Source organism: Diceros bicornis, chromosome 16 (assembly GCF_020826845.1).
Source record: "Diceros bicornis minor isolate mBicDic1 chromosome 16, mDicBic1.mat.cur, whole genome shotgun sequence".
Classification (NCBI taxonomy): Eukaryota; Metazoa; Chordata; class Mammalia; order Perissodactyla; family Rhinocerotidae; genus Diceros; species Diceros bicornis.
Window position 1 is genome coordinate 58184865 of NC_080755.1, and position 144179 is coordinate 58329043.

Sequence of the window (144179 nt, forward strand, 5' to 3'; positions counted from 1 at the left end):
TCTTGAAAATCCAAATTTTATTTTCCTTGAAATTATTGACATTTTATTTTCTCCAAATATGAATATGTTAGGAAATTATTCTAGAATACATAACTGTGAGAAACTATTGAGAAATCAAACTCAGTCTTTTTATCACGCACAGTTTCTCTAAATGCCCCTCCCTTCTTGCTCTAATTGCAACTTGAATTTCCCCTGAGGATGCTGCTTTCCCAGCAGCTTTTTCAAGTTTTTATGTGTTTTTCTCCTACATCGTCATACACCTTGGCTTGAAAGTGAATAAGTGACTGCTTTGTTCTGTATTGCTTCTTCTAGAGCATTCTCCCTCTCTCCTTAAAATCCCTCAGCTTCGACTCTCATATCAGGAGACCACCTCTCCTTGTTGTAGTTAGCGCTGACCCAGGTTCACTCCCCCTTTTTGCTTGAAATCTTATCTCCTTGCCCACTCTATGTCTCTATAACACAACTTCTTTTTAATTCTTGATTATTTAAATATATATTCGTGTGATTTTTCCAAATCATGGCCTGTAAGTTATTTGGCCTCAGTTGTCCTTAACCAGTCACTTCCATAACTATACCTTACACTTTATTACCATTAACTTCAAAACAACTATAATCCCAACTACCAAAGTCTTCCTCAAACAGCCCTTACATAGAGAAATAGAAGGATTCAAGAATATTTCACAAGCTTTCAATGTCAAACATTACACCCCCAAAATTACACTATATTAGTACCCATATATTTGCTTCTTTCCTATTACTGTTAATAAATTGTGAGCACCCCGGTAAAAACTAACACCTCCACTATGTATTCTGATATTTTTCTCACCTTATCAAGGATAATTCTTAGCAATTATAATCCCTCTCTCCGTCTTTAGTATATTTTTCCCTTAAGCCAATGCACATCTTATGTCTCCCTATAAAAAATAATAATAGTAATAACAATAATAACCTCAATCTCCTCTTTCCCTTATGGCAACCACCGTACTCCTGTTCTCCTTTACAGAAAAATTTCTCAAAAATTATTTTTGTCCACTGTCTCAAAATTAACTCCTGTCCCTCCTAATCTCAATATCTTGAAAACCAATGGTCAACCTTCAATTATCATTTACTTGATCTTTCAGCAACTTGTGATACAGTCGATCACTTTTCTCTTTTGAATATTTTTTTATCCTGGTATCCAACAAACCACAATTACTGGGCAGCCTCCATTAATTTCTTTTTCTGATTCCTGCACACAAATGACTCTTAAATCTATATATCCTTCCTGGACCTATCTCTGATCTCCAGACTAGAATATTCAATTTCTACTTGGACAGCAAAAAGACATCTCAAACCTAACCTGGTCAATTTCTTGGAGAATCTCCACTGTTGGTATCTTAGGTCTTCAAATCTCCTACCTGGATGGTAAACATCCATATGGCTGCTGAAATTCAGGAAGTAATTTGGACCAAACGGTGGGGGTCTCAGGATTAAAAGATTATGGTTCCTTAATCTCACCACTTTGGGTTTGGCTCCTATACCTCCGCTTATGACTGACACCCCCCAGTCCAGAGACCTTCTCTTTTTTTTTTTTTAATTTTTTGTTTATTGCAGTAACATTGGTTTATAACATTGTATAAATTTCAGGTGTACATCATTATACTTCTATTTCTGCATAGATTACATCATGTTCACCACCCAAATACTAATTACAACTTATCACCACACACAGGTGCCGAATTATGCATTTTGCCCTCCTCCCTCCCCCCTTCCCCTCTGGTAACCACCAATCCAATCTCTGTCTCTATGGGTTTGTTTATTGTTGTTATTGTCTACTACTTAATGAGGGAAATCATATGGTATTTGACCTTCTCCCTCTGACTTATTTCACTTTGCATAATACCCTCAATGTCCATCCATGTTGTCACAAATGGCTGGATTTCATCGTTTCTTATGGCTGGGCAGTATTTCATTGTGTATATATACCATATCTTCTTTATCCATTCATCCCTCAATGGGCACTTAGGTTGCTTCCAAGTCTTGGCTATTGTGAATAACGCTGCAATGAACACAGGGGTGCGTGTATCTTTGCGCATTGGTATTTTCAAGTTCTTTGGATAAATACCCAAGAGTGGAATAGCTGGATCATATGGTAGTTCTATCCTTAATTTTTTGAGGAATCTCCATACTGTTTTCCATAGTGGCTGCACCAGTTTGCACTCCCACCAGCAGTGTATGAGAGTTCCCTTCTCTCCACTTCCTCTCCAACACATGTTGTTTCCTGTCTTGTTAATTATAGCCATTCTGACAGGCGTGAGGTGATATCTCATTGTAGTTTTGATTTGCATTGCCCTGATAGTTAATGATTTTGAACATCTTTTCATGTGCCTATTGGCCATCTGTATATCTTCTTTGGAGAAATGTCTGTTCAGGTCTTTTGCCCATTTTTTAATGGGGTTGTTAGTTTTTTTGTTGTTGAGATGCATGAGTTCTTTATATATTTTGGAGATTAACCCCTTATCAGATGTATGGTTTGCACAGCAAAGGAAACCATCAACAAAACAAAAAGAAAACCTAACAATTGGGAGAAGATATTTGCAAACCATACATCTGAGACCTTCTCTTTTATCCCCTCCAGAGAATAAATCTCCAAATTTCAAGAGTGAGGGTAGCAGGGCATCCCAAAAGTTTGGTATAAGGAAAGGCATGTGAGGATCTAACTGCTCTTTCCCCGTTCTTTTCTATTTGAGTCTTATCTCTTTCCCTCTCTTTTACAAAGGTAATAGTCACCCCCAGTTCTTGTGACTTTTGAGTTTTCTGCCATGTAAATATACTTGGTTCTCGGTTTTCCACATTTCTTCACTATGTGTTGGGATTCAGCTAAGTGAATTATCAGCTATCCAAATTTCACCCTGTTCCTAAAACTCTGTTGCTGTTGTCTCCTCTCTAGGTTTCCCTGCCTTGGTAAATTCATCTCTTAAAACAGTAACAACAGTAAAAACAAAAACAAAAATAACTTTTACTAGGGTTTCTGGAGAGAATAAAATTAGATGGAGGCATTCAATCCACACCTTAACCAGAATTGTAGTGGTCATTTCTACAGTCTGAAGGCTAAAAAAATGACAAAGCCACTTTTGTGTGTGCATGTGTGTGAGGAAGATTAGCACTGAGCTAACATCTGTTGCCAATCCTCCTCTTTTTGCTGAGGAAGATTGGCCCTGGGCTAACATCCATGCCCATCTTCCTCTACTTTATATGTGGGACTCCTGTGACAGCATAAAATGATGAAGCCACTTTTAAGACCTAAAAATCACCCTTCTCTATAATCTATTTGCTACAGTTCTCTTATTAATTCTTTCCTAATACCATGTAATTAAATATTAATATATTGATTTAAGGGATTCAAATAGTAGCTTTGCATGGTAAAGTGATTTACTTTATTCACTTAGGTTAATATAATTTCACAGTATTATTCAATGTTTCTTTAAAGACTGAATTAAAATATTGCTAAAACTGAAATTAGAAGGAACTATTTTGTGACACAGGTAAATTTTAAGTGACAATGTATTGTATATCCTAAAAGCTAGAGACAATTATTAGGCAAATTAAACATTTATTGCTTGGCATACAGAAAGAACTAGATAAATAGTTTTGCAAAATTAAAGAATAAAATTAAAATGTTCCTTTTGGTGAAGTTTTTGTTATTCATAATTAGAATTAGTATGATAAAATAAGTAATATTTATTAATTATGTAACAAATGTTTCATGTAATTTTCCTAATATTCATAATTTTGAAAAGTTCATAACATTAACCGTGCTTTATATATGAGAAAAGCAAGGCTTACAAAATTCAAATAACTTGCCTAATATAATTAAATGGAAAAGCTGGAATTCAAACTCAAACTTATCTAACTCCAAAGCCTGTTCATCACGTTGTGTCTTCTTTTGGCTTGAAAACATTGTGATTCTAAATGTAAAGTATATTTTGTAGTTAATTAAGGATACAGGTCTCCATTAAACAAGCCATTCCACAGTACTAGTATTGGACATTCAATGGATAAACAGATTGGCTGATCTAATTTATTTCATGATGACATATTCTCCATTATGAATGCAGGTGAGATGTTTACATTTAATTTCTATTGCATACTTAGCAGCAAAATAACTTTCAGTCAATCTATCAAGATATTTATTTAATGCCTACTGTGCACTGAGTACATACAAACACAGCATCTATTTTGTTAAATACTAAAGGTACGATACTAACCAAAACAGTAGTCAGTCTGCACTCACAGAGCTTATAACCTAAACTAGAAAGACAAGATGTTAAAGAAATAGTTAATTAAATAATATCAGAGTACAAAATAATAGCTATATGGTATGCTACAAGAAAATAGACCGAGAACTCACCTTTGTTGAAGGCTAGAGATGCTTCCCTGAAAAAGGTATGTTAAGCTGAGTCCAGAAAAAGAAGTTGAAGATTCATAAGGGATTAGTAGAAGGGTGAGGAGGAGAGAAGAGCATATGCAGAGGCCATGATGGAAAGACTGCAGGTAGATGAACTAGATAACCAGTGAAGGAATCCGGTATAGAGCCATCCAAAAATGTCCCCATTCTCCTGTTAATTCTTTGTTCCTTGCAGGGAGAAGTGGAGGGGGGCTGCAGTTTACTCTCATCAATGAGATTGGTCTCATGGTGATAAGATCTTCATTGAGTCAGCCCTCTATAGGTACAAAAAAAAATAGCTCGACTTCCAAATCACTGCCATAATAAAGCACTATCCCAAGCCTGTGACATATTTCCAGATAACTTTCTTTGACTTAGGAGGTTAAGTTATAATCAACATGTATTGTCAATTTAATCCATAAAAATTCCTTGTCTTGCTTTCTATTTTTCGTTAGAATATTTAGACTCAGGGGTAAAAAGCAAATTAATCTTAACAAAGGACTTCTAATAGATTAAAAACCAAAAATCCAGAGAAAAATATTTAGCACCATTGTGGTGGAAAGGTATTTCACTCCAACAAAGCGGGGATGTTGGATATCTGAATTTCCTTATGAAAACATGCTACAAGTCATTTGAATCGTGGATGCACTTATTTCATACACTAAAACAAATTTCCACATAATACACATTATAAATAAACTTGACCAGTGACATCCTGACAATGAACCCCAGGAGTGGGACTCTGCCACCTGTGTACTCACGAAGCTGTTGGTGATTGTGGGGCACAGTAAACGCTGGGATCCACTGCTTATTCTAAGTTGAAGAGGTAGCTTGGCTTTATTCCAAGGCCACAATTTTCATTCCTCTCTTCCTTCCTTCCTAACTGCTTACAAATATACCTTAAGAAATCTGTGGGTAACCATAAAAATATTTCTTGTATTAGAAGGTTTCTAAGCAGCAATTCTGAATCAACAAATACTCTTCAAATAGTGGTCATCTGCTCACACTCCTATATTCCATTTGTAATTCATTTGCCTAAACCAGGGATGTGTTTTCCTATGAAAGCAGTATGATAAAGAATGGTATGCTTCCCAAACTAGATCACCAGAATGTTCTTCACTATATTAAATGATACACATTTTTAATGAAATATAGTAGAAAACAATGTTACAATAAAAATGCAGATCATTTAATAATGTTAGGATTATGTTTTTTAGTATACTTCAAGTTATAGCCCAAAGAAGATCAAAATTATTTAGATTATAAAGAGGTAAATAAAAAAATAGACTGATTTTGAAGTAGAGTTCTGTGATCCATCAGGGACTTTACTGCCTCTTTATTAAATCTAACTTCACTTCAAAACATATACTTTTTTTGTCAATTCAGGTACATCTTGAGCACATTTCTTATACTTAGTCATAATTTGGTAAATTTTGGCCCATATATAGGACGAAAGGAGAGGGTGAAAAGGAAATAATTTTGTAAAGTAGGATAAATTTGTGAAGAAGGACGGAATTTGAATATGATTATGAGTGAAAGTTTGAGAAAATAAATTTAAGGTAAGATTGGAGGAAAAAGAAAATGAGGAAAGTGTCGAGTAAATACTAGTTGAGACCACTGTCGGCACTACCCAACTGTTGAACTCTTGCTGATTAACTTGCTAGAGTTAGTTATGTTTCCGTCATTCCACAGTGCCTACAAATAATAAACTTGCTAGTTGTAGAAGATGAGGTGAGAGGGAAGAAATGTGAAGAGTATCATCAGCCTGGTTGGACTGAGAAAGAGCGAAGGAGAGGCGAACGAGCTAATTTGTATGCGTGAGATATTTTTAATCTGAGTGTTCTTAACTCCGGCTGAACCTATATTTAGTAGACATATCAGAGGATAAGCATCTTTTTATGCTAAGAAGTTGTTTTCATTTATTTAAGATGATTATCTTCAGTTCAGCTGTAGATAAACTACGTTATACCTGCTTTTGGCAGTTGATAACCTGAAGAATTAGATGACTTCTAATGGTGAGAAAACTTTACCTAAGTGTAAATTATACACAAATTATCATTCTAAATTACCTCCTCTGCTTTTAGGATAAAAATTACTCTCTAGACAGCCAGTAGCAATTTTTTTTTTCTATCCTCGTATACTGACATTGCCTGTTATTGTTTATAATGACTTTTTAAAATTTTATAGTGCTATATGACAATTCTCAAATTATCAACTCCAAAGTGACTATATTTATAATAAATTGTTGAAATAACTTCAACCACATCCATCTACTAAGGGACTATCTGTACAATTACTGGGTAGCTTTCTCTCCACACAGCTGGTGTTTGATATTCAGACTCAATCAGGTTCTAAGACAGAGCCATGCTCTTCCTCACTGCACCTTTCTAAACTACATTATCTCTTGGTCAGGTTATTTCAAATTGAAATCCACCTCCATACTAAAATTAATTCATTCAATTTTTCAAATATTTATTAAGTACCTATGTTCTAGTCTGGTAATCAATGATAAATGAAACAAAATTCTAAATTCTAGCTTCTTGGATACTATATTCTCAATAATTTCCAAAATATGCTAATATCTAAAGAAAAGTAATACCTAGCTTTTAAGAGAATTACTATTTTTAAAGGATGAATTTAGATAAAAATATAATGAAATTAGAAATGTGTGTGTGTATATATATTAATTTAGAGAAATTAAGAATCATTTTAAGTTACTGATGGGGCAAGAATGCTCTATCTTTTTTTGTGGGTAGAGGAGGAATATCATATTTTGTAGAAATGCATTAGCAGTAGAGATTCCTAAAGAAGAAGCTTGCTCATTTGACATCTTAAACATTAAATAGAAGGCGGGGACCCATTAAGTGGTTTTAAGAAATTCTCGTTAATGGAGGCTTATTTTCTAAAGACTTTATCTAAAGTGGAGTTAAGCAAATGATCAAGGAGTCTGGCTCTTTTTATCCATAGCAGCAAACAGCTCCTCTGTGCTTAATAAGTAAGTATATGACAGCTGTGGCAAGAGCTCATTACGGCTACATTGCTTCTAGGAACTTCAATTATTACTGTCACTGTACTTTATATTCAAAAGGACATTTTGATTCATGTTGCTCTAAAAGTTTTTTTCCACTCTAGAAATGAGTCTAGTGGATAATTCTATTCAGTTTCCAATGAAAGGCATTAGCTTTGAAATGTACAGATAAATACTATGAAATGTCAATATGATTAACTATCTGGGGCATAAAAATTGCTTTTGTGAAATTATTTTTCTAGGAGTATATGTTTAATTCAACCCCTACCCCCACAAAAAAATATATTGAGTGGCCACTATATATAAGGCAAGTTTATTATTTGTAGATACTGTGGAAGGATGGAAGCATAACTATATATCATCCCTGTCTTAAAAGAGTCTATGTCCATAAAAGAGAGAGAAAACGTGTACCCAAATATTTATAGTATGAGGTAGAAACCGAAATTAAGATGTGTGTTGGATATAATACATAAAGTTATCGGTGATCTCACAACCCACCACTCCCTAAAGTGACGCCACAACCTGACCAGGACATGGCAGAATACAAGTAGAGCGAAACAGCAAGAACACGAACTTTAGTATCATTGGTTAAGCCTTAAGGACAAACACATTTCGAGTTTCTGACCCTGGTGAATATAATTGGGCCAGGTAAGACACGAAAGACTTCTGCTCATTTAACAAATGCCCCAAAATAGAAGAAAAGCTAATTCTTTCTAGAGCAGTAGCTCTCAAGCTTTAGTGTCCATTGCTATCACCGGGAGGGCTTATTAAAATACAGATTGCTGGCGCTGGGCATTTACATTTCCAATAATATCCCAGGCCTTTTCTTGATCTAGGGACCGGACTTAGAGAATCAGTTCTCTACAGGCTCATTGTGGAACTAGCCCTCTGAATCTTGCCATATCCAATTCAGTCAAAAGGAGAGAGAAAAGGAGAATATGTCCTTGTAAACTTCAACCCAGATACAGTCGCCAAACTACGTACTCTATATTCCTTTCCTATGCTTCAAAAATGTCAAACATACTATTTTTATGTGCTCTACCTGCATCAGAACATTTTTCCTTGAAATTAGAGTAAATATGCTTTGTGTCTGTCTTGGTTAGGGGTTTGGTGTTGGGAGTAAAGAGATTGGAATAGCCTTGAACTCTTCATAAAGTATAAAAAATATATCCACTGTCAAGGTGAAGGCAGCCTGATAACTATATGTGAAGTCAAACAGCTCAAAGTTTAAATTTGATCTGTTCTGCTTACTGGCTGGGTCACCTAGGGCATATGAGGCTTTTTTATAGTTATACTTACTTTTTATTTCTAGTCTACTGGATTGAATAGTGAGCCCAAAAATTTATGTCCACTAACAGCCTGTGAATGTGACATTTGGATATAGGGTCTTCGCTGCTGTAATCAAGTTAAGATGAGATCATACTGGATTAACATGGGGCCTAAATCCAATAAAACTGATATCCATATAAGAAGAGGAGAAGAGACACATTCACAGTGAAGATCTCCATGTGAGGTCGTCAAGAAAGATTGGAGTATGCAGTTGCAAGTCAAGGAATGTCAAGGATTGCAGGTACCCGCCAGAAGCTGGGAGGGCCAAGGGATTGATTCTCCTTCACAGCCTCCAGAAGGAACCAATCCTGTAGACACTTTGATTCCTGTGTAGGGTCATTTTTTTTTCCCCTCAGCTATCTGAAATGATTCTGTACAAACCAATTCTAGCAAAATTAGTTAATCCTTTCTCCTGCATAAAATGTTATTCTCTTGCAACTCACACCTGGTTGTTCAAGGCCCAAGTGAAATTGAATTTTAAAAAGAAAATGTTAGCAGGGTGAACACAATAAGCTATTTTGCCATATCTTTAATAAATTTCTTCTTACTCCATACTTCCATACTCTATACATTCTTACTCCATAGCTTAAATAAATTTCTTACTCCAACTTTACTTTGTGTTTCATTATTTCCGACAAGAGTGTTTGAGTGAGCAGGAGAGGCAGATCTTGTGTCTGAAGCCCCCAACAAATGCCCTCAGCTAATACTTGCTTATTTGTGTATATTATGTGTTTCTTGAAACTTCTCATCCTTCACCTAAAAATTTACCCTTTAAATATTTGCTTTCTAACTTCGCGTATGGGTAGTTGGCTCTAAAAGAAAAAAAAAAAGGATATTTTATTGGGAAAAAATCATTTGCACTTATGCAGACTAAAAAAGCTGTTTTAATGTGAATGAGGTTTTCATACGCTAAGTGAAAGTACCCTCAGGGTTACAGTACTACATTCCCCTAAAATTTTTTGGTTTCGTTCCTAAAGCCTAAAAAGTCTAAATAGAAAAGGTGTTCTTGTCGTGAAGAGTCACAAACATTTCAGGAAGGAGTCAATCCAGTGGATGCAAACTTTCACAAAAAAAACTGAACTCCAGAAACGTACAAAATACAGTGTCAGAGGAAACATGAGGATTATGGACAACCAAAATCAATCTTTTCAAGCCGAAAAAAGTCCTTCTAAAAGGACTTATATTCTGTGTGACCATAATTGTAGGCCTGAATAGAATGTTCTTTCAACTTTGGGGCTGCAATCATTCAGTGAAGCATGTATTGATTGAAAAAGCCTCCTGAGAATTCTGATTATCCTAACATTTTTCACTTGGAGTGAAAGGGGCAGCTTTTTTATTTCATTTTATGCAAAATTACAGTAATTGGTGTCTGACCTTTTTGATATGGACTGTTAAGCATTACACTGCTGGATCTTTTCACAGAATCAATTATTTTAATTATGGCTATCTGACAAGAAGAATCCAGGACATAAACAAGAAAAGAATATTTAAATAAAATAGAAAAGAGATTTTTTGGCACATAATACAAAATTGCTGTTAATTTTAAACTTGACCATTGTTAACCTTTTAGCACTTTTGTTTTAAATTCAATTTTTATTTCCAAATAATTACACTTCCATAGACAAAGACAATTTATATAAAGAATACGCTGAATAAAAACAAGTATTCTCTCAAAGAAGAGGCAAGGACTAGGGAAAAAATAAACAATAATGAAAATCTAAATATAAGACTTAAAAACACCCTAGAGATATCAATGTGTTTTAGAGTGACATTTTATTGGAAGACTCAGAAAAAGTTAATTAAACCTTTTAAAGAATATATCTTGCACACCCATGTAAACCCAGGTCTAGAAGACTAAAATTTCTCTGAAAAAAAAAAGAAATAGCAATAAAAACTCTAAAATAATAAGTATTATGTTAGGTAAGTTTTCATTCACAACTGATAGGAATGACTAGAAACTATTTCTATCATAGCCAGACCCTTAGCTCACAAAAAAACAGCATTCAGTCATCAATGTTAGGGTAACATAACCAACTCAGTATTCTTGATCTACCTCTCCCCACATTTATGTTTGAAACTGTCCTCTGCAAAACTCCACACTTGGACATCTATAGACAATTCAGATAGATTTCATTGTTTCTAGGGGGTGCAATTCGAGATAAACAATAAAATAATTTACCAAGATAACTGTGCTTATACATATATAAACACAAAACATTCAGAGACTTGGTGGAAAAAAGTGATTTTGTGTTCTCAAAGTGATATTTTACCTCTGAATCATTTTACCTCTGAAAGGATCCAACAAGAGAAGGTTGTGAACATTTTGCTTTCATATAACTAAAATATTTTTTTCTGAAAAGAACTGGGCCTTTTAATGTGAATGAGGTTTTCATATGCTAAGTGCAAGTACCCTCAAGGTTGCGGTACTACATTCCCCTAAAATTTTTAGGTTTCATTCCTAAAGCCCAAAAAGTCTAAAGGAAGTGATTTTGGTAGTGTGATAGGCGAGCATGTGCTAGTAACAGCATGAGTGGTGGAGGAGAGAAATGAGAAGTCAAACAAGTGGTTTCCCTCTTTGTGGAGAAGAAAAGCTACGTAATAATGAAGCACTGTGGGTTCTTTGGGAAAGGGCCTTGTAAAGGGGCATGAAGAGTCTCTGCAGGATGATAATAAATAATTTGACTGTGGTAGAAGTCACATGGTCCTTTACAAAGATTAAAATTCATCAAACAGTACTCCTCAAATAAGTGCATTTTGTAAATTTTGCATGTAAATTATACATGCAAAATTACTAATTATAAAGCTATTATACATGAAACCCAAATATATTTATTTAAAAAAATTGAACAAGGGGCTGGCCCAGTGATGTAGTGGTACACTTCGCTTCAGTGGTAGGTTCGGATCCTTGGCGTGGACCTACACACCGCTCATTAAGCCGTGCTGTGGCAGGGTCCCACGTACAAAATAGAGGAAGATGGGCACAGATGTTAGCTAAGGGACAATCTTCCTCAAGCAAAAAACAGGAAGATTGGCAACAGACTGGCTCAGGGCCAGTTTTCCTCATAAAAAAAAAAAAAGAAAAAAAAAACCTGAACAATTCATAGAAGAATTTATTTAAAAAATTAACAAAACCTCACTGACCTGTGGGACATTAGCAAGTGATCCAACCACTGTGTAAATGGAGTCACAAGAGAAGAAGGAGAAAAAGGGTATAAAAAATAATGCCCGAATCCTTCCAGTTTGGGGAGACAAAATTACTGATATGGGATGAACAATAAACCCTAACAAGGATATAAAAATGATAACCACACCTACACAAATCATAGTCAAGCTGTTGAAAACCAGACATACACCTTCCAGGTGGCAGCCTGGCCAAAAGAAGGCCTTGGAGATGCAAACCAATTTTGGTTATGTTTTATAAATATATCCCAGGTCCTTCTTGCACCTGATTTTCTGTTCAAAGGACCTGGCTGCCAGTTGGAAAGTAATAAAACAGAGGTAAAATTATTACCACTGGAATGCATCCCACTGATTTTGTGGTGGTGGAGAGAGAAGAACAACCCCAACATCTGTAAAGGGAGCACCTTCAACCCTGGGAAGTACAGGGGAGGGAGGGACGTTAATAATCTTTTCTCTTTCACAGCCTATCCGTGCAGCATTTATAAGGAATGAAAATACCCTGGTGCACCTCCCCCAAATGGTTGCAAACGCCTTAAATTTTACTGACTCCTTGATCTGCCAACCCCAGCCAACTCTCAGGCTCTGACCATTGTCAGACCATTGTTCACCATTGTTTCTAATTTTCCCAAGAGGTCTATTTATCTGAAACAGCCAAGGATGGCTCCAGTTCCTGGACATCCCATGCAAAACATCCTGCCCATACTTCCTGCTGTCTCCCCTATACTGCCTTAGCCTTTGTTCAGTCATTCATTGGGGTGGAGGAATGCCACCTGGCTGGTGGTGTGGACAGACAGGACAGATTGGATTAATTATCCTCGGGAAATGACTTAATTACTGAAACTGACCTAAGAACCCCAAGGCTTATTAGCCAGCTGAGAGGATGTGTTGGAGGCGTTGGCAATCTGTGCACTTACAGGAGCTCCCCAAAATTGTGAATTATACTTTCCATGGAATTTGGGACAATATTTTACGTGTAGAAGACAGGAATTAGCTTGCTTCCCTCCCCAAAGCACGGTGAATTGCATCTTATGCAAGGTCATAAGAGACATTTAAATGTTAATGAAACACCACTAGTGGATCACGTACCCCTCAGATGACTGCAGGAATCTCCCCAAATGAAACTCCTCTTGGTTACTGCATATCCAAAGGGATAACACACTCTGTCATTATCCCTACAATGAAAGGCATCAATTATAAAAGATGTTATGAATTTTGTCTCTGATTTTATCTGCCATGATCAACGAAACCATCTCTGAAAGGAAAACAGGCCAACCTCAACTCCCTGGCCAGCGTCTTTACAGACAGTAGAATTGCCGTAGAGACTTCCTCCTTATGGACCAAAGAAGAGCTCTGAAATCACTAATACTTCCTGCTGTATCTGGTTAATTCCTCAGATCAAGTAGAAAGGTCAATTCAGAAAGCTAAGAAAGCCATCTGACCTTCTAAGATAGACCAGAGTGGTTAATGGGAATTGTCCAGTTGGCCGGATCCAGGACCCTCGGCGTCATGGTTGAAATCAATACCATCGGTTTGCCTCATCTTGCTGCTTCGTGTTGTGTTGACAGGAGGCTTAATTAAGTTTTGTATGACACAACGTACAGATCTGGCTTTGGCCTCTTTCAGATTTATCAGAGTGGCTGGCAGAGTGGTGATCTTGTGGGAAAATTCACCAGAATCCAAAACAATGTAAAATCTATGGGTAGATATTGTGGGGAGACAATTGCCCTTGTCTCTCTTGCATTTCTGCATGTCTTATAAACACGGGCACTGACGGTCTCTGTTTCAGACGATCTTTTCTAGGATATTGGTGTAGCAAAATACACAACAAAGTGCAAGTTTGCTGAGAGCCATGGAAGATAGAGACAGCGCCTTCCTCTGGAGCAAAGGGCATGCTGACCATCCATCATAATAGATTAGGTTCCTTAAGCTCAAGATTCTTTTCCTGTAATGCCCTCCACTGTGTGTGCAGATTTCAACGTGTCCTCTTCTTATCACACCGTGGTAATTGGAGCTCAGAAAACCAGCCTAAGAAAACGCTGATACTCTATTATTCCTGTGAGTAATGAAGTCCTTTGTCTCTGATCAAGAGTCTCATGTCTCCTGTCAGCATCCATGAAATTGTGACAGGCTAACTTCTTAGTTTGCAACTAAGGTTAAATTTCATATTCACAATAGTTCTTGACAAGCACTTTTTCTTTAACCTGATCCAAACATAACTTATGCTACCTATTTAAATTTCTTTCCATGTTTATAAGAAATATGACATTAATGCTGTCCATTTATGCATTATCTTTCAAATATAATTTAAATCAATAGAGTAATTCAATACTTTCTTTGTCTTTATCATCTGTTTTTTCCTACAAAGAATAGTATACTTCATGGAAATGTACAGTTAAGTGACCTGAAACTGCAGAGTCTGCTACGCAAAATACTTTTTAGAAACATAAAGAATGCAGCATAAATAACACAGAAAACCCGTTAGAAGAACTATACACAACTGTGAGTCTTCCTACTGCTACATATTAAAATATTTTGTGGTATGCTAAACTACTTCAGTTTATTCAAACAGGAAAAATCTACCTGTCTTTGGGAAGAAAAATTGGATATGTTCATTCATCTATCACATATTCATCACTTAGCTAAGGTATACAAAGCAAGATCCTTGTTTAAAGGTAACTTTTACTCGATACACAGAATTATACCCATTAAATTATTTGAAAACAGATGGAACTAACCTATAGTGCTAGAAGCAAGGACAGCAACTGGCTTTGGGTGGAGTTGTGACTAGAAGGTGGCATGAAGGAGGCTTCTACGGTGAGGATAATGTCCTGTTTCTCATCCTTAGTGCTGATTATATGGGTTAATGTTATCAAGCCATGCACTTAATTGTACTTGCCTTTCTCTGTATGCATGTTATCTTTCAATAAGAAGGATGATTTAAAATGTGGTATTATGAGGGCACAGAAGAGGGATACCTAGCCAAGACTCAGTGGTCAGAAAAGCTTCCTGGAGAAAGCAATTCCTGAAATGAGTCTTAGAGTGGAGTTAACTGGATAGAGTTGGAATGTGAGGAAGTGCATTCGAGTAGAGAGGACCACATGAAGATGGGGAGAGAACAACAAGCAGCAGTGGTGTTGGAAATATCTTGCAAGAAACAGCTTGAAGAGACAACATTGGAGAGGATTCAGGGGCCACTTACAGAGGACGTTGCTATGCTATGTCAAGGAACTTAGGTTTTATAAGCCAGTAAGGAGTTGAGAAAAATCTTAATAGCTTGAATTTCAGATGCATTCCTGTGGAACCCTGTCGAGGATGGATTGGAGTGGGGGCCGGGAGGGAGATGCCAAAAACTCAGGGCTTTTCCAGTATTTTTGTTGAAAACTTTTAATTTACCTAAGAAAAGATGCTAGTAAAATATGTCCAGTGGGGAACTTGGCAATGGCAGTGTTATTATGTACAATTTCACCTGTGTCTTCAACTTTCTCTTAATGAGCAGATGAAGATACTCTCTATTTCTAGTTCAATTCACTCACAGGGATCCTGGCATTTTATTTTTACAATTGGTATCCAAAGTTTTTGTTAATTATATGGTTCAAATTCTTTTTATACTGCACATTTTCATTTTGCTAAGGTTATGATAACAAAACAATACCCTTGAAGGTTGAAAATATATTCCATTCAGCCCACTTGATTTTTGCATACTGATTACTTCATATCCCGGCAGTTAATCGTCAAGCTTAGTGTCATTTCGGATTTCTTAATTTATACTTACCTCAGACCCCAGACACAGAAAATATATGAACGGAAAAATAAATGTGAAAGCTGACAATGATTTTAATTTCCAGGACTGTCTTCTCTCTTTATTACAATCATCACAATTGTGAAAGTGCTTTTTGACATTGAGCTCTTCCAATTAATGTTTTTCTAATGACTATGCTAAAATCAAAGGGAAAATCCTTTTTTATTAGAGAGCTCATAATATATATGACACGAAATATCATATAATATATAATACAAAGTAACACAATTAGGCATTATAATATTGTGTGTATGTATACATGTATACATATATATGTATATATACATACACACACATCTATCTAGCTATTTATGTACACATATACACACATATATATTTACACAATAAACCCACAAATATATTTACACACACACACGGAATGGGGGGGGGGAGGGATCCTGCCTGGAGGTTCACAAAGTGAGATTTTCATATGTATAAGTCCATTAAAAATCATACTATTTGGCCTTTAATGATGTGTTTTTTTATGAGAAAATATAAACATATCTACTTTGCTACAGATTATATACCATATATTCATCTCAACGGGCTGTGTCTTATAACAACAAGTAATAGATGTAGCTTAATTTTGAATATAACTCACTTTTGAAATTGCCTTTAAATGTCAATTTTCCTTTTCTTTCTCTGATTATCTGTCAACGTTCTTTTTCTCAAAAAATTAGCAAGCATTGATTGAATTTATATTATGCTTAGTATGAGAGTTATTTTTCTAAAATATCCAGAGAGGCCAAAAAAAAAAAAAAGATAAAATTCTGATATTTAAAAATGTTGCTAAAAGACACAGTATTGTAAAAGACATAAAATATATACACAAATTAATCTTTATGTCCAGAGAAGGAAATATTACTCCTTGAAAAAATAAGAAAGATTCCTGAATGTGGTGACTAGTAAGAGAATTTTGAAATAAAAAATACAAATAAAACTAGTTGATCAATTATTGGTAGTCGTCATTCTGAGAATCAGAAAAAACAAAGTTACAGAGGCAGGAAAATAAGCAGTAGATTGAAGAACATTGAGTAACCTAACGGAATGGAGAGTTGAGAAAAAGTAGGAGAGAAAAGAGAGACGGAATTAGAGTGGTCTGTCATAACATAATAAGATCGACACAATTCTCAGTCCTAACTACCTATTCTAATCAAAGATAAATTCCAAAATCTTCGGATTCATAGACTTCATAAGTTCCAATTCAGTATGTCTGTGATAGCCATTTAAAAGCCACTGGGGGTATTTGAATATTGAAATCAGTTTGTGATGTATCTGCAAAGAAACTTACTTTCATTTTGGGTTGGAGTGAAACAGTATCGATGGAGAAAAACACAAAAGGAAAACAATAGACTTATCAAATCTCACAGTTGGAAGATACATTAGTGATCATATAATGCCACTCTCAAGATCCAAAAACCCTTCTGAAACATTCACAATCATCTATCCACAATCTATGTTTAACTACTTTCAAAAACGATGTGTGATAACAATCTAATTTTATCCACAGTGATTTCATGGTCTCTTCTAGAAATATTTTTTTGTATTTTGGCAGAGTAGACATTGATAATTGCTTTTCCAATTTCTATCCTTTCCTTCTTGCTTATTATCTGATCCATAATTTTATTCAATGTAGCAGTATACATAGCTAAAACAAATTAACTTTACAGACACTGTTTCATCTAGGAGTAGTCACGTGACAAAGTTCTAGTCAATGAGACAGAAGTGAAACTCTGATAGAATTTCTGTATATGTTTTGCTCACTACATCTTTCTCCCTCTTCATCTTCCTCCAAAGAAAGTGGGCAGAAGTTATGCCTGAGATAGAGAGCCATCTTGTGGCTATGAGGGTGAAGCCACCAACTTAGAGTAACTTAGATAACAAAAGATGGGGAACTTAGATAACAAAAGATAACAAAAGATTTGGATCCTTAGTGACATCCTTGAGAACTCTGAAGCAGATCTAAAATGTCTGCTTTCTGATTTCTTCTCAAATGTGGTTAACAAAAAACTCTATCTAGTTAAACCGTGTTACTTGCAGCTAAATGAATCCCAACTGATATGCTTACCCAGATCAAAATACTGTAATTCATGTAGAGACTCTATATACCCACTTGTAATTTTCAGACTAAACTTAGATAAAATAATCTCAACTTTTGATCCACTTTTTAAGCATTTTTTTTCCCACAAAGAAGAGGGAAATGATTTAGAAATTTATTAGCTCTACATTTTCTCTTCTACACGTTCATGTTACACCACGGTGATGACACAAAGTGTTGAATTATCAAATCAGACTCACAGGAATCATAGACTTTACTTAGTAAAAAATTTTCATTCATTTTGCTAATAAACCAAAGGATACAAGCAGTCATGAGACACAAAGCATTATTCTCAAGGAGATACCCAAGACTATCTGAAACAGCTGCCTAGTATGGTTCTTTATCTCTGGTTTCCAGATGCACTCTGGTTTAACTTTTCTCTGTGAGGGTTGTTCTGAGCAATGAATGCTCAATTATTACTAGATGTTAAAGAACATCATTATCTCTTATCCCATTAATTGCATGATTTATGTGACTATATCCTATTTCCCAGGCAGTTATGACCATAAATCTATCAACTCCAGATTTATTTATAGTAAATAACCTAAACAGAACTGATATATTCTCATAAAAGTATTCCATGTATAATGATTCACTGTTATCTTTCTGCTGGGAAACACCATTTATGAGTTTATTAGAAGGTCCACTTACTAGAATGATTATAACAATATTTGGTGTCACTCTTCCTTTCCAGGTTTCTCAGGAAGAGAGAAAGAATGGCTTCCAGGTGTCTGGCCTTTCCTTGCCAACCACCCACCACCAAATTGATCTTGTTATGACTTCACACTTTTTCCTGCTCCAGGGAAAACTTAAGTAAATCCTTGCTTCTCAACTCATTTCCAGTTTGGGGAGCATCAGGCCTGGATTGGCATTTGTGTGAGTGAGAAACTTTTATTATGTTAAGTACAAGCTTTGTGGGCTTTTTAATTTAGTAGTCAGGTATCTTTACTAAAACAGTGCCTTTATTCATAAATGTACATTATTTATTCCTTTCCCAAACCAAGATCAAGGCAAAATATTAACACTGGATAACATATTTTTCAAATAAACTCAATCGTTGATTTTTTTTCTGCCAAATTCCATCATCTTAGAAAACAACCATACTCAACGATAACAAACCTATGAGGTTTTATTTATATCCCTACTTAAAGACCACATCAATATTTTAACAATACTCTGTTCTTTGGTGTATAAACTTCTGAAAGCATAAGGAAGGTACTAAATTTTAGACTCATTTCTCCTATGAATTATTTATCACAGTTTTTTTAGTTTTTCTTCTCTAGTGCCTTTATTAACTACTATAAAATAATTTTTAATTTTCTGGAAAATTTTCTTTTACACTCTACTTTTACTCAAACTCCCTCGTATTCATGCCATTGATTCTTTAGGCAAAACACATCCTTAGTCTTGGTCTTCCAAACTACATTTTTTGACTAGCCAAAATAAAACTTTTTTAAATCATTTAAAGTCATAAACCGGAAAGATATTTAATACTTCTATATATGATCTATATTAGTTACCTAAAAATACTTCCAGATTCCATCTATATTATTTACCCCAATGCTAGCTGGTTTAACAATTAAAACTCCAACTGAATAATGGCTTAAACATACTAGGTATTTAATTTTCACTCGTGTAAAACTGGCCGAAACAGTTCCAGGCTCCTCCAGGCATGAACTGATCCAAACTGCTCAATGCTCCACCATCTGATACATATGATTTCAAAGGTTGCTCTGGGTGGCTACATCCAGCCAGCAGCGGAGGGTGGAGCATGGAGAAGCATGTGTGAGAAAGCTCTGAAGGTGAGTGTGGAGGTACTGGAAGTCAATCCTGCTGCATTATTGCCAACACTGAGTTGCCAAGAATAAGCAATGCTATCTAGCTCTATATTCTAGAGGAAAAGGAAATGGGTTTTGATGATCTTGACCAGTCCACCCTTAAAGCCAATTTTGAGACTTTCCTTTTTTTGTTGAACTCTCAAATTCCAGGTCAAAACAGATGAAAATGGCCAAGTCTCTTACTATTTGGTTTTCTGCCTAGACATTTCCTGGAAGTGGTAATTACATGCAGTTGATAAGTAGGGCTTAGTAGTTAACAGACTTGGTAAAACAAAGATTTTTCTTCATCATACGGGTATCTGTTAGGAGAAGACAGACATTTCTTCCTCATTGGCCAAACCAGATCCATATTTTCTCAAGCAAATACGCTTCAGTGAGGAGTCATCTATGATCATGACATATCCTTTCTGTAGCATGTTAGTGAAGTATTTCTATATTCATTTTCCTGAAGACCCATCTTGTTTTTTTGTGATAGAGGACACAGCTTCAGAGGATCCAGTACTAGATATTTTTCATCTCTAAAAAGAAAGTCCCTCATTGAACAGGGCCACTGATTCACGTTTTTCTCCTTTCTTTTCTTTTCTCTCTATTCACTTATGGCCATACTTTACTTCCTCCCTATTCATATTGGTTTGATTCTTCTATTCACCATATTCAGAACATTTTATTTCAATTTCTACTATTTTTTTCCATCTTGCACAGAAATTCTTGTTCTTTCTTTTAAGAGAGAACATAGAACAGTTGTAGAGATGGCACATCACCTTCAGTCCAATCATGAAGATCAACCTGAATTTGTACACACATAGCTGTGCTTAGGAAGCTCTTTGCAGAAGAGAAATAGTGGGAAAAAAATTGAAGGCTTAACCTATGGAGTTAGTTTTGGAAATAGAAAAAAAAAAAAAAGGATTAAAATGAGCCACATTGTTGAGGTAGAAAAACAAAGAATGAAAACAACACTGGTTGGTGGGAAGAAGAGTGGCCAGGAGAGAGTTAAATGTCATTTTGAATTTTAACTTGAGTTAATAAAACAACTAAGGAAATCAGAAGAAGGAAATAATTTAGAAGTAAATATATGCATTCAGTTTTAGGTGTATGGATCCATAGAGAGAGAGAGAGAGAGAGATAATAATCACACTGACATTTTAGAAGACAATTTTCTGTAAGGGCATATTTTTGCTCTCAAATACCTCCTGGAACACAGGCTGTCATCATCGGATACTACTAGTGATATCCTGGAGAATTTGTGTATACTAAGGAAGTAACTTTATTTTACTGTAATTCCCCCCAAACACAGACACAGTGTACATACGTAATACATGCATCCTGTCTTCAATGGAAGAGTTTTCTTCGGCAACGCCGGGCTGTAAGAAGCACAGCACATCAGGATGGGACAGCCGGCTGAGGCTCTAGAGCCGCCTCTTTCACTGTCTGTGCGACACTGGACAGGCTTCGTTTTACCTATCTAGAAATGAAAGTAACAATGAAGGCTAATACTTGTTTCATCTCTACAATCCTAAGAAATTTGCATTACCAGGTGACGTGGAAGCTAACCAGACAATAGCCTTAAGAACCTCTTAGAAGAAAGGGTGGATTACAGCAAGAACTAGTAAAGGATATTTTTTCCTATTCCATCCCTGGTAAACTCCTATATACCTAAAGGAATAAAAATTATATGTAATTGCCAACCTTTAAAAAGTGATATCAATGATATATTAACAAGGCCAGTAACCCAAAAGCAGTTGAAAGGAATTCATTTTGGTACAAATATTTTATTTAGTATGCTCTCTACACTATATGAACACAGTGAATATTCAGGAAATATTAATTCAATGGTAACTATGGCCAGAAAAAAGAAAAAAGAACACACTATACTGAGCTGACAGTTATTATTATTGTAATTTTCTAAAGCTATCTAGTCATGCATCTCTGATGCACAGGGAAAGTAATAAAGAACCAAAGGGAAAAACAAAGAAAGGAAAGAAGGGAGGAAAAATCCAGCAATTTATATATATTTGATATTTTCTTATGATTGCATTTAAAAACTTTTAGAAGAAAATATTTTTTTTTAATAGAAGAAAGGAAGGAGAAAGAAGAAAAGAAAAGAAAAAAGAAAGAGAAAGCTGTTGCCAAATCCTAACACCGGGTGAGCTGTCCTTCAGCACAGGATGAAAATCATCCAGATCAGAACAAAGATTCTTTGACTCTTACTCTACCAGTCAGATTGTTTTCATTAACACAATAGAATAAAATGGAAACTGAGGGCTGCGTATTACCATTCTTTTCTTCTTATAGGGAAAAACAAAATATGCCTGAAAGAAATAGGCATTGTGTAGATCATCAAGATTTAGCTTGAAATCAAAATCTGAAAGGAGATTTGCAGTCCACAAAATACAAACTCTTGTTTGTATAAGGGCTTCTTCTTATGTTATTAGAGTTTCTCTATAGAAGGATCCTCCACTAACAATGAGATTCTCATTATATTTTCATTATGACATGAGAGTGAGGGAGTAAAACAGCCATAGGTCCAGGTAGATCTCTGCAAGTGTCAGTATACTGGATGTGCTTTTAAACTACCAAAGCATTTCTTTTAAATCTCAGTATTTCTCCCATCAGCCAGGGTGTACGAAAAAATCTCTTCTTTACCACTATCCTTCAAATGTATCCAATACATTTTATCTCTAATAAGTCCCTTCTATATTATAAACCTGTTAACTTGAAGAGTTAACTTTATAAGCTTGTTTGAGCGATGATTATATTATCATTAGTTGATCTTTCAACAGAGAGAAAGTTCCTCCAAGAACGGAGATAGGTCTAAGGAGAAAGGGAGAAAAAGCCAAGGCCAATTTAAATGCAGGGTATCTAGTAGTGGAGGGAAGGCGGTGAAAGAAAGAGCTATAAAGGGAATTACAGGGAGACAACCATCAACACATTTGATTATTAATCAATCAACTTACAACTCGCTCATCCCACAGACTTTTCCGTGAATGGTAAGTTGTAATTCATCTGTTTAGCAACATAAATCATTCTTTGAGTAGGAACTAAAGGCTTACAAGGTCTATTTCCTAGGTTTTTCTTCAAATATTCTCTCTCTCTAGTCTTTGTCTCTGGTCTCTGCAGTGTTGGTTTTAAATGGATTCCCCTTCTTTGCCTAGCACTAGAACTTGTGTTTTGAGCCTAGACATTTGATTCCGGTTTCTGACCAAATTTTGATTTTGTGTTTTACAAAAATAATTTCCTCAGTTTGCCATCTTGGTGCAATGTGCTACCCTCATGTTCAAGTTGAAGAAATGTCTAATCGGTCCCGTCCCAAAGTCTACCAAGGATTTTCAGAGCCTGTCTGCCTTTCTGAGGGTCCTGGCAAGTTATGGCATTCTCACTGAGTCGCTAGTCTCTCACAGACTTCACCGGGTTTGGGAATGTTAAGGCACAGAGGGGGTTTCTTAAGTTCTCTAACTTATATTTTTGATTCCTGAAAGTCTTACCTGGACGCTGGGGGCTTATATTCTTATCTCAGTTGGAGCCAGTTCCACTCCATAGATATAGGCTTCAAAGAAATTTCCTATGAGATCCCCATTTGGGTGCCAGTCTATATAAATTTACTTGTAGAGTTGTATCCTCATACCTCAGTCATACTTGACCTCAAATAACCCAAATATTTCAGATAAACATCCGTGTTTTGCACTAAGTACAATAGTAACTTTTAAGATACTTAACCTATACCAACGGTCAAAGAAAGAAACTCATCAATGTGATGTTTAATTGGTATGTGCAAGAATGTGTAGATTGAATATAGTTTGTAGATGTATCAGCTAAACTTTTATGCTAAGAATTAGTATCGTTGTGTAAGGCACATCATTTCCTAAATAAACATTATCCAAAAAACAACCTAGCTATTTAAATATATTTGGTATTCTTTATGCATGCCTTCAAAAACTTTTAGAAGAGAAAAATTTATTTGTTTTTTTTTTTCAAGGTACAATCTCATTCATGGATCACGTTTCAGGAAGTTCTCTGAGACATTATTAGGCTCAATTTAAACAAGCCTATGCATATGGACCTGGAAAGAAATGTGGGCAAGTTTTAATAAAGCCCGAGACCTCCCATAGGTTTAATGGGACCAGTGAAATTATTCCAAAAAGGAGAGACTTATTACCATTCCAGACAGAGCCTTCCCATTTTGTAAATTATAGGCATTCTTGGTCACATGGTTCGATCTACATCTGCTAGTGACAGTTTGTCTCCTCTACCCTTTGACTACTCTTAACATGGTAGCAAACACTTTCTTCACCTCTGATTTCACCACAAACTTGCTCAAGTTGCTTCTTCCTACTGGACTGCTCTTCTCAGAACTCCACAGGCCCTCATTTTACCCACTTTTAAATCTCAAGTTAAATGCCTCATAGTCTAGGTCATCTTCTTTGATATCTCCTGTCGGAAACAGCCACTAGTCTGAACAGTAAAATACTTTCACCTCTTTGACGGCACTAGCACTTAATTTTTTACCTGATTGAATTTGCTTACGAGACTGCAAATTTCTTCTGTGCAGAAGCCAGGTTTAAGTCATCTTTTTATTGGGTTCTTAGCATTTTAATCATTATAGTAATATAAAAATACGTTGAGTGAATAAAAAAAAGTTTTGGAAAATTTTGTTTCTGGACTGTATGACTAAGAGACTACGTGGTGGATGTAGGTAGATATAGATATAGACACAGTAAAAGAGATTGACTGTACATTCTTAGATGTAAGGAAGCTGTATGGATGTATACCAGCAGATCAATTATACGTGGAAGAATCCACAATGACTACTGTGGTGTGTTTAATTTTAGTTTAAGATATTTGCTGACATTTGACAACCTAGGCTAATTTAAACAGGCTTGGGTTTTGAAGTGTAATTCAGTGGCAGCAAGATGAGCAATAGAGAAAACAGCATACTGCGATAGCCGGCATGAACTGATGACATTTATTTAGCATCTCTCCTGGCTGGTGGCAGAATCTAGTTCTGAGATCCCTAGCAACAGTAATGTGCACATGTGAATATGTCCATGTAAATAGTAGATGCAATGAATAAAGTTTCCATTCATTCATAGAGATGACAGCTTGAATTTCCAGACCTCGTTGATACTAAACCAGTATGTTTCAAAATTCTTTCACAGGATCCTTAGTTTGGTAGACGACACCATATAAAATTTCAAAAAGGAGTCACTGAATTGCCCTAAGCTACTGTGACATGAGCACAGGTGTGGAAGTAGAGTGTTATTGCATTCTAAGTATTTTGCAGACTTGAGGGGGGGAAGAATCTGAAAGGTTTGTGAAAGCAATCTATTTTTCCCAAAATATCTAAGATAAGGAAAACATAGATAGATGAAAAGATTTTATCTTTTCATTTGGAAAGAAACTCCTGAAATTTTGTCCTAAAATTATTTCTTACCTTGGGCGTTCATAGTCTGTCCTGCAATATTCACTCTATATAAGTCATGCATCATTAGACTTATTAAGACCACTGGGTCATGGTATTAGCACCTGGACTCAATAACGATTATTAACTATGAGAGCCAAGTGTGATTTGTATGTGTGTGCAAATGTGCCAATATTGATTTACCTTTAGTTATGCAAAAATATCTACATCTTTACAGTAAAATATACATCTACTTGAACACATTTAGTTGAAAAGGAGCAATATAAAGTGGTACCCCTCTTACCCCAAAAGTCATTTTGAATAGTGAGTTATATTACAACGCTGTCGTGTGACATAACTGGCAGGATGTGGTCTAGTCTAGTGAGGTGTCCAAAACCACTTTGGTACTAATGAGCCTGGGTGCACAATCTAATAATTTAGTGATGCGGTAACTTTTTAACCTGTCTCACTTCAGCCCCCTTCAGTGTCCATGTGGTTGGGCTCTAAAACTAGCTCTCAGGATTAAAGTACAAAAACAGTATAGCATAGAGTAGGCATTCAACCAGCTTTAGATTGCTGATTCTTATTCCTTCCTCTCTCCCTTAGAAAATGAGTTATGCAAAGTTGTGCAAATTTCTACAAAATATAAAGCTCTTATACGGGTAGGGTCATCTTTAGTGGTTAAATAACTATCTTTTCAGTGTATTCGAGTATTCGAATAAAGAATAAATTCCGTGTCTTTGTGAAATTAGGCAAATACATTTATGCGTATTCACTAGTTTGGAGCTCCCTCAAAGTAAAATAGCTCAAATGCCACTAACATATATATATATATATATATATATATATATATATATATATATATATATTAACCATCCATATGATATCATTGACGTCACAATAAACTCTTTCCAATATAAAATGTGATTGTTTTAAAAATAGTCATAGAAAATATGGTATTAACACTATATTTTTAAGATTTGCCAATGGAGTCAGTAGATATAATATATTAGCACCTTTATATTTTCTTACAGATTTTATTAAAATTTTGTTCATTAATTCATTCAATGAACACTTATTTTTGTGATCATTTTCTACGTGGTAGGTCCCGCCTTCTACTTAGGAGCACACACAATGAAACATCATGTGGAGTAGTGTTGGGGCTCTGCAGTGATATTACCCGGCACAGAACCCCGGCTCCATCACCTCCTGTTAGGCAAACAGTGTTCGCCTCTACGCTCCAGATGCTTCCCCGACCCCGAACCAAGGAAATGTTCAGTAGCGTGAGCTATCTTATCAAGGATAATCTCAGTCTTGGAGGAAAAGCATAGAATCTGGTGGGTAAGAGAGAAAAAAATGAACAATTAAATTTAGTGCCATCTGGAGCTGGCCCGGTGGTGCAGCGGTTAAGTGCGTGCACTCTGCTTTGGCAGCCCGGGGTTCGCAGGTTTGGATCCCGGGTCCGCACAGGCGCACCACTTGTCAGGCCATGCTGTGGCATCATTCCATATAAAGTAGAAGAAGATGGGCACGGATGTTATCCCAGGGCCACTCTTCCTCAGCAAAAAGAGGAGGATTGGTAACAGGTGTTAGCTCAGGGCTAATCTTCCTCACACACACACAAAAAAATTTAGTGCCATCCATACATGCCCTTGAGAGAAACGAAAAGTGCTCTAGGACCGCAAAGGATTCACACTTACAATGTGTGTCACTTTACTTTTTCCCTCAGTTTTTAGAGTTGGTTTTCTAAGAAGAGAAATAGTGTACAAAATCAAAAATGGTACAGTATGCAAATACGTATGGAAAACCAAACCGTGCAACGTGTTTCAATTTAAAGGTAAAATACATTAATGTCAAAAATTGAATATAGTGCGTCATGATTGTTCCTTTCGCATGTGAAATAAAAGTAGTTGAACACCATTAGGAAGTTGGAGTTAATATCTGGTTGGTTCTGATTTTTAAACACGCTCTAGCACCGAATTTTCAAATTTTTTCATAAAATCACACAGATAACATTTAAAAACAGAGTCCAGGTCTCAGGGTTAACTTACCAAATCTGATTTTCAAAGGGAGGGTCCCAGGAATTCATATTTTTAACAAATCTTTCTTTTTTTAAGTTTGAGAAAGCTATGGTAACACAAAAGGAAACAGCTTTCAGAATTATTTTAATTAATTATCAGGAGTAACCGGGGTGGGGGCGCGAATCTGGTGATTCTGACATAATACGTAGAGAACGTGGTACTTCACCTCGACAGCAATCCCTTACTTGAAAACGCTCAAATCTGTTCCACCTACAGGGAAGAAAATTTGGGTAATTTCAAGTCATTTGCAACTTCATTGAATTCTGGCCAGAGCTCTCTCCGCCCGCGAAGCACCAGGTAATTTCCCACGTCCAGGCTGTAGCACCACAGTCCTCTTCAAGCTGCCCACAGCTGAACTGAGACAGCAAACATCCTCAGATTCTAAAATGCCACATTATTTCTTCAAAAATAAATAAAACCCTTTCCAGGTACAAAAAGGACTTTGCAAAATTGTGTTCAACCCCCAGGGCAAATAGCCTTGCCTTCAGAAAAGAGATTTTTTTTTCTCCCGGTATTGGACATTAAAAAGAATAAACAGTATTCATAGCCAGGTAGAATAAATGCCATCTTACTCAAATTCCACACTTCACACAATTTTGGAGGGAATATTAAGATAAAACATCTGGTTTATTTCATCAACATAATCAAATGTGTATTTTAATCTTTAAAAAAGATATGATATTAAAGTATAACAGTCTACTATAGAATACGTGAGAACACTAAAAAGGAAAATAGAAGAAAAAACCTGATATTTTGCCACTTATGATAATCAATAACAAATTGGTTGTGTTTATATTTTAAAAGAACAAGATTATCTTCCTTACACATTTTTATTGTACTTTTAATATCTAAAACCATGTCTTTAATATTTTTCAGAATCTCAAAAAATTATTTGACTTATTTTTTAACAACTGCATAGTAGTCTATAATATAGATTTATTAAAATTAATTTAATTCTCTGTTGGACATTATAGTTTTTTGATTTTTTTATAAATGATATGGCTAATTGCCTTGTGTATGTGAACGTATGCACATATATACTTGTATACATACATATGTCTGTGTATATGAAATATATATATACAATCAAATAAATATATATATAAAATAAATTTTTTTGCCTTAAAAATAAAATTGCTGGGCTAAGGATTATAAATATTTTATGAGTTGATGTTACACGGTCTCAAATGACACTGTAGAAAGGGTCAAAGAACAATATATAGAACATATGTTCGACCCTAAGCTGGTTCATTCCAAATTTCCAAATAGGATGAGAGCTTCTGAAGATTCAGGCAAGTACTGTGTATCACATGGTCTCAATCAGAGATGCATAACACCATAAAACCACATGCACGTTTTGTTTGTATGAGCATTTTTCAGGTGGAAAAAACACAAAAGCCAGAGCCATGTGTTCTACAGATTTTTGTCTTGCTCTAAATTGCAAATTACTCTCTCCACTCTGCCTCTCACCACCATCCTGGTCTGTTGTTATAGGTCAGGCAACCAACATTGAGTGGTTCAGCAGCATGACTCTTGGACCTCAGAAACACCTGTGGCAAATATTCAAAGTTAGCATAAAAAGCATTGATTTAATTTCCACATTGTTTTAGTTACTAAGCTAATATAAACTTCTCAAGTAAAAATATTTCTCAAAAATAAATAATCGAATGATGTTATCTTTAAAAATTTTGATAAAAATGGATACAATCATTTTCAAAAATGCTATAGAATTTGCACTAGAAACAAACTGGCAGCAGTTAGTGCCACATTTTTGCTAACATCATAAGAGGTTGTGCATAATTTATAAGAAACTAATTTAGTCTTGAACATAAATTTTCTGGTGGTGGGGAAAAGCTCTTTGTTACGCATGTTTTATGACTTACCTTTTGCTCCTTTCCCTGCTAAAATGTACGAGTATTGCACTCCCATACGTTAACGTCTGAGAGATGGTATGGGTTATAGACCAGTAGGGATGACTGCGAAAGTCTCCAGATACAGGCTTGTTACAGCTATGGATAAGAATATTTTATTTATAATCCAATGAAAATTGGATTAACATATAAACTTCTCTCTTAGGCACCTCACTTTACAATCTAATAAAATTCCATTTGCTCAATAGATAATGTTTTGGGAACTGAGCCTGCAAGAAAGGTTTTTGTCTTTTAGATTAAAAATATATACATATATATCTCCAATGGCAAAACTAAATATTTTGAGTCATATGTAAAATTCCATCTTGGTGGCTTCGCTGTGAGAACATTCTTAGCCATACAGACACTGATATCTTTACAAGCATTGCGTGGCGATGTCACTTGGCATGTCCCTGTTTCTGTCATCCTAAATCTCCATTGATCGAGGTGCTTAGCATTTCCAGCATTGAGTCCAGGCATAACTGCATGGCATCGTAGGATAGGCTTGACATGAGAGAAAAATTCCTGTGTCTCAGGGAATGTTTCCAGTCTACCACCCGCCAGCCCTACCCCCAGCATTTACCCAACCCTGGCAGATCCATTATTCATAATTTAAATATAAGCTTTAAGGCAAATTTCCCATGAAGGAGAAAATCAATGAATATAGTTTGTTTTCTTGATGATAAAAGAGTGTTGATTTTGAGTGTATGGAGCAAAGGTTGTTTCGGAGCAGGGAGTATTCCCAGAGATGGGAGAAGACATTCTAAGTTGGGGGGAAGAGCCAAGAAAGCAACTGTGGAATGATGACTAAGTCTAGAGTATCTTGACTGCAGCTCTTACTGGCTGTTTGATCTTGCTGAAACAGCAGTGTTTCCAGGATCTCATCTGGAAGGCTGAAAATACCTAACTTAAGAGTGTGTTGTGATCACTATATCAAACCATATAAGTGAATATCTTTTGTAAACTACAGAGCAACATACATACTTAAAAATCCTATTTTGTCGGGTAGGAAGAAGGAAATGCATAATGTAATTGGAGGAAATCTGACATGCTTTGTCTTGCTCACAATATTGCCTAGTTTTGTTTTGTTTTTTATAAAAAGAGTATTTGAAATATACTTCCTGTCATCTTGGAGTCAACAGAGACATTAAAGACTGTACAAGTAGAAAGACAAAGAAGGATTTTCTGTAAAAATTAAAGTTCTAAGTTCAGTTATGCTCCATGATTTATTTTTCATCTCATTCAGTTACACTTAATAATCATTGAGTAAAGCAAAAATATCGACACCTCACAGAACTGCATTTTTTTGGCATCTTCGCAGTGACTCAGTGTAGAAAGAGAGTGGAGGACATTGGAAACAATGAGCATTTTACTACAAAGCACGGTCTGCTCACTGCAGATGCTTAATGAATGGATGCAAGCTGTCTGATCTGTAATTTAAAGCATCCAGGTGGTAAAACACAAGTGTGTAAGTGCTTATTCTAAACACACGCATAATTTATAATCATACATAATTTAAATAAATTCATCTTGATTTAAGTCGGGGGTTGGATGGGACCATGTCCCCTTTGCCGTGATACTGTTTATTTTTCCATGTTGCTAATTGAAGTTGTCACAGCTTAGAACCACTCAAAACATGCTGCAAGTCTGTCCCAGGAGAAATTTGGGGAGTAGGAAACAGCAGCGGTGTAACGTGTATTTGCAGCAGTTTTTAGAAGTTTCCCCCAGCTGAGTTCTTTTTTGCAGTGGCTGTGGGAGGCGGAGGATACGCACAAGTGGAGCGGGCTGCACAGGACCTGCTGGGGATTCTCAGGGCATTTCGGTGAAACATCGGAACAGGCACCTGCTCACTGAAGGGAAGCTGCGCGTCAGGTGGACTGCAACTGTCTGCTGGTTTGTTCTTGCCAAGCAGCTCCGAGGACCTGCTAGACGGGTTGTTCACACCTGACCATTGCACTTACATCAACGCGTTATGCTTCTGACAAGAAACACACCAGATAATTAGCATATCTCATATATAATAGGAAACAATGAACACCAGAACTCACATTGTATTCTCATTCCTCCTGCAGGAGGTGGGCTGTGAAAAACATGTTATTCATCAAAGCAGAAGAGCCGACTATCAAAGTTACCGAAAAAAAGAGAGAAAAGATTCTTAAATTATTCAAGAAGAGAAACAAAGTTCAGAGTATCTGAAGTATAAAAACAAAACTCGTTCCAATTTTGAGTGTTTATATGACTTCATGCCACCTTGAAATCATTCTACATTTGATTCCGGTGTGCTCTTTTTAATACCCCCCCCCCATCTCACATAACAGATTTAATTAGGGCTTTATATACGTTAAGAAAAATGTGATAAACACATGTATTTTTGTTTGTCCTTTGAAAAATTAATTCTATGCCATTTTTTAGATTCAGTGTAAATTACTGGCTTCTCATCAAGGCTGTTTCGCCATTAGTGTATGCTAGTTTCTGTGGACAGCAGTAAATCTGAGAAAAGAGAAAAAGGTAACATGCTTTTATACCTCAACTCCTAAACATGTTTCCAAATATTTTTAACAGCATGTATTTTTTTATTGTCTCCTAAATAAAAAATTATAGAATTGAAAGCGAGATCTTAAATTAGGCATGTGGGACTTGAACATATGGGGAGTTTTGTTCTCCTGAATACATATTTGAATCATTACTCGCTGTCCAAGATATATGTATATATATATATTTAAATTTTCCTTCTGTATTAGTTATCTTGGGTTTCATAACACATTACCTTAAATGGAGTGGCTTAGAACAACAAACATGCATCACCTCTCAGGTTCTGTGGCTCAGGAGTCCAATCACAGCTCAGTAAGGTCCCTGCTTCAGGGTTTCTCAGGAGCCAACAATCGAGGTAGCGCCCAGAGCTGGGTCTCAGCTTCCAAGCTCATCTGATATTTAAGATTCAGTTCTTTGCGGGAATGAGGCTGCTCTCAAGTTTCTTTTTCTTTTTTTGGTGAGGAGGATTGGCCCTGAGCTAACATCTGTTGCCAATCTTCCTCTTTTTTGTATGTGGGATACTGCCACAGCACGTCTTGATGAGTGATGTGTAGGTCCTTGCCCAGGATCCGAACCCACAAACCCCAGGCCCTTAGAAGCAGAGCACAAGAACCCAACCACTACACCACCAGGCTGGCCCCTGCCCTCAAGTTTCTTAATAGGGTGGCTTCCTTCTTTAATCAGCAAGAGAGAGTGTGAGTGCAAGAGGGAAGTTACCATTCTATATAAGGTAATCAGGGAAGTGACATCCCAGCCCGTTGTCATTCTCTATGCGTTAGAAGGAAGTCACAGGTCTCTCCCACTCAGAGGAAGGGGATGACATGAGGGCTTGAATACCACAGGGTAGGGACCATTGGGCTACCCTAGAATCACTCTGCAGCATCTTCCATGGTCTAAGTTTTAAGGAAACTTATAAACAGCGATAGTGACATCACTCCTTAAAGTCTCATCAATACTCGAAGTGAATATCCAATCTTGAATAACTTGGGAAGAAGTATATGGGGACTTCACGTAGTCATGAGACTTCTTAGTTGGCTCATTGGTACCTCTTGCCTACCAGATATCCTGGTGTGGGACTCGTTCTCACACATCTCCTTCTGACTCTAAATTAATTTGCCTGCTTAAGCAGGACTTGTGCTTCCTGGCTCATCCTGCTTGTTTCTTTCATTTCTGTTACTTTGCCTAAACCCTGTAGGAAGCAGAGTTTGTGGTCTAAACACATCTGATTATGTCTACCCTGTTTTCCAGACGAGACCAAGTAGCCAAATTGAGCTTTAGAGGTAGTTTCCTAAACAAGATTCACAAATAGCTGGTACAAACAGAAAGTCAGTATAATAAATGTTTAGGAAACAATTGTTGTTTTTTTCCCTAATGCAAGCCTTAATGAAGAAAGAATGTGGCTTTCTGAAATCGTCAGAGGATATTTATAGTCTGGTTCACACACACAAGTAAGACAATCGATTTATTAGCCTCATTTTTTGAAGTAAATTTAATTTTCAGTATATACATTCTATATAGGCATTCACGCTACTCAACATGTGTCATTCAACTAGATAATTGCACAGATTTAGAAGAAAAATACACCAAACTAAATAGAAAGTTTAAATGTATGTAATTATGCTAGAAAAAGAAAAGGAAAGATACAACTGCGTTTTAGAGACCTGAGTAAGGAACTCCGGGAGACAGGAGGCCAGAGTTTGAATCGCAGCTCCCGCATTAGCTCTCTGGGCGATCTAGGGCAAGTCACTTAACTTCTCTCCACGTGTCTTGTCTCATCTGTGCAAGGAAGGACTAGAGATCCCCCAAGGTTCTAACCTCCATGAGCCAACGGTCTCTGTGCTTTTCGTCCTGGAATCCCAGAATGGCGCGGTGACCCCTATCCCTGGCAGGTACCTCAGCCCAGGTGTAGCTCATCAGCTGCCTCTCCACGTGCTGCGGTGCCGACGACCCGACTGCTCAGAGAGATGGCTGACTCCCTTTTGTGCAGACCCGGTCTGACTGAGTTTTACCTAAACTGGGGGCTTGGATTTAAGGACTGACGTGGTTTCCGCGGCATTTGGCAGGAGCACCTTGTGATTCTCCCGTCACCCAGTCTGCCAAGATTGTCATTTCTTTGGCTCTGGTAGCTCCCTAAAATGCTCTTCATTTCTTTCAGATCCACTCTGTGATGAGAAGGGCCTTGTAATATTTCAAAGTGGATGAACCGTTTGCACTTTATTTAGAAGTTTTGTTTTCCCTTTCTTAATGGGTGATTTTGGAAGAAGATTTTTTGGTAAAAGGGCTGTAGAGACAGCAAGCTGAGCCACAGGATGTTATCAGGGAAAACACTGATGGATCTTAGCACTCTATCCTAAGCTTGAGCAGTGTTGCCATTTTTTCCTTCAGCTCCAATCAAAAAATAAAAGTAATTTTAGCATCTCCTAGTTCTTTTTGTAGTGACAAACAGGTGAGCAATTACACTTTAAAATCAACGATGTTAACACTGTTCTCAAAATGCTCTTTCAAAGGTAGATTCGGAACTTTAGAACACGTATAATTTATTCTCTATAGCGCCTCTCTTCTCAAAAACTTCATCTCCCGTAAAATAAAAATAGAATCAAACTTTCTTAAAATGATGAAAAATTTATGATATATATGCATTCATGATTATTTATGGAAAAAGGTAAAGAAAAATCTAGGATAATGAAAAAACTGAAAAAATAAAGCCTCATTTAAAATTTAATATTCCTGGAGACTAATTGGCAGCAGGATCTCACTTAGAAATCTTCTCCTTTGATTGATAAAAATAGCAGCTTTAATAAAATAATTTTATCTTCTTTTTTAGAGCCAGTGATCATTTATTTTACATTTTTTTTCTTTTGAAATAAGTAGTTTTATGTAGTTACAAGCAAATATACTCATGGATTATGACTGAAAATACCTGCCCAAATCATTCCTGGGACCAGTGACTTGTCTTTCATAGGCAGTGTGTCTATATGCAAAATACTGTTTTCTGAATATTTCAAAATGCATGCTTCTTCCTACCCGCTCTCCCACCCCACCACCACAAACAGATACACCTCATAACATTTATCCTCAGGGATCAGATGTATCACGTTGGTGGAATCAAGGCCTAAAAAATTAGCATATTGGTGGTAGTTGCATATATTCAATTTTAATGTCAAAAACATATAAAATGGAATTATATCATGAAATATTTTCATGACTTTTTGTAAGCAAATGTCACTCATATCTAAAAGTTAGACATGTAGGACATTTATATTTTAAAATACAGTATCAAATCAGAATTAAATAAATGGAGATTTCTCTGCAATATATTTTTTTTCCAACGAATACTATTTATGACTTGGTTGGTTGAGGACCTACTTCACAAGATGAGGACACGGCTACTCCTTCTAACAGAAATGCTGTGTTCTCTCTGTCAGTGCACAGTGTCATTACTAAGATTATTTACAGTGTTTATGTCTAAAAGTCACAACCTCTGACTCTAGCAGGAAGGAACCCACAGGCCAGTTTGAAAGACAGAACTTCTGCCCCGCAAATCAATATGTAGGTGTGGCAGTTATTTCAATTGGTGTTATGATTGTTATCAATTCATCAGTCTATTCTTAGGACCCCCATATGCAGAGTGAGAATTTATGAGTGAATGCACAGAGACAGTAGAGCAGGAGACCAGGCAGAGCATCTGAGACTGTCTTTTTCATGAACTATATTTGTTATACCAGCTGTTTCAAATTAGCAATTATTTTACAAGGACTTGAAAAGGAAAGAAAAAAAGATAATACTATCTAATATAATGCTTAACCTTCAGCAGATGAAGCAAGGGGAATACAGTCTAAAAGTAAAAGCATAGGCTTTTTTTTTTTTTTGGCTCAAGATCAACATAAGCATTAGAATGGAGCTGCTAATTATGCAGGAACTGTTTCATAACAGAGCAATAATTTCTATGCTGGGCTGCACTGCAGTGTTTTAAGAGAAGATGGTGCCATGAGATGGGTAAATGTAGGAACTAATGAAGGAAAGTTATGACTGTGCCAGGACCCCGGATGAAAAATCAGCAAAGTGCTTGTTAGTATAATTGTTAAAAATAAAAATAGTGAACCAGGAGGTTTAAGTTAGATTTAGCCTAATAATGATGAAAATAAGTCCACAAAGGGAGTTAATTACTAAAAAATACAGTAGACAAGCTAGCAGTAATTCAGGAAAAAAAGTGCTGTACTTCAACCGCGTGTCTTTACTGATAAAATGGGGTAAAATACAAGAATAGTTTTATAGCTTTTTTGTATCTTAGGTATGAAAATAATTTTAATGTGTGTCTTTCTGTTCCTTTCATCTTGCTAATGGTAGAGATCAAATTTAATTTACTGTTTAGATTCACACCATAGAGGAATTAGAAGATTTTTGAATCACCATAAATGCCAAAAATTTTGTCTGATGCTTAATAAATTATTTCCTTTAATCAGACTACAATGCTGGGCAGTATGTGCTGTTATTCCTATTTTATAGATAAGAAACTAAAGTTCAATGAAATAAGGTTGCCTGCCCAAGGGCCATAGCTGGGGACAAGTTCTCAGAGCCATCTGCTTCAGAAAATGTTGCTCTTTCCATCCTAACTTGGTGCCTCTCACTCTATTCTCCACTAAAACAGAACAAACACTTGGTATACAGAATCATCCTTTAGATGTTAAAACTTATTTTTATGAGACTTATTAAGAACATCCGTAAAGACTTTTGCCTTATCTTTGTCTTCATATTTTGCGCTTTGTTATGATTTATAGAAAAATATATATATTATTCTATATTTTTGTCCATTGTCATTTATAAAATTTATATATATATATAAATTAGATCAGATTTATTTTTGGAGCGTAGTTAAGAAAAACATTCACTTGTAATAACTGGACTACTGTTTATTGTACAACAGTGAAAGAGCTCATAGTTTCTTTTTTTTTTTTTCATTTTTTCAGGTTATTTTGTTTGGTTGTTTTATTTTATTTGTTTGTTTTTGCCCAGATTCTCAGAGGTGAATAGACAGCTTTTTCTTTCCCATAACTGTTGCTACACTTCCCCTTCCTCCTATGCTAAATCATTGTTTTTATTTTTATTTTATTAGATTTTTTTATGTAGAGGAATTATTGTAACTTGCCTCTACTGTTTTTAGAAAAAAAATGTAATACAACTATGTGTTCTTAAAGAGCAGCTCTAGAGATCTTTTGCTACATGATCTAAGTAATGTTTCTCTATCTCTCCTCCCCAACAAGTAATCATCTTTTAATTGATGGCTCTATCCAGTAGAAAAATAAATAATTATTCAACAATTTTTAATCCCCTGCAATGTTGGGGCAAATTCCACCCAGGAAGACTTTACCATTGTAAACCATTCTCTCACGTGTGCAAAACTGAATGTATCTTTCCTGAGGAGACGGTAATCTCGAATGGGCTCTGGCTTCTATCCCTAATGCGACTTTGGAGTGTCACAGTGAAGTCCAGTAAATTCACTGAGAATATCCTGGGAAGACAGAGGACACTAGTATTTGGTGTTTGGGAGATGGATACAAATAACATCCTAAAGGAGAAAAGCCAGGGGTCCCTCTCAAGAGACAGGGTGTATGGTAGATTTCAATTTGCACACTTTTTCTTCCTCACTTTGCCCTGATACAGCCACTGCCTGCACCGTCATGATTGCAAAGCAGAAAAAGGGCAGACTAGTCAGGCTCAAAGGGTAACATCTGGGTGTCATCCAGATGTGCCTGGAACTGACACAGCAGCCAAGCCAAAAGCTGTCCTTCCTCCCCACTCCCCCTTCACAGCCCAAAGACTAGGCTCTTACAATCCAGGGGAGAATCAGCTGCAAAGAGCAGTGCAGGGCTAGAGAAAGAAAGGCTCCATCATGGCAGGGACACCTGGTGGAGGCCCAGCACATTCAGTGATCCAGCCCAAGTGGTGGTGGTTTTCCGTTGTGAAGAACGTTTCTCTATTATCTTAAACTGACCAGACAGTGTACAAACCAGGACATGGAATCCTGGTGCTAGTTCTCTCTCTCGTCTCCCGGCAATACACCAAGACCAGCTATGGCATCAAGTAACCTCAAGGGAACAAGTAGGTGTCTAAGGAGCACCATTCAAAAAACAGAAACACCAAATAAATGTAACAATCTAATAAAACAAGATGAATCAGAATTAATGGAACAGCAGAATAAGAATTTAAAAGAAGTATAATAATTATATCCAAAGTGATAAAGGAGGATATTATATCATTTGTCAAAAAAGAACATTTATAATAAAATACTAACAAGCCTGGGTATTAAAAATAAAATAAAGAATTTGATAAAAGTGAATTAGAACAGATTTCATTATTATTTAAAATGATTTAGTAATTATATTTATTAAATTTATATTTATTAATTATATGTTAATATATAATATTTATATTGTTTAAGACTTAATTTTCAATAATAATGGAATCTGTTCTATCTTAAATAATGTATCAATATTTATATATTATTAATATGTATTACATACTATACAATATATTTCTATTATATATAATAATATAACATATTATATGTGTATTCTTTGAGATACATTTGTATATTTATATAACTCATTCAGTGAGCTAATTCTACCTTTTAAATATTTATGTGAACAAACCCAAAATTATGTTCAGCAAACATTTCCTATACTAGTTTAATTGTCCTAATGGTATAGACCAAGAGTTTTGGATAAGTATTAGGCCTCTAAATATTAAAGTACTGTGCTAACCTTGTGAATACACAAAGGCAAAAACTGATTTTTAGCACCCCAAGATTAAGAATAAATATAGACTTAATTTTATGGTATCCACTGCATAATAATCTCCCTTACATTTGCAAACCCAAGGTAAGAGTTAACCAAGGGCTTAACATTCTTAAAGATACCTGTGGTGGCAACTTTTTTCAGTCTTTCTAACTTGAGACCTATAGTTCAAATACACTTTCATTAAGATGGAATTAAAGAATCTCAGGCTTATAATAATTTTATTTTATAATATGAATGGAACCAGCAGTGCATTAAAAATACGTTATTCATCAGGAACTAGTAGGATTTCTTAAAGGAATGAAAGGATAGCTCAGTTAGAAAACTGTGTAAATGTAATGACCACATTAGTGAACTAAAGGACAGAACGTTTATCACAGTAAATGGACATGTTAAATTTTGTTGCCTATTTTTTTTAAACTCAGAGAACTTAGGGATGGGGTATGTCCTAAACTTGATAAATCTTGTTCACAATTTTTTAAACTTTAGATACATTCTCTTTAATTTGGGTGTTAATCATTTTAGCTATTTAATATAGACCTGGAGATCTTTCCCAATATGGGAAGTTCTGAAAAAAAAATAATTGAAGGAAACAGTTGAATAATCTTATTATTTGCCGAAGAATTACTCATCTACATAAAAAACGCAAGAGAATCACCAAAAAAATTTTAAGACTATAAGAAAATTTAGCAAAGTTAGTGCAAACAATGTCAAGTTTTAAAATAAATAGCATATCTCTACTTCAGTGTTCATCAACAGGAAAATAAAATAATAATAAAATAGTCAAATAATATACAATTTTATCAAATAATTGATATTTTATTATCAGATAATCATAAAATAATATACAAAATCATTACAAATTATATGTTCTGAATACACAGTCCTCTTGACATCTTTATTCTTTATATTACCTCTGGTGACAATCCCTATATGCATTTACTCCCTATTTAAAAACAAAAGCTGTATGAAATAAAAACTAAAGTTCTCTCTTCAAGGAACTGGGCTGTGTTCCCAATGACCAGGTGCCCCCTCTCCCCTGCCATCTCCTATTCTCTATTAATAGTGAGTAGTGAGTGGATCATCATGATGTATTTCCACCTTTGGGTTAAATGGTATCCAGGAAAGGGAGCTATTTCTTGGCTTCCTCATTTAAGCCTAACTCCTACTACCTTGCCACTGTCCATGGAGGAAGAATAGCGGCATTAATATGACATTTTCTATTTTTCTATGCGTGGAGAATACTGGAGTATGGTAAGATTGCAATATTTGTGTTTAAGTGTAGAGGACATTTCATTTCCGTGCAGATGTGTGTGTGTAGTCAGAAGGCAAGAGATGATGGTGGCATCAGGCAGTGAACTGTACCATATTAATAGTGTTTCTTCTAATAGTTCAGAGACTTAAACCTGAGAATTGTTTTAGGATTCAGCAAATCAAGTCCCTATTCTCCAGAGTTAGAATTTTTCTAGCACTAAACCTTCCTATTACTAAATGCATCTGTGCTAAATAAATATGTACTCAACCTTTTCTTACCTGCTGTCCCTCAAATTTAGTTTGGCGTCTTCTTTTGCTTGTAATTGAAGCCACAGCCACCTGGAAGAAGCTCTTCTCATGATGAAGACAGAGGTACAACAGGGCAAATAGAGGAGATGGAATTCAGACTGAGAAACAGGAATGAGCCAGCAAGGGAAAGAGCATATTCTTATGCTTACAAAACACACTCACTTGTTATATGTAATTTTTCTGAAAGTCTATGAAGTAAGGGTATGTATGATTAGTCTGACTTTACAAATGTAGAAAGAGATGTTCAGATTTGTGTACATAGGAATAGTTCCAGGTTCTTTTCTGGAAGTTGAATGATGAAGTGGGAAAAGTTCTTTCCAAGTTTTTTAAGTACTTCATCATTTAACTTCAAACTCTTTCACAAAAAAATTGCTAAGTAATATGAAACTATGAAATAATTTACCTTTCTTTAGGCTTCCTAAATGTTCCATTAAAAAGAAGGTGTTCCAGGGCCGGCCCAGGGGTGTAGTGGGTAAGTTCGTGTGCTCTGCTTCGGTGGCCCAGGGTTTGAGGGTTCAGATCCTGGGCCTGGACCTAAGCACCACTTATCAAGCCATGCTGTGGCAGGCATCCCACATATAAAGTAGAGGAAGATAGGCACGGATGTTAGCCCAGGGCCGATCTTCCTCAGCAAAAAGAGGAGGATTGGCAACAGATGTTAGCTCGAGGCTAATCTTCCTCACAAAAAAAAAAAAAAAAGAAGAAGAAGAAGATGTTCCAACTGGCATGACAGCCAAAAAAGTATGTATGAGTTTTAAAGTTAACAGAATATATTAAAGATGAAGTTCAGAACTTAATTATTTTCTCAAGGGTTAAAGCACAATGCTACTATAGCCCATGCCATTGGTAGGTTGCATATCTGAAACTAACAGCACAAGTATATAGCAAATATTTGTTAAATTTGCTTGGAATTGTCATCTCCTCCTACCATGAAGCATAAGTTGAATTTGTTTCCAGAAAACAGATGTCAAGATGATTTGCCCTGCTTCAGTTGGACAGAGAAGTAGATTAGAAGATTTTACTATTTCCTTCATCCAAGATCATTCTCATCTGAATCTGGATGACGAAAAAGTTTGTTACAATATCAGGTATAGAGTAATATCTCAAACTCATCTAAAGTACTAACATTATCTACATAAAAATGTTAAGGATGTTAAAGAACAGGAAGAATGAATAACTAATCTTTTTTTATGAAACACTAGAAGTTCAAAGAAATTTTTGCATTTGTTCTGTTCTACTTTTAAAACACTATTAAAATATTACCTTCAAGTTTAGGTTGTCACTTCTCATTGCTTTGCTGCTGGTATTACAATTTAAGATAATTGTGCATGACTAAATCCCATTTTGGTGAAGTCTTGAAGCAATGCTTCATAATTTCCTTTATTCTCACCTTATCCTATCTGACTTTTGTTCTTTCCTACCTCAGCTTTGTGCTTTGGGCAATCAATCAAGTTCAAATTAATGCTAAAATACTACAACTCCATTAATCACCTTTAAAAAAAAAACAGAACCAGAACTTCTAATTTTTCTTACTTTTGGTCTGTCATTAATAACCTTGTATTTAATGTTTCATGTGTTTCCTCCACCCTTTATGCCAAAAAATAAAGGGAGGGAAAACAAACAGAGAAGACTTCTTTAACAGGTTGATTAAACTTTTTCTTATCCCCATGTTTTATACTGATATGTACATATAAATTTTATGTGTGCTAATCTGGAAAAAGCATAAATTTCTTACAAAGAGCTAGCTTACAAAAACTTACTTATGAAAACTTACATTCTTAGGATTTTCAGGCACTAAGTCACTCTCCCTCAGTGAAACTCAATGCATTTATTTCTAAAATGAGGATAATAATCCCTGAAGACATCATCAAATGATTGTGCATGAATGTCTTGATACAATGCATATCAAAACCCTTAGTAACATAAAAACTTTCTATCTGCCTATTAAATAACCCCACTATACATTATTTGCCTTGAGGACAGCGCCTTATTTTCTCTTGTTTTTCTCCATTTTTTCGCATAGTGCCTAAAACACAGGGCAGAGCATGATAAATACCTTTGTTCTTGATAATATCCTTTCTGTACGGGCTTTTCCATTTACCGGGATCCTCGACCCTTCACTTGGCTATACTCTTATTCATGTCTGGACTCAGCTTAAACATCAATCCTTCTGGCACCATCCCTGATTCACAGACTAAATTACTACTCAGTGATGTGCAGTGTCACCAAACACCGTGATTGCCCTTGGGATTCTTATCAGAGAGAGAATCAATAAATTTCTTGTGTAATTATGTATTAACACCATCTGTTACTCTCACATATACAGTCCATAAAGGGCTTTATAACTGCCATCTCCACATCTCGGGTCTTACATTTATAATTTGAGGTTATTCCTGAAAACTTAGCTCCAGCCCCATTTCTCTAGATCTCTCACTGCTTTGGTCAGCTGTTTAATATCCTTTAATAAAGTCTCTCTTCTTAAATTAACTAGAGTAGATTAAGTTGTGTGCAATCAATACAACATGAAAATATTAGACCCAGCATTTTTTTTTCTACTTTTGCTGAATGACCTTGACTCATTTGTTCATTTACTCATTCAACAAACTAAAAATTTCAAGTACCTCAGTAACTCCCAATTTTAAAAACAATAAACTACTACTTCATTAGAAAATGATAAATTTAAAACTTCCAATTAAACATCAGATTGTAAAATTATGTACAGCATTTAGCATAATTAGGAAAACAAAGGATTCCTTCTCAATAGAAATATTTCTGTTATAACACCATGACTAGAGAAATTAAATAAGCCTGGTTAGAAAATTAAAACTCATTAAACTTAAAATGATGAAAGAAAGATATTTTAGGTTGTGAAGAAGGAAAAGTAGAAAAGAAAATCATAGAACTTTATGTGTGTTTGAAATGTTGACATCTGGTGCTTTTTGCCTATTTAAAAACATTTCATTACTCAGATAATATAGATAGCATTGAAGAGCTATTTGTATTTGGAACAAGAAAGCAATGAAGAATAAAGCTTTCTTTCACAAATGCACAGGAGAGGGCCGGCCCTGTGGCTTAGTGTTTGGGTGCGCGCGCTCCGCTGCTGGCAGCCCGGGTTCGGATCCCGGGCGCGCACCGACTCACCACTTCTCCGGCCATGCTGAGGCCGCGTCCCACATACAGCGACTGGAAGGATGTGCAACTATAACATACAGCTATCTACTGGGGCTTTGGGGGGGGAATAAATAAATAAAATCTTTAAAAAAAAAATGCACAGGAGCAGTGGGTTCATGAAAAATACCAACAATGATATGCAACATGGCTTCCACTCTCATATTTTCTCATTTTTTCTGATTACGAAGTAATTCATATTGATGACACTATATATAAGTGTATACTTATATACACGATATGGAAATATGTAAACTAGAAAGTGGAGTTATTATCATAGACTCAGTGATAACTACTATCAACTGCCTAGTCCGTCTTGCTTTAGGTGTTTCTTCTCTTCACTTGGAGTAATGTACATCAGTAGTTTTGCTGTACAGCAAAAGACATCATAAGAGAAGCTACAAGATGACAACATCTGAGATATGAAATATATAAAAAAAGCATCAAGTCAAATTGGAAAACATCACACTTCTGTTTGAAACAGTGGGCTAAGAAGTTCAAGTCCTGGTCCCAATTCTTAGCAACTCTGTAACCCCAGACAGTTTATTTTGCCTTATCTAAGTTGGTAAAATATTAGTAGACACTGCATAAATTTGTTATGATGGATAACTAAGGTAATAATGTTTAGTACCTGCAACATAGTAAGAATTAAATAAATTTTATTATTGTAAATATTGTCATTATTAAGGTTAATAAAAGGTAAAGAATTCTGTTTAAAACAAAAACAAAACACAAACTACCAATAAGAAAAAGGACAAATGATATCAGCAGGAATTCACTGAAGAAATAAAAACAGAGAGTAAAAATATGAAAAAATGACTGATTTCAGTAATTATCAAATAACGAAAATTAAGAAGTGTTCTCATACTTTAGTCATTAGATCTTTAATGATAAATAATTGATGTATTCAGAGTTGGTGAGTCTATGGAAAAAAATGATCACTTTCTTAGAGGGTTGTAGGTATTTAAGTTGGAACAACAAAGTAAAAAAGATATTTAAAATATTTAAGAAAAGGGAAAGGTGCAGGCTTTGACCAATCAAGACAGAAAAAAGCCATTGCACTGGAGTGGGGCCCTTAGCTAAGTGAGCCACTCCTTAGCTATGCATTAAACCTTTAATTGTTAGATCCCGAGGACTTGCAGGAGTCTCGGGGAGGAAATGGAGCAGCCAGGCTGTGAGTGAGTGTTGCACTGGGGAATGGGGCTGTTAGGGTCATGACTCTGTATCAGCAGGTGGGCAGTATTTCCAGATCTTAATGATGTTGTAACTGCACCAGAGTATTACTGCAGCGTGTCAGCCTTAAGTGGGTACAACTTTTATTGAGGACCATTTAAAAATGTTTATTTGAACTAAAAAATGTTTGTACCCTATGGTCTAGTAATTTCCTTTATTCATTCATTCTACAAATATTATTTGAGTACTTAACCATGTCTCAAGCCCTGTGCTAGTCACTAGAGATAACATGGGAGCAAAGAGGGCATAATCAGAGGCATCGCACAGTTTAGATATTAGGCATGTATCTCAAAGAATGACTTCCAATCTGTGAAAAGTCTAGATTTCCAAGGATGATCACTGCAGCATTATTTCAAATTGCAGGTAGATAAATAATAAAAAAGAATGAAAGGAAAACAATGCAAATGCCTATCCATAGGTGGATGGCTATATAACTTATGTTATGTTCATACAAATGAATATGGTGTGGTCATTAACAAGAATTTTGGATCTCAATGTACTGACATTGAAAGTCTAAAATATACTAAGTGTTCAAATCCCATTTTTTTTATTGGGGGTATATTTTACAAATGCAAAAATGGACAGATTTTAGATGTACTCTTTGGTTTGTTTGTACAAATACAAACATCCACTCAAATCCATACTCTTATCAAGGTATGGAGCAGTCCCATCACCCTAGAAAAGATCAATCCTCCCATCCCGGAAGCAGCCACTGATCTGATTTTTAGGACAGTAGATTAGTTTTGCTTCTTTTAGAAGTGCATACAAATGGAATCATATGGTATGTAATCTCTCGTGTCTGGCTATTTTCGGTCAGTGTACTGTTTGAGATTCATCCACATAGTTGCGTGCATCAGTAGTGCAAGTCTTTATTTCTGAGCAATAGCACATCCGTTTCCGTATTCATGTATTTTTGTAGCACAGCTTTAATACTGATACTTCTTATTCGACGAGAATTCCCACAAACTTCTGCTTGATAATTGTCTATTTCTAGCTTCTTTCATATTCTCCAAATCATAATTTCAGACATTTACTTACTAATAATACACTTTTAATGAGGTCCCCCTTCAATAGTCACCAAGCATTCTCATTTCTATAAACTCACGGTTAGCATGAGGGTGTCTTTTGTGTCCTCAGCTTTGACTTCGTATGTCACTTACATTTTCCATTCAGATAATCAATCACAGTTTACAAATATGGCTTTTTTGTTTTGTTTTGTTTTTTGGTGAGGAAGATTGTCTCTGATCTAACACCTGTTGCCAATCTTCCTCTTTTTGCTTGAGAAAGAGTGGCCCTGAGCTAACATCTGTGCCAATCTTCCACTATTTTGCATGTGGGTCACCACCACAGCACGGCTTGATGAGTGGTGTAGGTCTGTGTCCGGGATCCAAAGCTGTGAACCCGGGCCACCAAAGTGGAGCGCATGCCAAAGTTAACCACTATGCCACTGGGCTGGCCACTACAAATATTATTTTTAATGTTTGTTTTTGTTTCTGAATTTTTGGGGTAATAACAGGAAATAAAGTGATATACTCTTTCTTCAAAAGGTTAATAAGAATCACAACTTAATATGGTACCCTCCTGATATCTCCATACAAGAGGATGCATCTTGTAAAAAGGATAAGCCCACATCATGGTACAAAGCACAGGCATAAGATTCAGAAGGAAGTGAAAATAAAACCTCACGGAATGCAGTGCCTTCTGTTAGATTTGAACAAGTTATACTCATGGAAGTACAAAACATTCCTTTTTTTTTCTTTCTAAATCAATCATCTTCCAACATAAATGACTAGAGCTTTTTGAAGCATTATCTTCATTGTCTGTAGTAGATTTAAAACAGACAAGAATAGCGATGGCAAATGGTAAATAAATCTAAAACAAAAACGAAAATTGCCTGTATCAGATGACTGTAAATGAATCACGCAAAATGACTTTAGGGACCAAATATTCAGATCTTAATGACTAGCAGAGTTCTACTACCAAAAACAAAAACAAGGATAGCAACAAAACTCTCAATATTCTAGGGCAAAATGACTGATTTCTCATAAGTTTTTTATCTTTAAACAATCAAAACGTCCGAATCAATCTGAAAGTGAGAATTAGTGAATGTCATCACGGAGGAAACAAATCTAAGTAATATCACATTTTCCCAAGAAAACTATTTTAAATTTCTAAACTGTCTATTGATTATTACATTTTAATAAACATAAAATATAGTGTCAAAATTAAAAAGGAGACAAGTACAATAACTAAAGTAATATTAAAAATAATTCAATATCTAAAAGAAAGTAAAAGATGGATAATCCATCCTTAATCAAACTAAATGGTTTATAGATTTAGACAGCACTGTGTGTAGTTCTGAAAATATTAGACAAGACAATAATCTGAATTTTTTTCTATTCATTATAAAATAGTGTATATGTAATGTCTTTCTTTAGTGAAATAGAGATCCCCCAGACTAATTGTGTTAGTTAGGATTATGTCAGTAAAACAGAAACCATTCTGGATATTCCCAGTAGAAAAGGACATTCACACAGGACTAGGAGCCTTACAGAACCACTGGAAGGCTCAAGAAAGAGTCAGATTGGGCTCCAATGACTGTCTTTGCTGCCTAGAGCAACAGAGATTCTGCTGTCCCAAATCATGCATTCTTCTATTTCTCCTAAATTTTGAGTAAGTGTATCTTATTGGCAGAATCTAATTCAAATCATATAGGAAAAAGATTTTCTGAGATGCAAAGAAAAATGTAGGATGAAGTGTCATCAATTCTAGATTGGTAAAAGACAATATGATAAAAATATTATTTGGCTACATCATCACGTGTATGTTCACGATGAATAATTATAAAGTAATATTAACGTGGACTAGAAGGAGTGTACTTTTCATTCATTTAGCATCTGCCACATGTCAGTCTGGGGATCAATACTGAGAATCAGTATTAAAAATATACAAAGTCACTGCGATGATAGAACTTCCAGTTCAGAGAGGAATCCAATATTATTCCATAATCACACAAAGAAATGCAAACCCCTACCTGTGACAAGTGGTACCATCCTGCCTGAGAGCATATGAAATGGGGGCCAAACTTTATCTAAAGAGTCAGGAAGGACAAATTATTCAACAATGGAGGTTAGCAGTCACTTAGTTACAGCATTAAATGAAGTTTAACTCATAGAAAATTAAACCTAAGAAGTAAAAATAGAGATAAAACTGTTGCCTAAAAATACAGTAGAATGATTTTATAAGTGAAGTGCATTCATAATGAAACATGATACAATGAGCAACTTGGTAAAACCGGTAAATATGTAGAATTGTACATTTCAACACTTTCCCATTCTTCAGACTTGAAAGACTCCAACACAGCTGACAGCCCTGAGTTCTGTACATGCACGTCCTTGAGATGTCTACCTCACCTACCTGTTCAAAGCCTTTGATTTGATATTTCAAGTTGTCTCAGTGGAATCACTTTTAAGTGTCTTTGGCCTTTCTCTTTCTTTCTATTCTTGACAAAAAAAAATGTCCTTAGTGTAGCAATAGAAATGATAATGGCTAATATGTACTGAATACTAGCAATGAGGGAGGCAATCTAAGTGCATCAATTCGCACAACCTTTGCAACCCCTTTTGAGAGAGGAATAAATAGAAGAGATAAGGTCTGTATGCAGGCAGCTTGCCCCTGGAGCCCAGATCCATCATTTCCACATCGTGTCTCTCAAGTAGAAGCAGTGGCAATAAAAACCATGTTGCTTTAAAAAGTGAGGCTTCTGGGGCCGGCCGGGTGGTGTAGTGGTTTAAGTTCGCGCTCTACTTTGGCAGCCTGGGCTTCGCAGGTTCAGATCCCAGGCCCAGACCTATGCACCTCTTATCAAGCCATGCTGTGGGGGTGTCCCGTAGAAAGTAGAGGAAGATGGGCACGGATGTTAGCCCAGGGCCAGTGCGTCTCAGCAAAAAGAGGAGGATTGGCAACAGATGTTAGCTCAGGGCTAATCTTCCTCAAAAAAAAAAAAAAAAAAAGTGAGGCTTCTGGTTCTGCGTGATTCCGTACTGTAGACAGGTAACTCTGTTTAAGGTCCAGCATCCTACGTACACTAGTTACCTTAATGCCTTGGTATTTAGAATAGTCACTAATTATTTAAAATAAACATTTTGATAGAGGTTTTACATGTCTTTAATTCAATTCTTAAAGCATCACCAGGATAGGAAGCTATCCAAACATTTATTTTATGGATAAGGTAATCAAGGATCAATGATAAATTAGCCGTCTAAAATCAACGGCAGATGTGAAATTCTCAAAATCATGAGGATTTGGTCCCACAACTGCTTCTTAAGGATCAAGATGAGAGAAAGGTGTCTATTTGAGAAGAGTCACCAAAAAATATTGGTGAAATTTAGCCTCAAGATACATAATCCTATGTATTAAGAAATACATTCTCCACAAAGCAAACTTCAAGGCACAGGTGGAAGACAAAAGGTCCATGAGCACCATTTTCCTGCTGCCAAGTTTCTTTCAAGAGACAAGCCTGGGTGGGAGGCAAGGAGATGTGGCCTCTGGAGGATGGGGCTATGCAGGTTATGGGAGACACAAGCCAGGTTTGTATTACTTTCCTATTGCTGCTGCAACTAAATATCACACACTAATTGCCTTAAAACAACAGAAGATTGTCCGATTATAGTTGTAGAGGTTAGAAATCCAAAATCAGTCTTACTGGGCAAAAGTAAAGCTGTGGGCAGGGCTGGTTCCTTCTAGAGGCTCTAGGGGAGAAGGCGTATCCTTGCTTTTTCCAGCTTCTAGAGGCCGCCTGTATTCTTTGATTCAAGGCCCCTTTCTCACATCACTCCAACCTCTTGCTTCTTTCATAATATCTCCTCATAATGATTCTGATCTCCTGCCTCACTCTCATAAAGACTCTTGTGATTACCTCAAGCCTGCAGGATAATCCAGGATCACCTCGCCATCTCAAGATTCTTAATGTAATCACATCTGCAAAGTCCCTCTTGCCATGTAAGGTAACATTCATAGGTCCCAGGGATTAGGATGTGGGAATCTTTGGGGGACTATTATTCAGCCTACCACAGGGTACTAAGCCTTTAAACCCCCAACCTTGTCAACTACACCACATCTAGATTTAATTTCCTAGTAGACCTCCAGGGCCACATTTTCCTGAGGTTTCCTGGTGATTACTAAACATCACACATTCATGTAGCATTGCAGCTATATAACAATAATCAATTTGACAGCTTGCAATAATTGTCATCTATAAGACCTGGCCAGAATAGATCAAGTACTGCTCAAAGTCATTTTTGCATCTTCTTTACCATGAAGTTCAAGGAATCTCTTTCTGTTCACTGATTCAGTTTACACCAGCCTGGTGTTCCCTGAGGAATTAGATAAGGGATTTCTCTCAAACACCTGGCAGTTGTATCTCGTCAGGCCCATCGTTTTGAAATGAAATATTCATTCATACAGAGAATAAATGCATAGATATATAGATGATACATAGATACACAGACAGACCTAAAAACAATATCTATCAATATTTTTGAACCTGCTGTGTCCCTCTCCTGAGTTATCAGACCATTTCAAGCCTTAAAAATATATTGTCTGAGCACTCATAAAGTCTTTGAACTCTCCCTCACTGTATTAGTCAGGGTTCTCCAGAGAAACAGAACCAATAGGATATAAAAAATTTATTATGAAGAATTGGGTCATGTGATTATGGAGGCTGAGAATTCCCACAATGTGGCATTTGCAGGCTGGGGACCCAGGACAGTTGGTGGTCTGATTCAGGCAGAGTCCAAAGGCCTGACAGCCATGGGAGCCAATGACTTAAATCCCAGTCTGAGGACAGAAAATGAGATGAGGTGTCCCAGCTCACGTAGTCAGGCAGAGAGAAAATTCACCCTTCCTCCTCCTTTGTTCCATTCAGGCCCTCAATGGCTTGTGCGACGCCCACCTCATGGGGAAGGGGCAACCCACCCTACAGAGTCCACCAATTCAAATGCTAATCTTATCAGAAAACACCCTCACAGACACACCTAGAAATAATGTTTAACCAGATAGCTGAGCATCCCCTGATCCAGTCCAATTGACACATAAAATTAACTATCACACTCACTTATTACTCTGTTCAGCTCTGCCCGGTTATTGCTGGGTTATGGTCAGGTGAAAAAGGGTGTTGTTGTAATGATTGTTTTGTTAATTTTTATTTATTTTATTGATTAAAGATGTATTGGGGTCTCCACTGGATTGGAATAAGATTGGATCAAATTCGTCACCATGCGTTATAAAACAGAGAGCACTAAGGGGAGGAGGTGGGCCGTTTCCCAGCGGATTCAAGCGTGTGTGGAAGAGTCTGACGGAAAGCAGGGTAGAGCAGCAGTTGGCACGTTGTTGCATGACAGGATGCCAGAGCCGCTGGGACAGAATTCCCCCGGAAGAAAGGAGTCTTGCAGACAAGCAGCAACAGAGCCTAAGGGTTGAAGAGAGTGGTCGTTTGGTGCTTCCTGGCCTCTGGGTTTTGATTTAATCCTCGGGATATTCTGGTGACACCCATTTTCCCTGGGGGAAAATGTCTGTGTGAAATGAAAAGGTGCTTCTCTTTAGTCGGGAACATTACAAGGTGAAAACAACCCTGCTATGGGACACCTCCTAAAATGCACTGTCCAGGGGCAAGAACTGTGATGATTCTTCCTTTGCAAGAAATCATCACAGCAATAGGAAGATTGAGAGTATGTTTGCCTGGGACAAATTGGCAAGAATCTGGCCCTGGGTAGGGACAGGGAGGTGAGGAGCAATCAGACTTATGTTGTACTGGCCCTCAGAGCAGGAGGTACCTGCTGAGATAGGAGCGCCACGGGCAAGCTGCCCATGTGGACTCACGCACCATATACCATGGGATTTTCAGAGAGGCATGGGGTTCAGGGAGCAAATTACACACTGCCTCATGCCTGTGTGAAAAGGTAAAGTCTTGTATCCAGCACAGTACAGATTAAAATGAATGTGACCTAAATCTTACCTTCGATTTATCTGCCACCCAGACGTTAGGGATACATAATGATTTGCAAAGCTGCAAATGGAGCATTATCTTCATTTCTGTCTATTTCATCAAGAGTCACTCAGGAGAATTTTTTTACAAGGTGTATTTGTTCAAAAGCCTGGAGAAACAAAGTAAACAATTAGAGAGTACATTAGAGGGAAATAATTGCTCCTGGAATGTTTAAAAACCTCTGCAAGGTGAAATGTCTTACATTATGCATGCATTAACACAGAAAATAAAATTCTTGGCATGAATCAGTTATTTATTCTCTTAGGTTCCAACAATCCATAAATTACCAGAGCCTGGAATTATGCCTTTGAGGCCATGGTTTCTCAACAGCAGCACTGTTGACATTTCAGACCAGATAATTCTTTGTTGGGGTATGTCCTGTGCATTCTAGGATGTTTAGCAGTATCCCTGGTCTCTACTCACTAGATGCCATAGGAACTCCTTGTCGTGACAATCAAAAATGTCTCTGGATATTTACTTAATGCTCATTGCCAAATGTCCCTGGAGGGAAAAAATTACCTCCACCTCCTCCTTGAGAACCACTGCTTTCAGGCCATGAGGATTAAGCTCAAGTTCAACCTCACAGAGTTATCTCGGAATTGTGTAATGCAAGTAAAGACCTTATGTTTCTTAATGTTATGTAACTACATAAAGTATATTCTTTACCTCTAGACATAAATCCAGATTAATATTTAAATGTTAAAATCAAGATGATTGGGGCCAGCCCCGTGGCTTAGCAGTTGAGTGAGCACGCTCCGCTACTGGCCGCCCGAGTTCGGATCCCCGGTGCACACCAATGCACCAGTTCTCTGGCCATGCTGGGGCCGCATCCCACATGCAGCAACTAGAAGGATGTGCGGCTATGGCATGCAACTATCTACTGGGGCTTTGGGGAAAAAAAAGGAAGAGGATTGGCAGTGGATGTTGGCTTGGAGCCGGTCTTCCTCAGCAAAAAGAGGAGGATTAGCACGGATGTTAGCTCAGGGCTGATCTCCTTCACCAAAAAAAAACAAAACAAATCAAGATGATTGAGTTAAATTGTTTTAAGATGAATATTACAAATGACATGTGGAAAATTTTATTAAAAGTAGAAGGTTCATCAAGGTCTTCTATAAGCCAAACAAAAAACAATGTGACTTGTACTCCATAGTGAGGGTTATTTTTTTTTTCTAATCAGAGAAAAGGAGCAAACGAGTTAGACAGGAAAATCACATTCAGCAGTTTTTTCTTATTCTTGTATATCGTGGTAAGAAACAGTTTCCTGTCGTTTGTGGTGCTTTGTTCCAAGATGATGTAGATGATGTGAAAAAGCAATTTGATTAAAATAAAAAGAAGAATCTTTTTATTTAAAGTGACATCTTTACAAAAGAAAAGAAGTTTTTTCTACTTAGAGAATATGCACTTCAAATTATCCACAGTGAATTATACATAGAAACATTTCAAAATAGATGAAACTACACAAATTGTGACATTATAAATGATAAACTGATAAGCCTTTTCTCTGATGAATTATGAAAGAAACTTATGAGAGAACAGTACAAAAATTTAATGTAGAGACACATGATTTTATTTTTTCTGCGAGAAAAGAAGGCACAAAAATGAACCAACCTCTACAGTCATAAAGATGAAATTTAAAACCAATAAAACCCATGGGTATAATCTTCAAAACTGAAGGGAAACATGGCTAGTGCAGTTTCATTCAACATCTACCAATATATCTATATATTAGTTTTTTTATTTATCCACACAAGATATTTCTCTGTAACAGTAAACCTTAGAGAATAGTCCATGAAAATGGTGCCTGGAAGAAACACACAGTAAAAGTTTAAAGCAGTGATTTCACACCACTGCTCAGATTAAGTTTTTTATCTCTGGTATTACTGCGTGATAAAGAAAATCAAATAAATTTCACTCATGAGGTTTTCCCCAGAGCTCCTGACTGACAGTGAAAATGTCAGGAGAAGATGAGTGCCCGTATCCTGCGGTTGCTTTGAGTCTCATAACTGACTGTTAACTCCTACAGCAATGGGAAAGGATGTAACACAGGCTTGAGAACGAACACAGTATAACACCCCAGAAACAGATGAATCTCAACTAGATGCCTACAATTTAATGGAGTTAAGTTGAGATAGTTATCACAAAATGGCAATAAATAAAATATATTTTAATTAATGCAGATGCAAAATTTAAAAGGGATATTTTGGTCCAGACAAGATGGAACACAAACATTTTTTTTCCCTTTTCTTCCCACCAGGTACTGCTAAAAACGCTGGACATGACATAAAAAACTCTGAAAGGTGAAGGGAGGAAGATTGGCTAAGAACCTGCAGATCCAGGGAACAACCCAACAGTGAGTTCCTAGGTTTTCTTTTAGCCTCTTGTATATCCTGGGCTGGGTACTGGAGAAGCTGGCAACTGGTAAACCAATTTCCCAAGAAAAGACTACTTTCTCTGAAACAATTGGGAGAGGACAATCTAGGAAAATGACTGTTTTAGCAATAAGTTCCCTACTCTAGTCAAACATTAACAGTGAAAAAACAGCCTCTCCTCCCCTCATCTTCAAAGGGTTAGTGGGAACCTGAAGGTCCATTCCAGCTGGCCACAAAAAGTCTGCGAGTTCCAGTAGTAGTGATTCCCCTTCCAGCTAGTGGAAAGCACTTTCTGCATGCTAAATAAATAAATAAGTAAGGGGGCTGGCCTGGGGCTGAGTGATTAAGGCTCCGTGCACTCCACTTTGGCAGCCTGAGTTCACCAGTTCTGATCCCTGGTGCTGATCCCGGGTGTGGATCCCGGGTGCAAACCTAGCCCACTCATCAAGGCATGCTGTCGAGGCAACCCACGCACAAAGTAGAAGAAGACTGGCACAGATGTTAGTTAGCTCAGGGCTAATCTTCCTCAAGCAAAAACAAAGGAGAGAAAGACTGGCAACAGATGTTAGCTCAGACGGAAACTTCCTCAGTGAAAACAAACAAATAAATAAATAAATGAGATGCAATCCTATTTCATAAATAATGTTTTAGACCTCTTTATCACTCTTCAGATTTCAAATGTTTAGTTTAAGTCTTATAACTATCTTATAACTAAAGCAAGATTAACATATCCTTTCACTTTTTTTCCACCTCACTCTACAAACCAGGTCATTATATGTGTCCACTACCCATTCCTTAGTCTACCTGGAAAACCACTACTCATCTTGAATAAAGATATCATTTCCAAAAAGCCAAATTGTCTAAAGCTCCTTGTTGTATCTGGATTTCTGTGATCTCCATGACATCTTGAACTATTTTAATTGCGCATTTCAAGATGAAGTAATATTAATTTAATGCAGAAATAACCCTACGCTTTGTTGGTTTACAGGAGCAGATTAGATAGTGAAAGGAAAAAAATATAATTTTCCCCTTTGCATTCTTCAGTTTAGGGCTTCCTGCTGCAAGTAGTGCACTGGTCTTCTCATGACTTACAGTAACTTCACTACAGACAATCCCCACCACAGCATTTGTTAGCTGGGGGTGGGGGTTGGGGTGGAAGGGATAGTCCATTATGAGACATTCAACAGAGTTGTCCCAGCAGAAAGTAAAGATTAGAACCATTGGACTTTAAGATTAAAAGATGGGAAACGAAATAGTGGGGAGGAGGCGGGTGCACAGGTTTCACAGTCGCAGAGACAGGAGCCCCTCTCCACGCAGAGCCTGGTAGCATCAGCTCCCTGGGCTAACCCTGGCCTCATGCCAGAGCCTCGGTTACAGCAATGGAATGGTGACTGTTCAGCAGAGAGGACCATCTCCCCTGAATCGTTAGTACCAGCAGAAGGTGAAGGACTAGTTCTCAGCATCTCTAACAGAGGGAGCAGTGCTTTGAACCACTACAGAATAAGGACCAGCACTCTCTTAAATCAAAACTGTGATGAGTGGCCTCAGAGTTTTGATACAATCTAACAAAGAAAGAGAGAAAAATCTCAAATAATTGGGGCCTGATTTTTATTTTTTTACATTCTAAAATAAAGCAGTGTATCTCACTCCTCTAAAATCACAGGGTAATTTCTGCTTGACATATCTGTTTCCTCTTTCGTATATTCCATTAGAGTTTAAGCTTTGTGTGTGTCGGGGCAATTTATTCTGAATGCCTGACTCTGACTCCCCTTCCTCACTTCTAGGTTATAAGAAGACATAAAAATAACATTACAAAAACAAAATAAAATAGGAAGAAAAGTTACAATTTTAGCCCTATGTACGTACAACAAATAGGCCACATATCAAAAAACAGATTATATTTTATAAATCAAAAAAAGTTTTAAGCTGGTCAAATGAATTATATTTAATGACCCTAAGAAATAAAGCAATTTGACTAAGATGTTTTTCTTTAAACTTTTGGTTTTCTTTCACATTAAAATCATTTTTTTATACATGGAAACAATGGAGATCTGGTACTGTGTTATTTACATCTAAAGAGCCAGATTCTTAACTAAAATTAGGAGAGTTATCGAGGTGTTTTGAAGGGCAACAGAATCTACTAATTTATTTCTTAAACTCATATGCAAATGTATCTAACATACGTAAATATATATTTGCACCTCTGTACCCACCACTTTCAGCTAAATTTCTACATCAAGAAAAGAGTAAAATATCCTTCAAATGACATTTAACTCTAACTTCACATTATGGAGGAAAAATCAGCAACTCTAGCCTCTCAAAAGAATTCTCCAAGATCTACAAGTTCTAATGACCATTATTATAAGCATTATTCTAGATCAAGCACAGTGTACCAGAGAAGAATGGATCAAGCAAACGGCACTACACGGGACTTGGAAGATGATAAAGCTAATCTGAACCAAGTGATGAAGGAAAGTGTGTGTTGTTTTGGGGGACCGAAGCAGAGTGAGTGAGGGAGATGCAGCTGAAAAAGAAGCTCTGTATCCATTTTTTAGGACCTCATATTGTATGCCTTTTGGATTATACTGTTAACTTTTATAAAAAGTAAAATTTTAGGGCTGGCCCTGTGCCATAGTGGTTAAGTTCAGTGCACTTTGCTTCAGCTGCCCAAGTTTGTGAGTTCGGATCCATGTGCAAATTTACACCACTCGTCAGCCATGCTGTGGCAGCCACCCACATATAAAGTGGAGGAAGATTGGCACAGATGTTAGCTCAGGGCTAATCTTCCTTAAGTAAAAAATAAAGAGGAAAATTGGCAACAGATGTCAGCTCAGGGCGAATCTTCCACAGCAAAAAAAAAAAAAAATTAATATTTATAAAATTATATAGACCCTAGCCCCCCAAGAATAGGTGATATCTGTCAAGGTATGAAAAGTGCCAAGTGAAGAGGGGTTTACAATGCATCCCAAGCAGGGGAGCCAGCATTTACAGAACTGTGTACTAAGAAGGGCATAGGCTATTCAGAGACCAGCAGGTATTTTCTTCTAGAATTTCATTATGGAGCAAGGCCTCTGACCTATGTAATTCCCTACACTCCTGAGTGCTGCTCATAAGGTTTCTGCTCCATCCTGAGATTTTTTTAACTCCCATATTATGAAAAGTAAAGAGATAAACAAGATGACAGCAAATTGAAAAATTGCAAGTGTCAGGAAATAAACAAGGGGACAGTATTTTAGTCTCCTCTGCTATTTGCAGAGTGAATAATTGACAGAATGACTTAGGGAGTGTCCAGAGAAAAGGCTGATCACAGGTCCATCAACATTCTCTGACTCAAAGTGAAACCCTATGTTTCTCAGGAGGGCCTGGCCACATGTCTGCAGAATGGAGTCCATACACCTTCTTTGTACAGCCGGCCCTATAGAACCCAAGGGCCTTGGCAATAGCCCCAAAATCTGTTACATTTCATGTGCATATAGTATGGGATGTATATGCAAATCATGCCCCAGGAACAACCCTGATAGGTCTACTCTCTCCAAAGTGTATAAATTCTACTGGGTTTGATAATGCTTTAGACAAAAATCCTTAATTGATATTCATGAGGCAGAGTAATAATCTATTCTTTGCAGACATGCTCACTCTTTCAGAAAACAAACACAATTCCTGATAGGCAACAGGTAGACAGAGAAAACCCATTCCTGAGAGACGTGCATTTCCAAGATAAAAATACAGCAGCTTTGGTATCATTTGAGAGTTTGTAGATAATTTAGAGGTTATTAATAACTCTATACATCTCAATAAGGAATAATGTTTCTGTATTCCTCTGACAGAATACACAGAACCTTCAGGAACATTTTATCTAGAAAAAAGTTCTCTTTTAAAACTGCCTTTGTCCTTCTCTTTACAAACCAGTCATCTCAGTAAAGTATATTATATTTATTCATACATTTTATACGTTTATTTTAAGAAGCAAATGAAGAAAATATCTTTATTTCTTTTTTTCCTGCATTTAAAAGTAACCATATGGTCTACATAGATTAAATAAAATATACTCTTTTTTTTTTTTTTTTTTTTAATATTCCTACATTAGAAAGGAGAATGTCAAGCACCCTGCCCCTGGCTGGAGCAGAATAAAGGAATAGAGAGGGTTAGTACCACCCGTCTAAGACCCCTAACCACATGAGTGTTGCCCGTTTTCCTTGTTATGTCTACATTGCTAGGCTAAGGATAAGGTGTAACAACTAGAGACCCAACACTCTGCTGCTCTTCCTTCACCTTGGCCTAAAACCAAGGGCCAACACCTAAACACTGACAGGAAAGCAAACACCATGTGAATATCACCCTTCTACCACAGGAAAAATGACTTATTGTTTTCTCTCTTGCTTGCACAGCGTATACTTCTTTTCAATAAAGTTAAAAGACATTGCTAAATAAAGGGGAAAAAATAAATAGACATAAATATAAATTTTTCAGTAACTGGAAGTATTTCATTATAACCCACTATCTTTTATGAAAAGTTTTAGGGAACTAAAATTGATAAACTTTTATACTATTTCCTCATTTTAATGTGTTGATATCATGGGAAATGAGAGGGCCTATTTGGGGGTAAATATAAGCCATGTGATTTTACACTTGCTTAAGTAAACTTTGCTATGCATTAACATTCTGGAAAAACAGTATCATTTAAAAAGTAAGTGTATATCCACTTAGGAAGTAAAAATAAAATATATTTCTTAAATTATATATGCAAATATATCTAAAATACATAAATATATATTTTCACTTCTGTACCAATCATTAACCACTGTTAATTTCTAATTGTCTCTAGTGGAGTTTACTTCTTTACCTGCTTCTAGTAATATAGTAGTAGTTTTATCAGTAACAGAAAGTAGTAAGAAAAGGAATAGGAGTAAGCGGAGAAGTAGCAGAGGAATAGTACTAGTACTAGTAGTAACAGTATAGAAATCCTCTATTATCCAAGTATAACACATCCATAAAAAGTTGTTAGTGGATTTTTGGATAGCAGGAGCCTATATTCCATTATTGTAAGTGAAAAAAATAATAACACATTCCTAGTTTACTTTAAATCCCAACAAAAATCCTCAAATATCATCAAAACATTCTCAACCCCCCCATATAATATTCCATCATAAATTTTTGCAAAATGTTAATTATTTAAAATGCCAGTTACTTAGTTATTTAACACTTAAAAAATTTGTTGGTGGCTATATTTGTTCGCAGTACTTAACAATACTGTACACAAGGGTAACAAAAAACAGTTTCTTCTACATTGCAGCAAACGTCTATTATAAAGTAAATAAGAAAGTGGTAAGTACACCTGTAATTTATATAATGTTACAAACCAATGTCACCACAATAAAAAACAAAAAGAAAGTGGTAAGTTAAAAAGTATGTAAAATAGGTACATAACACTTAGCAAAATAAAATAAAGAAATTATGAGAATGTGATTACTCAGCAAATGAAGACTTGCTTGTCTTAGTCGGTTCGGCTGCTAGAACAAATACCATGGACTGGTGGCTTAAACAACAAACACGTATTTCTCACAATTCTGGAGGCTGTAAGTCTGAGATGAAGATGCTTACAGATCCAATGTCTGGTGAGAACACTTTTCCTGGTTTACTGATGGCCATCTTGTCATTACAGATGGTCATATACACAAGGCAGAGAGCAGAGAGAGAAAGGGAACAAAGTCTCTGCTGTCTCTTCATATAAGGGCACTAATCCCATTATGAGGGCTCCACCACCACGATATAATTACCTCCCAAAGGCCCAATCTCCAAATACTGTTGGAGATTAGAGTTCACCATGTGAATTTTCATGGACACAAGCATTCAGCCCATAGCAATTGCCCAAGTGATTTTGATGGTGAGAGAAAGGAAACGGTTCAGTAACTGTTTCACAGGTGATTTCCAGATTATGTAGACTTGCATGGGCTTCAATCTCACGGACGCTGCCAATTCTGAATATAACTTGTACAACTCAGAGATGATATGGAACTCAGATTAATTATAGAATTATTTCCCACCTCTCTTAGTTATTTCAGAGCTTTGAAGATGCCCAATACCTTCTGCTGTTCCAACATGATGCCCAACACCATTCCAAACTGATGATGTCTCTTCACTCCCTGTACTAAGAATGTGTATAGTCTTCCTGAAATATTATACCATACTAAGTAACATAGGGCAGTTTCCCCAAGCCAACCACAATTTCATATTTTTCCTTATTTTTATACACATAAAAATAATTGTATGGATGGTAGCTTGGGCATCTGTGCAAAGCAAAATTTATATCTGGTATCGAATTTACCTCTTTAAATATTTCACAATTTCTAACTTTTCCTTGAATATATGGTCTTCTCAAGGCCTCTTAGCCCCCTTTAATTTCTTCATAGGTATCTCTACTTTCTTAGAAGATTTGAGCTTAAATATGGGGGAGATGTTGGCAATAATAGTACAAGTACATTTCATAATGTAGCCTGAAATATTTTCAATGGAGGAAAAATAATGAAAAAATAAAATTTTTATTTAAAAATAAAACAAACATAAACAGAACTGTGAAAAATTACACATTCATGTTTAAGAATAAATTAGATAGATGATAGGTTGGTAGGTAAATAGACAGACAGACAGAGATACAGACTATGGTATTAAATGTCATATATAATGCTAGATACTATGCATAATAATAAACACTACCTTATTCTATAATATAAATCATGATCAATGTATAATATATAATAAGGCTACATGAATCCAATAGAAAAAAGGTTAACTTTTCAATAATGTTAGAGGGAAAATTATCTAGTAGAAACACAAATCAAATTAGATTTATATTACAATTCAAAAGAAATGAGATGGGCTAAGAATTAAAAGGAAAAATAAAACCAAAGGAAAAAAACAGTATAAGCAAAAATAGTGATTATTTTTCGGATTTAGGGTGTTGCAAGTCTCCTGACTTTTGGAATTCTTTAAATAGCACAATCGCTCTCTCTGTAAGATAAGCTCAAAAAATTCAGTCATCTTTGATCATTTTTTGTCTCCACTTACCATATTCACTGTATTATCTGTATTTCTATAGCTCTACATTCAATAAACTGCTTTGAGATTATTCTTTTTGAAGTAGAGCTCCAGCTATATCAGGACACAAGTGTTTTAAAAATATTTTTTCAGTTTTCACTGAGTTTTACTTTTAGTGTGGTCTCTCTTCTGGCAGTAAAATGCACCCTGAATATGTTTTCAAATGTCTGTCCGAGTCTGTGTTAAACCAGAGATGTGTTCTACTCTTTTCTACTCTGTGTCTTTGATCAATTCTCTTCACCTGAAATGTTATATCTCTCTTCACTGGAACCACTTAAAATTCTATCCATGACTGGGATGATCATCACAGTACCAGCTTGCCATGCTAGTTTCTCCTACTCCCTGCCCGACTGGAGGTTACCCATTGTTCTTTTGAACCCCACATAATGTGGTAGAACACAGCATGCTCACCTCAAGCCTTCTCGTGAAGAGTCATTTATTTCAGGGTCACTCCATTAGCCGTGCTTTAAGTTGTCAAATATTGGCACCTGGGAAGAGAGACAAGCATGACAGTAAGCAAAATAGAAAGACAGATACAGATGGAAACAAACAAACAAATAAATCAATACAAAAATGAAAAACAGAGAAATAGGGAGATAGAGAGAGAATTATTTAAATAGGTCAAACAGTGAATATAGGCCCAACTGGAATATGAGAGGGAGAGGAAGTATCTGCTTTTCGTTGAACTCTTTTATTTCTATAATGTTTATCATAGCAGAAACTCACCATTCTAAGAGTGATTCAACTAGAATAATAGCTATTTATTCCAATGCTGGAGCATTGACTTGAGTTTAGGTTTACTCCACTTTGGCATTTTTCTTAGGGATTTTCGGAGGTCATTCTGCCTCTATGTGGTTTTTAATTTATATGCTGATTCTAAAACTTAACTCATTTATCAGGGGCTACAGTAGTGTGATTTTCAAACTCTCCTGTTATAACAAGTTGTAAACTCCTTAACAAGGATCATTCATCCCTGCAGTTCTTAGCACATTCTTTGTATTAAATGATCTGAAGTATGGAACTGTTTAATTGAGATCTCAGATTAATTGTTCTCACTAAGTCTCCACCCGTACTCCTAAGTACTAACAATGTGATAGGCAAGTTCAAAATACAAACAGGAGAAAAATAATCTTACTTTTATATTTTATCAGTTGAAGCATAGTCACGTGGAGAACATAGCAATGAACATGGAACTCTAAAAATTATTCACATAAAATTTTGAAAATTATTTCTTCCTTGTAAAAGCATATTAGTGATAGTTATAACTTAGAAGACCTACATTACAACAAAAACTGTGTCAAGGCTTTGAAAATAATAGTCATATAACTTCTTTTCCGGCATTTGTCAATCCAGATGGCATTAAGAACACGTACTCTCATTTCAGATGAAGAGGATAACCATTAACAGAGGTGAATTGTCTTTGGAATTACTCATTTTAGTAACAGATTTCTGAACATATTTTATAGCAGGTGTCACTCACAGCCCCCCAAAACAAAAGACCATGGAGCCTGCGACAGCAAATCAACATATTTAAAAGAACGTATACACACAACATACATTTTGCATCATTTCTGCCACTACCAACCTCATTTTGTGGAGTAACCTCTAAATGCAGAGTTTTTACAAAACTGTTATTTTACTGGAGAGTTATTTCAAATTTAGAACCCATTTTTAACCTTCTTTTCACAAATGTACCATCAGTAATTGATATTTATTGAAAGATCCGTGTTATTAAATTACTACATGAGAAAAAACAACTATCCAAGTATTTTTAATTATAGAAAATAATGCATTTCCTTTAAAATAAAACCCTACTATATCTCACCACAAATCTTAAATCTTGCAATTGTTCAATACACTAAATTCTGACTTGAAAAAGAGCAATAAAAGAGTTACTTGTGCATTCATATGGAAAATATTACATACAGATCACTAAATGCTTTAAGCATAGGAATGAACATCTATCTAATTTTCATTCCATTTTAATATATGCATAATGGTATAAATATAGCTTAGTTTCTTATTCATGGAAGGCAACCATCAAGTAGTTCTCACTTCATTATGTAGTTTTATCATGTTTTCTTTTTGGTTTTTCAGTGATAGGAATTATTGTGTCCATGATTTTGACCCACAGACAGATAACTTAAAACACTTTTGCTGATCAAGGTGTATCAACTTTACAAACTCCCCCTATCCATCATCTAACTTAGTGAAGCTCATTGATAGCTTAATACCATTAGTGAAACATAGCCTCCCATTCCCCACTGTTAGTTCAGTTGTTATATAGAAAAAACTTTCTTCTCTCTAGCTAACCCCATCTGACATCTAAAAAGTCTATGATAATAGTTACAAATCAGCAATGTGTTAGAGTGAACATTTTAGTGGCTCCATCCTTGCGATTGGAAAACAATGCAATTCAAAACTCTTGGTATTACAGTAGCATCATCTGAACACATAAAAATACATGACTCATATGAATATAAACCAATTAAGGTAGCAAATTCTACATCTGCCTTCAATTAGATGTAGAACCTAATAGATTAGTTCAAAGGCATCCATCTGACCTTGCCATGTACATATATTTTTTAAAAATCTGAGACATATATATATATATATATCTTAAATATAAAATTCCACCTGATATATATTTTTTAAAAATCTTTACTTACCTAGTTAGTTAACAATAACTAGTATGGCAAAGTCTGACTAAAGTTTTATAGCTATGTTTAAAATATGAAAAAAAAAGAACAAAACCCTGAAGGTCTTTGTCACAGCTGCTTTACCTGAAAAGATCTTTAAATGAAGAGAAGATTGATTTCCTATTTCTTATTTCATCATTTATCAGGAGTGTTTATTCTGTGAACTTTGCTAGCCATACTAGTCTGATATCATAAAGGAAGTTATCAATATCAATAAATTTATGCATGGCTATACATTAACCTATTATTAATCTATGGTCACTATAGAGTGTGGTGAAATAGTTTGTTTAATGGTAGCAGACAGATAACTCATGAGAACTTCACGAGAATTACTAAGCTGTTTCATAGGATCAAAGAATTTCAGAAATTCAAATGCTGCTAGAAATGAAATATTTGGAGGGGCTGGCCCTGTGGCATAGTGGTTAAGTTTGGCACATTCTGCCTCAGCAGCCTGGGTTGGTGGGTTCAGATCCTGGGTGCAGACCTACACCTGCTGTGGTGGCAACCCACATATAAAGTAGAGGAAGACTGGGACAGATGTTAGCTCAGGACTAATCTTTCTAAGAAAAAAAAGAAAAAGAAATGAAATATTTTGGGAAAAAAAGCTTCTAACACAACCTATCACTAATAAAACTATTTTTATGCTTTACATAAATGGTAAAACTCATTAACACACAGAACTTAAAATTTCCAGGTCATTTTTCAACTTATTTAATGAATTACAGGTATTAAGACTCAAATCTAATGTGTGACTCAAGCAATTGGTACATTATTGATCTCCTGAGATCCGTGGAATTCCTTATGTGAAGGACAGAAGAATAAGAGACAGTAGAATCCCTTACAAGAAGAATAACAAGTAAAAAATTCAGTCTCATCTCTGAGCACACTCCAGGGAGCAAAGTCCAGGTATAAATTTACAGGCTGTGATTTTTATCTCTATTTCCATCTATTAACTCACTCAAGACAGAGCCCCAAAACTTCACTTCTTATCTGTTCCTTTGGATAGTCAGACTGCAAGTTCTTGAGAGCCTGCTAATCAAACGGGATTCTCAATGCAGTTCCTTCTACTTCCTGTTCTCAGCTTTTCTCTCAGTCTAGCCTAGATTCCAGTGATTCAATTTCCATCTGAACAAATAAGAACCCCACAATGCACAAGGTCTCCCCTTACCTCGTAGACAGAAGTGAATGGGGAACTAAATATGGCCTTGAGTAATGTAATCTTGTGGGATCAAAGTTAGTTGCAAACCAGATCAAGTATGATTATATTCCCAAAGAAGGAACACTGAGGCCTGCCAATCACCGATATCAAATCTCGTTTCCTGCTACTTTCTATTACGTCATCCCAGCAAGACCTCAGCCTGGATAACGGCTACCCTTGGTGGGAAGAGGCCTTAAAAGTTTAGTACCACAATTAGAAAAGACATAAATATATTCAGGTGTGAGTAAAAGCAGATCTGAAAACAAGAAGCCAGGCCACATCGGAACACAATCCTTTCAACTCTCCTCTGTGTCTTTCATGTAAATGTCCTAATTTGCCTTGACTCTGAGGTAGAATGGCTCCTTAGGTCAGCACCCCTGCATAATTCTGGTTGGTTTTGACATCTCTTGCTACCAATTTAATCCCTGACCTTGGTTGAAAAATAAAGCAAAGTAATGCTGAACTTTGGGTATTACTCCAAAGTATGTCCCTCATCTTACTTGGAAGAACTTGATTCTTTGAGAGGCCAGTTAGTCCCTTCAGGCATAAATTGAGGCAATTTTTGACAACGGGAAAATCTCCTGTAGAAAAAAAATGGGTCAGTCCATCTCAGGACAGAAACATGGATGAGCACACATGGTTTAACATTTTAGCAAAATGATGAATAATCTTTATTAACTACAGGATGCTATAAGGCTGCCTACAGGATGCTATAAAGATGCATCAGGCATCTTTAAATTTTTAACATAACAAAGAAAAATCAATAGTACTGAGTGACTTTTTAAAAATACATAGTTAATTAGATACTATCCTAATGCTAGAGAATACAAAATAGATTTTGTATTGATGTTGAAATATCAATGTTTCAAATGTTTTAACCTTGATGTTAAAACATTTTGTTTTCACATATACATATATACATGCATCAGATTTAAGATTTTTACCTGTAGATCTGACTCTACAATTTATGCCTGATGGACATTTAATATAGTCACACTATGACCAAGATGTCACGAAACGGAACAAAATATTTCACTGCTGAGAGATGTCAAGAGAAGTTATCAAATCATTTTCAAAATCGTTCTTTTATTTTTAAATAATTCTCTAAAGAAAATAAATAATAATTGTATATGAAACTATATGGGCTAAACAACCACGGATTAAGGATATCTCAAAAGAAGTTTTTGAAAACCAAATTTAACTTTCGTAAAATGGATACCCCAACAAATGTTTGTTAAGAAGCAGAGCTGTTCTGAGCACTATACTAAGCATTGTAGAGGGATATTAATGATGTATGTGGAATATTTCCAGCATTAAGTTTTAAGTGCTTGTTGAAAAAATAATTTAAACTATTTCTCTTAAAACTACAGTCACGCACAGCATAACGATGTTTCAGGCAACCATGGACCACATATATGACAGTTGTCCCTTAAGACTATTACATAGGTGTATAGTAGGCTATACCATCTCTGTTTGTGTAAGTACACTCTTTGATGTTTGCATGACAAAATCGCCTAACAATACATTTCTCAGATCATATCTCTGTTGTTAAATGATGCATGACTGTATATTATTTTACCCAACAAACGTATAATTTCTGTATTATATCTACCAGTAAGAATAGTCATAGAATAATTGCCCAGTGCAACCACTTTCATTTGAATTTCCCGAGTAATTTTTCAATAAAACCTGTCTAAAGCCATATCATCCACCTTCTTATAGTGTAGAACTAGAGAACATATATTTCCCATCTTCTAGTGCAAATTTTTATATCTAAAGATAATTTTCCACCCATTTGTTGTCTCAAATTGATGCTAAACTCCTCAGATTCCTTTCTCCTTACCTGCAATTTGTTTTTTTTTCTCTTTTCATGAAATATTTATCAGATATTTACTTAAATGTCTGAAACATATAATAAATAAATAAATTCACATCTGAATAAATAAATACATATATAGATACATAGACATTTATTTATACATGTATTTATTTACATGTGAGCAGTGCCGGCCAATGGAACTGCTTAACAACAACAAGGCAATCTTGGTCTCCTAAGAGTATGCTATGGATGAGGAAGCTGGTACTTAGAAGACTACGAAGGGAGGCATTACATGCTTCCCAGTGTATAGTGGCACCACATGGTCACTGCGCCTCTTTACGGTGACTGTTAACATGTTCTTTATGGTGACTGTCGGTAAGTTCATTGAGCTTTATGATTCGTATTGTTGTTCTCTTCTCACTCCCACAATTAATGGCAAGGGTTACTTCCCATTTATATTTCTGTTTCTGCATCTATCTCAGTGTCTGACATAATATTTGAAGCTTCCTCCTCTATCAAAAGTCCAGGGACAATTCAGCTAAACAATTTTGCGACACCAGAGCTAAGGAAAAATATCTCTTGGCTAAGGCTATTAGAGATACAAAATCTTCATCACTTGCAAAACTGAGTATCTGGTAAACCACAATGCCATCAGCCAGAGGGAAGCCAGAATGGATTGCCAGCCTGAAACGGAACAACGGAAGACACAGTATCCAAGAGAGAGGAGCAGAGCTGGATATGCGACATCAAGGAGAATGAAGTTAAGGTCGGTTGACTGAAAGTGTAGTATATACGGGGCAATTGCAGGGAACGGTGGAGCCCGAGGCTGGTTTTCATTCTCTAGTTTAAGCAAAGTGAGGGAGAGGACCAATCACATTGAAAGGATCAATGACAATCTGAGCACTAAATAAGTACCTCCTGGTTGAATAAAAAATAAATATAGGACACAGAATTGCTAAACATGGAAAGGACATTAGAGAATCTAATGTCATCTTTCTTTTCATGATTTGGGAAACAAGGAAAGGTTAAACTATTAGTCCAAAATCATATATTCATTCAGTGCTGGAGTCGGGGTTGGGACCATGACTACTCATTCCCAAGCAAGCACTCTGCCCGCTCTCACATAGGACGTTTTCAAAGGTAGTCTAAACACGATATCTTAAGAGAGCTTTATGAAGTTTGCTGCTTTTACATGAACTCTAGGATATTTTATAAAATACAAGACCATCAAAAGATTGACCTCTCTTCGGTTTGGTATCTGTAGCACATACCGTTACCCACTAAACATTTATTTCCTCTCCTTTCTTCTTCATAAATAACCCAGGTTTCTTTCTCACCCAAGTGTTTCAGGGAAAGGCAACTCCTTCACCATTTTCAGGACGGCATCATGAATAGGCTAAGACATGCGTTAGATCTCGACGCTCCTCAAAGAAATGATGGATTTAGGAATGGGGACAGCGATGTCATCAGGAAGCCGCTTCTATCGCTACCTCCATTCTCATTCCTTCTATTCTCATTCCCATTGTTCCGCCTCTCTTCTCAGGGTTCTGTCATAACCTCAAGAAGACTGCCACCACCTAGGCGCTTCATCCAAGTGATGTGGCAACATGCAGAGAAATCTCTTTTTGCTTAAGAGCAAGGTACTCTTTCTCTAAAATCTTTGAGCAGACAGCCTTTCACGTCTCAGATGCATCTTATACCTGGAGTCCACCTTACCAGCAAACTTCCTAGTTTGGGAAGTAATAAACGTTCTTTTGTCTAAACAAGTGCTATTCTCTTTTCCTTTATTTATTACTAAATACTTCCCAGCTGGTACAGCATCTAAAATAGATTCCTCTTAATCATATGGCAGAATAGACCCTGGGTGGTATAAATACAAGAAGATATGGAATGATATCACACAAATATTTTAAAGTCAATATTGGTTCTAAGTAGTCATCCCTTGAATCTATTGTTTGTTGGTGCTCTAGGTAAAAGTGTGTTTCAAAAAAGAGAAAACACTGATGAAAAGCCAGAGGACCCAGTGCGGTGGGGAAGCTGTTAAAGAGAAATCATTTGTTTAAAGCTGTAGAACAAATGTGCGTCTTGTTATTAAAAAGAGGTTATTGGTTTGGAAATTAAGTTGAGAATAAATACATGCAACAGAATTTAAATCCATATAATACAGCATTTGATTCCTTATTCTGGTTCACTATGTCCTCTAAGGCAACTAAGAAAGTTTCAGAGAGAACTCTAACTTTAAAAGTTCTAGGTAACTTTATATAATCTTTTGTTCTTAGTTCTGTTTTTGTGTCACTTAAGACTATAAAAGCTCTTTTATGAGATATTAAGGGAATTTATTTGTTCCTTGAATATAAAGAATCTTTGAAACTGCACTTTTGAAATTGCTACTGTCCTCTTGATCCTAGAATATTTTGACAGGTCCTTTCATGATCTTTATTAAGTGAACTTCTGCATTTTTCTTACCTTTCATAAAGTTAAAAATGTCTATCTGTAAAGCAGATATTTTTTTGTCTGCGGTTTTTTCATAGGACACAAAATAACTTAGAAAGCAAAATATTAAAAATATGTGCCTTGGGGCCAGCCCGGTGGCATAATGGTTAAGTTTGCATGCTCCCTTTTGGCAGCCCGGGGTTCACAGGTTTGAATCCCGGGCGCGGACATATGCACTGCTCGTCAAGCCATGCTGTGGTGGCATCCCACATACAAAATAGAGGAAGATTGGCATACATATTAGCTCAGAGCCAGTCTTCCTCAGCAAAAAGAGGAAGATTGGCAACACATGTTAGCTCAGGGCCAATCTTCCTCACCAAAAATAAAAGAAAAAAAGTGCCTTGAAACCAAATATAAGATTTATTATAAGCAGAAGTATGTCTAATAAAGGCTCCACTTTTGATGCTTATCCATAAATACAAAATTATCTGAATTATATTCCAATTAAAATATTTCTGCAAATGTCCTTTCTTCTTCATTAATAACCAAAATTAAAATTTAAGGAATTATCAAATATGAATTAACAGAATTTAATGGTCAATAATTCTTTTACCTCATCCGTGTATGTTCTTTAAGTTGCTGAAGAATGAATCCTAACTATCACATTTTATTAAGATTCTTATGCTAAAAGTACATTTTTATTTAGAGTTTTAATAAGCTCTTGCCTAAAGTAAGTTTTACGTTAGCCATTTTTTTTCATCCATTTCAGAAAGTTAAAATTTTGCACATGGAACTGGTAAAATACAGTTTTCTACATCGCCCAGACCCCAAAAAGCAGGCTGTGGAACTGTCCTGGCTAATGACGACGCTTTGCTATTCACCTATATCCCATCAAACATGACACTGACTCATAATTGTAAAAATACTGGTTATAATTTTAATAAAAACTTGGGAGTCATGAGACCTTGACAAGAGCAAAGTGAACCAATGAAAAGTTATCGTAGATGATTTTTATCTACAATGCACAGCCGTACAGAGCTTTGTGAGATTTGAAAGGAGACCATTTTGACCTGAATATTAAGTCACTTAAATCCTTCATTGGAGCTATATGCTTTTTTTTTTTTTTACATTTTCTCTATTATTTGGGGTGAGGATCCACCCAAAATCAAATGTGCACACAATAAGTATGAATGTTACATGCATGAAGGTGTGGACATCATCCAAAAATTGATGAATAAATCTCCTTTCCTTGATTGCTTGAACTAGAATTTATAGCTGCCTGTGGTGAATTCTTGTAACGTTATTTGTAATACCTTTTTAACACTTGTAACCCAATTATTGGGCACTTGTCTTACTGCCCCAAATATATAGGAAATTCACTGAAGATAGAAAGCCCATCTCATCTATCTTTGAATTCTAGATGGCACCTAGTGAATCTTTGAGCAAAGATATGGCTCCAAGAATAGTCATCCCGTGAATGAACACACTCCACTAGGCATATGAAAAACATAAGAATGAGGTGGATTTATCTTTGTTTCAGCATGGACAGAAAGTATATAAGGAAAAGAAGAGATCAGAACACATTTTCGAATGCACAAAGTTGCTAGTCTCTATACAAATTGAGATTTGATACACAAAGTAGAAACCAAGATCAAAATTGTAAAAGTTCCCCTATTCAGTTGTTTATCATCCTTGGAGGAGAAGACCTATGCTTTTCCTTTTTACCACTAGTATGAATTCTTTAAAAGAACGACCTTGATGCTAATTTTGTGTTAGTACTGAAAAAAACCCATATCTATAGAATATTATAATTCCAAGCAACAGTTTCTTTGTTTCACTTCTAAAACTGTATAGCTTCTTAGGAAATAATAGGGTTTGACATTTTCCGGGGTAAGAATAATATCTTGGTGTCTCACGTCCCCAAAGATACCTGCTGAGCAATTTATCATGGTTCAAAGAGCATAGGTATCTTATCTCATATTCAATGTAAGAGTCTTGCCTAAAGTGTGATCCTCTGTGTGTTTAGTGAATTTGGTTTGAAAAACCACATATTTATTCAGATCTTTGTTTTAATGTTAATCCCCCCTCTGACAGCATCTCACATCTCTTGGTTAAACATTTCTCTACAAATGTCACCTCATACTAATTAAAGTGAAATATTTCAGCTACTGTTTATTTATTAATTCAACCAAGACTTCCTGTAAATAAAAAATGATCCAAGAGGAAAAAAGCATATATTTGACTTGCAAATTACATCTGTAGAGTGTCAACTTTGTCCATGAAAATTAATGGTTTGTATCGAAGCTAGTTATTTCCTCTTAGCTTGCATCATGTATTATGACCCAATTATAAACAAATAGTAACTTCAGTTTAATTACAAATATAATACAAATAACACAATAGAAAATTCCATTTGGATTAAAGAAAAGCTTTTCATTCAGATTGAGGATATTAAATGCAGTAAATTTGTAATGAAGTGATTGCTTTCATTTGGTGAGATGTAAAGTTATCCCTACGAGAAAAGTGGACAGAAAAGAATTCCTGTACCCTTTTGATATCTTTAAAAATTTAAGGGTTCTTTTATTAAAACAAATGGCAATGAGGGGCCGGCCCCGTGGCATAGTGGTTAAGTGCGCACGCTCTGCTGCTGGCGGCCAGTGTTCAGATCCCAGGCGCGCACCAACGCACCGCTTGTCAAGCCATGCTGCGGCGGCATCTCATATAAAGTGGAGGAAGATGGGCACGGATGTTAGCTCAGCACCAGTCTTCCTCAGCAAAAAAGAGGAGGATTGGCAACAGATGTTAGCTCAGGGCTGATCTTTGTCACAAAAAAAATAAATAAAAGACATTAAAAAAAAAAAAAAAGGGCAATGACTTGGGGGTTATTTTTCCCCCCCAAAGCCCACGTAGATAGTTGTATGTCATAGTTGCACATCCTTCTAGTTGCTGCATGTGGGATGCGGCCCCGGCATGGCCGGAGAAGCAGTGCGTCGGTGGGCGCCCGGGATTCCAACCCAGGCCGCCAATAGCAGAGTGCCCGCACTTAACCGCTCAGCCATGGGGCCAGCCCCTGGGGTTCTTGACTATATGTCTATCTCCCACTACAAGAATCCCTTTTGGACTAATATATCAAGTTCATAAATATAAGTAATGAATATCTATTCCCCTTTCATTAAATCATAATAATATTGTTCTTATCTACTATAGCAAAATATATAGCCCGTTTCATTATAAATATTATACTCATATTATGTTATAGGAACAGGAATAGAGAATACTGATGAAAAGAGTCACTAACAAGTACTTCCAAAGCCAGAAGAGTTAATACATTCTCCATATCTTGTTTGGAAATTTCTAGTTTTAAAGTATCCAAGCTGACTCCACTACTGCTGAAGTTGGCAGATAATATTTACCGATCAGCACATTTTCTCTCACTGTTAATGTGACAATTTTTCCCTAACTGCAGACATCCTAAAAGAGTGGTTGATTAGAAAGTACTTCATTTTTTTAAATCTATTTCAACAGGATAATTGTGAAATTTTAATGATGATATTTTGCTAAGACAAACCAAAGATGTCAATGTTTTCCACACTTGCTATTATTTAAAGTATAGAGACTGAAATCTTCAATTCTATGTAAGGAATTATAGAGGTGAAATTCTCTTATTTCCCTTCCTACACCCACACAATAAGAATGTGTCTTTAGGGAAAAGGGCCAGCTGCTTCCTAGACTTAGCTTAAGACAGCAATCCCAAAAATCTAATATCCTGTAGGAACACATGGAGGCCAGAATAGATGGAATTTGTACCTCCTCCTTCTCTCATGACTTATTACCCAGGTCTGTGGATGTGATATCTCCCTAATACATTCTAAATCAAATACTAGGATGTTCTGAGATTTTAAATGAGAAACCCTGCCAAACCTTGCTGTAGTACTCATTATTAGTAGTCATGCATTATCAGTAATACCCCATGATTTGGAAAAAATGGAAGCAAATGAAAAGTGCCTGATGAGGTGCACTGGAAGAACCAGACGACAGGTCCTGCAGACGAACTGGCAACAAAACGAACTGACCTTCCATGTCAGATAAACCCAATATGCAAAAAATAACGGGGCTGACACTGGGAAGAGGTAAATGTTATGTAAACCTTCTGCGGTTTTTCTTCTAACATCTTCTCTAAGGCCTAACAGCTCTCCAGTGTTTTCATAAAAAGCTTCTATTTCAAATTTTTTTCTGATCAGCATAAACTCTGTTACGCTGAATTTTTCCTCTCTTGCACAGCCTCTCTAGAGACATTGTCTGGAAGAGGGTTTGTTTCTCCTACTTGACTAGAATACTTTTATTTTACAAATATGTAAAGAGCATGTGCTACATATCAGGCACTGGTCAACGGGTTTTACAAATATCACTCATTTAAACTTCGTAACACCCTATGAGGGCAGTACTATCATTATCCACCATTTTCCAAGTGAGGAAAATGAAGCACAGGGACTTGATGTGATTACCAAAAATCGTAGGTGATAAAGCTGAGATTTGAAGGCAGGCTTCAGATTATACTACTTTCCTCTAGCTAAGGGAGAAAATGGCCATTAAAATAGAAAAGTGTCAATTATTAATGGAAAATGACACATGAAGAATCTTAGTGGTGGTTTATATTTTAATATTATTAATAAAAGGTAATGTAAATGGGTACAAATCTAAATTAGACAGAAATTTCATACCCTTTATGTTTCTACTTAAAAAAGAAATTTTCAATTTCAGTACGAACAAAATTTAAAAATCAATAACATTCAAATTAATAGCATTAATTTCATGTGACAGACTAAAAGTGTACTTTACAAAAAAATACATTATTTCAAGCCTTGCTTTACATTTAATATTTATAAACACTGAAATCAGTAACACAAATATAGAGAATTAACATTTTGTTATCAGAATGGAATTATTAATGTCAAAGTTTGGTCTGCTAATTCAGAATAATTGGACCTTATATTTAATCAGGTCAAAACTAAGTGAGCAATTCTCAAAAGTCAGTTGTAATAGATATCACATGATAACTCTGTATTCTGTCTTATCCACTTGAAGTAAAGTATTATTTCTTTACTAACAATACTTATCCTTTAATAACTAGGATTGAGAACTAAAACTTATTGTCTAAACTTAATTTTTATTATTGTAGAACCAGGGACGAATACTTAGATGCAGAAATTATTTAATTGAAGAAAATCAGTAAATTCTGTTATAACTAATCCAAACCGTTTGGAAGTGACTTGAATGTAAATGAAGCTTTCATTTCTATTTTATCTTTAGCATGGAATATTTGACCTAATGAAAACTTCTCATTTACACAGCACACTATGACATCTTTTACCTTTCGTTTGGTAGAAACCTATAATTTACATTATGAGCTCCTGTCTGCATTTTCTCATGATCCTGGGACAATTAAAATTGTAAATTGCTCTACAATATTGCTATTTTCATGGTGTCAACTCAAAATTCTAATTTACTTAAGAAACTAAAGTAATATATAACTAAATATAACTAAAGTTATATTTTATCAAATACGTTTTATGTACAATTACCAAAGTTTTATCTTAAGGAAAAATACTTTAACAGAGTTACAAAGGTAAACAGCAAACAATTGTTGAAATTTGACACTAGGAAATGACAAAATAATGGAAGATAGACACAATTAGAAACACATTAAAAGTTAAAAGTTGTCCATCCACTTTTGATATGGCTAAATTCCTAACAGAATTATAATCTTGTAGACATAAGCTGTTAACTCTGGGTTAAGTGAATAAAACAACTGGAGAATGAACAAAAGCAGACTAATTCTATAAGAGAGTTAATACTTAGAAGAAATAAAGAGAATAGAGTGAATTTACCATTTTCACAGTTTTTGGCCTGAAGACTAGCTGCAGGCAACAAGGCACAGAGTGGCAAAAACTCTAAGGGGAATTTGCAGACTTTCTGGTCTGAAGAAACAGAGGGAAAATAGTTGGAGTAATCACAGCAACTAAAAATGGAGTGGGGTTAATCTCAGAAAAGACAGATACAATGAGAGTAACCCACCAACCTGTGTAAAAGCTCTTTCCAGATCTCTGGATAAGCCTTTAAACATGTATACATAGAACAAACTAAAAAAGCCAGCTAAAGATAAAATAATTAAAGTGAGAGTTGAGCTGCTACTGAAAAAACAAAGTTTGAAGGTTGAATCTAACCAAGTTAATTGTCAGCTAAAATAAAACAAAGATGAAAAAACCAACAATCTTTGAAGGAATATAACAGAATCCAGAGTGTCTACAACCTAATATTCACAATGTGCAGGAAAATATCCAAATTACTTAACATATGCAAAAAATATCAGCCTTCGTTAATTGGGTATTTCTTAATTAAAAAAAAAAGAAACAACAAAAATATCTAACAAGAGAAAAATAAATACATTTTATTTTAGTCATATGGAGGAATTCATACATGAATTAGCTGTAGTTACACATTTCGTAATGAATGTCACAAAAACAATGTGTAATAAAACAAGGTGCAGAAGAATAAATGCATTATGCTGTCAATCGTATAAGTATTTAAGTATGCAAAATAATACTATGCATATTGTTTTAGGGGAATATATAAATTACAGTAAAGATATAACAGCATGAATGGGAATTATTACAATAAATTAAGTGTTAAAGAAGACAAAATTTACATACAGTGAAAGGCACATATTTTAATCATATGTTGATGAATGTTGACTAATGAACACATTCATGTAAGTGCCACTTCAATCAAGTATAGAATATTTCCCTTATGCCAGAATGTCTCCTACTGCCTCTACTCAGTCGGTCCTCACCCCATATATAGCTACTCTTCTCATTGCCATGAATATAAATTAGTCTTTGCCTTTTCTTGAATTTCATATAAATAGAATCTTTTAGTATTTATTCACTGAGACTGGCTTTGTTTGTTCAACATGTTATTTTTGAACGTTGAAGATGCTGTCTTTATCAGTAATTCATTATTTTTGTGTTGCTATATAGGAATCTATTGTATGAAAATACTCCATTTGAAAAAGTTATTCTTTTTTTAACGGACATTTGGTTAATGCAAGGTTTGGATACTATGAATAAAAATCCTATGTACATTCTCTCTCAAGTTGTTTTGGGCATTTTTAAAAAATTATTTTGGGTAAAGACCTAGGAGGATGCTGTATCATAGAGTAGTAGTATGTTTACCTTTATGAGAAAATACCAGTTTTCCAAAGTGGTTATTTCATTGTGATTCTTTTTCCTTGTTCATTTTCTCCTTTTAAAACCTTTATCTGACCAAGAAAAAAGAGAAGATTCTGATTACTAAAAACAGGAATGAAAGAGTTGCCATTCGTACTGACATTACAGGAAAAAGGGGGGGGGGAATACTATGAAACATTTTATGCCAAAAAAAATTAGATAACCTAGATAAAATGAACTCTTCCAAGCAAAGTCTTCTGAAAAATAGACAGCGAGGGAACACTCTTCAACTCATTCTGTGTGGTCAGTATTATCCTGATATCAAAATCAAGCAAAGACAGCACAAGAAAAGAAAACTAGAGACTAGCATTCCTTAAGAATATTGATGCAAAAATTCTCAACAAAATACTAGGAAACTGAATCCAGTAGCATATAAAGGATTATACACCATGACCAAGTGACGTTTATCCCAGGAATGCAACATTAATTCCATTTATGAAAATCAATCAATATAATACACTATTTTAATAAAATGAATAACTTAAACCCCATGATTATCTCTATAAACACAGAAAAAGTATTTGAAAAAATTCGACATCTTTCATGATATAAACACTCAACAAAGTAGGGCAGGAAAGGAATTTGAATCTAGCTTTCCCAAAATATTTTGATGGCAGTTTCTTTGACCAATATTCTCTTGTTTGTTTGTTTTTTGAAAGTAGTATATACATACTAAGATTTTCCCATTCTCCCTCTGTCTTTCTCACCATATTCTTCCTCCTTTTGTTTTTTAACAAAGAGGATCTCTGAAGGCATCATTTTCCTCTTTTTCCTCTATTCCTGGAGAATTCACTAGTCCCAGTATTTCAAATCTGCATTAATGCCAAAAGATTTGCACACCTATATTTATGTTTATGTCCTCTCACTTAGATAACATTCCTCAGACTCTAGCTGTTTATTGGTAATTTAGAAATTGTCTCAAAATTAATAATCCATAATAGAAGTTCTACTCTGAAAGTCCCTGTCCCTTTTCATAGAACCCGCAAATTGTGGTTCAGAATTTAGTGACATCTTGATTTTGTCTTTGCACTAATTTCAAATATCAAATAACAGTCAATTCCTCTTAAATTTTCATTTAAAATGTAAGATAACTTTGGTTACCACCCAAGGTTCTGGGCATTAATCCAATTATAAAATTTTCCTTTTCATATTTTACTAAACCCAAAGGCTTAGAATCCGTGGACACAATGATTCTTATGTTATTATAGCAGCTGTGTTGATTATAATTTGTACCTGGCAAATGAGATGTGTCTTAGCTGCTTTATGAGTCCTAAATAATAAAAGACATGTTCTATTTTAATTTTGACTCCAAGATGTATTTTTATCTTATCTGATAATTGAGAGAATTGCTCGGAAAATTGAAGACACATCCCCTTCTCTGCACACATATATATAAAGAACAGGGGGGCCCCGCTGTGTTTGTTTCTTGCATTTTACAGCACCCACAATTCAGAGAACAAAGTTACTTTCAAAAACTGGTAAATCCTGGGAAATAAAAAATAAATAAGTCAAAGTTCAACCTCGTAATATCACACTTGTGAATTGTGTTTAACTGTTTCTATCACTTTATCTACATCCTACACTCAAAAATATTTAACACTAAAAAAAGCAAAATATTGTTTTGGAAATATTTAAGTTTATAGAAACCATATCAAGTTTTTTCTTAATTGTTTGAATATGAATCTATTTCATAGAAAGTAAACAGCAATATACCCATGGTGAATTCATTTGGTGCTATTTAACATTCCTATTTCTTCTAATTGAGCCAACATCTGCTCTTCTGAAGATCCAGGTATGTAATAATTCACTTGATATCTACTTTTTCTGTTACTATAGCAGCACTTTTTAATGAAGACAACAAATTTAAATGTCAGACACTAGATGAAATTGCATAATGTAACATTGCCTCACAATGGTTGCATTTTTATTCTGTAAGAGAGGTAGAGGAAAATTTATAATTCTTTATGGGAAAACTCAAAACACAGCCCAATTATAGAAGCTATATGTTTACTAAATAATTGATGGCATAAAATTTTAAAAATTCTTTCAAGACAAATAAGTTTCCAGGTTAAACTAATTAATTAGAGTTGCATGTAGAAAAACATATTTCTGTAAAAAAAGACAAACAAGAGGTAATAATGTTATGTCATTGAAAATGATCCGAACTGATTAAGCATATACATCATCATTTCCGTGATATTTTATATGCAATATATTATTGATTTGCTTATTCTTCAAATCAAATCCACACCCCCACCCTGATTACCTTCTGACTATCCATACAGGCTCATTTTATACTTTCTCTTGTCATCCCCCACACTCCAGCCAAACTGCCTCATTCTCTGATAAAAATCCACTAAGCTTTTACTCTCCTTTACACCTTTCTTGGGCATTTCCCTTTGAACCACTGACCCCTTCTTTCATTCAAATCTCACTTTTAAATGTCATGGCTCTGAAGGCCTTCCTTGACCTCCCAGTGATTCCACTGAGCCCTGTAGCACTTACCACTGTCTGACATTTTTCTTGACTTCTTAGTTTATTTCTAACTCCCTCCAATAGAATAAAAGTACTGCAATGACTAAACTTCTCTGCCTTATCACAGCTATATTACAGTATCTTGAATAACATTTGGCACATTTGTTATATATATTCTGGCAGAAGCCAATTCATGCAAGAACCAATGGGTCATTGTGAGCAAAGTAAAGTTTACAATAAGGAAACAATGTAGTTTATGATACAAATGCCAGACGTGCCCTTTTTCAGCCCATTTTTATGGCTAAATTGGTCCCATCCTTCAGTTCCCATTTCAAAAGAGTCCTTTCCTAACTACCATATTCAAATTGATTTACTTTTATTATTCTTGATCATGGCACACAATTTATTTCTTGCATGGTATTATATTATGGAATTATTGCATTAGCTTATTCACTTTAGTTTTTCTGCTTTTCGCTCTGTATTACACAGTCCATGAGAGCAGGGATCCTGCTTGTCTAGTTCGCAATTATATACTTTGGAGTATAATCTAGTTCCTGGGACACAGTAATCAAAAATATTGCCTGAATGAGTGAATAATGGATTTAACATATATTTTATAGGCTACATCTACAGTTACATATAATAGGTTTGGTGTCAATTCCAATAGGTATGAAGGAAAAAGAGAGAGAAAAATAAAAGACAACTTTCATTTTCTGCCTTGGACAATTCTGGGTAACTTGTTGAAAGAATGTACCAATTACTAAGAAAAATGGATGATGGTAGTTGGAGGGTTAGGCAGAGGTAGAAGATGCATGTGAAGTGAATGAAGACTTATATATTTTTGAAGTTTATAAGACATCCTAGTAGATAAACCAGGTAGGTAATTGGATATATAGGTTAGACGTTCAGTATAAAGTTCCAAGCTAAGATTTTGCTTGTATATTACGAACATATAGTAGGTAATTAAAGCCATGAGAATATATGAACTCATCTAAAGAAAGACTATAAATTTTTAGAAAGGGAAAAAAAATACCAGTATTCACCCTATAGTTTTCAAAAATATAGAGATTTAAAGGAAGACCCCGAATTCGCTAAATGTCAGAAGAAAAGTGATAGGTGAAGTAGGAAAAATATGAAGGAAGTCATAGAGGAGAGCATTTCTAGAAGGAGGAAGTGGTCAGCACTTTTTATAAACAGTAATTTTAAGAGGACTGGTGACACATAGCGTTAATCTGACATATGCGAGAATGATGTTCAGTCACAATTAAATATGGTGTAAGACTCTCTACAATCTAGTCTGTGTTAATTTTCTCTAGATTGGTTATGAACTATAAAGAAATATTCCAAAATCAATCTGTAAGAGTTAATAGTTGGGCAAATTCCTGTGGCCAGTCCAGGACCAGGCACACAGCAGGAATTCCATTTTATATGGTTAACTAGCCTCCTTAGCCATTGGTTTCATTATCTACTCAAATGAAGAGTTATCCAGATGATCACTAAGACTCCTTCAAGTTTTCTATTACATATTCTAAAGGGAAAACAGTTTCCTACTACTAGACCAAAAGGACAATCCTAGTTATATTTTCTTTTTTAGTTTCTCCTAATATCAACACTTATATTTTACTTCTGCCATTCTTTCTTTCTTTTAGCAGATAAACTTAATAAATAACTGTAGATATAGTACAAACAAATAGTTTTCCAATTTTCACCAACATATTCAATCCAAAGCAGAATACAGATAGAAAATTTGGAAGCATAATATGTATACGAAAGAAAATGATAGTTACAATAGCGTCTTTTGTATGATCACTTACCTGAAACCTAGAGAGATACTTAAATGTAGAAGAGAAAAAAGCAACCACAGGACTGTTTTATAACCTTTATGAATATTAAAAAGGACATCTGGACCCACAGTTACGATCAATCGTTATGAATTTTGCTTTCCCTGTGCTGTCAACGGGGTCTCCACGCAGGGTACATAATATTTCCAAGTTTCACTAAAGAACCGCAAGACTTCTATCCAAGCAGATCTTGGGAATTACTAAGAAAGATAAATAACTAGATTTGAATTGAGAGCCAAGTTTCACATTTTCTAATTCCTGCAATTATGACTAAACTGCTCAGCTCCACTGATTCTTAGATACGCAACAGGCCTCCCTCAAGTTTTCCTGAGCGCGTAAAATTCAGAAACCGTTTTATGTACACCAGAGGAACAAAGATTAATGAATAATAAAAACAGTCATTTTCATATAATAAAAGTTTTTATTTAGTAATCAGGGGAAAATACTTAAGACCAAATTGGAAAAGAGAATCAAGTTTTCTATACCACTGGTCTCATTTTTTTCTGAATATCTTCTGTATATGTTCTATATTTTTATGTACCTCTCACTTTTAAAACTTATAGCTCCAAATTCTCTTTTTTCCACCTTTGTTTTTATAAACTACCCATATATTAAATTCATAAAGAGAGGTAGTGATTTTACATAATTCTCAGAAACAAAGGCACTATAGTAAAATTTATGAAGATATTTTTTTTCAGTAAATTAATTGGAAAAAAACATTCACTCCTAAACCAAGGGAAGAAAAAAATGTTAAATCAAATTTTCCTAAAATTTTAACCAAAATAAAATTAAATTTTATATAAAATAATTTGTAAAACACAGATCCAACAAACTAGATGTTAATCAAGGTGTATGTGAGACCAGACATCTAGTCTCATCTAGGTTGGTTCCTGCCACGCAAAGATGGACTGGCTTGGGCAAGTCACATAATTTTCTGAAACTCACCTTCCTTGTCTTTCTAAAACAGAGTAGCAATAGCTGTCCTGACTAGATGAGAGTTTATTATGATCTGATGGAACAGTGTTTCGGAATGATAAAATGCCCTTCTAAATCAACGTAGGAAAACATTCGGTGGCTGAAATCAGGAGCTCTGGAGTTACGGCAACTGTGCACAGTTCTGACCTCAAAACTACGTTCCCTTGAGGGAACAGTTACTTCAACTCTCTGAATCCCATTTTTTGAAATCTATAGACACTGGCAGAATATCTAAACCAGGAGATTATTGTGATTATTGTGATTATTGAATAAGAGCAGCAGTTATCATCATTTCTGACTCAATATGTAGAAGCTATTAGTGGAATGAAATTCATCTTAGTTTATGTCTGTGCATTTTGTGTTCCAGAGAAAATTTCTGACTGTGGTTCACAAAAGAAATGAAAGCAAAAGATAATTTAGGTGTGTGCATGGCATAAGAAAAAAACTAGGTACAAAAATATTTTTTGTTTGATCATTTACCCAAATCCTGGAAAGATAGCTAAAAGGAAAATTGCATGAAAACTAATTATAAAGGTTTGTTTTGATCAGCCTCAATGCAGCAAGGTATAAACATGGAGTGTTTTTATTTTTCCTAACGACTGATATCAACTTTTTTTTAAGCTCACATCACCTGAATCTTAGTGGGAGGGAGTGATACAGAGGCTGCGAGGTTACCAATTAATAGCTTTTCAGCGCATCTAATAATTCGTATAATGTTGCATATTTGAGATATAATTAAAGTCTCAGTAGCTGTCGAGTTCAAAGTCCCTCTCTTTAATAATTCCAGCAGTCCTGCTGCACAGCTGCCGTGATCCACTTGCAGGAGGAACGACGTGAGCTCTCTGAACTCTCCATCTCACCCTTCTCCCACCTTGTTGCATGTGTCAAAGACGCCTGCAGAAGTGATGTGGAGAAGTGCGTGCTTGCTTAAGGAATGGCCAGGTCTCATGAACTAAGAAAGTGCACAAAATAAACAGAGAAAAGACCAAAGACACAGACATAGAGCATTTCCCAAATTTGTATGTTAGGTTTAATATAATTGTAAAATGCTGATTTTAAGACCCTGTTATGGCTTGAATCGTGTCCCCCTACCCCCTACAAATTCATATGTTGAAGTCCTAATTCTCCAAACCTTAAAATGTGACCTTATTTGGAGATAGGTCTTTCCATAGAGAATTAAGTTAAAATGGGTCATGGGGGCGGATAGTAACTAATATGACCGGTGTCCTCATAAAAACGGGAAATTTGGATGGGGACACACATATAGGGAAAATGATACGAAGAGACACAAGGGAAAGACAGAAATTTACAAGCCAAAGAGAGAGACCTGGAACAGATCCTTCCCTCACAACCTCAGAAGGAACCTGAGGAACCCAGCCTGCCACCACCTTGATTTTGAACTTCTAGCCTCCAGAAGTGTGAGAAAATAACTCTCTGTTGTTTAGTCATCTGGTCTATGGTACTTCATTATGGCAGCCCTAGCAAACTAATACCAACGCAGATCTGCTACCATGGATTTCCAAGGCAGAGGCCCAGAAATTAGTCTTTAAAAAATTATTGTCAGATTGTCAGATAATTGTGATATGAACCAGGTGTTAAAAACACTGCTCAAAATTTTAATATCGAAGGGGCTGGGGAAGACGTAGACCAAAAAAGGAGCTACTAGGAAGGTAAAGTAGAACCAAAGATGGGAAGAATCAAGAAAACTATGAGAAAAAAAGAGTTTGAAGAAGAAAGTACGGGTCAAGAATAGTAAATCATACATTTTTGTTTTTTAAGAAAGACAAGAGCAGAAAGGTGAATTGGCTGTAACCAGTAGGAAACAGCTACAGCTGCTTCAAGTTGCTAAGTATGCAGATTGCTGTCTGTCATGCATCTCTTTTAGATTTATTATTTTTTTTTTTGTGATCTGCTACTGAAACCCACTGTTGAATACATTTGGCTAACACAGAGCACCGACGCATTTAAAGTACCTGAACTCATCAACAATCATATATTTATGACGCTTAATCGTGAGTCTGGTGTTGGGAGGAGTGAAGAAGGATGAGTAAATTAGTAGATGAAGAAATGGCTCCAAACAAACGCTGGTCATTCTTCAGCTGTATCCAGAGTGTTTAGAACATAGTTTACACATCAGTTCAACTATTTTCTTTCATAAGAAGAATCATGTTGTTTTGGAGAAACTAAAAATAACGCTACACTCTGATATTCTAAGGTTATGAAGTTTCCTCCAGGGGAAAAGAAAAAGAAAGAAGCAGGAAAAGAAAGAAGCTAGTTTAGAATGGATTTAAATTTGGAAAGCTTCAGAAACTGGTGAGAGAATAGCTTTTTAAAAATTACATTTTAAATTTGATTTTTAGAAAAGATCATTAAAGCAAGTTAACATCATTTATGCCATCCTTTTTACTTCCTTTAGTATGGAGTTTTTATATTGGAGTTTTTATATTTTCATATTGATAGATCCTCCAGGCATTACATTTGTGGGTACAAAACATTCATAAAATTACACACACACCTGTGTATTTTAAAAGTATATTCCTGTCTGCTGAGATATCTGGTGTCAAAGGCAGACACAGAACTAATTATGGAGTAGTTCACCTTCATTAAGATTACATTATACATTTTATAAGGCCTAGTAAGTATATTATGTATTTAGGCCAGAAAAGCGTGAGAGAGTACAGGAGAAAACAAAAAAAGTTTAAAAATAGGAAGTGAATAAAGAGCAGACCTTCTGACGGGTTGTGAAAGCCTTCAGAGAAATACAACAAGAGAGTAGAATCATAATACTAAAGGAAGGTTTGGCTAAATGTTGTAACAAAAGCTGAGCCTGTATAAATGTGAGAAAGACGGAAAGAGGGAAGGAAAGATGGGAGGCAGAAAGGCATGTTGCTGTTCACTGGCTCTGTTAACAATGGTTTTCATTTTCCTTTTGTCGCTTTTGGTTTCATTTTCATAGGTTCTCATCTCTCATCATGCAGATGCTCCACTGACCACGCTGGGTGATTATAAGTCTGGAGCTTGCTGAGAAGAACCAGATAACAATGAGAGACAGAGTAGAACTCTTTTTTCTCTAAGTGGTTAATTTCCTTATGTTCTCTTGCCAACTACAAGATCTCCAGTGATCCACTGACTAAAATAAAATTTTCATGAACTAAGGAGATAACTGTGTGGAAAAACTTCAACATGAAGGAATAAAGAGAAGAATCTCATGACGATAAATGGTTACCAAGGTGCCTAATGCATAGAAGACATTGAATTCAGAACTTTTAAACCCTCTCTTGAGGTGATCTGGAACTATTCATGTGGGAAAGGTTTTATTGATGAAGCCCTCATTAAATGCTTTCTGCTTAAGCTGATTTGTATATTGCACATTTGTTTCAGACATTTTAATATATGAAGATACGTTTGGAAAGAGATTAACTTAAAGTTTCCATAAAACATTGGAAGCAAGTTAAATAACTTTAAGTAATAATAATGTTTGTATCCCACTTTTCAAGCATAAAAAGATGTAAGCATCATATTTTTTCTAGACTTTCTCCCTTGTCTTCTTTTTTTTAAACAGTTTTATTTATTTATTTATTTATTTATTTTTTGTGAGGAAGATTAGCCCTGAGCTAACATCCATGCCAATCCTCCTCTTTTTGCTGGCAAAGACTGGCTCTGAGCTAACATCTATTGCCAATCCTCCTCCTTTATTTTTTCCCCCAAAGTCCCAGTAGTTGCACATCCTTCTAGTTGCTGTATGTGGGAGGCGGCCTCAGCATGGCAGGAGAAGCGGTGCGTTGGTGAGCGCCCGGGATCCGAACCCAGACCACCAGTAGTGGAGTGCGCACTTAACCACTAAGCCATGGGGCCGGCCCTCCCTTGTCTTTCAATTTACATTTTTAAGCTATACTATTAACTATTTTTACATAGTGTGATATCCAATTCAATAATTATACTACTGCAATATTCTGAGAGTAAGAGAATTATACTCAGAAACATAAAATAAATGGGTTAGGAGAAAAATTAAAATAAAAGTCACTTTTCTTCGTTGTCTTCTCTGAATAATTAGTAACCAATTTTAAGAGTTAGTCTGCTTGGGAAAACAACCACTTCTTAAAGTTGCTTAAATATCTAGCATAAAATCATGTCCTCTGGTAGCAAACAGTTGTATTTAAAAATTATATCTGTCTGAGTCATGTACCTAATAAAGGGTGAGTCCATAATTCAGTCTAATAGATCTCATATATTCTCATCTGTTTTAGAGACTTACATGAGGCTACTTTTGTGCCCATTAAGTAGAAGAGCTATAGGCATTTCCTCAGTCTTAATGTTAGAATATCGACCCGGTCATTCAGTTCCACTTGGTCACTGTTTCCTAGTCAGGAGGGCTATCAGCCTAAGTTTCTGAGCATGGCAAAATAAAAACAAAACAAACACAACAAAAAGACCCACAATTGTGTTCCTTAATTTGTTACCATTCCCCAGTTGTATGGAGACAGCAACGTGTATTTACAATCTCTCATTTTAAAAGCTTTGAAGATGAAATATGATATTCATTTTTGTGAACTACCAGAAACAGGAAAATGCATGAGAAAATAAATAAAACTCTTAGCTTCATATGGTATATGTACTACTGATCTCTTTTTAAAGTATTTTTCTCTAAAGAACATGTTGATGTAAGCAGTCTGTTTCCCAAGCTGTTTATCCAGAGAATGATGGCTCCAAGCACAGAAGGATGAAGAAATGGGTTTTTTTCTCAATCACTGGAACTGACAAACTAAGAACACATAAAAATAGACTTTTTTACTAATTATCATATATTTTTATTAAAGCAAACATAATTTTGACTACAGTTTCTCTTTTTTGTGCACTGTATACTTTCCAGACTGATTATAGGAATCAAAATTAACTAGATAATATTAATAATAATTCACATAGAATTTCAGATTTTACAGCATATTTTCAAGTATATTATCAATTCATAACTTCATTGAGAAAGAAACCAGTTCTGTGCAAGGAATATTTCTCTAAAATTTCATTTTAAGTTTCAAAAATATATGTACTTTTATCTTGAATAGAAAGTTAATGTAATAAAAATATTAATTGGTTATTAATATCTCATTCTAATTTCACACAGTGAAAATTTCCCCTCCTTCTGTAAAAACAGTATAACTGGTCATTCAGCATATAACACTGCAGTGATCAAATATCTCTGTCAAACAATAAATAGTTTATAGTTGAAATTTAATAAGGTAATAAGAGGTTCAAATGTTTTACTATTTTAGCGTTATTAAGATTGAAGGGCTGAGATGTTCATAGAGATGATGGGGAGATGGCCCAAAAGTGTGCAAGCCTTAAGCAGCTGTCCCAGCCCCCCTCACTGCAATTGCAGACCCAGAGAAGCCCAGGCTAAGGAGCCCCCACCCACCCTTCAGCTCCTCCACAGATCTTTCTTTGTGGGCAAAGCACAAATGGTACTTCCTGTCACAAAAGCACATTGAAATGAATAGAATATGTTTATGTATGTAACACACTCACTAGGGCACATCTGTATTGAACATATTTGCATCAAATTTTGTGCCCTAATGGGACTCATAGTCCAGTCCAAGGCTGTCTATTATAACTTTTTATCATGATAGAAGTATACTATATCTGTACTGTCCAATATGGTGACCACTAGCTGCACGTGGCTACTGAGTACTTGAGATGTAACTGAGAAACTAATGTTTTAAAGTTTTATGTTATTTATGTAATTTAAAAGACCACGTGTACTTAGTGCCTACTGTGTTGGACAGTGAAGGTCTAGGCGTTTCTTTCATAGTCACCCAACTTAGTGATGATGTGTTTTCATCTTTAAGATTTAAATATTTTCAAGCATTTAAAAAAAGTGGATAAGATCCTTGTCTATTTCAATTTGAAATTGAAGGTTAAAATGGAAGGGTTATCGGAGGAAACTATCAAGAATGCAGCCCAGAGAAACCAAGATGTTAGTAACATGGAACAGTGCTCACGAGATACCATTGGAAGCTTCAACTTGTGTTTAGTTAAAGTTCTAAAAGGAGGAATAAGTGAAATGATGAAGAGGCAATATTTGAAAATATAATGTCTGAGAATTGTAAGTGTATATAATTCATGAATATATATAATAAAATAGTATACAAAAATAAATATTAGCAATATTGGAAGCAAAATATTAAAAACAAAATATTACAAAAATCAATTCCAGCACATATTCTAAGCAAAATATTAGAAAATTAGTATAGCAGTATAAAGAAAAAAAAAAAAGAGCAGAATCAGTCTGGAATGTTTCTGAGAATGCAAATAAGAATCAAGATAAAATACTTGATGTTATTACTTACGTTTTCCATTATACGAGACGCTCTATTCAGAAATAAAATAAATAACACCAACAAAAATAAGAATGAATAAAAGAAATGGAAAAACACTTTAAAAATAAGGAAAATGACTGTGAGTATTTGAAGTTGACATGACTGTCTACATAGAAAGCATTAGCAATCAACAAAAGAAAGCTTCAACTCAATCTAAGAGGTTAGCAAGTTGCTAAATACAAATCAAGTAATGTTGATTTTATACGTTTTATAATAAATTCATAGATTTTCAGGAGTCCATTTTTTTTGTGTGTGAGGAAGATTAGCCCTGAGCTAACATTCATTGCCAATCCTCCTCTTTTTTTTTGCTGAGGAAGATTGGCCCTGGGCTAACATCAGTGCCCATCTTCCTCTACTTTATATGGGGTACCGCCACGGCATGGCTTGATAAGAAGCGCCTAGGTCCGTGCCCAGGATCCAAACCTGAGAACTGCAGGGCACCGAAACAGAGCATGCGAATTTAACAGCTGCTCCACCAGGCCAGCCCCTGGAGTCCATTTCTTTAATCCAAAGTATGTACATGTTCAACTACACAAATTGTTGTCCAATTTACAGAACTACCATCAAGGTATGTAAGTTGCAGTAGCCTCACGTTCTTGATATTCTAGCAAGTGTGAAATGATATCTCTGTTAAGGGTTGACTATCTTTTCAAATGTTTATGTTTCCTCTTCTGTAAACTATCTGTTTGTACTCCTTATCAATTTCTCTTTTATGTTATACATAGTCATATATGGTTCTTTATTTTGTTTGGATAATCATCCTTTAAAATTTACATTACAAATGTCTTCTCCCAGTTTGTGGCTCTCTTCATTCTCTTTTTGGTCTTTGATAAGTGAATAGAAGCTATGAATTTTAAAGTAGTAAAATTGTCAAACATTTTCTTTATGGTTTATGCTTTTTTTCCCTTTATAATAAAATATTCCATCCTTCAAGATCACAAATAAATTATATAATTTGTTTTAATACATTATAAAGGTCTGTCTTTCACATTTAAGTCATTGATTAACCTGGGACTGTTCTTGTGTATGGTGTAAGGTTGAGAGCATTTTTGTTTTTTCCATTGAAATAGCAATTTTACCAGTATGATGTATTGAACCATGACAATTAGTGAATTTTTCCCCATTCATAGTCAATGTTAGTCTAAACATATCTGATTTTCACATAAGCAAGGGTCTATACATGGGGCCTCCAGGAGGTTCTATTTCTCTTTGTCTAAACCTGCAGCAACACCCCACTGACTTAAGTAATACACCTTTACAGTGTCATGCTGTCAAGTAGGAAAGGACCCACTTTTTATTCAAGAATATTTTAGGTATGCTTGGACTTTTACTATTCTATGTGATTTTTATATTGACTTTTCAAGTTCCACACCCACTTCCCTCCCCCAGCATTATTAGAGATACCATTTCACACCCACCAGAAGATCAAGAATGTGAGGCTACTGCAACTTGCATACTTGGACGGTAGTTCTGTAAATTGGACAATTTGTGTAGTTGAATATGTACATACTTTGAATTAAAAAAAACGGACTCCTAAATGTATGAATTTATTATAAAACATCCATAAAATCAACATTACTTATGTTTCTGTGATGAATTCTAAGCAAAACAATTATGAATAATAGTAGCTCCTTACATTCGTATATCATTTTACACTTTATAAACTAAATTCTTATATTTTAATTATGACAATTTTTTAGTTACTGTGCATGGAGCTAGTTATGAGAAATGTAAACTAAATCTCAGATAGATATAGGGATGTTAAAACTGCATATAAGTGTACGGGTGTGTGTTTGTGAGTGTGTGTCCTGTGCATGGGCGTGTAAAGTGGTTTTCAGGGCCCTACCCACTTCTGAGGTCCACCTCACAGCTATATTTTGCCTCCCTCACCACCTTCATTTTGAGTAACTTCTCTTTTGCTTCTTTTGTCTACAATTCTGATTTCATCTGAAAAAAAAAATTCAGCAACTTAAAAGAGAATGTTTTTGTTGTATTTTGATTATAGATGTATGTATATGCCAACTGAGTACAGGCACTTATGGTGATAATAGAGATTAGGCAGCAATTAGCATACCTATAATTTTAACCCAACTGAGAGGAAAACTGTTATAAATCATTAAAACATTTACAGTAAATATTTTAATATTAGTACAGTAAATTGAATGAGATTTTGAAAGGAAAACTACTGGTTATAAGTCATTTAGTCTTTTAGACTTCCGATGTTATAGATAGCTAACAAACATCAATTGTATAGAGATTATATATATATTTGTAATAAGTAGAAATATATATATGTATATATATGAATTCAAAACTCAGGAAGAAATCTAAGAAGAACATATATAGATTTGAGAGTTTTCCATTTCGTGTTGATGGCAATTAAACATATAGAAGAGGATAAATTTCCTGAAGAGACGTAGGGAGAACATCGGGAGCGTGTAGTTTCTCGCAAGGCAAAGCAAGAATCTGATCTTCAAGGAGGGAAAGTGGGAGGCAACCAATAGCAGGAAGAGAGGCAAAAATAAGGAAAAAAGGAAATGTGTGCTGTGGTTGTCAAAGAGAAACATCTGGGGTAGTAGAGGATGTGACAGGAGGAATGAATACAGGGTGAGGGCATGGAGTCAGGGAATGAACAGCACTCATCACTAGAGTGAGGCTGTGAATTTGAGTAGACAGATGGGTTTATGCCGTAGAGAAACAATGTCAAGAGAAGGCTCTGGTTTTGTTTGCTTGTATTTCGGTAGCGATTTAAGAATATAGTAGCCAAAATCTGCAACGTATTGGGCAAAATATTTTAAAACTATAAAATAGAAAAAGAGTTGAAGCAGCACAAGATAGACCATTAATTTTAGAAATAATATCTAAGGTCTAACCTAAGCTCAAAATCAAAACAAAATTTTTCTTTAAATTAGGAATAATTACACTGAAAAATATTCTCAAAACTCTTGTCAGAGGTAATCATAGCTAAGGAAATTTTTATGAAAATTAATGAGTGATTAACAGTTATTAAATTTCTTTCAAATATTCATGTCTGCAGTATTTTGGGGAACTAATTTTACCTTGAATTTAATTTCTTAATGAAAAGCCAATAATATACATCTGCCAAAATGTTAATTTCGTCTTCCATAATAAATGGTTTAAAGTAATATTTACTTTTCATATTTTTTAAATATTCACAACAAAAAATCTCAAAAGAGATCAGGAAAACAAAAGATTTCTGCTCAAAGAGCTTTTTAAATTGCTACAATTTGAATTTTATAAAAAATACAAGGGCCAGCCCAGAGATGTAGTGGTTAAATTTGCATGCTCCTCTTTGGCGGCCCAGGGTTCACAGGTTCAGATCCTGGGTGCAGACCTAAGCACTGCTCATCAAACCATGCTGTGGCGGCGTCCCACATACAAAACAGAGGATGACTGGCACAGATGTTAGCTCAGCAACAATATTCCTCAAGCAAAAATAGGAAGATTGGCAATAGATGTTAGCTCAGGGCCAATCGTCCTCACCAAAAAAAAAGAAAATACAGTCACTTCTGGATTAACTTTTGTTGATTGATTCACTGATTATTTTCATTAATTGATTATCAGCTATGTCACTGTCCTGGTAAGCATTTTACTAATTTAAGATTTTTCTTTGTCTCAACATATGTTCTTTGTGTGCAGTTTCTAGAAAAGCTGGTTTCTATAATAACCATCATTTGGCTTGGGTCAAGAGGAAAATTATATTCATAATCACAGCACTCCAAACTTATTAAATTTGAGCTAATCATTCTGTAAATGGCAGGCTAATGCTGGTGAATTATAAGAATATTAATTAAAGGTCTTTGAAGTATGTCAAAGTGACAAATGTTGCTTTCATTAACTCAGTAACTTCTCTTTTCAATAAACATATAGAAGTCTCAAAGTATTAAAATAATTCTAAATCTTAAAATAATTCTAATATTCTTAGGAAAAAATCCAACAACCAAAACCAAATTTGATTTGTTGTACAAATGCAGATAATGTTATTATTACATTTTTCCTTTCCAATTACTCCAAGAAAGTATACAATAATGTTGTATGTTAGCTGTGTGATGTAGAGAGGATATTGGCTAAGAATCAAATTTTTAGTTAAATGCATGTAATACCTGATGTCTGCATAATATGTGCTTTGTATCCTAAAAAACCCTAGGCAAATTCTTATCATTATATAATAATAAACAAAACTAACTTAAGTGTACATTTCTGATAATTCAGTTAAATTGCATTTAAGTATCTTCACCATCTTCATGAAAAATGGTTAAATAGAATGGTATGAGGTAAAAAATATATATTTTATATATACATATACTATATATGTAGTATATATATATATACTACAAGTATCTGATCTCAAATTAATTCAAAATGACTTTTGAGTCATTGATAAAAGTTTTAACACATTCTAAGAAGGAAAAGTACTAGATGAATGCCTTTTATTGACAAACATTTTTAAAAGTTCATAAATCCAGTGTGCATTCATTAAACCCTTATATTATACATACTTAGTAAGATTGGTGAACTCCTTGGAGAAAAGAAATCATATAAAGGAAGGTGATTTGAGCAGGCTAGTTTATTAAATAATGCTTTCTAATTCATGGCAATACTTAACCACACTACCTCTCCTGTCTCCTTCTTTTAAAACTTCACTCCTTTCAATAACATATCACGGTGTAATCTATATTAAATAAATGACTGAAAATCATAGATAATGACTGAATCAAATGAATGACATTAGAGAGAAGCTGTTGAATCATGTGTTTACTCCAAGAAAGTATCAGGAATATGAACATAGTTTATATGTCCCCTTGAGTTTCAGGGAGGTGAACACATTTGCATATGTTTGCATGATAGATGTTCATTAATTTCTTGATTTCCTTTGTGCATCAGCAGTATTAAGATATTCACAAAATTTTTTTTCCTGTTGTTCTTTTGACTATGGTTTTATGTTCCTTTGATGAAGTCACTCCATGAGGTCTCAATTTGATAGGGAAAATAGGATTTTTGTATATGTTTTGCGGAAGTGAATAACGTACTGAAGTAAAAATGTCACAATGTAGTGGATACATATTCTTCATTCTGAAGGTTGTTAAAATGCCAGCATCATAATTGTCTGAATCTATGATAATAATTAAATAAAGGTGATCATAAATGTACCAGTACAGCATAATGGTGAAGAGCTCCGATGTGACTAAGTTCAAAGTGTTTCAATATTATTTCCTTTAAAGATATGTCACCTTCAAAGTGTGGAAAAATAATATCTTCCTTAACTGTTTTTGTAAGGTTAAAACCTTAAAGGTTTTGTCATAAGATAGTCAGCATATTGCCTGACACATAGCTAAGAGTCTGAAATACTTATAAATTGTATTATTTTAATTTTTTACTCCAGATTTTTAAAGGAATATAGATGTATAAGAGAATTAACACCAAAATATTTTCATTTGTAGCACAGAAGTACTCTTTGTGTATAATCACCTAAAAATCTATTTTTGTTATGATTTTTACTTTTCATAAGTTTTAAGAAGCCAGGTCAATATCATGCCCTAAAGATGAAACAAATTATAAAATGATGAGACTCTATGTGGAATGACTAAAAGATTTCAAGATGTAATTTTTCCCATAGGTACAATATGTGACTTGTTTTTGTTCCACACAAAAATGTTTTTCACTAATATTAAAATACACAACAAAATTCATAGTCACCTCAAGCTCTGTCTGGCATTTCAATATAGCTCGCTGATCAATTTCCCGCAAGAGCTAACCAACCACGTTATAATTCAGTATCATATCCCTCAAATCCATAAAATAATTCTTAGTATCAAAATAATTAAAATGATTCATTCTTTCACTTGACAAAGAAAAAAATTACAGTTTGGTTCTTAACATACAATTTCTTCATTGTTATTTTTTGTTAAAATATGTAGCTTCAAGTCAATGTAAAATTGCTTTCATTTTAACAAAAGGCAAAAAAGTGAATTGATAATACATTACAGTAAGGGAGATCATTTAAAGTAGAAAAACAACTGATTAAAGAATAAGGTCTTTTTTTTTTTTTTTATATTGAGAGAGAAGGGAAGAGAATCAGATTATCTTAAAATTTCCCAAACTCTAGGTCTCATCCCACTTAGTGAGGGTTGGAATAAATTTCATGGATCTCAACTAGAACGTTTTTCACAAAATAAAACCACATGAAGCAAAATAAAGTGGCAAATATCAAGGAGCATCACAATACTGTTTCATGAGAACTTTGTTTCAGTTTTATATGTATGTATGTGTGTGTGTACTGGATCATGAGAGAAAATGCATTTCTTATTGTGAATCATTATCAAAAATTTGAAAAAAAAAAACACTAAACTCTATGTAGAAATTGAAAATACGGAGCTACAGAGGGTAACAGAAAAATAAGAATATGAATGTTGTGAATACTTGCTCTGTTAATGTCAAATTGTATTATTTCTCGAGATAAGCTTTTGAGACAGATTTGAGCCACTGAATTTCCACTCTTGTTTCAATCATAAAATAGAGCATGGACAGATTTTTCTTATTCCTTTTAAGTTTCCTTTTTGAAGAAAACAAGATAGCTTCAAAATAGTCTCAGAAACTATCAATAGAGAGTTCAATGATTCTGATCATGTGCCTGTCTTGACCATCAATGGATGGTGATTATTAGGATAACCAGAATGAAATCTTTTCAAAGCTTCTGTGAGTAGAAAGGCTTTAAGTTACACATCACTTCCATGCATCTAATGAAAATATGGGTGGTGAAGTCATGCTCATAATGTTAAAGTAAATTGTTAAACAACAGGTGAATCTCAGCACATGAAAAACAAATACAGTCTTTAGGCACAAATTAGGTATAACAGGACAACAACAGTAAAAATTTTAAAGTGCAAAATGGTTGCATTCCCTCAAGGTATGATATGTATGCATATTTAACCATATTAATAATGCAACAGAAAGATATTTCTTGGATTTGAAAATCTCTTATTCTTTCCAAATTTACAATACTTCGGAAAAAGAAAATTTCAGCCCCAGAACATACATTTTTCTAAGTTGTCTGTGGCTATGTGATAATCAAGATGCTGCCGTGCAGCCTTACCTACCACCGAACACTAGCTCCCGCCTGCTGTCCATCAGGAATTTCCCATGTGCTTTCTCCGACTACTGCCTGGGCTGCCCCTTCAGCATCTCTGCCAACATCTCCCTTATTCTGTAACGTCTAATTTAAACTAATCCTTCCCCACGTTCTCCCAGAGATCTATATTTTTGTTTTCCTTAGACTTTTTCTGTTTACATTTCTCTCTCAATAATAGATTATCAGTTCCTTGAGGGCAAATTCATCATAATCATTTTTTTACCTGGCATAATGCCTTGAACATACTTAATTGTGTGTGTGTGTGTGTGTGTGTGTGTGTGTAAAAATGAATGCATGGATGAATGAGGGAATGAATAAATTAATAATAATACGCAAAGCTACTAAACCGACTTTCGAGAAGGGCATTGTCAAGTTTTCACCATTTAATGTTTACATTTATAACAAGTAATTTGAGTCACCTCAAAATTTAATACCCTCTTGAATGGTAAATCACTACAAAATGTCTGTCAATTTTCATCAGTAATCTAAGCAATATCAGCATGCTGATAATGGGGTGCTGGGGCACTTACTACTGCGGGATGCTGATGTCAATGGATTCCACGCTGTTTACTTATGAAACTGACTGTCTTGACACATCAACATGTCTTTCACATTCTGATGCCTTTCTGTAATATTTAAAGCATTGACATGAATAAATCAAAGAGACCTCTGACTTTCAATTTGTAAATTATCCTAAAGACAGATGTCAAATGTTGTCATAGTATCTAAATGATGCTGCAAAAGTCACTGTATCAAAATAAAGAACAGAAATGCCTGATATGTTCTCATTCATTTCTGGAAAAGTGATTTTTAATTAAATCTTTTAGATTGCATAAATGTAGTTGCTTACTAGGAAAGGATTCAAATAGCATTTTAATCATATTGAGAAGTTCCTAGAATACTGTTTTTCTAGTTTTATCTCCATTTATGTCTTTCAAATGCCCTGTATTTTAATGATAACAGATTAGACATAGTTTACATCTTGATGCCTTTATTCTGGAATACTGTCTCACATTCTTAATCATTTTTCATTCTCACATTCATTTTTCAAAAATGAGTAATAATTTTACTATTTCTCCACATTTTTCTTTCCCTTCCTGGTCAGATTAATTGGCCCTCATCTGTATACCCTTAGCTATAAAAGTTATTTTAAAAAAACATAATTAAATATATTTTAGTTTTCAGAAATTAGTAACTTCTGTTTTGTTTTTTATGTACAGCTTCAGGATATACAGTCCTACGTCATATTTCTCCTCTATGGGGACAAGAAAGAGCAGTCTCATTGCTTTAATAAATTAGAAATGTCTAAGCAAATAGAAGTATACTTAAAATAAAAGAAAAATCACTTTACCATTAAAAAAAATAAAACATCAACCTTTCACAAAGTCAGAATACAGAGAAAAGTTTATATAACCTAGGGCATAGATAGTTGTGTTTATCTGATAAATCAGCATTACTAAAGTTTGGAGTAGAAAAAACTTCGAATTGTATAGGGATTTTTTTTAATTAAATCTTTCAAGTATTCTTATAAGAATAAAAAATAAAAGTTTATATTTTCCTTCACATTACCTTAGAGTGAGATTTTTATCAGTTCTTCAAGCTAAGCAGAATCAAATCTGTTCATTAATTTCCTGGGAACTGACCAAAACAAGATTACCCATGTAGCTGGCAAGGCAATTGATAGCAGATACTTTTTATGCTGAGTCGGTTTTCACATTTTAGTGAAGGATTCTGATGCCATTGTCTCTAAAATGAAGCTACATGTTGGCTTAAGAATAGCATATTTCTATGATGCCTTTCTGAAGTGGCTTAATATAATGTTAATTACTTCGTTAAATTTCACCAGCATATTAAATTGACACTCCTGGCTAAAACTTAGTGTTTATGAAATCTTGCAGAACAAGCGCAATTTAAATAGGATTTTTTTTTTCATTAAAGCAAAAAGATTCATGTATACAGGAGGCTTTTATTAACTTATCTCAGGAAAATTGGCATGTAAAACACTCTTAGGTATGTAATTAAAACTGTATCCAAAAGGTCAGAGTAATAGTGAAAAGATTTGCTTTCATTATATCTTATAAAATGAAAATAATGGTGGCAGAAAAGGTGCTGTGTGCTTACACATATAAAGCCAAAAGAAAATTTTTTCTTTTCAGCCTTCTGCACATGGGTTGGGGTCATGTAACTGGGCATAAGTCAATGTCTTGTAGACCAAAGGGCTATAAGCCGCTTACAGACATGCCTGTACCATAAAAAAGTTCTGTGAAATTTATCAGTCCTCTCGTCCCCTTCCACAGCAACCCTGGAAGCATGTGCTTCTGATGATCAAACTGCAAGACAGAGAGGGCTGCTGACCGCATCAAATTGGATCTTAATGAGAAGTGCATATTTATTGTATTAAGCCGTCAAGATTTAAAGATTTGTTGCGACACCATAGTCTAGCCAAAGCTAACTAATGCAGTTGTTTACTTTTTATTGTTCTCAAAGATTAGATTAAATTAGGGATTCTAAGCTAATTATTAGAATTAAAAAAGTAAAAATAAGTCCTACAGAGGTTAGTCTAAATTTTCTAATGAAATTATATGATAAAGATAATTCATGATTCTCCACTTCAAGTTTAGGCTTCTCGACATAATCCTAAAAAGTATAATTTTTGCAAAAGTGTTGGAAATCTTCATTATTTTCAGAAGGCCTTCAACTTAAAACTTCAATGGTTAAATAGCTCCTTTAATATGCTTATCATAGTGCCATTATTTTGTAGAATTATTTTTCTGTGCGTGTTATTTAGTGCAATTCTGTCAGATCTTGCAACACCAATGACTTTGCTTGTAATGCAAGCAGGTTTCCGCTCTGACTTTCCTAGATTTCATGATTTGCATCTTAAGTGCCTTTCATTTCACCATACCTTAGCCTTGCACACCGTGTGAGTTGGATTTAGAAAAGACCTGATGACAGCAAGAGACAAATGCAAAAGCTTGATCTGACAGTATTGTTATGTGGAGAGGGAGTATGGAGAAGATTGCAGAATGTCTCATAACCGAATTATTCATTAGTGAGCATGTTCTAGATGTGAGTGTTTCTTCCCTATAGAACCTCACAGATTTTGGGACTCAGATATTCAGAAAATAATGGATGCATGTACATATATCCCACAGTAAAATTAAGAACATTTTGGAATTCCTCAAAAATGTATTTAAAGTCTTTAACATGATTTCATGTGACTTCCAACCTGAACACGATGGCATGGACTAGTCTCTCTCTCTTCCTCTGCACCAAATACAACTACACCCTCTGAAAATAATGCAAGAAACAACCAAAGAACTCTGAAAGGTGAAAAAAGGAAGGCAAACTGGTTAGTGATCCCAGGAGTGGAGAAACAAGGTGCCAGCAGGGTATCTCACAACCCTCCCTCCAACCCCCAGCCAACGGGAGAAGGGAACCCAGGTGCCCCAAATAGAAAGGAAGAGATAGAAAGAAACAGAGTAAAAATGGAAAGTTTCACATAGAATAGAGATGATAAAAGAAGGAATCTTAGGACATTAGGAAGGAAGAAAGAATATGGAAAAGATTAGAAATATGGATAAATAAAAGGTGACTATCCTTCACCTCATATTTTTCTAAATTGTTTGTGATAACTAAAATAAAAGTTATAAAACCATCCAAACATTTTAGAAGTGAGGAGGGTAAAGGGACCTAAATAACTATAATTTTTCCACCTTCACATGTCACTCAAAGTGATAAATCATGTTATAGGTAGATTATAATAAGTCACATGTATATTGTAGTTTGTAATGTCCAGACCAGTGACTAGGAAAACTCTACAAAGCAATACACTAAAAACACTGTAAATAAATAAAGATGGTATCCTTAAAAAAAACTGTACAAGTGACCCATAGGAAGATGAGAAGCAGAAAAAAAAATAAGAAGCAGAGAAAAGAAACAATTTAGCAGACTTAAGCTTTAACATATCAATAATTACTTTACATGTTTTTGTGTGTGTGTGTGAGGAAGATCAGCCCTGAGCTAACATCCATGCTAATCTTCCTCTTTTTGCTGAGGAAGACCATCTCTGAGCTAACATCTGCGGCCAATCCTCCTCCTTTTTTTTTTTTCTCCCAAAGCCCCAGTAGATAGTTGTATGTTACAGTTGCACATCCTTCTAGTTGCTGTATGTGGGACGTGGCCTCAGCATGGCCAGAGAAGCAGTGCGTTGGTGCGCACCCGTGATCCGAACCCGGGAGGTCAGTAGCGGAACGCCCGCACTTAACCGCACTTAACCGCTAAGCCACGGGGCTGGCCCTCAATAATTACTTTAAATGTAAATTGTCTAAATATTCCAAAAAAGACAGAGATTGGAAAATAGAAAAGTAGCTAAAAAATCACAACTCAACTATCTGCTATTTACATGAAATTCACTTCAACTTTAATGGCATAGGTAGATTGACAGAAAAGGATGGAAAAAAGATATACTATGCAAACATTAATTTAATAAAAAAGTAGAAGGGTCATATTTATATGAAAGAAAGTAGACTTCAGTAGAACAAAGAAAACTATTTGAGATAAAGAGGGACATTAGATAATGGCAGAATATTAATCCACCAGGAAGATATAATTATTGTAAATGTGTATGCACAAAACCACAGATGCTCAAAATACTTGAAGCAAAAACTAATAGTGTTGAAAGGAAAAATAGACACATCCACATTACACATGGGGAATTTAACACCCCTCTCTCAGGAGCTGATATATCTCCTAGACAAGGATATAGAAGAGTTGAACAATAAAATCAACCAATAGGATCTAATTAATATTTTCAGAACACCCCAGTAAACAATAGCAGAATATACAATTGTTTCAAGCACCTATAAAATATTCACCAAACTAAATCATATTCTAAGCAATAAAATACATCTGTGCAAATGTAAATTAACTGACATCATACGGACTATGTTGTCTGACAACAAAGGGAGAAAAACAGAAATCAGTAACAGAAAAACAGCAGGAAATTTTCTAAATATATGGAAATTAAACAATCCACTTCTAAATAATCCATAGGTCAAAGAGGAAGTCTTAAGGAAATTTTAAGAAATACACAGAACTGAATTAAAGTAAAAATACAACATAACAAATTGTATAGGATGCCGCTAAAGCAGTGCTGAGGTGGAAATTTATAACTGTAAATGGCTATATTAGAAAAGAGAACAGTTCTTAAATCAAAAATCTAAGTTTCTATCTCAAGAATCTAGATATAAAAGAGCAACATATACCGAAAGAGAAAAAAAAATCAAGGAACTAATAAAGATAAGAGCAGAAATAAATAAAATGAAAACAGAAAGACAATAAATAAAATCAATAAATCGAAGCGCTAATGCTTTGAAATAATTTAAAAATTTTATAAGCCTCTAGCAAGACTGACAAGATAAAAAGAGAGAAGACGCAAGTCACCAATATCAGGAATTAAATAGGATATATCCCTATAGACTCTGCAGCCATTCAAAGGATAAGGGAATATTACAAATTTACACTCATAAAATTCAACAAGTTAGAAAACAATAATCTGCAAAAGAAAAGAAAAAACTGGAATACAGTAGATACATGCAAAAACTTGGATGAATTTCGAGGAAATTATGTGGAGTGTAAAAAAAGCCATTCCCAAATGGTTACATACTGCGTGATTCCATTAATCTAACATTCTTTTTTTTTTTTTGGTGAGGAAGATCAGCCCTGAGCTAACATCCATGCTAATCCTCCTCTTTTTGCTGAGGAAGACTGGCTCTGAGCTAACATCTATTGCCAATCCTCCTCCTTTTTTTTCCCACAAAGCCCCAGTAGATAGTTGTATGTCATAGTTGCACATCCTTCTAGTTGCTGTATGTGGGACGCAGCCTCAGCATGGCCGGAGAAGCGGTGCGTCGGTGCTCCTAGGGATGCGAACCCGGGCCGCCAGTAGCAGAGCGCGCCCACTTAACCGCTAAGCCATGGGGCTGGCCCAAATCTAACATTCTTGAAGTCACACATTTATAAAATTGGAGAACGGATTAGTGGTTGCTAGGTTTGGGGGACAAGGTTGGAGGATGGGGGAGGGAGGGAGGTGTAGCTCTAAAAGGGGAGAAGAATTCTTGTAGCGGAAATGTTCTGTATCTTGACTGTTATCAATGTCAGTATCCTGGTTGTGATATTATACTATCGTTTTGACAATGTTAGCATTGGGAGAAACTGGGTGAAGGATGCACTGTATCTCTCTCTATTATTTCTTACAACTGTGTGTGAATCTATAAGTATCTCATAATAAAAATTTAATTTATAAATATGAGTTGTGGATTAATAAATTAAAATTACTTTTTATTTGGTTTGTTATGAGTACACTAGCGTGTAGGTTAATATGTGACTATCACCACGTGAAGATGTATATCTCTATAAATGTATTGCAGATGTTCTGCTTCCAATCAGCATGTGGTCTCTTTAGTAGGTTCAGGGAAGTATGAAAAAAGCCAGAAGATTTTAAGAAAATAGCAATTAAACCAAGATTAGAAATGACTAATGAACAACAGAGGTAGTATGTAACAATCTGGTAAGGAAAGAAAATCTAACAGTATTGTAAGATGATATATTAGCCAAAAGCCCTGAGAGAAAGTTGGTCAATGCAAAAACTATCCCATATTTTCATCAATATGTGAGTGACTTTATGGAGATGCCAGTAAAGTGTAATGAATAAGGAGTAGGCTCGGGTGGAATACACTCTGCATAAACTTTGGTGCATTTGATGTGCCTGGGTGGTGGAAATGGATTACAGAGTTTAGGGACGGGTTTTGTGAGTGGGAGGAAGGAGATCAGTGTGGCTGTGAAAGGACAACATGGGGGTTCCTTGAAGAGATAGAAATGTTCTACAAAGTGACTATATATGACACAACAGAATTGGTATCACTGGAGGACTTAGAAGTAGAGAAAGGGGGACAAAAAGGGGCTGAATGAGACACAAGTCAATTGATTCTAGCCCAAGCACTGATCTGTAAGGTCTCTCCAGTGAGAATCAATAAAAGATGTCCCTGTTAGATTAATTCTGGTTTCTTATGAGGGAAGACGCTTGTACAAATGATGACTCACAAGGAAGCAATCCTTTTTGAATTCCAATTTGAATTAAACAATTCCAATTTGAATCAAACAATTCCAAGTTGAATTAAGGCCTTGCAAGGGCATTTCACTTGCTTACAGATTATTAACTAGGCTCTAGAGTAGGGGTTTGCAAACTATGTCCCAGGAGCCAAATCCAGGCCACTGTCTATTTGTGTAGATCCAGTTTTATTGGAACACAGACACTCTCATTTGTTTACATATTGTATATGGCTGCTTTTGTGCTACAGTGGCAGCCTTGCGTAGTTAAAACACAGACCATTCAGTCTACAAAGCTGAAAATGTTTAGTACCTGGCCCTTTGCAGGAAAAGTTTGCTGACTCTTGCTCTAGGGGTACAAGTCTAAGGTGACTTAACAATGTTAAAAAGCTCTCAAAACGTGCTGAATACCCATGAGGCCAGTTTTCCCGTGGAGTGAATGTAAGCTTCTGTGGCAAGTATTAATCTATATCTATAATATTTTTTTTGAGGAAGATTGGCCCTGAGCTAACATTTGTGGCCAATCTTCCTCCTTTTTTCCCTTTTTCACCCCAAAGCCCCCGTAGATAGTTGTATATCATAGTTGCACATCCTTCTAGTTGCTCTATGTGGGACGCCACCTCAGCATGTCTTGATGAGTGGGGCATAGGTCTGTGCCCAGAATCTGAACTGGCAAACCCTGGACCGCTGAAGCAGAGTATGTGAACTTAACTGCTATGCCACTGGGCTGGCTCCTATATCTATAATTATTGTAGCTACAACTTTTGCAGTACATTTGCCTACAACATCTGGTAAAATCCATCAGCTATAAAACAGACAACTGGCAATATGGTGATAATTTCAACTTTCATTGTACAGCATAGACTAACTGATCAGCATGTATATATTGGCATGCTTGGACCTATTTCTACTGATAAATTTGAAGCTAAAAATTACAGTCTAACAATTTTAAAGGATAGTCATTAAAGTCTTTTATGTTCTAATCTAAGTAACTTAGTGTGAGAAGAGTTGGTTAAGTTTCCAAATTTGTCTAAGTTGTTCTGGGCTGACCTTCTTCATTGAGATAATTTATTTCCTTGTTAGAATTTTTAAAAGGAATTTTTGTGAGAATCTAAGTAATGTGACAAGTGTTGAGCTGAAGAGGATATTTAATATGACCTTTCCATTTGTAGAAAGGAAGAAAATCTTAATACATATCCAGGGAATAAATAAAAAATAAGATGAAGCAAGGCAATTAAAAGTTGGTAGCAATATGAAACTTTTGTGTTCATATTTTTAAAGTTACCATATCGATATGCTTATGGGTATTATAATAACAAATCACTTTAAAAGATTCCTATTAGCATTCAAGAATTGGAAAAGTAGAAGGAAAAGGAGATCTCCAACTTTGTAGGAAAGAAGTACTGTTCTTCCTTAAAGTCCTGATTATCTTCTCAAACTCATTCCACTCATTTTAATTGTAATCTTGGTAAAAGGTAGAACTCAACCGTGAAAGCTAGAAACCTACGAGTCATCTGGGAAGCCTCTCTCTAAATCCCCATATCTCATCTATTATTGAATCCTGCCTGTTTTACCTCATACGTACTTTTGTACAATATTGCTTCCTTTTCAGCTCCATCAAGACACACCCACACCTGGACCCTTGATGACTAATGGATGGTCTTGCAGCTGGTGGTGTTATATTTAATTCACCACTCTCACTACCTCTAGAATGGTTCCAAGTCCAATCACACCAATCTCTCCCTCAAAACATTTTTGAAGTTCCTTTCTTTTATACCACCAAGCCCAATTCTCTTATGTTGTAAGAAAAGTTCTTTACAGTGTGGCTCTTGTCCAAGTCTGCAGATTCATCTCTTACCAGGCTCCCACCCCATTTCTAACGCTACTTCCGTGCAGAATCATTTACAGCTCCCTGAAGTACCTCAATCCCTATGCCTCTGTGCCTTCACACCCACTAATCCTGCTGCATGGAATAACTCTATTTCTTTTAAATTTTTCTCAAATATCATTAATTCTTGGGAAATATTTCTTGACTATCTTGCCCAATCTCCTTCTTCTACCCCCAGAGTCTTAGCTACTGACTTTCCCCTGAGAATCCCTGCTGGACTTCCACAAAGTGCTTTGCATATTTCCACTTAACTCTACTTATTGCATCAATCACTCACATAGCTAAGGATCAGTCAATTCTGAGGTAGATAGTAATTAGAATACTATTTATCGAGCAATTTCTCTGAGTTAGGTAAGTATTGACTATTTTATAAATATTATGTCCTCTAATCTTCACAGCAACCTTATGAAATAAATTATAAATGATTTATTTACCCTCAAGAAAATTCTACAAGGTGGATATTATTATCTACGTCATATGGATGAGAAAGCTAAAGATTAGAAAGAAGAGAATTCAAAACCAAGTTTATCTAAATCCAGACAACAAATTCTTAAGCAGCGCCTGATAATGGAGTGTCTTTTTACAGGAATATTTTGTCTCTTTTATTATATATAGAATATATATTAAATATGTCATATATGTATATATATTCATATATCCATAGCGTCCCCTTCAATAACTATTTCACACATTCAATAACTAATAGATGTTTATCAAGCGGTACTATAGTATACGCCAGTTGTCCTTGCTTAGTATTAAGCTCTTCTTCGTCTGGGTCCTATTCTGTAATGGCCTTGTCCCAAAATTGGAAATAAGAAAATATGTCCTACTCTAAGATGTTAATCGGCAAGGCACTGGCAAAGATTTAAAACCTTGCAAAAGTATTTGACATTAAGTGGGAATCTTGGAAACAAAAATTTTGATATCCTAAGTTATGATGCTCTAATCATAGACGTTTCGGGATCAAAGGCACACATGGAGTTGGACGCGATCTCACATTAGCAGCAAGTTCATCAGTACTCTAACCTTATGCTTCATCACACAAAATTATATAAAATTTATCTTAAAGCTCCCAACTTCTAGTGAATAAAATTAGACAAAATTTGATCCATTCTGCTATCATTTCTGACTTCTCAAATTTTTTCTAAATTGTAGGTTACAATCCATCACATTTCAATCTAAAGTTAGTTGATTTTCTCCAAAAAGAAATGGGGACTAAAGTTTTCTATGTAACAGTTTCTCATTATTCTTGAAAATACTGATGAAGTCACATCTTAGCTTTCTCTCTTCATCATAACTAGTCATAGTTCCTGTACCTCTTACAGATAAGCAATTTATTGAACTCTTCAGTTCAGCCTGGACTTAAATCAGGTAGAATGGCACCGAATTTAAAATAGAGCTTTTATCTCTTTGTTTTAAATTGGTAATTTTCATTTGTGGTTGTGTAGGGGAGATGGCTCAGAAATGCCTACTTGGAATCCGTGTAATTTTTAACCTGGTTATAAATTTTGGCAGGTGAACCAGACATGAACAATGTAATCATAGATTGAAGGAAAGACTACCTGATACTGTGAAAATATAAAGTTACCTATGAGTTTTACTAAATAGTACAAAACAATGATGCTATTAGCTAATATTTATGAAACAGGCGGGTTTTAGAAATTTTGCTTAGATTTCTTTGAAAGATGTAGTACAACAGCTAAGCAAACTCACTTAGAAGGGTTTTTAATTGTTAGTCACGGAGACTAAATACATATCTGTATGTCAGTAATTCAAATTAAGGTAAGTCTGATCTGATCATTAGATTATTAATGTCCCCATTTGTGTATCATATTTAGAATTTTTTACATATATAACCGTGGACTGAATTTAGATCAAAAATTATAATCAATTTACTTTTGAATATGGACTTAAATTTATTAAACAGCAAAATTTCATGGAGTCACCACGGTTGAAGTGGGTAAAAGTGATCCTGTCTTTAGATGTGTATCGAGAATGAAATGCTTGATTGCAGCAGTGGAAATTTGCATTTTGTTGATTTCAATAGGCAAACCATTGATAGAGATGGCATTTTTAGAGAGGCAGGTACTGACACACATGTTCCCAGGGTGGTATCTACACATCTGGATCCAGAGGTCACTGAGGAAACTTATACTGACATGTTTTTATTCAGATTCATACACCCATCACTGATAAGGATGGCATTATCAATAATTATCCCTGCAGATACAGCACTGGTGGGAACATAAATGTCTTGGTTCCGGTCAATCTCCTGCTTTGTGCACTGTGTGCTCAAGACTGCTTGGTTTTTCACTGCTTTGATTCTGAAACTGGTTCTCCTGTCTTCTGCCCACTGCCGAAATACTTGCTGCTAGATGATGGCAAAGAGGAAAAGCTTTATGAAGGATGCAACTTCTGATTTTTAAGTTGTAAGGCCTGTTGGAAAGGACAATATGAATGCTTTTTTCTCTAATAAAATATACTTTCTCCCTGTTTTAAAGGCTTGCAACCCTTTCTTTGTACAGTAACACAATGTGGTATGTACAGTCCGTGGTCAGTATTAGATGAATCTGAAAGTAAAGCTTGTTCCACTATCTACTAGCTGCACGACTTTGTTCAAAATGAGGCTACCCCAGGTTTCAACCTTCTCATTTCTAAAATAAGGACAATAACTGTGACACACCATTGTATTTTGTGCCAGTAAAAAAGCCAAAGATGCCGCCAGTTAAAATATAATTTATCATTCGGAGTAATTTTATATTTATCGAACTAGCTTTTTTAGACCTGATTAGACATAAATGTTCATCACATATGATTTTAATGCATGAAAAAAATGAAAAGATATAAGGTAAATTGGTCAGAGTACCTGTGAAACTTCTTCACTTTCAGCATCTGACTTCTCTGAATCACTTTTTGATTCAGAATTCACGTGCACCTGTTTCCTTTCACACAATATAATTCTTTAGGTCATCCAAAAGATTGGTGGTTCAGTATTTCTTCACATAATACATAAAAGAACTGAAAGCCATGGGTGCTAGATTCCTAGGCCAGCTTAGATATTATAGACAGCCAATCTACTTTAGATTCCCAGTCCAGGTAAGTTGGTTAAAATTTCCAAATCCTCATCTTTTTTTTCCAATATCCATCATCATTTGGTTCCTGGGCCTTAAAGAAGTGCTCCACTGCTGTTTCTGAGGTTTTCTCTCAAACTTCTGACACTGAATATGAAGTTTTTCTACTGGAACTTTTGATGTTCATGATTCACAGGTAACCATATCCACCTTAGAGTTTCCATCTAGCTAACAAAAAGCATGAGACATTGTGATTGTGAAGTCCATCCAGATAGCAAAGACATTCAGCATTAAAATGTGAAAATACAAGTGTGTCTTGGAATTGAGGTACTGCAGTAATACTTATCCCAGGGGTTGTGTTAAAAAGATGGATGTATGATTGATGTGCATAAAGCATGTGAGTGCTCCCGTCATTCCCTCACTTTTCCAGTTATTATGTTAACACAGATCTCCATATATTATTTTACATCTTTATAAAGGAGGGATTATGAGCCACACATCTCTACATATAACATCTCTATAGTAATCGAATGGTATCTCTGATGGAAAAAATGAAAAACATAATTTCAAAGTAAATTGATTTTATTTATTTTTTTCTGTAAGAATAATGTATCTTCTTAAACAGTGGAAACTATCTATTAATTTCCAGTCCCTTCTCTCTTCTTAGATTGAAAGTCACCTATGAGAAAAAATCTCTCCACTGGAGACAACTCCCCTCAAATTACCACAGCCTGCTAAGTGGCTGAAGCAAGTGTGATAGGATTGAGTGGAAGATGGCAATAAATAGAGGTAAATATTACAATTTCTTTAATGTAAGCAGAGGTAAATGAAGATGGCCAGGCAAAGCATTTTTTCACATCAGAGAGTAAAGCTCCCCCTGGCATTCCAGTTCTCAGCAAGGCAGCCATCTGCTGAGGGTACTGCAGAGTTGTGTGCAAACCACAACAGGGATGGGAGAAGCTTAACAGGAGCCCTTCTCAAGCCTGGATTTCTAAGCCCTTGTGTCACTTAAAATTCTGAGACTAACGTGCCTCCTTTAAAATAACTATGTCAAAATACCAGAATGCCTCGCCTTGCTAGTATTTACGTAATTCTCTTATTATTGCGTAATTAGTGTGGGCCAGCTCCAGAACACTCCAGGCAAATGAAGCAGGCAGAAATGAATCACAAAGTCATCTCAGACATCCTGGGAATGACAATCCTAGACAGGACTAAGCTGTACAGTCTACCTACTCCTTGTAGGAGCAAGACTCAGTCACTCCACAGCAGCACTAGCTTACCAAGTCTATCTGTCATTTCCTTTCCACACATCTTGCACATTTCAAGCAGAGATCAGAATACAGACCCACCTGTATCACTACAATAGCTGCTTGAACTACTCAAGAGGAGAAACGTGTAGCACCAGCTAAACAAATAAATCCCGTGGTCTTCCAACCTTCCTCTTTTTTTAGGATGAATTGGGCACCTTCATTAATTCATATTAGGATTATGGCTCCAAAGAGCCATATGGCACCTCAGAATTTCCAGGCTCGCTTGGCTCCAAAGAGCTGTAATTCATATTTTCTTCTTGATCCTTGAGTTGTTCCTATGTGGATGTAGACAGCCCTCTCATTAGACAAACCTTTTATCCTTATCATCATCATCTTGGAGCACCTCTGAAAGCTCACACTTTTCTTCCTACTCCAAGAGAGATGTTTATTTTATTTGGTTTTGTAATTTTTTCTCACCTAAGATATGAAATCAGCTCATCTTCCAAGGATCCCTAATTTCTTTAGGCAGAGAATAGTAATAAAGGATAAATTTGTGTAATTTCAATGAGTACATGGGATAGTGTAGGACAATGCCAGAGAAGAAGCTTTTTTACAAATTGTAGTATCTAAAAGGACTTACGCAATTGTATAGATCTGTGAAGGTACCCTGAGCTGTTCCCATAAGATCTGTGCATTTTACTGTACGTAAAATAAAAAGAAATACTGTAGTGGTTAAGCACAATAATTAAAATTTTGTTAAATGAGTGTAAGTTTAGCTTGGCATTTTCACTTTATGTTTCTTTTACCTGTCCATAAGATTCATTAAGTAAATGTTTTCTTTCATTTAAATAACTTTCATGTATCCTGTTATATGTTAAGATGCCAAAAATGTTTTCAAATTTGAATATAGTCTCTGAGTTTAGAAATATCTCTTTTCCTCTTTTATTTTTTTTTAATTGACTTTCTGCTCATGTATCAGGGAAATTGGTCCAAATACAGAGGCCCACAGTGTCTCTTTTGCCAGCATCATTTGGGTACAACTATCCAAAAAGAAACATCCAACTCTTCTCTCAAAAATAAAAATAAACTTTTCTCCAAGAGAACATCAAAGAATTCCTAAGCATAAAACATTCTGATCCAATGAAAACCTAATAAAATAAACAACAGCAATGAGAGAGAAAATATAGTCATATCCAGCCTTCGAGTATTGTTTAGAACCATGTTTTAACTCTTCATTCTCTTGGGCAAGACTGTCATCATTTACCTTTGATCATAGGCAGATTTGGTACTAAGCTCCAGTTTTTAAAAGGAATTGAATAGATACAGATATTCTCTAGCTCAGTGCATATACTAGTTCAACTTTTGATTAATTGAAGATACTTGTAATCTAAGTAAAGTAATATTAGGAATCAAACCTTTTAAAATATTTTACTGAAATTCAAAGTAAAACAAGTTCTCTAGGTTACAATACTGGCTGGGTCTCACCCACACACAAAAGTCAAACAAGTATTAGTGCATTTGATTTTTCACACATTTAATTGCGGTTTCAAGCCTATACTACATTTAGATATCACATAATGACTTCATAAGGCAATTCTAGACATATCTGGTCCTTTGTACTCTCACGACACAGGAGAAAAAGTCACTTTCTTCAATGATGGATGGATGAAGAACAGCTCTAATTTGTTGTGTGCTGAGTAATAACTTGTGTATGTGAAGTGTGGATTTGCCAAGATTTAAACATGCCTACTAGACACTCCCTTTCCTCCTTGGCCCAGAGTGGGACCAGGGTAATAATTTATGCTTTTCTGTCAGGGCTTTGCTGTGGTCTGAGCCCAAAAAATGTAGCTGCTTCTAATTAATGAGTACTCTGGAGGCTGATAACAGTGCAGTCTCATTTGCTTTGAATTTCCCAAAAGTTCTATGAGGGGCCACCTTGAGGCTTTGTTACTATCACTCTGAAGAGGTCCTCTGATTTCTCCAAGTGAGGAGAACAGGACACCTCGGTTTCAGCCTCTGTCTAACTTGGGTCAGGGCTCCATGTGCATCCCTTCCCTCTGGATCTGTTTTTGTTTGTTTGGTTTTGCATGAGAGCCAAGAAACACAGATTTTATTTCATCAGAACTTGTCTGCTCCATCTTTCTAAAATGCTTATTTTGGTTGAGTTTTTACTGGGCTATGACCTCAGTAACACAGGCATGCCCTCTGCACATTAGCTCTGATATAAGACCACTTGCTCCTTTCCTAACTTATCTTCACATGCCAGAAAACCACAGAATACTCAGTTAAATTTCAATTTTAGCTAAACAACAAAATTTTTTTACTAAATGTATGTCCCAAATACTGCATGGAGCATATTTACACTAAAAAATTCTTTGTTGCCTCTCTAAAATTCAAATTTAACTGAGCAGCCTGTATTTTTATTTTATTTTATTTTGCTAAATCTGGCAACTCATTCACATGCAATGAGCTGGAACCCAGAGTCTAGAAATGCTAATTTGATAAGCAAAGCTTTTCTTCACAGTTATTCCAAAGGTGAACTTCAACATGTGTTAAATATTCGCTAATTTCAAGAACAACAAGCAATTTATGAAGCCATCATCTGGTGCATGTATTAGAGTTCTATGGCTGCTGTAACAAACTACCATAAACCTGGTGGCTTAAAACAACAGAAATTTATTCTCTCATGGTTCAGGAAGCCAGAAGTCCAAAATCAGTATCCCTGAGCATAAGTCAAGGGGTCTGAAGGCTGTGCTCCCCCAGAAGCCCTAGAGCATGATCCTTTCTTTCCTCTTTCAGCTTCTGGTGGCTCCTAGCATTCCTTGGTTTGTGGCCTCATCACTCCAGTCTCTGTCTCTGTGGTCACATTTCCTTCTCCTCTTCTGTCTGAAATCTCCCTCTGCCTCTCCCTTATAAGGACACCTGTGATTGTGATTGTGGTTTAGTCAGAAAATCCACAATAATATTCTGATTTCAAGATCTGTAATCCCATGTGCAAAGTAGTTACCAAATAAGCAAACATTCACAGGTTCCAGGGATTAGGATGTAGACATCTTTGGGGCCATTATTCAGTCTACCACAGTAGAATTGTATGAGATTTTCAAACTTCAGTTGGTTGGAAGCAAGAGTTTACCATTTTGAAAAGAAATATATCACTTTGCAGTATTTGTTAAACTGCAGTTCCAAAGATGATAGTCTTGAGTTAAAACATTCTGGATCAGAATCTCCATGGGTCAAGTCTGGGAATGAACACTGAAGCAAACTCTCCAATGACATGTGGGTCTACTAAATCGAGGGACAAATGCATAATTCTTAAGAATAGGGATCATGAAATGGGCTATTTCAGTTGAATCCAGACTCCGCTTACTAGATACGTGATCTCAGAAAGTTCATGTTAATTCTGCCAGCTTCCATTTTCTCTTATGTAATAAGATTGGTAACTATACCTAAATTATATGGTTTTTGATAAGATTAAGTGAAACAGTGTAAACTACTTAACACAAGGTCTAGCTGATACAAAATAATCAGTAAATGTTACGTGCTTTATCAGAATAATGGTACTACTGCTATTATTGTTATTACTCTGAACTAGTTGTAGGTAACGAAAGTATAAAGAAAGCAGTATAATGAGGGTTCATTTAAATAGTCCAAGTTCCTGACAACTGAAAATGAATTTATAGCATCAAAGCAAGGCCTGTAAGTATTACATTTAAATGCTTCAAATGTATAACCTACCTGTACTCATGACTTACTGTACAGTGGATAGAAAAAGATATTTTTGGAAGAGTAATTTGTATAGAAAATGCCTTAGTTACACTGTTTTGTCTCATGATACCGACTTAAAAAATGTTTGTAATAAGAAAAGGTTTTAAACATAATGCTGAAATAGAAAATGCTTCACATCCACCATTCTGTGTTGAAAATATCCTTTTAGAGAGAACACAATGAATTTATTTAAAAGCTCAAAATGAATTTATAAAAAATATTTTGTCTATAAAAAATATAATTTTCTATTCTAAAACTTCAAAAATTAGTGGCAATGTAAATTAATACATTTAACAATGGAATCCCCAAGCTAATGTATTTTCAAGTACATATAGATTTAATAAACATATATGTTAACACATTTATTTGAGCTCTTTAAATCTCAGTTCAGTGTATATAAATGTACATATCTTGCTAAGTCTCTTTATAAAAGTAAGATTTGGAAAATAGAACATTTCTGTAATTATTGAAAGGTACATTACATTAGATTGATTTCGTGATCCCACCCAACTCACACAAATACTGCCAGATAAATTTGGCTGCAGTCCTCCGGGTAATTCAATTACACAAAGCAAATGAAGTTGCATATTTCAAACTCAATTACAGGTTTCCCTAGAAAAATTTATAAAATAACACACCTCTGGAAAGCCTATATATTTACACAAAATAGTTAATTCTAAATATATTTACCAAATTATTTATTAAAATTACCCTGTTTAATGCATTAGTCAGCATGGGCTGCTATAATAAAATACCATAGACTGAGTGGCTTAAACAACAGAAATTTATTTTCTCACACTTCTGGATGCTGGGAGTCCAAGGTCAAGGTGCCACCAGGTTTGGTTTCTCTTTGAGCATCTCTCTTTGGCTTATAGACGGCCGCCTTCTCTTTGTCTGCTCTCAAGGTCTTTTTTCTGTGTTCTCACACTTCTGGTGTCTCTTCCTCTTCTTATAAGGGCACTAGTCCTATTGGATTAGGGGCCCAGTCTTATGACCTCATTTAACCTTAATTACCTCATTAAAGGCCCCATCTCCAAATATAGTCACATTGGGGATAGGGGCTTCAACCTATGAATTTTTTGGGCAGGGGGACACAATTCAGTCCATAACATTTACCAAATAATTATTTTAAAGGATTAAAGTTCATTCTTTGAAATTTAATTTCCCTTAGGAATTTACAATAGTGCATGAGTGTAAACAGGGATGATAGGGCACATGGTGTTCATCACTGCTGTTCACCAAACATTCCTGGCTCTCTGCCTTCTGGGTTTGGAACAACATTTACATCTTAGGACCATTGTGGTTGGGAAAGACCATGTGACTAGTTCTGTCCAGTGAGTAGATAACAGATATTATGAGTGTCGCTTCTAAGCCAGAGCACGCAATTGTTGGTATATGCCTTCTCCAAAATGCTATTCTGCTGCCACGTAGACAAGCAATGTTCTAGGCAGTGGTAGTAAAGATTCAGCTGCGTCATGTGGCAAAACCTAACTTATCCTGCCTAATACAAGAATTGGTACAAGAAGTGGGTGCTGATGCAATAACAACAACAAAAAATTAATACATAGTATATGTGACATAGGATATGAAGATACAGTTATTAGAGGTGGATAAAGAGATAGTCATCTATGTATATATAATGGAAAAGCATTTGTCAAAGGCATATCATCTATATAATAATTTTGTGTTCCTGGGGAATATAGATTATTAGCATGGGGTGAATACCGTTGGCTATATTTGGCAAGGGGTTATGAGAAAGTTATTAACTTAGAAATGAACTGTCTGGGCTTAGAGGTTAAGTGAGCACGCTCCGCTGCTGGGGGCCCGGGTTTGGATCCTGGGCAGGCACCGACGCACCGCTTCTCCGGCCATGCTGAGGCCGCGTCCCACATACAGCAATTAGAAGGCTGTGCAACTATGACATACAACTATCTACTGGGGCTTTGGGGGAAAAAAATAAATAAATAAAAATTAAAAAAAAAAAGAAATGAACTGGCTGATGTGTAAGAAAAATGATAGAAGATAAAGAGAGGCTGTAAATTTATGGACTTGAGTATTTGGAGGAGGCAATTGCTACTCATTTCCAAATAGTAAAAATTAAAATTAAATGACAAAGTATATTAAACCCTACAGGATTAAATCAATATTACTTTCATTCCCATTGCTAAAACTTATACACTAGATTTAAGTGGTGCCCAGTTAAATCCTTTCAGTTGGACAAAATAGATAAAGGATAAAAGAATAAGCAAGTGGCACCTTCATAATGCTAAAATAGCAACAAATAAGTTGAGAGAAAAAAAGACAGAGAGGCACAGAAGCAAGAAAGTAAAGTGTGATGGTTAATTTTAAGACTATGCTGCCCAGTTGTTTCTTCAAACACCAGTTTATATGTTTCTATGAAGGTATTTTTTAGATGTGATTAGTATTTCAGTCAGTCAACTTTGAGTAAAAGAGATTAACCTTCATAACGTGGGTTGGCCTCATTCAATCCACTGAAGGTCTTCAAAGCAAAGATAGGTTTCCCAAAGAAATTCCACCTCCAGACTGCAGCATAGAAGTCACGCCTAAATTTCCATCCTGCAGACTTCAGACACAAGCCCGTCACATCAACTCTTCTGGGAATTTCCAATCTGCAGATCTGCTCTACAGATTTCAGACGTGCCATCCCCCATGATCTCATGAGCCTGTTCCATATATCTCTTACTGCTTCTATTTCTCTGGAGAACCCCGACTAATACACAAATCATACAGCGAATCTAAGAAGTATGTCTGAAATGTGACTGTTGATAGAAAGTCAGTATTCAAATAGCCTAAAACACTCCCCTTCCCCCATACCTGACCACAACATCAACAGGGATCCCGTAGATCAGTGGATTATATCTGAAGAACTGCAACTCACAGACTCTCTCTGAGGGAGATACACATGAAAGTCCTAGGTAAAGAGAGGAGAGGAAAACAAAGGCAGTGGAGGAATTTGAAGCCTCTGGCACAAATAATACTAAAAACTGTAAACATTTAACACAGCCCTAATCTCGGCCAGATTACCATAAATCCTCACAATAAAAGCCTATTTACTTCACTTCTCATTATCTAATACAACATGCATGACTTTCAACAAAAAATATTACAAAGCATGTTGAAAGGCAAGAAAAAATACAGTCTGAAGACATAAAGCAGTCATTAGAACAAGACACAGATGTGATACAGATGTTAAAACTAACAGGCTAACAGTAGGCATATCCAACACAATACTGAAAAAGAAGAACAAAGTTCAATGATTAACATTACCTAATTTCACGACTTACTATAGAGCTACAGTAATCAACACAACATGGTATTGGTGAAAGAATAGACATATAGATAAATGGAACAGAATAGAGATCCCATAAATATACTTACACAAATACAGTAATATTTCAAAGTGGATCATAGACTTCAGTGTAATAAAATAAAATTTTGGGAAAAATATGAAAAAAATCTTTGTGACTTTACAAAGTTATCTTAGGTATGACATCAAGAGCATGATATAAAAAAGAAAAAAATGATAAATAGGACTTTATCAAAATTAAATTCTTTTGCTCTTAAAAGGTACCAATGAAAAATAAAAAGTCAAGCCATACATAGAAAATATTTGAAAATAGTTTTGGATAAAGGACTCAAAATATAGATAGAATGAAAACAACTACATAATAAGCAGGCAAATAACATGTTTTTTAAATGGACAAAAAATTTGAAGATATTCCAACAAAGAGAAGATATGAGTGGTAATATGCACAAGAAAAGATATGCAACATCGTTAGTTATGAGAGAAAAGTAAATCAAAGCCACAATGACACTACCGTAGCCATGTGATCAAGGTCAACATTAACTGTGCTAAGTCAAGCTAACCAGATGTGATGAGAATGGTCTGTTACCTCTGAGATCTTCTTACCAAAAACACATAACCCATCATAATCATGAGAAAAACATCAACAAAACTACAACTGCAGTAAGTTCTAAAAAACATCTGACCAGTACTCTTCAAAACTGTCAAGGTTATTAAAAACAAGGAAAGTCTCAGAAATTGTCAAAGCCAAAATGGGGCTAGGGAGACATGATGACTAAATGTAATGTGATGTGCTAGATGGGACCCTGGAAAAGGAAGAGGACGTTAGGTAAAAAGTAAGGCAACACAAATGAGGTATGGATTTTAGTTAATAAAAATGCAGCAATATTGTTTCATTAATTGCAACAAATGCACCATACTTATGTGAGATGTTAGTAATAGAGGAAACTAGGGATAAGGTTTAAGGGAACTCTCTGTACTACATTCTTAATTTTTCTGTACGTCTCCAACTACTCTAAAATACATTTTTTTAAAAAAAAAAAAAAGGGAGAAAACAACCTCCCAGATGGCAGAGTCAAGTGCCATGGATAACAATAGACTCTAGCACTAGAGTCAGGAGCATCAGGACCTAATCAAGAAATGTCCAAATCTTCAGGATAAGAGATTCTTGCTCTGCCTGGGTCAGAATTGTTACAGAATGACTGCCATGTATCTCACATTCTTCCTTCTTCCCATGGGAATGATTTTTCCTCTCTTCCAACTTGTATATTGGGAGTAGAGCAGCAGGTAAGTTGCTTTTCAATTTATATGCTTGTATATCAAGAAGAGTCACACCTCCCTGATATACATGTACATCAATGAGAAATGACGCACTTTGAGTTTGATGGCATAACTGGATAGGACTTATGAGTTGTCTCTCTTGAGACTGGGGAAGTGCATTTTTCTTATGGAAGGGAGAGTGCATGCAATTTGGTGGCCAGTAGGGCCATTATTAGTCATTAATGCTCTTTCCCAAATATTTCCAGCACTCCACCTTCCAGGCACATGGTAAAAATCACAGTTCCTGTCACCCTTGTGTTTGGTTGTGACCATATGACTAAGTTTAGACAATGAATTATGAAAAAAAAAGTGTCACCTGTCACAACATTTGACTGCTCTCCTTCTCTCTGTTAGAGCAGTACTCCACATGGTGCCCTGGGACCTGAAGGATGGCCTGGAGTAGAGCCCACATTGAACCAGTAATGGATATGTAGCATAAGCAAGAAACAACCTTTTGTTTTTTAAAGCCATTGAGATTTGGGGGGAGCTTCTTTTACCAGAGCATAACTCAGCATATCTTGACCTATTCAGGCACATTTAGGACCTGTGAGAGTGGTTATAAGCTTTAGTGGGAATCTCTGAGTCTATTGATTCTGGTGAAGTCTGCTAAAACCAGTAAATATAATTATATAAAAGTAAGTTTGGTTGAACCTCCCCTTTATATCTGTTCCTGTAGGAAGTATAGATAAAAAAATAGGCATAGAAATGTATGACCAGCAGGTGCCCAGTGGGAAAATACTACTGGAAAGTAAGAAAAGGCAAAAGAGTAATATTCTTGAGGACAAGTTTAATCTTATCATTCTCTTTAATGCCATTATACCACAACTTCTGAATCCCATCAACTCATATTGTCTCCAAACTCAATGAAAAAAAAAAGAGGCTCTCAGAAGTGATGCTTTTGAAATTTCACCCCACCATCCCCTTGCTAAGAAAGCTCTTTTTCTGTATACTACTCCTTTCTTTCAGTCTCATATAAAATATTAGGATTTTAATTGGAAATTTCTCTCCAATATTATAAATTGAGTCAAAGGAATAACATCAAATTTGTAAAAAGGTTGCTGGTAATCATGATTGTAATCCTATTGTATTAGGTAAACATGTTTTAATTTACCATTGTGCTTAAGAATTCCAGAAAGTGATTAATAGGCAGGAAATTTCTTAAATAGCTTTAGCACAAAATTTCAATGAGGACTTTTATGTTCATGGTCAAGATACATCTGTGGTTGTCTAGCCCCCAAAGAGAGACCAAGATGGAAAAAAACTTGTTATAAACATGAAAAATAAGCAAATTGTGTCATCAGTATATTTGGAAGCAAGCTGGAGAAATTTAGTGATAGCTGTCTCTCCTAACCAATCTCTCTTGATACCATTTGGTATTCCTGTGCTAAATATATCCTTGAAAGGGAAGGGAAGCTTCTAACTTGGTGTGTCTGATTAACAGTCACAGGTCAATTGCATATTGTCTGCTTCTCAGATATATGACTTGTTATTTTTGAATAATGATTCATGCCCGACAACACTGGGAACTTGGCTCTAATTGCTGAGCTCCCAAGTCTAACCCATGCCAACTGATAGTCAGGTAATTTTCCAGCTAGAACAGATTTATAATGGTGTGAAATAAACCAGCTCTACCCTTAGTAACCTAGCTACTTATATAAACATTTTCTCATTTATGACATATAAAATCCTTTTCCCCAATACTGCTTTGACCTGACACACTCTATTATCTTCTTGTGAGTTCCTTCATTAACAAGTTAATATACTTTGACATGTGCTCAAGATCAATTTTTCTAAGAAATTTTGCTCTAACAACCCATAACCCACACACTTCATCAACTGAAGATATTGCCTCCAAATTCCAAGAGAATAAAATGAAATTGTCAAGAATAAAAATCATTTCATTACCCCCTACTCTTCACTTCTCTACAAAGCCATAATTATCTGCCCTCAAAATTATATCCTTTCCTGCACTGTCAAATGAAAAAGTGTTCCTTCTATTCTAGGTATACTAGTGTCCTTGATCCTTTCCTGCAACAATGCCCCTGGAGCCTTATTATCCTCAAAAATATACATCATCCATTCTTATTCCTGCATGATATACCTGTATCTTTATATAGGCTTCTTCTCATAGCTTTTAAACATATTCATATAAAGAGCCACTACCAACCCATCCAAAGGTACCAATGCCAGGCTATAACTGAAGCTACTCCATATTGTACCACCTTTTCCTAGTCTCCTACCCCTTTGGCCTGACCTAGAGTGATCAGAAAAAAAAAAAGAAAGAAAGGAAGAAGAAGAAGAAAGTAGAGGAGAATGTGAATCAAGAGAAAGAGAATAAACTGTCCTTGAAACTTGTTCCACTGCAAGTTTCCAAAGCTGATATGGATCCAGGCTAGAGAGGAGAAAAATCTTAAATTTTAAGTTGAGTTAAGCACGGATCTGTATTTAGTCTGGACTATAGTTTTTTATTGGTTTGAAGACTTTTCATTACATAAGATTGAAAAATCAAACTATGGGACATGCCTGAGATTTTATCAATGAAAGACAGAAACAACATAAAAATTTTAAAGATGTAGTCGAAAAAAATAAGGTTGTTTCTGTTTGTATGCTCTGAGTCCAACTTTTTTAGTAATTCTTTTACATTTTAAATTTTTACAACTCTCATTCATTCAACCAATATTGACTTAGTGCTTGCTATGTGCTAGACATATATAATACAATGGTAGAGATAAGAGGCATGGAACTCTAATCTAGTAGAGGGAAAAGACATTTAACAATATCACCCTGGTAACCATGTCCTTACACCTGTGATATATGTGGTAAAGGAAAATATATAGTTTTTGAGAGGCATAAACTGGGGACTAATCTAGACCATAGACTAAAAGGGAATTTAAACCTTAAACATAATCAAATTAAAGAGAAGGAAAGAAGCATATTCAAATGGAACAGTATATTTCAAGGTCTTGGTGTGGAAAGGAGTATTTTAGGGAATGGAAACAAAGCCAGTGCGATGAGCAGATGGATTTGGCAGCAGATGAGAGTTGAGCATTAGGTTCATAAATATGGCCAGATTATGTAAGATCTAAAGTATTTTCAAGGTTGTCCTAATAGCGCTGGGGATCTTTAAAGGATTTGATCAGGGTAAAGACATGAACGAATTTGCCTTGTAAATCAACTACTTAAGCTGCAACATGGCTAATTACTAGGAAGTGGACAAAGATAGAAATGAATAAAAGAGATTTTCATTTAGTCTTTCTAATAGAGGTCATCATAGCCCAGATAGGAAGAGAGCCAATGAAGATGGAGAGAAAGGAATGTATATGAGAGACATTGTTGACATAAAATGGGCAATATTTGATAAGACATGAGATACATGGAAAGAGTTATGGGGGACTTTTGATGTGGGTCCATCAAAGAGGTGTTTTGGAAATGGAGAAAACTGGGAAAGGAGAAGGTTTGGAGTTGAAGAGTGGGGAAAGAAAGGTAAAGAGTTTAGTTTTGCCATATTTAACTTGAGATTTCTATGAGACATCCAAGCGAAGGTGGACATACGTGGCTGGACCTCAGTAACTTCCTGGGATAGAGACATAAATTTAGTCGTCATTGGCATTAGAGGGGTCATATTTAACTCCAAAAGTTCAATGAGATAGCCATGGGAACAAACACAGAGATAAAACAAAAATACTCTAAGAACAAGATTTAAGGATACTCCAATATGTATCAATAAAGTAGAGAAGGAAGAGCCTCCAAGAGAATGACCCAGAAAGGAAGAAAGGCAAGAAAGTTTGGTGTCATGAAACCAAGAGAAAAGAGTATTTTATGAATAAAGTATTCAACTGTGAGGTCAAGAAGTTGAGAAATTGGATGTTCGTTGGATATTTGTCTCATTAAGACCTTTGATGAGCGTCACAAATATAAATTTCCATGAAATAAAGAGGGCAAGACCCAGATTAGAGTGGGCTCAATAGTTATTGGAAAGTGACAGAAAAGAGTATCTACAGCTTGTATATAGGGAGGTTAACCACAGTTTTTCCTAGAGAGTCCTGAGTTATGTCTGTTGTTAAGGCAAAGTTATACAGTTTCCCCTTTTGAACTCAAAAATGTACAGCCACCTTATGATGGGAGGTAGAGATTGAGATCTACATAGTGTGATTATTACAGTGGCAGGTAAGGATCTCTGATTATCCAGCAAATAATACATCAGAAAATTGGAAATCTTAAGACATACGCCTTTCTGGAGAGTTGAAATTTTCCCCACATATTTTTAATCATTACAACGTTGTGTTATGTGATAGATTTAATGGGAATCTTTCTGAAACATATGAAATCTTCTCCTACCCTCTAAAATAAAGTAGAATGAACGTAATTTAATCTTTTTGGATCATTAGCGTATGACAATAGGATGATTTATACTATAATACCCTTGAAGGGATACCCTTGAAGTTCGTAGGGATATTAGTCATTCACTAAATTTTATGTGTATGTATTCAGTTATACTTGTGTGGGAATAATGGGGTGGGGGTGTATATGGGTGATTGATGATATAGGAGAGACGGTGCAGGAGAGTGGTGAAGCGGATGGGAAGAGTGCAGGAAACATGAAGCAAAAGGTTAATTTCAAGGAGGGTTGGGGAGAGAAGTGAGGAAGTATACTGATGCATGTGAATATTGGTATATGTGTGTTAAAAGCTGTATACGTTGGGATTATGAATAATATTTGCATGTTGACATTAGTTGTGTGTACATAAGGATTGGGTATACTATCTGCATGTATGTTGGGATTTAGGATAGTATGTATGTTAAAATGAGGTATTGTGTGTGTACTGGGATTGAGATGTGTGTGCGTATGTGTGTCTGTAGGAAGAGCGTGTATGCATTGAGATGGGTGTTTACAGGTGGGTGTTACATGTGCTGTGGGGGCACATGTGTGTCTATGTTGATGTGTGTGTGTTAGTGTGAGGGGGACATGTGGGTATTTGTCGTCATTTATTGTCTTTTCCTTTCTATTAAGTTTTTAACTTCTCATTGGAACCAATATGATTGATTGAGATTCCTTTTCTACATCCTTAAAAATTTCTGTATCTAATCTGTTGTAGGATGTAAAATCAAGTACCTATGCTGGTTAAATTATATGTAAAATAGGGAAATACCCTTTGAATAATAACCTGAGTGGCAGTCCTATTAGTGAGGAAAATATGTAAATTAAGCCAGTTGTGACAAAGAATTGGTGGTTCAGGGATTTTTCTTGGTTCATTTAAAATTCTCATCTTGGTTATAGAAAGAGTTTTGCAAGGTGTTTCTAAAGAAATCACATAAACAAAATGGTCATCTTTGTAAATTCATGTCCCCAGAGACAATATACCTTAGAAAAATTTTGAAAAAAATCTCCCAGCACATTTAGATAATGGCAAAATTGTCATGGCAAGGGAAGAACTGGTGAATATATAGCATCAACATCAGTGACTTGGGGTCTAGAACAGAATCTAAATTGCATTTTGTTTCCAACTTTTACCAAAATATTTGTCTTGAGGACATTTTTCTGGCCAGCATTTCCTGACTGGCTACTAGCCAATCTCCCCTTTTCTCTCTTTTTAGCACCATTTATAGCTTTTTCTAGACTACTACGATTGAGGAGATTAGGGGAATATTTGGCTACAGCTTCTGGAATGCATTATCTGCATATAACCAGCCTTAGTAAGGCTTATAACAAAACCAGATTGAAAATATATGTGTGAGGAAATATAAGATTTAAGAGCACAAGTAAAATCAAAGAGAGATTTCAGGGTCAATATGAAAATTCCTGACCACTGACAGCATTCTTCTCTCCTAAATAGATAAAAGAATAAAAATTAATCACCTTGAGTGGAGACTCAAAAGGCATGAAAGAGCCAACTGGAACAACTGAAGCTGAAGTTGCAAGTTCAGGCAGAGAAATTGTCTGATTCGGGGACCTTGGCCCAATCCACTTTATCTGTCAGTTCAAGAAAGATTTGCAGTAACAAAATCACATTAGGGAATAGAGAACAAAGCACCAGAGGAGAACAAACAAGAAATTTGGCTCTCACACCAAGGGCAGAGCTAACAGTAAGATGCTTTAGTTTACTGGATTCGGAGAGGGAATAAAAATTTTTTTCCAGTAAGTACCATTGAGGGATTTGTGAGAGCACATTAATACCAACCTTAAAGTGCTCTGCTGAGATGATTCAGCTTTAATTTAGGGTCCATTTTCAAATTTAAATTTTCATATGCACTCCAAAGGACCCTGATGCTAGGGCCTCTTGAGATATTGGGGGAGAAACTTCTTATAAAATCAAATAGGAGGAGAGAAATAGAAAACTATTGAAGAGGTATCACAAATGGCAAAATAGCAAACTCAGAATTATTTAGCCATTGGTTTTCCTGTTACTGGTCTGTCAGGTTGTTCCATGACTGCAGGGTCACCCAGTGGAGAGGAGGCTGCCAATTGAGAGTGACCAGATTCTAGATTGTAATGTCTGAGATGACCCCTCCCCTGCCATACACTCATCTAAATTTAGTAGAAGGTTATAGACTAGTGTCTGGGCTTGAGAACTGCCCACAACCATATTTTCAACTAAGACAGCTGACACCGCAAAGAGAGAGAGAAATAAGAAGCCATGCAAAGGGCATAACATGTATATAGGAAATTTAAAAAAAACCTGAATAACCTATATAGACTTGTGCCAGACAAGGCAGAACGAATGAAATATAGAATAAGAATTTAAAATCATCATTACAAAGAAACAAGGGAGGACATAAGTAATAAGAAACAAGTATAAGAAGTTGTAAATGGACAGATATATTTTGTATGAAAATTATAATAGTCTGAATAAGGAATACAACAGATAAGCTAAATAGCAAAATGGAAACAGCCAAAGAATGAATTAGTGAGATAAAATGTCAGGTCAAGGAAAAGTAATAGAAGAAACAAAAGAAAAATTGGAAATGTGAAGGAAAAATGAAATGTCAACATCAATTCAAGAAAGAGAAAAATAAGTGAAGAAAATATCTGAAGAAATGCTGACCAATAATTACTCTGAATAAAGGAGAATTGAAAAGGTTGGTCATGAGGCACAGTATGTGATTTAAAAAAAGAAAACCCTAGAAAAAGTTTTGATGATTGCAAGGACATCAATTCAAGAAAAGTTTCTAAAGTAGTTCATAAAAAAAGAATAGATTCCTGTATTAGTCAAGATTCTCCAGAGAAACGAATCAATAGGATGTGTATATATAGTCATGCGCTACATAATGGCATTTCCTTCAACAATGAACTGCATATATGATGGTGGTCCCATAAGATTAGTACCTTATGGCCTAGCTGTGTAGTAGACTATACCATCTAGGTTTGTGTAAGTACACTCTATGATGTTTGCACAATGACAAAATTGCCTAACAATGCATTTCTCAGAACATATCCCCATCATTAAGTGATGTGAAACTATACAAAAAAAAATTTATTTTAAGGAATTGGTTCACATGGTTATGGATGCTGGCAAGCCAAAAATCTGTAAGATGGACTAGCAGACTGAAGACCCAAAAAACAGCTGATGTTGCATTTTAAATCCAATGACAGTCTACTGCAGGATTCCCTCTTGATTGGGGGAGGTTAGTCTTTCGTTCTATGCAGGTCTTCAACTGATTGAATGAAGCCCACCCACGTTATGGAGGGCAATCTGCTTTACTCTAAGTCCACCAATTCAAATGTTAGTGTTAATCTCATCCAAAAACACCATCACAGAAACATCCAGAATAATGTTTGACCACATAACCACATATCTGGGCACTGTAGTCCAGCCAAGTTGACATATAAAATTAACCATCACAACCTCCAGCACACACACAGACACAAACACACAGAAAAGAATTAACTTTCAAATGAAACATTTCAATGGCAAATCAAGATGTAAGAAAAACAATGAAAAAATAGCTTGAAAGTGTTAAACGAAAAGACTTTTGAACATAGAATTTTATAGCCAAATAATTTTGTAATGAAAGACCAAAATAAAAGTATAATCAATCATAAAATCCTCAAGTCTATAACAGGAAAATTTTTGTAGGAAATTCTCTTAGAAAAATTAACCTGGTTAAGAAAGAAATAAATTCATGAAGATAGTATGAGTTAACTAGGAAATGCAGGTGATAAAATAATTTTGTAAGTTACAATGCTTCCTTAAAAATCAGGGAAAAACACAATGCATACACGTAACAGCCCAACAGAAACAACCCAGACTGGTGCAATAGAAATATAATGTATACCACAAATGTGAGCTACACAGGAATTTCAAGTTTTCTAGTAGCCCTATTTAAAATAGAAAAAAGAAACAAGTGAAGTTAATTTTAATAATATATCCAAAATATTATACATATCCAATATTATATATATCCAAATAGTATATCTCTAAAATGTTATCATTTTAAGATGTAATCAATATAAACAATTACTAATGAGTTGGGTTTTTTTTTTTTTTTTTTGGTGAGGAAGATCAGCCCTGAGCTAACATCCATGCCAATCCTCCTCTTTTTGCTAAGGAAGACTGGCCCTGAGCTAACATCAGTGCCCATCTTCCTCCACTTTATGTGGGACACCGCCACAGCATGGCCGGACAAGCGGTGCGTTGGTGTGCGCCAGGGATCCCAACCCCGGCCGCCAGCAGGGGAGGGCGAGCACTTAACCACTAGGCCACGGGCCAGCCCTGAATGAGATATTTTACATTTCCATTTTTTACTAAGTCTTCGAAATCTGGTATTTATTTTACTTAAATTTCTATTTGGACTAACCACATTTAAGTACTCAATAGCCACATGTGTTCAGTGGCTACCATATTGTTACAATGCGGTTCTCCATGATACCAACACGGCAGATGATCAGCCTGATGGCACCTAATATCCCACAGCAAATTAGTATCGGATGCTGAAGGTGGGGTACCAAATGAAGTAGGGTGGGGCTTTGAGGAATGTCCAACAGGTCTGGCAGAAAGAAACTCCAACTACAGAAATTTTCTCAATTTATACCAGAATATATATTGAGTATTTCTGGCTATGATCACAATTTGAGAAGCAATTTTTTTCTGGGTAAAAATGTATTTAATAAAAACGTTACATTAAAATCAACATAAAATTATGAAACAATTTAAGCAGATATTTTTATTATTTACAGCTGTGATTTTCTTGATCCATTATTTCTTATCCTTTAATTCATTTTGTACGTGACATGTTGAATGCATAATTAATAGAACGGATATGCATCTAGTAGAAAAATAATAGCTTTAATTTTAAACTGTCGTCACCCTAAAAGAAAAACTGCCTTCATGAATCCTGATGAGTCATCATCCTCTGAACAGAAGCGTCCTATTTTTTTTCAGAATGATCCTTATTCTCACCTCAAGCTCAAAAATCCTCACCCACATCTGCAAAAATTCAAAGAATAAAGTGCTTTGGAACCACAAATAGCCCCTTTACTCAGGCTACTAATGCTGTTTTCACCTTTTTCATGTCACTCATGCTTCCCAGGCGGCTTTTAGCACCTGCCATTAACTGTCAGCAGTTAAAAGCTACAAGAACAACACTGACTAGGTAACTGTGTTAGTGAACTGCCATATAATGTATGTATAATTAGTGCTAAGGAGAGTACAGGGCGTAGGAGGGATCTTCTACTTTTCTCAGAAACAAAGCAATTTTAAGTGTGACACAAAAAGGAAGACATGTAGCATAGAAATTATACCTTTTTTCTTACTGACCTGGCCCCTGACTATTTTCCCAGAAACTGTCTTGGACACGTCAGGTTCTTTACTCCGAAGGACGTGTAGTTCTGTGATCATCCTTCCCTTGTTCTCACAACCCCGGCTTCCACACCTCACGGTATATCTCCTCTTTAGAACTCAGCTCGGCCCCCATCTCCTCTGTCCAGATAGCAAGTGAAACCGTACTCCCTGAACTCACGTGTTTTGCCACTTCCCACACTGTAATTTAAGTATTGTTTACTCGTCTATCTCCACTCAGTCATACTTACAGCCCCAGCATCTTCAGATCCTTTGCACTTTAAAGGTACTCCAGTGAGAAGCAATATTTCCAAAAAACCAAAGCGTCCCAGTACCTTTTTTGCCGAAGAAGTATATGATATTTGAATCCAAGATGTATTTTGATTATAAAAGGTAATTGCTGCTATTAAGTTCTTCAATTGACGAGACTTTGTCACACAAATTCTGTGTCTCAATAAAAAAGTGACTTTGACGATGATGTGCATAGACTTGCATATATTAACATATAGTTCTATTTGCAACCTTTGCTTTTAGTGACATTACTTACAGGAGAACTCACATTTGGCTACCTTTAGACTTTATATCTCACATTAAAAATTGTGTATGGGGGGCTGGCCTGGTGGCGTAGCAGTTTGGTTCACACATTCTGCTTAGGCAGCCCTGGGTTCATGGGTTCAGATCTCGGGCACGGACCCACCCACCACCTGTCAAGCCATGCTGTGGCAGCTTCTCATATAAAGGAGAGGAAGATGGGCACAGATGTTACCCCAGGGCCAATCTTCCTCAGCAAAAAGAGGAGGATTGGCAACTGATGTTAACTCAGGGCTAATCTTCCCCACAAAAAAAAAAAAATTGTGTATGGAAAGGTATCATTGATAATTGTGATTTGAATTACTGCATTTCTACACACTTAGTCATTTTGGCTTTGTTGTTGTTATTCAAGTTACTGACAAAATTATCTAGGTTAGACCACCAATTTATCCACACAGAAGCATGCGTACTGGTTCTCAGCTTTGACTTGATGTTGTTTGAATCCTGGAGAAACCAGTAAGCCTTCTCCTCACAGCCTCCTTCCCTCAGGGATCTGTGTTGACTACGAGCACCTATAATCTCTTTCAAAAGAAAAAAAAAAATGTTTTAGAAATGGGCAAGAATTGGTGTGAACAGTGATTATGGCCTATCGATTGGTCTCAGCACGAGGGATTTCAGCATACTTTCCCCTCTTCAGATGCCCTCCTCAGTCTTCCTGATCTGCTGACAGATCTGCTGGTAGCCTCTTTGTGTGAAGTGGTGTAGTTATGCTGCCGGACAGCTAAGAGAATGGAGAAAAGAAGGGAAAAAATATGTGAAAAGGAGATAAATAAATCAGTTTAGGGAGTCCCAGAGCTGGTCCTGTGAGAAATTGGCAGCCAGGCTAAGATTTTATGCTCCCCCGCTAGTGGCTGATACCATGACATGTTGTTTGTCCTCCGTCTTTTCTCCTGAGTGGGGCCTGGTGCTCTTACTTTCTTTAATTACAAGATGGCAAGTGCATCTGGCTAATAAAGCCTCTTCTCAGGAGTCAGGGGCCATTCTATGTTCCTGGGCCATTACGCTCGGGTAAATCTCTTCAGCTTTCTTCAATTTGCATCTATCAGCTATTTATGTGTTATGCTGTTTTTCCCCACATCTTAAAAAAAAACAGGAACATTACAAATAGAATGCTTATGGTGTGTGAATTATCTTAAAACTCTTTACATGGATTATCTTAGTAAATGGATGATGCAGTTTTGCACGTTTGGAAACGATGCCAACACACTATTTTCCATAACATTACCATTAATATCATGCCTTTCAGTATGAAATACTTAGTGATGACCCTCTCAATCGGGTCAGGAAACTGGAATCTTCAAATTGAGACAAATTAAAGATGAAAACCTGAAAAAATGATAAACTTTAGCTGTTACCTGTATTTTTCAGAAAGAATAGGAGCTGTAATTGAATTGTACAATTGAATTGCCACAATCAATCAAATAAAATTGATTTTCCACTAAGACATAAATATCGTTATTCTGAAATGAAAATTCAAAATAATTTAAGTAGGTGCGAAATTTACTTTCTCAAGCCTGCTGCAGTTTCTATAGATATTCTTGTTAAAGATGCAACAAAAATATGAATGACTTATTTTGACATACTTTAAGCATACATTAAGTGAAGTATTACTACATAAGTGGAATCAAAATACAAGTAAAAAAAGAATTTACCAAGATATTCTGAATACTGACAATTTTATTTTTTCTATACCTGCTCTTCTGCAACTTGAATTTTCACTTACAACCATGTTTAAGGTACTTCATATACTTTGTGTTTTTTCATTAATAATCCTTACCTGTCGTATATTAACCAAGATACCTTGATTTTAAAAATCCCTTTAACCAATATAAAGAAGATAAGGTATTTCTTTCATATCAACATATCTGTAAAATGGATTTGTTTCAAACCCTATCCCCAATGTAATGATAAAGGGAACACAATATGCAAAGAGAATTTTTTTAAATGAACACTTAGCGAGTGCTTAAGTGCATGTTAGTATTGTTCTCAGAGCAACCATGTAACATCTCTGAGTTAGGTGTTACTGTTATTATCTCTCATTTTATAAATCATAAAACGAGGCACAGAGAGGCTAAATATTGCGCCCAAAGTCACACAGCAAGCAAGTGGTCAAGGCATCTTCTATAAACAGCCAGTCTAACTCCAAGAGTCTGTGTTCTTAAAGAATATTATAAAATTGTGTGTGTGTGAGAGAGAAGGAGAGTGAGAGAGAGGGAAGGAAGGAAGGAAGGAAGGAAGGAAGGGAGGGAGGGAGGGAGGGAGGGAGGGAGGGAGGGAGGGAGGATGGAAGGAGGAAGAAAGATTTTGTAAGACACTGCCAGTATTTTATTTCATAACCTGTGTAGTGGTGACATGAGTATTTGTTTTATTTCTATTATTTTAAAAGTGTATGCATATATTTAATACACTCTTTGTAATGTATTTTTCACAATATAAACTAACATATTTTAAAATACACATAAAACTGTGCTTGAAAATTGCCATTTCAAATATCCACACTAACAAACAAAATGCCCATCCTCTGGGGCACAGAACTTCAATTTCTAGGAGTATACTTTCAGGACATTACAGGAAAAGTTAGATTTTTTAAATATAGAAAACAATAATGACACCAAAAAGTTCAGATCAGCACCTAGCATGTTCTGTACAAATGGTGGGCAATTGGACCTGAGAGTTTGGTCAGGAGTAGAGGCAGAAGGTAGCCGTGAAGACAGGTGTGCAAGACCTGAGGCTGCTTACAACAGTCCTGATGGCAAAAAGTAAGAACTATGTCTTCCTTTGTTCAGGAACAGGGGCTTCCACTTTTTCTAACCCTAAGAAGAATGTGGTGAACACAACCCAGTGTGGACTTTGCTTGTTCTCCTAACCCTGCTGGTGATCTGTCCAATCCTGTCCATTTTCTCATCATATTTTTTAGTTCATCATAAAATCTCTCTCTCTCCACCCTATATTTTATAAAGAAAGCCTAATACTTTTGGTAGAGTATTCCTAACTTAGAGACCTACAATAGTTATAAAATTAAAATACAATGGGCTCAAAAATTTTTACTGGTACTTTGAAACAAATAGAAAAATAACAATAAATATATACACAAATTCATACAGATTTCTCGCAAGCTACAGGGAAGTCCGGTCCCTCTCCTCTATATATTTATCAGCACTTTATAATTCCTTGAGTGCCAAAAATAAGGCACTGTTCATGCAGAATGCAGAGTAGTTACTGTGCAGGATTAAAGATTCCCATTCTGATGTCATAGTAGATTTCCAAATTATATACACTGAATGATCAAGTGGATTTGGAGGAGATATCTAAATAAATAAATAAACAGAAAGACATATTGAATATCTAGAGAACTTGTCTGTTATACTTGCTTGGAAATGTCAGACTATTTTCAAATCATAGAAAGATCACAGACTGATATCACAAAATGGCAAAATATTTTGAGAGGCTCTGATATCCTTAAACACAATGCTGCAGTTTGAAGACACGGGTGTCAAAGGGAATATCTGGTAGAATTAAAGGGAGTATTTCATAAGTATAAAGTCAATAACAATAAGTAACAGTGACGTACACCATTACTAATAAAATCAATCTAATTGTAGATTGGGCTTTAGAGAATATATTATTTTCCTAGTTTAATTTCTCAATGGCTGTTTCTCAGAACTCTCTTAAATATGATTAGAAGTAAGCAAGGTCGGGCTGGCCCCGTGGCTTAGCGGTTAAGTGCGTGCGCTCCGCTGCTGGCGGCCCGGGTTCGGATCCTGGGTGCGCGTCAATGCACCGCTTCTCCGGCCATGCTGGGGCCGAGTCCCACATACAGCAACTAGAAAGATGTGCAGCTATGACATACAGCTATCTACTGGGGCTTTGGGGGGAAAATAAATAAATAAAATCTTAAAAAAAAAAAATGAAAGAAGTAAGCAAGGTCAAGTAAATTGCAAATGATCAATTCATACTTGAGTTCAGAAAACAGACCAAACAGAGTTCTATGTGAGTGAACAGACCAGCTCTGAGATTGGAAGCACAACTCAGCAGCACAGTATCAGGCAAAACGGTATCCACTGAGTTACCATATGTGTCTCTACTGCGCTCCAGGGCTGCGCTTCAGTGACGACCTAGAAGCAAGTTCAGAAAGGAGTCTGAGAACAGTCACATTTTGACATTCCATCATGATTTCAGCCTCTCTTTAGCAGCCTGAATTCCTACTAGACAAACATCATGTAAAATTAAACTAAACTTAAAAAGTTTCAGGTAATTATATAATGAAAAAATTTAATATGAAAAATATAAACAATGATTCATTCCCTAATACACCTATTTCATAAATTAAGTCTTAGGTTGAGGGTTTCTTAAAGCATACCCAACAAATTTCTTTCCTTGTCGAATAACTTACCTGTTTCAAGAGTAACTTTATATTTTAAAAACAAAAAATTCTTTGTTCTGATATCACTGTATATGGAGTCAGTATAGAAAACAGAATATTTATTCTAGGAAGTGTGAGAATTAATATGTGATCGTGATGAATAGAACCCACGTGGAGGAGAAAAATGACTAATTTCATTAATTAATGAAACTTCAACATACCCCAGTTTAAGGGACATTTAAATGGAGTCGCACAGGAATTTCCAAGGTGACCACAACTGTCAATCACGTGCTGTTAGAAGCTCAAATTCCAATCTTACTCTTTCTGCCAAAGAAGTGGGGCTATAGAACCCACTGCGTGATGCAGAACGTAGCATGGTATAGAAGCAGCTGAACTCAGGGTGCAGACATAACTCAGATTATTCAGAACAGAAAATAGACTGTCATTGGGCCACACAGAAGGAGATAAAATTCATTTAAGGGCAATAAGTAGCTATCAATAGAAATTTTTCAGTGTGTACCAAAGAAAAGGAGAAGAAAAAAACACTTTTAAATCAGACAATATACTTGGTTATTTATTTACAATGAGTGTTTAAAAATTACTGATGTAAAAACTAACATAAGACCAATCCTCTACGATTACTATGAAAAGCTCCAATGAATCTGAGTATGTGAAGCAAAAAAAATGTAGGTTAAATAAGAAAATAGCAGACAGATTGAATAAGAACATAGAAAATTTTCATCACCATGTCTGGCTAGGGGTTTTTCATCAATTCTTGATGGGTGACAGTGGAAGTTATCTCAACACCAATATATAACACATAGATAGCATATAATACTACATATAATATGTAACATGTGTTTATTTCTATTTTTCCTAAGTAAATTGCACAGTATATTATGTAACCAGAATGTTGTAAAAACATGACTCTGTAGATAGGATCAGAAAATAATTTTATTTTCCCCATTTAAATTTGCACATTGGAGCTCATTTTTCCCTTGCCCCTGTATGAAAACATACTAAGGCCATATAATTCTCTAGTCAGTCTTATAAAATAGAAAATCTTACAGTCACTCAAAATAACAAACACAATTTCAATTCAGTAATCAAATATGTTCAGTCCCAAGCAATTCTCTCTTGGGTTATTAGAAGACCTTTCCCCACCACCAGAGCTCTCTAATCTGCAGTGTCCTTAATGCAGTAAATTGCATTCCTATTCTAGCTGGTCAGTTAATACTTCATCAGCCCCTAGAAATTTGATGACACTTCACTTTCTCTTAGTAAAGTCAGTCTCACGTCTCTCTGTGAACAGAGATCTAATACAATTTCACATAAGTACTCTTTTGTATGTGGCCTATGTTGGGTCCATGTAAAACAGACATCCTTTGCCCAAACAAATCCTAGACTGTGGGTCAATACCAGTGTAGCCACCAGGGGACACATATTAAGCTCTCATTGTTTCCACTAAACACCTCTCACTAGGTTTGAATGGAAGAAGGCGCCCTAAGCTCTTGTCCCCCTATTCCCTTTAGAGATATCTTAAGTCTGATAAAGTGCGTCTTAAATATAGATAGATGGTGATGATGATAGATAGATAGATAGATAGATAGATAGATAGATAGATAGATAGATAGATAAATGTGAAATATAGATATCTTTCACCTTTTAGAACAGGAGCAAGACAAAGATGACTCATGGCATCTTCTGGATGTCCCCTCCAGCCCCATTCCCAAAGCCATTTACCAATCATTCCATAAGGCAGATGTATGCCGCCAGGCAGATGACATAAACAATTAGGATAGGCTGGACTTATTACCCTTGGGCATCCTTCCAAAAACAAAGACTAGATTCAATTATTCTAACTGAACAAAGACTCTAAAACCTTCCAGCTGACCAGAATGCCATGTTGGAGGCAGTCACCCTGCCCCTCCCTAACTTATGTGGGTTTCCCTGGGGGACACCAACAATTGTAAACAGCACTTTATTTCCAAGGATGTTACGGCACTCCTAAGATTAGATTTTGTGTGGAAGCCAGTCATTATCTTCCCTTCTTCCCCCACACATGGTGGCTTGCACTAGAGGAGTGGTCATAGAAATACCACCAATAGATCGTGTAGGCATCAAATGACTGTGGAGTTCTCTCAAAAATGAGGCTGACCTTGTTTACTGAGGGAAGATTCCCAAAGGTATCACTTACTCATATATTACTGTGAGTTATGTTTACCCTGTGGGCACTTATCCATACAATGAGAGTCCTGCAGTTAGAAAGGGTGTTACTACATTTGTCCCTGACTTTATCTGACATGATGAATTATACCACCTTGAACTTGGAATGTAATGAGAACCAACCTCAGTTCACTGGTCAGGATGGTTATGGATAATAGAATTGCCCTATACTTCCTCCTAGCTGACCAAGGTGGAGTCTGTGCAATACTCTAATATTGCACCTACTGTACCTAGATTAATATCTCAGGCCAAGTGGGAATGTCAATTACAAAAACTTAAGGAGAAAAATACCTATATTTCTAAGGTAGACCACAATGAAGTTTATTCAGTTGGGTCTGGGACTACGGGGAGACACGGGGATAGTTGAGGTCAATCCTACAAGTTGGCCTCATCCTGATATTTGAGGTCATGTTGATTGCAGTCTTAAATAAAGGTTGTTTGAGATGAATTGAACAGATGTGGTTTCAACTTCTATTTGCCATATTTATCAGACTGGTTGACATAGTAGTGTACTTATGGGAAAATTCTTTGGAGGTTAATATAGAAACAATTATCCATGGAACTCTCACATTTCTGCACAGAGGTACTAATTGGCCTTCGTTCTAGAACAAAAAGCAGTCACATGTACTATTCAGTATAATAAACATAATCTGTCTTGCTGGGGCAAAGGTCAGGCATGCTTACTACCCATTATAAAAGACTTGGGTTTCCTAAGCTCAGATTCGTCTCCTGTAGAATGCGTGCAAGCATCCATCTGGGCACATCTGCAATATCCCCATGGAACCTGAGGGTTAAGGGAAACTGGGGCAAATGTGCAGATGCTCATGCTTCTTGCTGTGCTGTGAGTAATGAATTCCTTTATCTCTGACCCAGGAGTCTCATATCTTTTTCCAGGATCCATGAAACGGAAAGACTAACTTGTTAGCTTACAAGTGGTCTAAAATCTTCACAGTACTTGACAGATTTCCAATCCAGTGCTATTTTTAGTATTATAATGTAATATTTTGAGTACACGAAGATTTGTACAATACACATTAATTTTGCTAAATTTTAGCTCCTTAAAAAAAAAAGTCATTTTTTCCATTATATAAAAAACTAAAAAGCATATAAAAATATTTTAGTCATTTTCCAAGTTTCTATCATTTTTGAATCAAAAATTCAGGTTGATTCAGAAAAACTGAATCTCTAAATATTATTATTTAGAAGAGCTAGAAATACCTTTATGTTAGGCTGCTTTGAGACCTCATCAGAGAAGAGACAGCAGGCTAGCCAAAGTCTTGAAGGGTGTCTATGACTTTGCTAACATGGATAATTGTGTAAGGTAAGTCTAGCTGGGAGAATATTGTGAGCAAAGTTATGGAATGGGAAATCTGTAAAGGTGAAAAATGAGATATTTACTCCCAGAAAAGATAAGAATATTATTTGGAGTGAACAAGAGGAAACAAAACAGTGAGAGTCAATTGTTTTGTATGGCATAAACTTTAATATCCAGTGAAAATTATGATCTTAAAATTTATGAACAATTTTCTTATTTGTATTTATCGAACTCTATTAATTCTCTAAGACTAAAAAGGTTACATCAGATCCACACTCACAAACTGCGTTGCTTTTCCCACAGGTGTTTGTCAGCATAGATCCGGGGACATTTAGCTTGCAATGAATCTGAAACCACTTTATTAATATGGAACACTTGAGTTAACAATTTGCATTGTGTCAAAGATTTTCATCTCACAGTGACAGTGCCATTTCTTCCAAGTAATTCCTAACACTAACTGGGGAGAACAAACAAAGGCTTTTGAATTTCTTGATGTTTTTGCATAAAAGCTACACATTATTTCCATTCTGGTTCAGCAATCCCAACAATTTTTTAAAAGAATCTAGAGGCTTCATTTTCATGTTGATTCTGTAGTTCTGAATTGAACAGGTGGTGTATTCCCCTGTGCCAGAACAGGGCAGATGGAACATTCCTGACTGTTGTTGGTCATTAATGGTGAGCAGCTGCCTCGTCAGAAAAGTGAGACAGCACTTGAGTCATCAACCTCATTTTAATGTATTTCTGCAAACAGTGACTCAACCACTTCATTTTAATGGGCTCGTTCAAGTATTTTTCCCCTTCCGTTATACACCACAACTTCAGTAATGAAAGTGATTGATTAGTATATACATACAAGTTTTACTTTTCTCCTTTAATATATAATTCTACCTTATAAGTAGGAAACTGTCCCCATCCCTTGGTGGATTTTGAGGCATACCAGCAATGCTGGCTTCCCCAAAATGTTGTTCTCTATTAGCATACTACAGTTCCTGAAACATCCACATTGTATATTTATTCCATTAGCGTAAGACATTTGTCCTCAAGTGACTCTTTTTCAAATGCAAATTCTCCTTACAACAACACTGAACCATTAGCAGTTATTAACGATTCCTTTTGACAGATTTATTCCATTGGGAACAGGGCAACTGAGTTTTGGCAATGGTAATAAGAACAGCGAGTTGCACAGTGCAAGAGTGGTTTACCATATCTGGCTCTGCACCATAATTTCTTGAAAGCTTGTTAAAAATAAAAGCTTTCAGGCTTCACTTCCAGAGACTCTCATTTAGTAAACCTTGGGTGGGGCTTCAGAATGTACTTTTATTTAAGTAGATTGGGTGATACTGATGCAGCTGGTTAGTAGACCAAGGTTTGTGAAAAATTGACAAGACATCACCCACTAAAGGTAACTTAGGTATCACCTGGGACACTGAATCCAGGTGTGTGTGTGTGTGTATGTGCACACACTATGGTGGCGGTGGCAGTGGCGGGAGGATGGGGTAGCCTAGTAAACTGTGTACTCCACATCAGCAGGAACCATGTGAGAATCTCCACCTCCAGTGGCTGAGAGAATGCCTGCTGCCTAGTAAGTGCGCAAGTTTTTTAAAAGATGAATATATAAGGATGAGGGTATGTGAAGAAAATGAGAAGGGAGGACAGGACAAAGAATAACGACCTAATATTAATTTTGGTCTGCCCATGTTTTTTTTCTAGTGGGTCAAAAAATGCTATAACAATAGAGTTTAACAATGCTCCTAGATGTATTAAAATTTCTCGTTTCCTCGTGGCAACGAGTAATTTGTACTGAACAAAATTGGCACCAATTGAATGAAAGAATGAGAAAAAACTGAAAAGTGGGATGGAAGAGTGGTGATAGAAAAGTTCTGTAGCTTCAAAATCTACTTAAGGGCAGTCTCCCCAATCTATTTAAATTATCTAATTATTTGACTTCTCAAACTGGATATTTGCCACATACGGCCCAAGAAGTCCATATATGAATTAGCCGTCACAAAGAGTGAAGCTGTTAAAAGGTAAATAAAATGGAGATGGAGTTTAATAGCAGTTCTGAGACCTCGGGCAAGATTTTAAAAATCTTTGTGATTCTGTTTTTTCAATCTGCCAATTCATCAATACAGCACAAAAATAATGTGGCATTTCCTAATACGCATTGTGTGTGATGAAAAGGAGTAAAAGCATATTAAAGATGAAAGTAATACCATTTTGCTTCTCACAACTAAGGCATTATTTCTTTACGGGTATTTTTTTCACTCTGCCAATTCTGGTCAATGAAAATAATTGGATTAGATTAATCTCTTAACTATTTCCTTTAAATGTTTGAAGAAACGTTCAGTTTGATTTTCATCTGGTAAGAATCCTATGGGTCTAGGACCTTCAAACAGCTAAATTCCCTTTTGGTTGCTAACAGGGTAGATTTGTAAACACATATAGTTATCTACGTACATATTGAGAGTTATCTATATATATATATATAGAGAGAGAGAAAGGTATTTCAGAAAAAAGAAATTCAATGGGGAGACAGAATTTTATAGTGCTATTCTTGAAAAGTAATGCAGCTTTTCTCAAAAACTAAATGTATCATTTGCATTAGCAATTACATATTTTAGAAATGATTCACTATATACTGACAGGGTCCAGGATGTAGTCATGGAGATTAGTGGGCAATTGCAAGTTATCTTTTTCTGGAGTTGGGGAAGACAACTGTAAGCCTAGCATATTAGATGAGCGTTCTCCATGATCATTAAAGTTGGTATAGTAAGACTGTTAGTTTTCAATATTTTTCAATATGCTAAATATTGTCATTTAGTCAGTATTGTGCTAGTAGTCTCAATAGTCCTGCCAAGTAGTTGTCACGGTGCCCCTTTTAAACAGGACTTAGACACACAGAGACTCAGAAAACTTACCCAAGTTCACATAAATAATAATAAAATTTGATTCACTATGCCTTGTTGAAACTAGGAATGTGAAGGGAAGATAAGATTAGCAAGGAGAGGAGCAGAAATCAATAAATTATAAGGAGAAATTACTGAAGGAGTTTGAGATCAAGGAAGATAACTGAAGTGAGTTGGATTTTATTCAGTGGAAAACAATTACAGAAATAAGAGCTAAGAAAATTTGCCTCAAGGTTCTTTCCAGAACTCTGAGGTAAAGTTATTTCTTTGCTGACACAGATAGATGACCAGGCTGTTCCCAAGATTAAAGTGGTTTCGCCTTTGTAGTCCAGTCAGCAATGAATGTCCTTCCTTCAGAATAACATACAGCTCACCAGCAGTGAGAAGCTGATGTGTATCTCCTCTGAGCTCACTCAGGTGAGAGGCCTGGAAGACATGCCCAAGCCCAGGTCACGCCCAGTCCTCTGGCTTCCACAAAATGCTGAACTTAGTTGGAGTAGTTGGCACAGCGTTCAGAACTGAACACTGTCCTGCTCTGTTTCACAGGAGAAATCTATGATGTGATCAAGTTGGCAAAAAAGGACTGCTTTTCTTGAATTCTGAACCCCTTTGGATTCTTACAGAATTTAGAAACTCCTACAGAGATTCAAATGTGCTCAGAAACCTTGATCTGCTTTGGACTATGGATGGATGGATGAATGGATGGATGGATGGTTGGATGCATGGACAGACTATGGACTGAGAAGAGAGATTTTTATCTTTACCGGAGGATAATACCTTAAGGAATCTTCTGTCACGAGGGCAGAGCCAACAGCCTCACTTTGAACATATGTGGGAAAACCAGAGAATGAGAACTCCTGGAGCAGTAGCACATAGGAGGTCTTTTAGGTCCCATGATCAATGGTCTGAATCACTTTCTTATTTTTCACCTGGTTTCTTCCTAGACTTTTCTCTTGAAACTTGTAGGCAAAACTCCTGATTGAATCTTTTGTCTTTGAATCCCTTGTATTTGTCTTGAAATGTTGACACTTTCCTCACTGACTCTGCCTTCTACTCTAATTTAGATGACTTCAAGCTGAACTTAAGCTTATGAGTCTATAGAACTCCAATGTGGTAACACTGTAGGGCTGAAGCACATACTATGACTTGCAGAATAATTATGGTAATAAAAGATAACTGTTATTGAACACATACTATATGATAGGAACTGTTCTAAGGACTTTACATGTATTAACTTATTTAATCTTTACCACTGTTTGAGATAGATTCTATTATATTGCTCACTACTACAAATGCTAAGACTGAGACACAGAGGAAGTTAAATAACTTTCTCAAGGTCACACATCAGATAAGTGGCAGAGCCAAGATCCTAACAGTACAAAGCAGTATATACTCCAATGAATAAAGTCCTGGAATTCAGAGGTGGGAAAGAAAATTCACATGTGAGCATAATCAGAAAAGCTTCACTGAGAAGTTCCAATTTCTTCTAGATTTTAAACTCGCACAAAGGAATGGGGATGTCAGAAAAAAGAAAACCCTAAAGAAAGAGAGAAAAGGAATATTAGGACTAATGTATAGGAGTCACTAAGGATTGAGGTGTAAAAGTTCATTTGAATATTAGCTAGAGATAGAGTAATAAAATAACAAAGGGTACTGATCATTAGCTAGAAATTTTAGACAGGAATGGGTAAGCTATCTAAATCCATTCAGGGGCTTTAGTGGAGTGATACAACAAAAACTCTGGTTAATGAAGAATAATCTGACAGCTGTGGAAAGTAGAACTTAGAAGATAAAAAAACAATTCATGAGTGGACAATAGGACTTGAAAGAGTGTAGCTGTAAGAAAAATGCAAAGGATTAAATTCATGGGGCATTACTCTAAAGGAACAAATGGAATCCAGAAATGTTAAATAGTGAATAAGGAACAAATGTAAGATATCTCTACTATTTTAAATTTGGTAAACAGGAAAACCGAAGTACTGTTTGTGAGAGAAAAGTTTGAAAATTATGGTTAAAGTATAGGTGGAAAATTGTTAATTACATTTAGGCATCACATGCCTTTAAGTCCTGTATAATTGATTTTATCTATGAACCATTCTGAACAGTATATAGGAACAAAGTAACATGAATTATAAGAATATGGCTATAAAGTCAACTTGTTCAGCAGTAATTTAATCATTTATTCAACAAATAGTTATTGAATGCTTACTGTATGTCATACGTTGGATTAGGTGCTAAGCACACACTATTGAACAAGATCCCAATGACTCTGCCCTCAGGGGCAGGATAGATGATGAGTGAACTAGGGTAACAAAAGAGGAAGTATCAGGTATTATGGGGCAATGGAGATAGGTTGATACTGCCATGAGGAATTACATTTAGTAAAATAAGAGTATTCCAAGAAGAGAAAATTTGGAGATGGTCTGGATTGGGGAGTTAAGAGAAAGGGAGGGGTTGATGACTACTCTCCACTGTTTAGGTTAAAATGGATTCATTTGAAAAGACAGTCAAGAAGGACCAGGCTTGCATGGGAGGAAACAATGATGAGTTATAAGGAAACATTATTTCTCAGTATTGTGTTTGAAGAACAATAACAGAAAAATATTATATAAATATGTAAACGTATTATACTGTATGCCACTTTAGATTTTGGAAAAAATTTACGTATTTTGAAGAGTAAGAATACTGAAGCAAGTCATGTACAGTTCCCTAAATTAAAAATGACTGGGATGGCAGCATTATACATACAAAAGAAGCTCATGGACTCAGAGAGACCTCGATTCAAATCTCACCTCTGACAAAGTCATAATTCTTTGAGTCTCAGTTTCAACACTGAAGAAAATTAGGGGCTAATGGTTCTACTTCGTTAGAGTTTTTAGGATATTGGATGCAGTAGAACAACATAAAAACAGCATTTTCTTTTTTTTCTCTATATGTGTGAAATAATGCAGCTAATCTCAATATTGAATAAAGTGAGAATTAGACCAGTGAAAATCTGGACCTAATAGGAAACTGTGTTCTTATATACAAACATATGTTCAATTATTTTCTTCTTCTAGCACAAAAATAAATCCACAGAGAGTATAATGATAGTATATATATGGTAGGCACTTAATAAATATTTATTGGTTGAATTGCTATTATTTAATAGGTGAATTTTATGGATTATATTGTTAAAATAATTCAGAAGAGGGAAGCCCACTGTGAGTGTGAGATAAATTGTGAAGCATACAACTTAAATTGACAGAGACAGTTGGAGATAGAATTTTAGTTTGGGGAATTAGCTTGAGCAATGCAATAAAAACTAGAGCTTTAATTGGGATTATAGGGCAAATGAAGGGATAAAGGCAGTGAAGAATGCTTCAATTGGAATGAAAGATAGGAAAATATTATCCAATCAATTTCTAAAGGCCTTCCTTCTTTTTAAAACATATAATTTAAAAATTGGCATGTATTTTAATATTTAAAAATTGACTTTAGTTTAAATTCCATTTGAGTCTGATAGCATTTTCTCCAGAAAAGTTAATCCAGTTAAAGTAGTCAATGTTTAACTATGCATATCTTATAAGAATATTTTTTCTGCATTTATTCACCTCCACAGAAAAAATATTATTAAGACTTTATTATTAAAATTAATAAGAAATTAAAAACCTGAGCACATGAGAATGTAATAATCAATATAAATTTTCTTTCAAGTAATTTATTTGTTCACCTCCACAGAAAAAATATTATCAAGACTTTATTATTAAAATTAATAAGAAATTAAAAACCTGAGCACATGAGAATGTAATAATCAATATAAATTTTCTTTCAAGTAATTTTGTTAATTTTTCTTTTCAGCTAATTAAAATATTTATTGTTCAAAATGATATCAAACCATTGAAATATTTTTGGAAACTTTATCAGCCATATTCACACCCCCTGTGATCTCAGAGTCTGTATCATATCAAAAGGATAGATGCCCAGAACTTTAACTAGATCCTTTGAGAAAAACTTACATTTCTAGCGATGCTAAATTGTTGTACATACAGTTTTGAAGTTGTACTACATGTACAACTTTTCTATGATGAAAAAAACTAACTTACATAAGTTTATAGCATACGTTTTAAAAAGTTTGCTGTACTCCAACTTAATTAGAGCTAAAGATTACTAGTTCCATCAAACTCGTAGTTTGTAGTATATTCTGAATACTGATGTCATTACACTGTATAGCCTCAATGAAACCAAGAGAATTGTGTTAATCCCCATCACACACATTTTGGCTCAGTCTTTTTCCTAAGCTGTGACCTTTGATACCTACTCAGAATTCAGAATTTAACAGACCTAGTTATTTTAAAGAAGTTACAGATTTGGCATTATTCCCTAGAGTAGATGGATGACAGACAGTTTAATAAGTATTTTTTAAATGATTTATAAGCTTATTTTTTAAGTGATTTATAAGCTAAGTTGAAGAATTTCTATTTTAACATCAATTTAGAGGATTTTTTTCCCCAATTATTTCACCTTATGCTCCTTTTCTATAACTGATGCCTTACCCCATTCCAAAAGAGTAGCTATTGGCGCCATGCATCAGACTAAGGACAACAGGGCGAATGTATTCATCATGGCTCCTACCGTCATGAACTCACAGTTTAGAATGGGGATCCGTCAACCATGCTCTCAGTTAAGACTATTGTTCTATAAAATCAGTTGAGGTGTTTCATTACTAAAAATATATTATAATAGTCTTTTCAGGTTAGTAGAAAATTAAATCGATTGGCCAAATTTAAATAGTTCTCTGACACACTTTTCTTAAATCTTTTGCATATGTCAATACTTACCTGTTAGCAAGTGCTAGATGATAATTTAGTGAATGACTACATTGCAAGCACCTATTAATACTACCATTCCTGGCCTGTGGTTTGCATTAATTAAATATTTGTCAAATGAACAAATGGGAAAGCTTAAAAGAATCATGTTTAGCTGGATTATTTTTTATTTTTCAATGAGCCCATATGCTTCTGGTACATTACAAGTATATTAATTCAATAAAGGATCTTAGTCAATAAATATATTCCTAGCAGAGTGTTCAGCACTGGAGATTTTGACAGACCAAGGACTCAAGAAGTTTATAGTCTAGTGCAGTGCTTCTCAAACTTTAATGTGTGTATGAATCACTGGGGTATTGTTAAAAATGTAGATTGATTTGGTAGGTCTGAGATCGAACTGAATATTCCACTTTTCTAACAAGAACCCAGGTGCCACCAATGATGCTTTATACGTGGGCCACAGAGTCAGTAGAAAGGGTCTACTAGATGAGACTGACACTAGTCATATAACAGTAAATAAACAAAATTTAAAATTACAATATGACAGCATGCTACAAAGGAGACCGTGTAACAGGGAATTTGTCCTGACAGGGTAAAACAGAAAGCCGTCCCTGAGGAAGTAAAAATGAGTTGCTACCTGAAAGGCAGGAGAAGTTATCTCAGAAAAAGGCAAAGGGAAGAGGATCCATGGAGACAACAGAGCAGCAGAGAGAATCTGGGCTTCCCCAGCACCAGGACAGTCACAAACGCTGCCTGACACACATCCACACACACACAGATGTAGAGAATAGTCGCTTCGTCACCTTGGATAACTTCTCAGAGCATACTCTCAAGATTGATGGATCAATAAGGAATCACATAATGCTGCCCAGGTCTAGACTTCAATCCATTTTAAATGAATATTTGCCTTCTGAACTAAATGTTGTGACTGGATTCTCAATCCACTTAATAGCACAAACTCTGTGCTGGTAAGCTGTTGGAAAACAGAGCATTAGGTAATGGAACATGTGTGAGTAGAGGAGATTTAAACCTAGGTTTTTCAAGTGATGACTTGATCAAATTCTGAGCAAAAACAGAGCATAATTTCCCACACATGGCAGAATAACCCTCTGTAGCAGAATAAGCCCACTACACACCACCTGTCTGCATGAAACTGGATTTTCTACAAACATCTTTACAAAAACAGAATACAGAAATAAATTAAATACAAAATTAAAAATATACAATCAATACCAAGTATCACAATGATAAAAAATATATATGTTATGCCTGTCTAATTTCATATTATGATATTTGGTAATAAGACTTGCTAATCTAAAATATAGTTTCCTAA